Below are 115,199 nucleotides of genomic sequence, written 5' to 3'. Positions count from 1 at the left end.
TGCCTTAAAGAGCAATATTGCATAGGAACGTGGAATGTTAGGTACATGAATCAAAACAAATTAGAAGTGGTCAAATAGGAGATGGCAAGAGTGAACATTGACATTTTAGGAATCAGTGAACTAAAATAGACTGGAATGGGTGAATTTAATTCAAATGACCATTATATCTACTACTGTGGACAAGAATCCCTTAGAAGAAATGGTGTAGCCATCATAGTCAACAAGAGTCTGAAATGCAGTACTTGGATGCAATCTCAAAACCGACAGAATGATCTCTGTTTGTTTCCAACGCAAACCATTCAATATCACAGTAATCCAAGTCTATGCCCCAACAAGTAATGCTGAAGAAGCTGAAGTTGAACAGTTCTATGAAGACCTACAAGACCTTCTAGAACTAACACCCAAAAATGATGTCCTTTCCATTATAGGGGCTGGAATGCAAAAGTAGGAAGTCAAGAGACACCTGGAGTAGCAAATTTGGCCTTGGAGTACAAAACGAAGCAGGTCAATAGCTAACAGAGTTTTGCCAAGAGAATGCACTGGTCATAGCAAACACTCTCTTCCAACAACACAAGAGACAACTGTACACATGGACATCACCAGGGGTCCAATACCAAAATCAGACTGATTATATTCTTTGCAGGCAAAGATGGAGACGCCCTCTCTATACAGTCAGCAAAAACAAGACCGGGAGCTGACTGTGGCTCAGATCATGAAAGCCTTATTGCCAAATTCAGACTTAAATAGAAGAAACTAGGGAAAACCACCAGAACATTCAGGTATGACATAAAGTAAATCAGTTACCGATTATACATTGGAACTGACAAATAGATTCAAGGGATTAGATCTGATAGACAGAGTGTCCGAAGAACTATGGATGGAGGTTTGTGACATTGTACAGGAGGCAGGGATCAAGGCCAACTCCAAGAAAAAGAAATGCAAAAAGGCAAAATGGTTGTCTGAGGAGGCCTTACAAATAGCTGTGAAAAAAAGAGAAGTGAAAGAAGAGAAGAGAAAAGGGAAGATATACCCGTTTGAATGTAGAGTTCCAAAGGATAGCAAGAAGAGATAAGAAAGCCTTCCTCAGTGATCAGTGCTAAGAAATAGAGGAAAACAATAGAATGGGAAAGACTAGAGATCTCTTCAAGAAAATTAAAGATACCAAGGGAACATTTCATGCAAAGATGGGCACAATAAAGGACAGAAATGGTATGGACCTAAGAAAAGTAGAAGATATTAAGAAGAGGTGGCAAGAATATACAGAAAAACTATACAAAAAAGATCTTCACGATCCAGATAACCAAGATGGTGTGATCACTCACGTAGAGCCAGACATCCTGGAATGTGAAGTAAAGTGGGCCTTAGGAAGCATCACTATGAACAAAGCTAGTGGAGGTGATGGAATTCCAGTTGAGCTATTTCAAATCCTGAAAGATGATGCTATGAAAGTGCTGCACTCAATATGCCAGCAAATTTGGAAAACTCAGCAGTGGCCACAGGACTGAAAAAGGTCATTTTTCATTCCAATCCCTAAGAAAGGCAATCCCAAAGAATTCTCAAACTACCACACAATTGCACTCATTTCACATGCTAGCAAAGTAATACTCAAAATTCTTCAAGCCCAGCTTCAACAATATGTGAACCGTGAAATTCCAGATGTTCAAGCTGGATTTAGAAAAGGCAGAGGAACCAGAGATTGAATTGCCAACATCCGTTGGATCATTGAAAAAGCAAGAAAGTTCCAGAAAAACATTTACTTCTGCTTTATTGACTGTGCCAAAGCCTTTGACTTTATGTATCATAACAAACTGTGGAAAATTATTAAAGAGAGGGGAATACCAGACCACCTGACCTGCCTCTTGAGAAACCTGTATGCAGGTCAGGAAGCAACAGTTAGAACTGAACATGGAACAACAGACTGGTTCCAAATAGGAAAAGGAGTACGTCAAGGCTGTATATTGTCACCCTGCTTATTTAACTTATATGCAGAGTACATCATGAGAAACGCTGGGCTGGAAGAAGCACAAGCTAGAATCAAGATTTCCAGGAGAAATATCAATAACCTCAAATACACAGATGACACCACCCTTATGGCATAAATCGAAGAAGAACTAAGACGCTCTTGGTGAATGTGAAAGAGGAGAGTGAAACAGTTGGCTTAAAACTCAACATTCAGAAAACTAAGATCATGGCATCTGGGCCCATCACTTCATGGCAAATAGATGGGAAAACAATGGAAACACTGAGAGACTTTAATTTTGGGGGCTCCAAAATCACTACAGATGGTGACTTCAGCCATGAAATTAAAAGACGTTTCCTCATTTCAAGGAAAGCTATGATCAACCTAGACATCATATTCAAAAGCAGAGACATTACTTTGCCAACAAAGGTCCATCTAGTCAAAGCTATGGTTTTTCCAGTAGTTATGTATGAATGTGAGAGTTGGACTATAAAGGATACTGAGTACCAAAGAATTGATGCTTTTGAACTGTGGTGTTGGAGAAGACTCTTGAGAGTCCCTTGGACTGCAAGGAGATTCAACCAGTCTATTCTAAAGAATCAGTCCTAAAGATTCATTGGAAGGACTGATGTTGAAGCTAAAATTCCAATACTTTGGCCACCTGATGTGAAGAACTGCCTCACTACAAAAGACCCTGTTGCTGGGAAAGGTTGAAGGTGGAAGAGAAGGGGACGACAGAGGATGACGTCTGTCACAGAGGTTGGACAGCGTCACTGACTCAATGGACATGAGTTTGGGTAGGCTCCAGGAGTTGGTGATGGACAGGGAAGCCTGGTGTGCTGCAGTCCATGGGGTGGCAAAGAGTCGGACACAACTAAGCAACTGAACTGAACTGAACATATCTCCTAGCCTATGACCTATAACCTTTGATAAAAAGAAACAAAAATAGAAAGAGAGAGGGACATCCCTGCTCCTCCCGAGGTTAAGATGGTTAAGACTCGGTGCTTCCAGTTTTTGATTCCTGGTGGGGGAACTAGGATCCGGCATTGATTCTTGGTGGGGGAACTAGGATCCGGCATTGATTCCTGGTCAGGGAACTAGGATCAGGAATGCTGCGTGGCCACAGTGAAACAAAAAGGAAACAAACAAAACTGAGCTGAGGATGGAAGAGCTGTGATTTACAAGCCGTGTAGTCCTGGGCGAGTCCTTGATTCCTAAGCTTCGGTTTCCTGAGCTGACAGTGAGGAGAGAAGCCGCCTCTCATTGGTGTCCGCACAGCAAAGACTCGAGAAAATGTATGCAGAGGGGACCTGCTAGAAGCCATCCTCTAAGGACGAGGTCGGTTTGGGTGGAATGCGCTTCACCCGGCTCCCAGCTTATCCCTGTGATCCAGTTGGGGAGAGGGCCTGACTCTGGTTTACTTCTCCTCCTGTATATGGTTGGTCATAACATTTCAGGAGGGCAGAAGTTTAGGCCTGGGTCACCCAGAAAGCACAATCAAGAGATGGGAGCAGGGGACCTCAGGCTGGGGGCCTCATCTTCACAGGCTGAGTGTTTCTCTGATCTCAGTGCCTAAGATGGCCCAAGAGCCTGGCCCTGAGACATCAATGGCAAAAATCTCAAGGGCAAACTGAAAGGGAAAAGTTGTGGGACAAGCACCTGCACCTCACCCTGTTTCTAGAAAAAAATATATATTTCATCATTTGTCAATTTGTGTAAGATTAGAAATCATTGAAGCTGTTGGCTTAATATGGTTAAATCATTGAACTGTCTTGTTCCCAGAAAGAATCTGTGATGGCTTCACAAGGCTTGGGGCAGGGAGGAAAAGAAAATTGCAATGAGTCCCTCCTTGCCCTCTGTAGGGAGAGATGAGAGAGGAGCCCAGTCACAGGGTATAGTGAGGTACATGGGGAAGGGGTGCCCTCCAAGCTGAAGACATTCCCCACCCCTGAACCTCCAGTCCCGGAGCTGGGCACAGGCTGAGGTGTCCCAACAGCACCTCTTTGGGCCTGACAAAGACACCATGGGGCAGGCTGGGAATTTCACTGCAACAAAGTCAAGCACAGTAATAGTAACAATAATAATAGAGAAGACTGGACTTCCCTGGCAGTCCAGGGGTTAAGAATCTGCCTGCCATGTAGGGGACACAGGTTCAGTCTCTGGTCTGGGAAGATCCCACATGCCACAGAGCAACTAATCTACTGGAAAAACCGTAGCTTTGACAATATGGCCTTTTATCGGCAAAGTGATGTCTCTGCTTTTTAATATGCTGTCTAGGTTTGTCATAGCTTTTCTTCCAAGGAACAAGCGTCCTTTAATTTCATGACTGAAGCTGAAACTTCAGCTATCCACAGTGATTTTCCCGCAGTGATTTTGGAGCCCAAGAAAATAAAATCTGCCAGTTTCCCCTTGTTCCCCATCTATTTGCCATTTAGTGATGGGACTGGATGCCCTGATCTTTTTTTTGAATGCTGAGTGTTAAAGTCAGCTTTCTCACTCTCCTCTTTCACCTTCTCCAAAAGGGTCTTCAGTTCCTCTTCACTTTCTATCAAGATATGCTTATGGGTAATTGTTCTTCCCTTTGCACCATTTCCACTTACAGAAGGTGTCATAGAGATGCCCTACTTTTGGACAGCGGTGGCAAACTGTACTGTCACTTAACCTACTTAACCTAGATTCTATGCCAGAGGTTGGCAAATATGTTCTGAAAAGGGTCAGATAGTAACTATTCTCTGTTGCACAGGCCAGATGGTCTCTATTACAGCTATCAACCTGGGCAAAAGTAGCCTTAGACAAGACACAAACAAGTGGGTGTGGCTGTATTCTATTATAACTTTATTAAAAAGCCAGCACCTGATTAGACTGATAGCTTATAGCTTGCTCATCCTGGACCAATGGGTCTCAAAGTGGTCCCCAGACCATCAGCATGTATATCATGGGAAAAAACCGACATGCAAATTTGGGGACCCTTTCCTAGACTTAGGAATCAGAAACTAAGGAAGCACCAATCTGTGCTTCAGCAAGCCCTCCCACGGGTTTATGATGTGTGCTGAAGTTCTAGGACACTGATCGAGGCAATGTACTCATCTTTGTCTTTTAAGACCTTAACACTTTTGAAGAGTATAAGCCCATCATTTTGTAGGAAATCCTTCCATTTGGGTTTGATCAGTGCTTGTTCATGATTAACAAATATTAATCATGCTTGTTCAGGTTATGCATTTTTGTGGGCAAGGACTTCACGGAAATGATATTGTGTCCCCCTCATGGAAGTGATCACAAAGCATATCAAATTTGGAGGCTAACTGTTGATCACTTGATTAAAGTGTCTGCCAAGTTTCTGCATCACAATGTTACTATTTTTCTCTTTGTATCTAAAGGATCTTGTGGAAAGATATTGTAAACTATGTAAATACTTTCATGAGCTAATTTTAGCATGGCTTGATGCTACTTGCCTAAGGCAGTGATTACTGTGGTTTTTGAAAAATACAATTTTTCTATTTTCATCATTCTTTCTATACATTTTACTTAGAATTCTACTTTAATAACTAGCTTTTCCTTGTCCTTCATTTAATTATTTATTCAACATTTATTTATATATTATTTATTGGATCCATGGATTCTTATTTTATTCACATGGATTATAATTCATTACACCATCAATAATTGTGTTGCTTTAGCTGTCTCCAGTTTAGCTAATGTGAGTCCCTTCAACTTGGCTCTTGTCTTTTTTGACATGTCCTTGTCATGTTTTGAGGCTGGAGAGTTTGCATTCTGATTACCTGCTTTCTGCATGACTCTTCCCTAGTGACTGGGGTTGAAGAAATGTGCACCGGTCCTGCTGCTGCGAAGTCGCTTCAGTCGTGTCCGACTCTGTGGGACCCCATAGACGGCAGCCCACCAGGCTCCCCCATCCCTGGGATTCTCCAGGCAAGAACACTGGAGTGGGTTGCCATTTCCTTCTCCAGTGCATGAAAGTGAAAAGTGAAAGTGAAGACACTCAGTTGTGTCCACCTCTTAGCGACCCCATGGACTGCAGCCTACCAGGCTCCTCCGTCCATGGGATTTTCCAGGCAAGAGTACTGGAATGGGATGCCATTGCCTTCTCCGGGACCAGTCCTAGGCATGCATAAATAAAATAATTATAATGAGAGGAATATAATTTTTTAAAAATGCAAAAAAGTCAACACAAGGTGAACTCAGCTTTTTAAGAATGTCCATGAGGGACTATCTTCCCAATGTTTTGAATTCATGATTCACTTGTAACTGGATGCAAAGATTTAGATTTGAACTGGTCTCCCAATGGTGTGAGAAGAAGACCCAGGGACTACAGAGATTGTTGTTACTAAAGCCAGAATTGGACAATTTCCCATCTATCTCTTTAAGTAACAACCTAGAGTCTCCTTTCAAAGTTTCCATTAGAGACTACCATTTTCACACCTCCTGGTGGTTGCAAATAAAACAGACCTAGATTTTTTTCTATCTTGACATCTTTGGAATTAAACAATGTATGTGTTCTCCAAAACAAATACAGAATGATTCAGAGAAGCTGGTTAAACTTGTATTCAGTAAAGAGAGACTGTGTCCTGTCCCTCTTTGTGACATTCCTGAGGTCAGAGTTTCCAGCCAAAGTCTGCAGGTGGTAAGAGGAATACATACTTTAGGTACACAGTGATGCAAGACGCTATTCCAGGTGCTTTTGGTTGCTCCGGAAAGCTCAGACAGCCCCCTCAAACACCTATTTCTGAATGGTTTGGGATATGATACGGATTACAGGTCAGAGATCATGAATGACAAAGTGCAGCTCTGAGAGGAAGGATCACATACCGAATTTTTTTTTTAATCACTCAGGTCATCGGAATGGTTGGCAATAATACTGATTTAGTTACGCAGTTACTGTGTATCTACTGAGTACCTCCTGGGTTCAAGGCCCTGAGCTAGGTAGGTCCTAATGGGACACCAGGTTATATGAGACACCTCATAAGGATCATGCCTATGGATGAAATAACTATTTTTATTAAAGAAAAAATGTGAGGAAAAGGCTAAATAATGAAATACACACACACAAATAAGAAATTGCTAAGGCAATTAAGAGGTGCCTCTCTAATCCCGTGAGCAAAAAATTCTTTAGAAGTTTTTCAGGGAATAGCTCAAGCTACTAAAGATACAATTAGATTTTAAAATCAATTATTAATGACACACAGTATGATTCCATTTATGTTGTTTTTGTTTAGTCACTAAGTCATGTCCAACTCTTTGCAACCCCATGGACTGCAGCCTGCCAGGATTCTCGGTCCACGGGGTTTCCCAGGCAAGAATACCTGCATGGGTTGCCATTTTCTTCTCCAGGGGATCTTCCCGACCCAGGGATTGAGCCCATGTCTCGTGTCTCCTGCATTGGCAGGCAGATTCTTTACCACTGCACCTCCTGGGAAGCCTGATTCCATTTATATGATGTTGTAAACTCAGCAAGATTATTAATAAGATAAAAAATCAAGAGATAGTGGGGGTATAGTAGTGTCTATTGCTGTGTAACAGATGATCCTAAATTTATCAGCACAGAATAACAGACATTTATTATCAAACAGTTTCTATGGGTCAGAAATTTGAGAGTGCCATAGCCCAGTGGTTCTCGGTCAGGGTCCCTCGTGAGGCTGAAATCGGGACATTGACCAGGCACACAGCCATCTGAAGCTTTGAGCAGGGTTGGCTGATTCACCTTTCACTCACATACATGGCAGCTGGCAGAAAGCTTCTCACCCCACTGACTGTGGGCAGCAGGCCTTGGTCCCTTGCCAATGGATCTTTCCATGGGTCTAGTGGAGTGTTCTCACAGCATGGCAGCTGGCTTCTCCCGGAGCAGGCCATCCAAGAGAGAAGATGAAATCTACAACGTCTTTAGAAATATACTCCATCATTTCCACAGTATCCTACAGTTACCTGAGATATCTTAACTCAGTGTGGGAGGAAACTGTGAGGGCGGATGGTAGAAGTCTCTGTGGCCCATCTTAGAAGCTAGCTACCATAATGTGTTGGGGATTGATTAAGAAGGAACTTTCTGGTGAAATGGAAATGTTCTACAGTATGATAAATATATGGGTTGCACATGTATATACATTTATCAAACTGTACAGCTAAGATTTGTACATTTCAATCAAGGGTTTCTCAGGTGGCTAGGTGGTAAAGAATCTGCCAGCCAAGCAGGAGACATGCGTTCGAGTCCTGGGTTGGAAAGATCCTCTTATAGAGAAGGGAATGGCAACCCATTACAGTATTCTTGCCCGGAGAATCCCATGGACAGAAGGGACTGGCAGGCTACAGTCCAGGGGGTCTCAAAACAGTTGGACATGATTTAGCAACTAAACAACAACAATACACATTTTACATAAAACAAACTCTAATAATAATAATCAATAAGGGGTGGGGTGTGGATGGAGGTGATACAGATGATAACAGAGTGACTCGAATGTTGATAATTGTTTTGAAGTTGAATGGATTGGTACAGGTGACGTTTCTAGACCAAGACACTATACATTATACAAAATTACCATTCTAAAGATCATTTAGAAAGAATCAGGGAGTTAAGAAATGTCACATATAGGTTATTTAACCAAGGATGCATCTCATTTCAATTCATGGAAATGTTTTAAAGTGGGTCACACACATCTCTGCCTTATGAAGTTGTATATGTGAGTCATTTGTGTGGATTGAGGGGGTTTCTCATTGAGTCAGGGTCATCATCCTGCCTGGTTATTATTGGGCTCTCCTGTGCATAAAGCTTTCCCGGACTAAAGTCGGCTGAGTGATAGTGTAGATTGACTGACTTAATAGAATTTCAAGCCTCTTCCCTTAGAAATGACTTTGCAAATCCAAAACAACACTCTCAATTTCCCAATGGGACTTAACTCTTTCTACAAAAGCAACATTCACCAATGATCCCAGGGTACTTCACTTTTGTGAAGTCTGTTTTCTTTTTATTGTATTGTTTTTGCCTCTTCTCTTCCTGTGAAGCCACAAGCTCTCATGGGGTCAACGCTAGAGCAACCTCTCTTCTAATGCTGCTCCTACTCCACTGAGAACCAAGGAAGCACAAGGCAGTTCTCCCCGGAGGCACTGCACCTCCGTATCTGAGAGTGGAGCATGCATCGGAGACAAAAGGCCTGGGTGCAAATGCAACCTCTGCCATCATTTACATTGCTTCACCTTGGCTATGTTGCTCAACCTCTCTATGCCTCATTTTCTTTTTTTTTAATTGGAGTATGATTGCTTTACAATGTTGTGCTATTCAATAGTACCAAATATTAAGCTATCATTTAATAGTTTCTACTAAATAGAAACTATTTAAGTTTCTACTGTACAACGAAGCAAATCAGCGATGTGTCTGCATATATCCCCACCCACATGGACTTCCCTCTCACCCCACCTCCCATCTCACCCATCTAGGTCAGCACAGAGCACCATGCTAGCTCCCTGAACTTTATGCCAAGTTCCCACTAGCTGTGTATTTAACGTGTGGTAGTGTATACATGTCAGTCCGAATAATGGGCTTAATAACAGGACCTCAAAGGATTGTTGTCAGAATTCAATGAGCTAATACTTGCAAAATGTTCAAGACATTGTCCAGCATTACAGATATATTGTGCTTAAAATTAATTCTGAGGAATCTCTGCCCTGCTACTTCAAGTGGTGAACAAAGGGTCATGCTATAAAAATAAAAATTCACAGAGAGCACACACAAATAGAATGCACTGATCTAATCACAAGAAGCCACCAGGTTAACCTGTTACATACAGAAGATTATCAAGCTGCATAATCATATACCATTCTTAACTATAACTGGAAGCAACTCATGTAATTAAGATTAAAATCCCTTCAAGTACTGCACCTACTTTAGAGTTTTACTCATTTAATTTCAATTATTTTCTGACACCCCTTGTTTATCATCATCTTCGTTACAAAAGTACATTTCAAATGCCAAGCCACCTGCACCCCAATAGCTGGAATTCACAAGCTCTTGATCCTTACCCAAACTTCCCTTAATTTTACTCCCCTGAACCCACTTCCACATCACTATCTGGTCAGTCTCTTTGGTTGTACTCTCTTAGGAATTCTGGAATATTTGTCCTATACTTCTGCCTCTGCCTGAAAAATATCTGTTCTGAGAATAGGAGGGCAAGGAAGTAACTATAGCTCTAACGGAATACCCAGACAACACTAGAAACATGAAAAGCCTTTGCCCATGTAAGAGACTCCTCAATTCTAGACCTTCAAGAGTAAATCAACCTGTGTGCATTTAATTTCATCTTGTTGCTTAAAAAATAAGGGGTCTTGGTGTCTTATGCTTTGTTTTCTTTTCCTTGGTTTGTTTTTTTGTTTTTAGCATTCACAGGAAAAGTTATACTTTTGTTTGAAAACAATTCTTTAAAACTCTCATTGATTCTCTCTCTTAAAGCTGAGAGCAGCCTATTTTGGCCCATAGTTAACCAACAAGGGCAGGTCAAGTGCACAGTAAGCAGGAATCATTGCAGACGGTGACTGCAGCCATGAAATTAAGACACTTGCTCCTTGGAAGAAAAGTTATGACAAACGTAGGCACCGTATTAAAAAGCAGAGACATCACTTTGCCGACAAAGGTCCATATAGTCAAGGCTATGGTTTTCCATAGTCATGGACAGATGTGAGAGGTGGACCATAAAGAAGTCTGACAGCCAAAGAATTGATGCTTTCAAACTGTGATGCTGGAGAAGACTCTTGAGAGTCCCTTGGACAGCAAGATCAAGCCAGTCAATCCTAAAGGAAATCAACTCTGAATATTCATTGGAAGGATTGATGCTGAAGTTCCAATACTTTGGCCAACTGACAAGAAGAGCTGACTCATTGGAAAGACCCTGAGGATAGGAAAGATTGATGGCAGGAGGGGGCAACAGAGGATGAGATGGTTGGATGGCGTCAATGACTCGATGGACATGAGTTTGAGCAAACTCCAGGAGATAGTGAAGGACAGGGAAGCTTGGTGTGCAGAAATCCATGGGGTCACAGAGTCAGACACAACTGAACGACTGAACAACAACAAGCAGGAATGGGAATGTCCCCAGGATAAAGAAATGAAAGGGAAAAAAAAAAAAAAGAAATGAAAGGGAGGAGCCATGGAAAACAAGATGTGCATGCCTGTCTGCTCTGATGATTCTGTAGTGCTACTACAGGGGCATGGCTACCTTCACTAAATGACTTGCCACACCTGTCCTAATTTCCTGAAAGGTCTTTAAGAACTGAGACTAAAAAGTCAATGCCAAAACCTGGGAGCACGAACATGCTGTTATGAATGACTTTGGAGATATCAATGATGGTCTCAGACCTTTACATGGAGCGAGAGCCTCAGAAACTAGAAAGGATAAGCAAGCTTAGAGGACCGTGGTGCTGAAAAAAGTAAACTGAAAGCAAGGCTCCAGGGAGAGATACACTTCCTGGCATTTCCCCAGGATTTGGCTCATCTGGATGCTAAGGTCTGACCAGGCTATAGTGCAAGGGACCTCAACTGGCCAGGCTTGCTCAGGTCTGAACCATCCACCAGCACTGAGATGCTTCCCAGATTCTAATGCTTCTAGGGCCACTTACCAGGGAGATCTTTGACAAACCATGACCTCTGGCCACTCTAATGATACTTCATGCCCAGTGTGGTTCCAAGGGAGGTCATGTGAGCCAAAAATTAGATTTCAGGGGAAGGGTCTGAGAGCCCTTTTCCTGATGCAAAGGCATGATTCATGGGTGTTCATTGTAGCTGATGGGAACTCCCCACTATGACTTCTTCCTGGTCCCCAGCATGAGTGGCGAGAAAGCAACAGGTCTGTTGCAGGAAGAGGGACCCCTTTCCAGGACCGGAAAGGGGGTTCTTGTCTAACACTTGGAGATGAATTGCTCAAGGAGACACACATGCTGACAAAGCAAGAGATGTTTTAGGAAGGGAAGCCTGGGCAGAGAGCAGGAGGATAAGGGACCCCAGGAGGACTGCTCTGCCAAGTGGCTCACAGTCTCGGTTTTATGATGATGGGATTAGTTTCCAGGTTGTCTTTGGCCAATCATTCTGACTCAGGGTGTTGGTGTTGCTTATGTTGCTCAGCCAAGATGGATGCAACGAGGATTCTGGGAGTTGATAGGACTCGTGGTGTCTTCTTTTGACCTTTCCCAAATTCTTCTGGTTGGTGGTGTCTTGTTAGTTCTGCATTCCTTATCAGGACCTCCTGTCTGGAAATAACTTACGACAATGGTTATTACGGTTTCTGATCAGCATGGGTGGTTTCAGTCAGTGTGTTTCGCCTAACAGGTCCACAACCTTTAAAAAGTAACACTTTAATCTTCAGTGAAGGACAAACTCTTCCCAAAGTGCACAAATATTAAGTATACTGGTTGTAATGAAGCAGTTTCTTTCAAGTTTTTTAATGCTGTGACTCAGCAATTTGAGAATTACAGAATGGATTTGAGAATTACAGAATGAAAGTTGAATTCTTATAAATGCTGTGCTGTGATCAGACACTCAGCGGTGTCAGACTGTTTGAGATGCCGTGGACTATAGCCCGTCAGGCTCCTCTGTCCATAGGATTCTCCAGGCAAGAATACTGGAGTGGGATGCCATTTCCTCCTCCAGGGGGTCTTCCTGACCCAGAGATCGAGTCCATGTCTCTCATGACTCCTGTACTAGCAGATGGATTCTTTACCACTAGGGCCACTTGGGAAGCCCCTTCTTATAAATAACCTAGTTCTGTTACTAATGTTGTGCTTAACATTTACTTGTGGCCCAACATATGTTGAGTTTTTCTTTCCCTGGGTTTTTCATAGTAAAATGATGAGCTACTGTCCATCAGAATATACTTTAAAATTTTTATTGTGGGGTCATATTTACTCCAGTGAGTGTAATGATTTAAGGATCTGGTTCTCAGGCCATACTAGTTTGAATTACTTACTAATATATGGCCTTGGGTAAATCTTACGACTCCCTTCCCACGTCTCCTAAGTGGTCATAATAATAGTTCTTACCTCTGTGAATTGTTGTGATGATTCACTGAGATTGTTTAGAATGAAGTGAAGTGAAAGTCACTCAGTCGTGTCCGTCTTTTGCGACCCCATGGGCTATACATACAGTCCATGGAACTCTCCAGGCCAGAATACTGGAGTGGGTAGCCTTTCCCTTCTCCAGGGGATCTTCCCAACCCAGGGAGCGAACCCAGGTCTCCCACACTGCAGGCAGATTCTTTACCAGCTGAGCCACAAGGGAAGCCCAAGAATACTGGAGTGGGTAGCCTATCCCTTCTCCAGCGGATCTTTCTGACCCAGGAATCGAACTGTGGTCTCCTGCATTGCAGGTGGATTCTTTACCAACTGAGCTATCAGGGAAGCCCCTTAATTAGAATAGTACCTAGCATAAATTACGTTACTGCTAGTATTTTCTATACTGATCATGCATACTTAGTTAACTTGGACTTTCTATGTGACATATATTTGCAAAATGGTTGATGAGGAACAGGAGCCAGGGATTTAAAACATTAGACTTGGGGAGATAAATTTTATCGCTCCCAACAAACTAGTAATGTTTTCAGTAGTTTGATGTGTGACCAGCCCCAGGTGGTCAGTATATGGGATCCAGCACAGACTCCCAGGTAGTACAGCACGTTGAGATTCAGAGCAACTGGACCCAAGGCATTGGTCAGTCTTAGCTTCTCACTCAAGCAGTGTAGTTGCATCTGAGGATCTAGAGGGGAAGAAGGAACACAGACTGACCACAGAAACCCGATACCCTCTCCTGCAGTCCCCTCCGAAGTACAGTGTAAAGTGTTGCTTTCAGGATATTGACCTTTAAAGAGTCATTCAAGTGACTTTACTTTGAAATGTAGCTATTTCCAAGAAGTAGTTATATACGGATTCTTAGTTTATTTTGGTCTTCTGTGTTCCTAATTCCCACAAACAGCAGCCCCACACTGCAAAAGCCAAATAGCTACTATTGCCCTTGTTCATCACCTTCCCCAGTTAAAGTGACCAAATCCTCCTGCAGTGCAGGAGACCTCAGTTCAATTTCTGGGTCGGAAAGATCCACTGGAGAAGGCACAGGCTACCGACTCCAGTATTCTTGAGCTTCCCTGGTGGCTCAGCTGGTAAAGAATCCACCTGCAGTGCAGGAGACCCCAGTTCGATTCCTGGGTTGGGAAGATCCCCTGGAGAAGGGAAAGGCTACTCACTCTAGTATTCTGGCCTAGAGAAGTCCATGGACAGTATAGACCATGGGGTCGCAAGAGTCGGACACGACTGAGCAACTTTCACTTTATTGCTTTAAAAGAAATATTTTATGTGGATGTGCAGGGTGTTAGTTGAGGTACACGAGATCTTTGATCTTCATTGCAGCATGTGAGATCTTCAGTTGGGGCATGCAGGCTCTTAGTTGGGGCATGTGGGATCTAGTTCCCTGACCAGGGATCGAACCCAGGCCGCCTGCATTGGAAGAAGTGTCTTAGCCCCTGGGCCACCAGGGAAGCCCCCCGTACTATTGCTTTTACCTCGTATTTACTGAATTCCTCCTCTTTCCACCCTAATTCACTGCCATAGCTGTAGCCCTCACTGTCTCACTGATGATTGCCATAGCCTTTAGCAATAATCTTATTTGCTTATGTTCCCACTACTCCATTTTTCTCAAAGAATGAGAAACATTTTAAAGTACAAGTAGAGACAGAACTGTAGCTCAGTCCTGCTTTAAAGCTTTAAGTGGTTCCCAGCAGGTGGCAGGAAAAGAAGTAACTCCTTCCTGTGGTCTACAAGTTCCTCACATTTGTCCCCTACTCCCCATTCCAGCTCCTGCTACACCCCTACCAGCTTTTTGGGATAGAAACTCTGGGAGTTGGTGATGGACAGGGAAGCCTGGTGTGCGACAGTCCACGGGGTTGCAAGAGTTGGACACGCCTGAGCAACTGAACTGAACTGATTGTCTTACCTACTTTTATGGCCCCAGCCCTAGATTCAGTAAATATCTACAGGAGGGAGGGATGCCTGCGTGCATAATAACAAGCACAAACTTAAAAAGCAAGACAAAAGCTTTCAGCTCTAGATTTTCTCTGAATGGTTCAAATCTGCTTTCAGGCTGTAAAAGTGAAACTTCAAATTTCAGCTATAAACTCAATTTGGACACAAAAATCGACTGTAGAAACCACATTTAAAGTATGTAAGTACATATACATAGGGCTTCCCAGGTGGTTCAGTGGTAAAGAATCTGCCTGCCAATGTAGGAGACTAGGGCTCAATCCCTGGGTTGGGGAGATCCCCTGGAGGAGGAAATGGCAACCTACCCTAGCATTCTTGCCTGGAAAATCCCATGGACAGAGGAGCCTGGTGGGTTACAGTCCATGAGGTTGTAAAAAGTCGGACATGACTGAGCATGCATGCATGCACATATATATGCATATTTTAATATATATGTATACACAGAGATGTATTTCGTAGACTGTAAATATTCTTATTTCCTAAAAACCTACATATCTCTTAGCATAATAAACATGTTGATATTTATATTTTTTGCCAGATTAAAAAAAATGAGATTTTTCAAAATTAAATCACGATAATTAAAAATTAACTTTTAAAGCAGGCATCTAGGCTTTTAAGATTAGCTTCGTCATTAGGAAAATAGAGGGTAAAGAGGACCACAGAAAGACGAAAAAGAAAGGCATGGAGTTGCTGCGACTGGAGCCCAAGAATCAGGCCTAAGGAGTGCACACCTGACCCTTTGCAGCTGTGACCTGGCAGAGTGTCTGGCTGACCCATGCATGTAACAACTCATTGGACACCATTTCAGCCACCTGTAGATCACATCATCAAGTACATCAACTGAGTACCTCCTACATGACAAGTGCTATGCTAGGTCAGAAGAAGGCAGGTGTGATGTAAAACAGGTCTTGACTGAACGAGCTCAAAATCTAGCAGAAGAGACAAAGGTATGAATTAGCTACTAACTATGGCAGCATATTCAAAATGCTCTGACTCCAGGAAGGAGCTTCTGTCTGAGTGACGGGACCACTGAGGAGCCCAAACCAGTTTCTCAAGGGAAGTGACATGAACAGGGCCTTGAAGGGAGATCCATCACAGGACCCAGTGCGCATATTGGCAAGGGAGATGGTGAATCCATGGCAATGTAGGTGGCAGATGGAAGGTCAGGGGAAGGGATGGAAAGGAAGCTGGACAGGTTGGCTGAGGTCAGTGATCGGTGTGAAGGGCAATCTAAATAATAAATGGAAGGGACTTCCTTGGCGGGTCAGTGGTTAAGACTTCCCCTTCCAACGCAGGTGGTGCAGGCTTACTCTCTGGTCAGGAAGCTAAGATCCCACATGCCTTGCAGCCCGAAAACCAATACATAAAACAAACAACAGAGCAACAAATTCGACAAAGACTGTAAAAATGATCCACATCAAAAGCCGACAAGAGTTGCAAACCCAGCATGCCAGTCTGATGCTCTGAAGCCAGACCACTCCAGAGAGGGGGATTCCATGAAGGACGGCTCCTTACCCATGAAGCAACAGGGACTACTGAGGGTCATTTTGACTTGTTAAGTTTCCAAATCTACATCACGGTCTTAATTTAGTGTTAGAGAAGTTGTCCTCTTCTTTGCCATGGTTTTCAAAACACTAATCAAACCATGTACAATCCAAGCATTTATGATTTTCTAAATGTGGTTTTCTAATACAGCTTTATTAGAGCTAGCTATTTGACCATCCTAGGAAAACATGCTTTTTATCTTCCCGCTGTGGAAACTTTTTACTTTTATGTAAAGCTGTCGACCCCATATTTTTACTTTCATGCGTTTATTTATACTCCTACCTCTTGTACAAATGAGTTCATAGAGTCTGTAGTGGCCACAGAATAAGGGTAAAACTTAGGTAGGAATAAAGAACTATGACCAGGAAAATAGGGGGAAAAAAAGGAAAGTTCAAAACCAGGAGAAAAAGAATAAATGTGCAGATGATAAGAACAGATACAGGACTTCCCTGGCAGACCAGTGGCTAAGACACCACACTCCCAATGCAGGGGGTGCAGGGCTGATCCCTGGTCAGGCAACTAGATCTTACATGCTGCAACTGAACTTCACAGGCTGCAATGAAAGATCCTGCATGCTGCAATGAAGATTGAAGATCCTGTGTGCTGCCACTAAGACCCAGTACAGGCAAATAAATAAATAAATATTACAAAAAAAGCCCAGATATAATTCTTTCAGAAGAGCTTCCTGGGAACCAAAGCAAAAAGGGTATGTCCCATTCAATTGTCTGTTCTCACCAGGAGAAAGAACAGAAGCACATCAGTTGCTCAGGAGACATGTCTTCTAGACCCAGGTCTTCTTACCAGCTTGTGTGGCCTTGGAACAGTAATTGAAGACACACACTGTGTGTCAGAATCCTCATCTGTGAAATGCATGATAATATCTCACTTAGCCTCTCTCAGGACAATCAGATGAATCTGTAAACACAGGAGTGCCTTGAATAATGTGAAATGTCATACACATGGAAGGTATTATCGTTTCTGCTGCTGCTGCTAAGTCACGCCAGTCGTGTCCGACTCTGTGCGACCCCATAGACGGCAGCCCACCAGGCTCCCCCATCCCTGGGATTCTCCAGGCAAGAACACTGGAGTGGGTTGCCATTTCCTTCTCCAATGCATGAAAGTGAAAAGTGAAACTGACATCGCTCAGTCATGTCCTACTCTCAGCGACCCCATGGACAGCAGCCCACCAGGCTCCTCCGTCCATGGGATTTTCCAGGCAAGAGTACTGGAGTGGAGTGCCATTGCCTTCTCCGATTAGCGTTTCTAATGCTGAGAAAAAGACCTTCAACGTCTCTGTGGTCTGTTGGCAACAAGACTGAGTCCATGGCTCTCAGCAGTCATCCCTGCCAGTAGGGTACTCACGTTAAGTCACGTCAGCTCACCAGGTAAACACACTCTAGCTATCCTACAGATAGCTATCATTTGCCTGGCCTTAGATGATACAATTCCTGGGACACATCAAGTCTGCCTCTATAGAAACAGCATTCAAAAACATCTCTCAGCTCTTCCACTATAGATAAGCCCTTCTCTTCTGTTTACTTATAGATTTATTTGGACCCTCCAGTGCACGGCTGAGTTAATCTATACTCATACTATTCCTGTGCCATTTATGGCACATGCTCATTGCTAACACATGTAAATATCTTCTCTAAATTTTGCCATCAATTTATTTTTTTTCCTCCTTCTCTAGCATTACCTTCCCCCCAAATAAATACCTATTTTAATTTTTGACATATACCATTTAAGTTGGGGCTTCGCTTGTAGTTCAGCTGGCAAAGAATCTGCCTGCAATATGGGAGACCTGGGTTCAGTCCCTGGGTTGGGAAGATCCCCTGGAGAAGGGAATGACTACCTACTCCAGTATTCTGGCCTGGAGAATCCCACAGACTGTATAGTCCATGGGGTTGCAAAGAGTTGGACACGACTGACTGACTTTCACTTTTTCATCATTTAAGTTATATATTTCTTTATAAAAATATTTTTCTGTGTGTACTTATTTTATTATTATATTTTAAATATTTATTTGGTTGCACCAGGTCTTAGTTGCAGCATGTTCTCTGCAACTAGGTTCTCAGGACCTAATTCTCTGATCAGGGATTGAACCTGGGCTTCCTGCATTAGAAGCATGAAGTCTTAATCACCAGACCACCAGGGATGTCTCTGTGCACTTATTTAATTAAATGCTCCTGTTTCTGTTTCTCACTTTCTCAGCACTATTTTCGAGATCTATGCACGGTGGCTCATGGACAACTTTTATACAGCTACTGGCATTTCCCCCGTTGATTTCCCCATTTCTCCCAAGACAGACAGATTGCCTCCAATTTCTTGCCCACAAATGTATTGTCAGAAACATCCTTGAATGCTTCTCTGTGAATATTTGTTTAGTCTCACAAGCTTTAAAAATTCTAACAATTTGGACTTCCCTGCTTGCCCAGTGGTTAAGACTCTGAGCTCCCAATGCAGGGGGCCCAGGTTTGATCCCTAGTCAGGGAACTAGATCCCACATGCTGCAACTAAGACCTGGTGCAGCCAAAAATGAATATATTTTTTTTTTAATTCTAGCAATTTAAATGAGAAACTGTCACTGCAATAAAATAGTTGAAGTGTGGTCTCTACTATCTTTGACAAGAAGTAGGGAGTCAGGAAAAAAAGGAAGAAGTAAAAGAATTTAAATAATTGAATTTAAAATGAAAAAAAATTACATTTTAAAGTAGGAAGACAACTGATGAATAATCAATATAAGTTTTATTCTTTTTCAACACAAGAAAAAGTATGGAACAATTGGCTGAATGGTACATATCCATTTCCCTTTTAATATTTCTGCTGTGTTGTGGGAAGAAGAGAAAGATTGGCAAGATCTGTGATTGACTTCTGAAATGGATTTCTTAAAGTAGAAATACTTTATATTCATTACATCATGCTCTAGGCTCACCCATGTAATCATGTATCATGATTCACTCATGCAACCGCCATTATCTTTCCCTTGTAACCAGGTACATTAACAGCCAAGACTCCCCTGCTTCTGCTGTGAGAACCCAAGACCTACTTGGGCTTTCTTTCCCCTCCCCATCCTAGTAATGACTGGCCTCAGGACAGAATGTTTATGTCATGGCCTCCGAGTTTGGAAACACATTCAGACCCCTTGACCAGGGCCATCTGCTATGTTAAACATACAGGCCAAGAGCAGAACCAAAATCTAAGCATCACTTTTTCTACAAAGCCTTCTAACCCTGGATTGCAAAAGAGGCCTGAGTGTTCCTCTGAGCAAATGTCAAGAGTGTGAGAGTTTGAGCAACTCCTGTGGGCTGCTGGCAATAAATGACTGGATGACTTCATGGGGACCAAGGTGTCAAGGTGTCCCATGTTCTTAATTTCCTTGCTCTCCACTCTCTTCCGCTCCCCTTTACTGTGATCTTTCAAATAACAAGGAGAGAAGTTGCTTTAGAGAGCAAAAGCATCTATAGATGAGGGAAATAAGATTAATCAAACTGTTGCAGTTAAAACATCTCTCCTGGTATCAAAATTGGAACAGAGATGATTCCCCTTACTACTTGCTTTTTTATTTCACATTACCAATTTTCATATCATGTCTCTCAGGAAGGATGCAATGATTCTTTTTGTAGATCCCGTAGCAGATTCTTTCTTACCCAGTTTCACTTAGCCTGGTCTCGAAAGTATTTCATGTTGACATCCTCTTCTCTGTCACCCGACCTGAGCCTCAATGCAAGAAGAAGGGACAAAGTTGAGGAGTAAATGTATCTTAATCTGGGGCAAGAAGCTCATTTGTGCACATTAAAATGCACCCAAGAGGACTTCCCTGGTGGTTCAGTGGTTAAGAATCTGCCTGCCTGTGCAGGGGACATGGGTTTGATTCCTCGTCAGGGAAGACTGCACATGCCTCGGGGCAACCAAGCATCTGTGCCACAACTACTGAAACCAGCACTCCCTAGGGGCCGTGTTCAGCAACCAGAAGTCAATATAATGAGAAGCCTGAGCACTGCAACTAGAGAGTAGCCACTGCTGGCAGTAACTAGAGAAAGCCCACGTGCAGCAAAGAAGACCCAGCGCAGCCATATTCCTTGCTCCACCTCATTCTCAAAATAATGTGGTAAGGTACTGTTAACCGTATCGTACATAAGGGGGAAAAGGAATTGAGAGAGGTTATGGAAGTGGCATGAGAACCCAGTGTTAGCAAGTGATGAAGCTGGGACTCAAGTCCATCAACCCCTAAGTCTACCCTCTTTCCGTTAAAACATACTGCTGACCATGCGAATGAGCGCCAGCCAACATGCAGATGGTAAAGGCCAGAGTTGTTTTCTTTCCATCCTAAGTACCACTGGCAATTACGTGTCTGCTTTTCAGGCAGTGTGCTGGACATTGGGAACCAAAAAGGTGTGTCAGGGTCTTGCATTTACAGCAAGAGATAAAGATGGAGAGTGGATAAAGGAGCTCAAAGGAGAGGCTTGTTATTCTGGGCTGGGATACTCACTGAGGCAGTAGACATGAAAAAGCCTAGAGAAAATGTCTGCGTCCAAGCAGAACAATGGTATGTGTACTATTTAGGATGCTTTCAACTACATATAACAGACGACATGCAGCTTGGCTTAATTATGACTACTTTTAAAACTATTTATTTGTTTACTTACTTATTTGGTTGTGCCAGGTCTTACAGGCAGCACACAGGATCTTTAGTTGTGGCATGCAAACTCTGAGTTGTGATCTAGTTCCCTGACCTGGGATCGAACCCAGGGCCCCTGTGTGGGGAGCATGGAGTCTTAGCCATTAGACCACCCCAACTTGGCTTAATCATTAAGGAAAAGTTATTATCCTATAAAACAAGAACTCCCACAGTGAGATGGCTTCAGGACCAACCTCATGCTCCAGTACATCCCCAAGGATCCATGCTTTTTTCCCACCATTCTGATCTGCCCTCCTCCTTCTAATCCCCTTCATAGTTGCAGGTGAGCAGCTGTAGTTTAAGATCAATGCAGACATAACGACATCCAGAAGACTATGTACTGCTTCTTTCCACGAGTTTATTTTTACCACTAGGATATACTTCCAAGAGCTCCCTGACTTCGTATTTCATTTGCTAGAATTAAGATACGTGCCTAGGGCTGAACTTGTCTTTGGCAGAACAATGAGACTACCAAGTTGGGCTTCGACCAAACAAGATCGACTCCTAGAGCCAGGGACAGAGCCAGTCTTCTCTGAGTCCCTTGGAAGGGGGTCTGGACACCTCTGTGGAACCTAAGCCCTGCTTCCAGGCAGAAAGAGGGAAGAGCTGTGAGCAGGCAGTTAGTGTGGTTGCCGTATACACACAGGATAGGGAGGTGGTTACCCTCTAGAAGCCGACCAGCAAGGGTGTCATGAAATACTGGATGGGCAGAAGATTGGATCAGCAGCTAAGCAGACCAGAGTGAGAATTCTCAGGCTACTTGTTGAAAATACAGAAGACAGGAATGAATTAAAGAATGTGTCTTTGGGCAAGCAGAAAGATGTATTATTTCCTTCACATGCCGACTAAATAGGAAATAATCTAGCATAGTTTCTATTCTGTCTAGATCATTAATTTCCTTTTTAACATCCTCGAATTTTCCTTATTTTGGGGAGGAGTGGTGTGGGCTATGCCTCATGGCATGCAGGATTATCCTGGTGCCCCCAGCAGTGAGAGCATGGAGTTTTAACCACTGGAACATCAGGTAAGTTCTCTAGTTTTTAAAATTACTTTAAACCTCTAACATTATCAGCAGTCTTCTTGTTCCTTTACAGCTGACCATTTCTTTCAACCATAATTGGTTATTTTCTGATCATGGAGCAAAGGGTTCCTCCAACTTCAATAGGCAGAAGGGTAGGGAATAAAAGATATGGGAGGTGTAGGCCATCAGGTGTAAACACAGACATAGAATAGAAGGATGGCAAGGAAAGAGTTCTTCAGGTTCAGCCTTGCCAAGAGGAAGGGATCTCTTCAAAGTCAGAAAAATCTCAAGCCAATAGGTACTGAAAGAAATACATTAATCCTAATATTTATTGGGTTACTTCTGCTGTGCCAAGCACTTATCTAAACACTTTTCATATACTGACTCATTCATTGCCCACTGTGACCCTGCAAATTAGGAATAGGGTCTTCATCTATAAAATGGGGACAATAACAGAGGCCTGCAAGAGTTAAGTAACGTCTCCAAGATCACACAAGTAGTAAGCAGTGGGGTCAAGATTCAACTTCAGGTAGTTGCCTCAAACCACACTTTCCTTCCATTACTGTCTCATAATGAGAAGGTACAGATTGGACTAAAGTTTCATTGCATATCAATAATTAAAAAAAAATAAGCCATATATATTAAGTACTTATTAAGTGTCTAGTCGGAGAAGGCAATGGCACCCCACTCCAGTACTCTTGCCTGGAAAATCCCATGCACGGAGGAGCCTGGTAGGCTGCAGACCATGGGGTCGCTAAGAGTTGGAAACAACTGAGCGACTTCACTTTCACTTTTCACTTTCATGCATTGGAGAAGGAAATGGCAACCCACTGCAGAGTTCTTGCATGCAGAATCCCAGGGACGGCGGAGCCTGGTGGGCTGCCGTCTGTGGGTCGTGCAGAGTTGGACACGACTGAAGTGACTTAGCAGCAGCAGCAACAGCAGCAAGTGTCTAGTACTGTGTTAAGCACTCTGAAGCATCCTGACATTCACTCTTCAGAGTGATCATGCAAAGTACTGCTGTTGTTATTCAGTTGCCAAGTTGTGTCTGTGACCCCATGGACTGCAGCAAGCCAAGCACCCCTGTCCTTCTCTGTCTCCTGGAGTTTGTTCAGGCTCATGTCCACTGAGTTGGTGATGCTTCTGACTATCTCAGCCTCTGCTGCTCCCTTCTTCTCCTGGACTCAATCTTTCCCAGCATCAGGGTCTTTTCCAATGAATGAGCTCTTTGAATCAGACAGCTAAAGTATTGTAGCTTCAGGGTCAGTCCTTCCAATGAATATTTAGGGTTGATTTCCTTTAGCATTGACTGGTTTGATCTTCTTGAAGTCCATGAGACTCTCAACAGTCTTCTCTAGCACAATGTGAAAGCATCAATTCTTCGGTGCTCAGCCTTCTTTATAGTCCAGCTGTCACATCCATACGTGACTACTGGAAATGCTTTAACTATACGAACCTTTGTCAGTAAAGTGATGTCTCTGCTTTTTAAATACACTGTCTAGGTTTGTCACAGCTTTCCTTCCAAGGAGGGAGCATCTTTTAATTTCATGCAGTCACCATGTGAAGTGATTTTGGAGCCCAAGAAACTAAAATCTGTCACTGCTTCTGCTTTTTCCCCTTCTATTTGCCATGAAGTAATAGGACTGCATGCCATGATCTTAGTTTTTTGAATGTTACCTTTTTCACTCTCCTCTTTCACTTTCATCAAGAGGCTCTTTAGTTCCTTTTCACTTTCTGCCATTTGAGTGGTATCACCTGCATATTTGAGGTTGGTGATGTTTCTCCCGGCAATCTTGATTCTAGCTTGTGAGTGATCCAGCCCAGCATTTCCCATAATGTACTCTGCACATAAGTTAAATAAACTGGGTGACAACATACAGCCTTCTCATTCTCCTTTCTCAATTTTGAACCAGTCATTTGTTCCATGTCTGATTCTGTTGCTTCTTGAACAACATAGATGTTTCTCAGAAGACAGATAAGGTGGTCTGGAAGTCCCATATGTTTAAGAATTTCCCACAGTTTATTGTGATCCACACAAAGGATTTAGCGTAGTCAATGAAGCAGAAGTAGATATTTTTCTGGAATTCCCTTACTTTCTCTATGATCCAATGAATGCTGGCAATTTGACCTCTGGTTCCTCAACCTTTTCTAAAACCAGCTTGTACATCTGGAAGTTCTCAGTTCAAATACTGCTGAAATCTAGCTTGAAGGATTTTGAATGTAACCTTACCAGCATGTGAAATAAGTACAATTGTATGGTAGTTTGAACATTCTTTGGCATTGTCCTTCTTTGGGATTGAAATGAAAACTGACCTCTTCCACTGTGGCCATTGCTGAGTTTTCCAAATTTGTTGGCATATTCTGTACAGCACTTTCACAGCATCATCTTTTAGGATTTGAAATAACTCAGCTAGCATTCCATCAACTCCACTAGCTTTGTTCATAGTAATGCTTTCTAAGGCCCACTTGAGGTAGCGTGTCTTCACACGCTAGGATATCTGGCTCTAGGTGAATGACCTCACCACTGTGGTTATCCAGGTCATTAAGAATTTTTTGTATAGTTAGTTCTGTGTATTCTTGCCACCTCTTCTTAAACTCTTCTATTTCTGTTAGGTCCTTACTGTTTCTGTCCCTCATCATTGCCCATCTTTGCATGAAATGTTCCCATGGTATCTCCAATATTCTTGAAGAGATCTCTAGTCTTCTCCATTCTATTGTTTTTCTCTATTTCTTTGCATTTTTCAAGGCTTCTCTCTCCTTGCCTTTCTTTGGACTCTGCATTCAGTTGGGTTTATCTTTCCCTTTCTTCCTTGCCTTTGCTTCTCTTCTTTTCTCAGTTATTTGTAAAGCCTCCTCAGACAACCACTTTGCCTTCTTGCATTTTTCTTTGGGATGGCTTTGGCCACTGCCTCCTGCACAATGTTACCAACCTTTGTCCATGGTTCTTCAGGCACTTGAGTCTCTACCAGGTTTAAACCCTTATCTATTCATCGCCTCCACTGTATAATCATAAGGAATTGATTGAGGTCATACTTGAATGTCCTAGTGGTTTCGCCTACTTTCTTCAATTTAAGACTGAATTTTGCAATAGGGAGCTCATGATCTGAGCCACTGTCAGCTCCAGGTCTTGCTTTTGCTGACTGTATAGAGCTTCTTCATCTTTGGCTGCAGGAATAAATCAATGTGATTTCAGGATTGACCATCTGATGTCTATGTGTAGAGTCGTCTCTTGTGTTGTTGGAATAGGGTGTTTGCTATGAGTGTGTTCTCTTGATAAAACTTGCAAGGTATTGTCAGTTTCATCTTGTAGCAGAGGAAGCAAGGCTTGGAGAGATTAAGCAATTATGAAAAAATTACATAGAGCATGACAGAGCCAGGATCCAAATTTATATCTGAATAACTCCAAAGACAATGCCCTTAATTATACAAAGGATGAGGAGAAACTTTCAGGTGAGGATCTGAATTATAATTCAAAGATTAGAAAAACAGATAGGCATTAAAAGCCAAGCCTATGCCAGTCACTCTGACAGTTGCTTTTACCTCATAATTTAAGTTCATCTCAGTTATTAAAACTTTTTTAGAATTAGGTCTCCTTCTGAAAATCTGGAATCAAGTTAGGTATTAATTATTCTCACCTAGATAAATAAAGATTCATAAGATACAGACTCTTAAAAATTAACATAGTTGTTTTTTGTTTTTTAAAAAAAAACTATAGAGATTTCAAGAAAAAATAAGAGGTCTAAGATGGTCAGTCAGAAGATCTGGATCCTAGTTTCTACTCTGAAAAGAAACAGCAGTGCATCCTTGGGCAACTTGCTAATTTTCATAGCTGTTTCTTCATCTACTGAGTGACATATTCTAAGACTGCCCTTTTAGGCATTTCTACAATTACAACTCAGGAAGGAAGCAGTTCCTTGGGTCCTGAGTCTCAAAATCATTCAGCCCACAAAATGAGGCGTGACAAAAATGTTTTCTTTATTTTATCATCATCTCCCCTGATTTCTACTCATGTGTTCACCTTACAACCTGAATTCCTAGTCACCAATTAGCATGAAGGCGACATGCTCCTCTCAGGAGAAATAGGGTGTTATTTAAATCAAACTGTCCACTTGCACTGGTCTCCTGCCACTCCTCTTTCCTCTTGCTGGTATCTTCTGGTATCTGACACCCCCATTCACTTTCCTTGATGTCTTCTCAGCTCCCTTTCCAGACTCGGGCATTCAACAGGTATTTATCACGTGTTTACAGGGTGTGTCTAACAAAGCCTCCTACCTTCCTCTTTGTTTCTTTCGATCAAAAAGCCATCTCGGGCTTCCCTGGTGGCTCAGTGGGAACGAATCCGCCTGCCAATGCAAGGGACATGGGCTGGATCCCCGGTCAGGGAGGATCCCACGTGCTGCAGAGCAACTAGCCTGTGTAACAGCTACTGAGCCTGTGCCCTAGAGCCATGAACCAGAACTACTGAAGCCCGCGGGCCCAGAGCCCATGCTCTGTAACCAGGGAAGCCACTGCAAGGAGAAGCCCGAGTACTGCAACTAGAGAGTAGTTTCTGCTGGTCAAAACTAGAGAAAATCCAGTGTGCAGCAATGGAGACCCAGCACAGTCATAGATACGTCAATCTTAAAAAGGAAAAAAATGTCATTTTAACAGCAACAACAAAAATCGGTGTTTGAACACGTTTACAGTGGTATTTCACACACATGGCTTGATGATGAGGAAGCACTTGGGTACTTATTCAAACTATGGATCATTAAGACCTTCCCCTGAAGAGTCTAGTTCCAAAGGTCTATGGCAGGGGGTAAGGGTGTTTGAGAACCCACGCCTTTCACAAATGCACCAGGGGTTCTATTCCAAGGCCAGTTTTGGAAAGACTCATAGACAAGGAAGTAATTAGGTCTTGTGTATGTAATGCGAGGATGTTCATTATAAAACCTTAAGAAGCTTATCATCTATTTGAGGAATCCAAAGCCATATACAGAAAGCAATGGTTGTCAATACAAGGTGAGATAAACAAGAGGCAAATGTGTGCATTAGCCCATACAAGACCAGGATAAGTTCAGAGGGAGAAGAGAGCTCTGGGCTGGGCTCAGGATTAAGACTTGGGTTCTGCTGCTGGAGACTCAAAAGATGATGTTTAAGTATGGAGGGCATGGGGTGGAGAATGGCAGAAACGTGTGGGAGAGCAGGGAGTCTGACAGAGCAAAGGAAATGCAGGATGGGAGTTGACACATTCAAACTCACACCTGTAAGGAACAGGGAGTCATTGGAGATTTTTGAGCCGAAGAAGGAACTGATGAAACAATGTTTTTAGCAGGTGAATCTGGTTACAAGGTTCATTAGCAGCTCAGGGGTTCTCATTGGAGGGCATATTAAAGCCCAAAGCTAAGCCCCACCCCCTAAGATCCAGGAGGTCTGGCAAGAAGCCCCCAAAACTTCGTTTCTAACAAGTTCCCAAGCAATACTGTAAGCAGATAGGGTAGGGAGTCCATGGATAAAGAAAACCAGGCATGGCTTTCTTGACACAAGAGAAGCCATTTTTGCCCAAACCATTTTGTGATCTAAGCCTGGCCACATTCATTGCCCTTGAACAGGCCTCGATAATTAACGATCTTAAGGGAATGGAGAGAATGCAGGAAGAAAGGACAAGCAAGTCAAGAAACAATAGTTCATGGGGTAGGAAATGGGAGGGAGGTTCAAGAAGGAAGAGGACATATGTATACCTATGGCTAAATCATGTTGATGCATGGCAGAAACCAACATGATATTGTAAGTCAATTATCCTTCAATTAAAACTAAATTAATTAAAAATAATAGTTCAGCAATAAAACAGAGCCCTAGATCCTCCTCCAGATATACAGAAAAATCTGATACATGTCTTTGAGCTCTGCACGAAGTAAGGCCCCCACCCAGTTGGAGGACAGATGATGGTATTACCTTCCTGACTTCAGTCGACTAAAGCTTGGACTCTGCCAACCCTTGCCCCAATTCTATGCTGAATTCTCCTCTGCTCAAGCACTTTCATGAATATGCATGTACCCTTAAATTAAAACTTCCCCAATTTTGCTGTTCCGGGAGACACTGCTTCGGGAAAGATCCCTCGTGTTCTCCTTAGATACTGCAAGTAATAAATCCTTCTTTCTCCTGACTTGGTTGCATCTTTTGGCTCGACACCCACTAAGAGGAAAACCCAATTTTCAGGTAAACAATACTGATGCTGCTACTCAAGGAACCACACTTTGGAAACCACCATTGTACCGGATGGACTGGAGGACACAGGAGTGCCAGAACAAGGGAGTGGTTTTAGAGACGAGAGTGAAAGAACGGGAGGGAATCATTTAAGAATTTGGTGTGTGGTTGGGATAGGTACAGAAAAAGCAGGGGGAAAGGGAGACAAAATTGTTTGGAGTTCAAATCCGTGAACCGAAGTGGCAAGAAAAAAAGACAGAGAAAGTGGGGGACTTCCCTGGTGGTCCAGTGGTTAAGACTCCTCACTTCCACTGCAGAGGGCATGGGTTTGATCCCTGGTCGAGGAACTAAGAGCCTACATGCTGTATGGCACAGCAAAAAAAAAAAAAAAGGAGAATGTTGGACGTAGAGCCATCTTGATAATCAGAAGATAAAAAATCAGTCTTTGTCAAAAAAAAGAAAAAAAAAATCATTCTTCATCATAAGGAGTTGCTGCTTGAGTTGAACCCTTCTTGACTTGTTCCAAGTTGCCCCCAGTCATAGAAGGTTAAGCACCAAGGACCAGTTGCTGAGGACAAAACGAATGTAATGATCTGCAAAAATGCAAGGAAAGTTCTCTGGGCAGTGACCGGATAGACTTGGGTAACTAGCAATCGTCAGAGTCTTTCAACCTGACCTGACCCACTTAGCAAGCCAGTCCCTGGCTGAGCCCTACAGCAGAGTTTCAAGTCAGTCATTGGTGCAGACTCACACCCAAACCAGAAATTCCTGCTGAGGACCAGAACCACAAATGTTGTTGCTGCTGCTCCACACCCAACCTCGGGGTTGTGAACCTTGACTCACTAAGCCACCGCCTTCCAAACTTCTGGGGTGAATGGCACCCTCCATACCTCCCACCCTTACCACCAGGGGGCCCTCTCAGCCAGCCAAGCATGTGGAACCAGGAGAGCCTCAGCCTGGGGTGGGAAGAACATGCAAACATGGCTCCTATTGTATCTCCACAAGAAATGTGTTCTAATTCTTCCTTTCCAGGAAGAAAAGCTTTTATTCATGTTTTCAACTAATATGTATCAAGTGGCAATTAGCCGGCCATGCACTGCATTAGGCACTGGGGATACAGTAATGAAGAAAACTAATAAAAGAGGTTTGCTTTATGAGCCTGGTATTACAATGGAGGGAGGTGAACAGTAAAAAATTAAATCCATTATAGAGAATGTTAGGAGGATGTTAGAGAATGTTCACGTTATAGAATGAGAGAACGGTGGCTCAGCTGGTAAAGAATCCGCCTGCAATGCAGGAGACCTGGGTTCAATCCTTGGGCTGGGAAGATCCCCTGGGGAAGGAAACAGCTACTGACTACAGTATTCTGGCCTGGAGAATCCCCACAGACAGAGGAGCCTGGCAGGCTACAGTCCATGGGGTCGCAAAGAGTTGGATACGACTGAGCGACTATCACTCAGTTTTCACTCGGGAGGATAAATAATATTAAAAGTAATAAAGCAGGTAAAGAGATTATGCAGCACAGGAAGGGGGTTGTGATTTTAAATATGCTGTTTAAGCAAGGCCTTATTAAGAAAATGACATTTGGACAAACACAAAGAGATGAGGGAATAAGCATGGTGACTACTGGGGGAAAAGCATTCTAGGAAAGGCAACAGCAAGGACAAAGGCCCTAGGGCCTTCACCAGATATGACTGCATACAGAAACCCCGCCTTCAAGACACTGGCCATTTATTTTAAATTGGATGTGACTCAGGTGGAGGGTAGGGCTTCCTAGGTGTCGCAGTAATGAAGAATCCGCCTGCCAGTACAGGAGGCGCAGAGACGCAGTTTTGATCCCTGGGTCAGGAAGATTCCCTGCAGTAGGAAATGGCAACTCACTCTAGTACCCTTGTCTGGAGAATCCCCATGGACAGAGAAGCCTGGCAGGCTACCGTCCATGGGGTCACAAAGTCAGACAAGACTGAGCGTGCATACACAGGTGGAGGGTATTGAGCAGAGGAGCAACTTGGGCTGCATGTTCTGTGAAGAGCACAGTAGAAAGCAACGCAAGTAGCAGCAGAGAGAACAGGTAGGAAGTTACTGCAATGATTCAAGGTGATACAGGTGGAGTGGGTGACGACTTCGAATTACAGATATACCTTGAAAGTGGAACCAACAGGATTTTCTGGTTAGATAGCCTTTTCTTCTCCCTAAAATATTGTTCAATTGAATCTACTTAAACAGGTACTAGGTTGGCCACTACACATCATGAATGGTTTAAATGTAAAATCAAATCTCAGTTTCCAAATCTAATATCAAATTGCTGATAGTTTAAAAAAAAAAAATCCATGACAGTGTCACAATCTTTATTTATTTATGGATTTATGTTATTAGTTATGTTTTAGGGACAAACAATTAACTTCCATTCCTTAAAAGCAAAAACAGCTTTGTTGTGGTTTATTCTGAATTATTAAACAAAATTTAAAAAAAAGAATTGTTTTTTACATTCACATGATATTTCATAGGAATCAAAATTATATTTATGAAAGGTTTAAATGATTTAGGAAGATGCTTATGAGAAAGGTAGGTGAAAAAACAGGAGTATAAAATTATTAATATATTATCTCAATTGTGCAAATATGCCAACTGTTACCAGTAACTAACTCAGGGTGATGGGATTAGGCATTATTTATGCTTCTATTTTACTCCTCAGGTAGATTAAGATGAGACTATTTTCCTTTTGTAATAAAAAAACACTAAATGAATAAAATAGATAATCAACAAGGACCTATTGTATAGCACGGGGAACTACTCAATAATCTGTAATAAGCTATAGGGGAAGAGAATCTGAAAAAGAACAGATATATGTATGCATATAACTAAATCACTTTGTTGTACACCTGAAACTAAAACAACAGTGTAAATCAACTATACTCCAACAAAACAAACAAAAAGCACTAAATCACATATTCAAAAGGAAAAGACTTCATTTTGCTTGGAGAATCCCATGGACAGAGGAGTCTGCTGGGCTACAGTTCATGAGGTTGCAAAGAGTCGGACACAACTGAGCAATTAACACAACACATGATTAGTTTATATTTATCCCAAGAGATGAGATGGACGAGGCAATTCACCAGGTGTAGTCAGCCTGATCTGCCCCACCAAAGGGAAGAAAGGCAGCATACTCAATCTCCCCCAGTATGCCTTCCCAGTGTGGTTCCCAACCCTTCTCCAACCCATCTCCACTCCTCCACTATCTGACTGCAAAACACACCACCCTGACCCCACCACCACCACAAACTCCATTAGACTTTTCTCCCAAGTAGAGTTAGCCAGTCCACCATTGCTCCATGACTAGTTATCACTGTTCTTCACTTGCACATGCTTTTAAAAAAAGTATGTTATACCTCCTTATATATATATGCTGCTAAGTCACTTCAGTCGTGTCCGACTCTGTGCGACCCCATCCCTGGGATTCTCCAGGCAAGAACACTGGAGTGGGTTGCCATTTCCTTCTCCAATGCATAAAGGTGAAAAGTGAAAGTGAAGTCGCTCAGTCATGTCTGACTCTTCGCAACCCCATGGACTGCAGCCTACCAGGCTCCTCCGTCCATGGGATTTTCCAGGCAAGAGTACTGGAGTGGGGTGCCATTGCCTTCTCTGCCTTATATATATATATTTATATATATATATATGTATATATACACATACACATATTATGTATCCTATAAGGACATTATAATATCCCTGAACTAAGTGAAGACTTTGTTACAGAGTTTGGGCTGGACCCTCTGCTCTACTTGCTTGAGTACCAACTGTGTTCTTGCTTTACCTCACTGGTGAAGTTGTAGCCAGAATATAAAACAACCATCCACAACCACCTCCTCCTTACTCTATCTGTGGCTACAGGGACCTTTCTGATCTTATTCTCTCAAATGCACTAATTTAGTACATTTCTAATAACAGTATACAAATTGGTTTTATATATATATATAAAACCTATATATATATAGGGTTGCCCAAAAAAGTTCTTTATGGAAAAACTCAAATGTACTTTCTGACTTAACTCAGTATCTATACATATATATATACATTTTACACACACACACACACACACAATTATGGCTCTAGAAACATTGTAACCCAATAAAAGTTATTTCTTACTTTAACTATTAAGCAATTAAGTAGTATCATTACAAATACATTTTCCTCTTCAGTACGATAGACTTTCTCTATGGAGGTAAAAGTGGAGAAGTAGAACAGAGAGGAAGAAAGAAAGAAAAGAAGAAAGACGAAGGAGAACACCATGGAGAGCAGCCCAAAGTTGCTCTTTGGGAAAGGCACATAAGATAAAAACCCACCAGAGTGACACAAGAGAAAACTATTCTGGGCTTCCCTGGTAGTTCGGTGGTAAAGAATCAGCCTGCCAATGCAGGAGACACAGGTTCAATCCCTCATCTGGGAAGATCCCACACGCCATGGACAACTAAGCCTGTGTGCCACAGCCACTGAGGCCCACATGCCCTACAGCCCCTGCTCCAGGGAAGCCACCGCAATGAGAAGCCGGCACTGCAGCTAGAGAACAAGAAGAGCTGAGCAGAAATGAAGACTCAACACAGCCAAAAAAAAAAAAGAATACTTCACCTCTCTTTGGGTCACTCCATACCCAGCAGTCCTGGGAAGCCCTGAACTACAGGGTAGGAACACCTACGTGAAGCAAAATAAGAAAGGGTACTGCTATATCTTCTGTTGAATTTTAATTAGTGATGTTCATCACATATTTTTAGCTTTTTCTTTTTTGAACACATGGTTATTACATTAAGCCATGTAACTTCTTTAGCCAATGAATTATGTATGGAAGTTAAGGTTGTCACTTAAAAGGAGTAATTTTAAGAGACAGAGTAAAATTTATCACACTTTCCCATTCTGTCTGCTATGGCAACCCAAAATCTGGTTCTGAGAGTGTAAGGACAACCCAGAGCAGTGTACTCCTTCCTCCCCCACAGATATTAGCAGGAAACAGAACTTCATTGCTTACAACTATTGATAACTTTTAGGGTTGCTTGTTACCATGACAATAACCTACTCTGATTGATACTAATACTGGTTTAACAGCAAACACCAGCTTCCTTAAGGATTTCCAACAATTGAGATCAAGCAAATACATCACAAACAAAGAACAGCAAAACTCACAAGAAGGGAATTGTTGCTAGCAAATTAAGTGCACCCCATGTGCAACCACTGGGAGAGGACCCTCGGACCTAATGTCATGTTTCCTGTGGATTTTGCTCCACCTTTTCCTTTGCTAATTATACCCTTTCACTAGAATAAGCCATAATCATATGCTGAATCCTCTGAGTTCTCTGAGCAAATCATCAAACTTGGGAGTGGTCTTAGAAATCTCCAATTCAGTAAAAAAAATCACCATCAGAGTTAGGGGAAAAAAAAAAGATTTCAATGCAGAAATATCATTGGAATCGTAGGTATGAAATGTAAAATTGTTCCATGTAAAATGATTAAAGAATAATAATGTAAAATGATTAAAGAATCACACATTTGAGGAAGAAGCAAGAAATCATCAAGGAAAAATGGGCATATTCAAAAAATAACCAAACGGAATTCTTAAAAATGAAAAAGTATGAAGATATCATGGCTCAGAAATGTTGAGTCAAGAAGATATGTGATTCTAAACACTTGGCAAGCATAAATATGTACTGAACAATTAAAAGAAAAAGACTAGCCATATTTTAGTGAAATAGCAGATTACAAAAGGTAGAACGATCATAAAATCAGCCAAAGAGAAAGGCAGATCACTTATTTTGAAATAATAATGAGATAGATAGAAGAGTTTCTAATAGCAATAACAGAAACAATATACAATAATAACAATGTACAATAATAACCTCAATGTGCAAAGAGAAAATAACTATCAGTTCAGAATTCAGACCTGAAAAAAATAATGTTTATGTGAATCTTAAATAAATATTGTTTGTATAAAATGTTAATAGTCTATGAGGTTATAGTAGGATAAAACCATTACACCACGATGCCACAGAAGTTGTGTTAATGTAGTTAAAGTACATTAAAGTCATTGAATTCTTTGGCAGGAAGTCGAGATGTTTAACTTAAATCTTTGATAAGTTAAATAAGCATGGTAAAATTTAAGACTAACAACAGAAGACAAAAACAAGTAAAATAAAATTCTAAGCCATCAATGGGGAAATTATGAAATAGGCAAAGAAACACAAAGCTAGGAAAAAAGATGGGAGGGGTGACTTAAAAAAAAAAGGAAGCATAGAACAAGTAGATTAAATAGAAATATAACCATATGCTTATAGGAACACATTTAATATAACCATAATGAATATTAATAGATTAAATTAATCTATTAGGTAAGAAGGAAATCGCCAGTGACAATATAAGGTAAAATTCAGGTATGTTATTTACAAGGGATATTCCTAAAAGGACACAGAAATTAAAGAATATATATGTGTACGAGGCAACTATTAACCAAAGAAACATGGAAAGGCCAAGACAAATATATATTTAGAAACTAAGAGAATCCCTATGAAATGGTGACCATTACACTTACCAGGAAGATAAAAAAAATTCCAAGTTTGTATGCCTCTAGTGAAAAAGCCTCAAAATACACAGGGCAAAACTGGACATAATTTAGCAATCAGAAAATGTTATTTTAAACTGTTTTGCATATGTATATATTCTTAATCAATATACTGATATCTCCTTAATTTGTTCTTGAAAAATCAGATCTTCTATGTAAAAATAACATTTCATAGAATAGGAAAACACCCTTAAACAAGGGACAAGCTATCAAGTTAGGATTACAGTGTTTAGAAAGAGATTTCTCATTTTGATAAAGAATAGCCATAAAAAATCATACAGCAAACAGCATACCTAATAGTGAGAAACTTTATCATGTATGCAGAAAATTTAAAAAAAAATCAATAAAAAACACTCCTGAAACAAATAACCAACAATAGCAACACTGATATATAAATATTGATTGTTTTCCTATATAACCGCAAAGAGCAAGTGGAATTTGAAATTAAAAACACAATACCATTTACATCGGAGGTGGTTTACTTGCTTAGTGGTGTCCGACTCTTGAGACTCCATGGACTGTAGCCTGCCAGGCTCCTCTGTCCATGGGGTTTCCTAGGCAAGAGTACTGGAGTGGGTTGCCATTTCCTCCTCCAACCATTTACATCAGCCACCCCCTGCCCAAAATGAAATGCTAATGTATAAATCTAACAACATATGTACAAGGTCTGTATGAGGAAAACTGAAAAACTCTGAATAATTAAATCAAGGAAGAGCTAAATAAATGGAAAATAAATGTTCTTGGAATAGGAAGACTCAATATTGTCAAGATGTCAGTTCTTCCCAATTTGATCTACAGATTCAATGCAATCCCAATCAAAACTCTAGCAAGTTTCCTTATGGATATTAACAAAGAGATTCTAAAGTTTACATGAATTGGCAGAAAACCCAGGACAGTCAACACAATACTGAAGGAGAAGAAGAAAGTTGGAAGACTGACACTGCCTGACTTCAAGACTTACTATAAAGTGACAGTAATCAAGACAGCATGTATTGATGAAGGAAAAGCTAAATTGATTATTGGAACCAAATAGACAGCCCAGAAATAGACCACCCATAAATACAGTTAACAGATCTTTGAAAAAGGAGAAAAGATCTTTCTAAAGAAGCTATCAGATGTAAGTATATGAAAAGATTCTCTACACAATATATGTCAACAGGGAAATGCAAATAAAAAGAATAATGAGATATCACAACAAATCTACTAGAGAGGCCAAAATCTGGAACATGAACATCAAATGCTGACAAGGATATGGAGCAACAGAAACTCTCATTCACTGCTGAAGAAAATGCAAACTAGTACAGTCACTGTGAAAGACAGCTTGGCAGTTTCTTATAAAACTGAACATACTTTAACCATATAATACATCAATCATGCTCCTTGGTATTCAACTCTTTGAAGCTGAATACCACACAAAAACCTACTTACAGATGTTTAGAGCAGTTTTATTCATAATTGCCAAAATTTGAAAGCAATCAAGGCGGCCTACAGTACATGAATGGATAAACCATGGTACATCCACACAATGGAATACTATTAGGCACTAAAAAGAAATGAGCTCTCAAGCCATGAAAAGACAGGAAGGTGGATGTTACTAGGTTAAATGCATATTGCTAAGTGAAAGAAGCTAATCTGAAAGGTTAAACACTGTATAATCCCAACTATATGGGAGCATTCTAGAAAGGGCAAAATTATAGAGGCAGTGGAAAGATCAGTGGTTGCCAGGGGTTAGAAGTAGGAGAGAGATAAACAGGTAGAGCGCAGAGAATTTTTCAGGCAGTGAAAACACTCTTAAAAGAGCATAATGATGGATGTGTTTATACTCTTATTGAATCCCTAGAACATGCAGCACAGAGTGAACTGTAATATATACTATGGACTCTGGGTGATTACTAGTGTGCCAATGTAGGCTTATTAAATGTAACAACAGCACCACTCTGGTGGTGGATGCTGATAGGGAGGCAGGCCATGCATGTGTGGGCTCAGGAGTTAAATGGGCAATCTCTGCACCTTCCCCTCAATTTTGCTGTGAATCCAAAACTATTTTAAAAATAAAGTCTTAATAAAAAAAAAAGTCTATCAAAATAGAAAGAAAATATTGGGGAAAAGAATACTATATGATAATATCTTTAAGTAACCTGTTAGGTTTAGACTCAGAAATTCTGGGACCACATTTGTAATTGCTCATCATTAAGCAAGTCATACAATGAGGTCATGCTCGACACTGCCTATGTCTAGGAATCCAGCATGATACTGTGAACACCCAAAACAAAGATATTATGAAGAATCAAAGAAAATTAAAAAAGGCAAGTACAGCTTTAAAATGATGCAGTATTTCCAGTGCCATAAAACAATTGGAAATCTCTTTTAGAATTTGAAACCTTTGGAATTTTTTCCCCCAAAGTTAATTACTAAGGTCTACTCTCATGTTTTCCCTTAATCCATTTTTATTAAGAAATCTGTTGCCTCACCAACAGTATATTTGCTTAAAGAAAACAATTCTATAACTTTGAGAATTTAGTGTCATTTTATACTATACAAAGCCTATTTACATAGTTCTTCAGAATATATTTCCATTTTCCATCTACTATCCCAAGTGTGAAAATGATATCAAATAGATTAGATTTATAGGGAAGCATAAAAAGGAAAACAATTCTACAATTTAATACATACAGTGCCATTAGTGGGTTTTTACAGTTTTCTTTTGAGGATAATCCACTGAATTTTTCTGTCAGTAACATTTCAGAGTGAAGCTGTCTTCAAGAGATTTCCACAGAGAACCCAGAGTTTAACAGTCCCGATGTTTTACAGGTGATGCCTGACAGTTCACGAGTAGCCGCAAATCATTTTCTTTCCCATTTTTTTGCCAAAGTCTTGGATGATGAAGAGGAATCATGACTTTCACCACCACTGTATTGCTCATATAAAGTCTGAAATTAAAAACACACATCTGATTTGTAATATTTAAAATTCAATGTATATCAGATTAACAAAGGTTTAATTAACTTCACATCTTCTAATACATAAGACATTTCTCTGTTGTTCTTATAATTACAAATTATTTTATACACTACTGGAGATAATTAAAGGTTTTAAACACCTAGCTTGGCCTAAGAATCAGCTATCATGAGATGCAGCTCAATCTTTCTGGAAGAAAAATGTAACAGTTATTTTTAAGTGTATGGATGCATCTTCAAGGTCGCCTTAATCTCCCTTACTTTTTCTTTTATAGCTGATGTATAGTATTACATAGCAAAACTTTTTAACTGAAGTATTATAAAGTTGATTTATAATATTGTGTTAGTTTCTGGCGTATAGCAAAGTGATTCAGATATATTTGTATCTGTCTGTTCCTCTATATATTCTTTTTCATTATGTTATTACAAGATACCTTATTTTTTCTTAAATAAAGCCAGTCTTAGATAAAGTCCTATACTGTAAAATAAAATCAACAGGAAATATACTTTCAGTTGATACTTAAACTAAAGAATGGAAGACATTAAAAAATACAACTGCTATATAAATAAGTCTAATTAATATACTAAAATCTACATATTTGGTAAAAGATTTAAGGCTAAGCCAACATCTAACTTATGAAGATAGAAGATATCTTTGCCATCAAGGAACACATAACCTTAGCGATAAAGGTAATCCACCTAATTTTATTCATAAAAGGCTTTAAACAATACACTGGTAGAATTAGAGAAATGAAATATAGAGAAAAATTACATAATAAATTTTGGTCCAATTTCAATTCCTAAAGCCATTGATTTAGCTGTCAGCACTCGAGAAAATTTAAGAAAAAAATTTACCTTATATAAATGGAAATATAATGGTAAATATGTAGTAAATTCTTCGAGAAATGTATTCAAGTTCTAAACATCTTAGATTGGTGTTATCCCTATCCAGAGAGCTAACAGTGTTTTTTAGTTTAAGTTACTGTAGTTTAACAATAATATTATAACTGAAATATAAAATTAGTAAATAAAGTCAATTAAGTATAGTGTTCTAAAAATGATTAGGTGTTTAATGTCAGTGAGATCCAAAAAATTATGGTATAAACAGGCACTGGGAGACTAATAGGTTTGAGACATTTGCTTTGAGAAAAGTACTGACTGCCATATACAGTTACACAGAAGTCATTATATGTGACAAATACTGTGATTTGTCTAAGATGGTTTAAAAATAAAACTGGCTATAAGAAATAAATTAAAAATGGGGTTGATTTAAAAGATTCTTTACTAAATTTATTCTGGTTGAGACCTACTTGAAAGCAATCTTTTCAATGCACCTTATATGACAATCCATTTTCTTTTTTTTTCATTTATTTTTATTAGTTGGAGGCTAATTACTTTACAATATTGTAGTGGTTTCTGCCACACATTGACATGAATCAGCCATGGATTTACATGTGTTCCCCATCCCGATCCCCCCCCACCTCCCTCCCCATGACAATCCATTTTCAATTGTGCTGTCTTGTCTGGCCAATAAAAGCGTAAATCAAATAAATCTGTATTTGTTAAAAAACACATATTAAGTATCTAAATACAGAAACACACTTCATAGCTGATCTAATGACTGGGCCAATTTTCCTTTGGTTTACCTGTTTAAGTGCCTAACTCACTAAACTATACAAAACAATTAAAATTAGTGTAGACAGAGCATAGACATACTCACTTTAGCAGCTTTCAAAATGGAATTAGGAGAATTCAGGCCAACAAGTTGGCCCAGAACATATTTCATTTCTTCAGCAGTTCCCTTAGCCGTCTGGTTACCTATAAAATAATTTGGTTTTGTTGTTTAGTTGCTAAGTTGTGTCTGACTCATGTCTGACCTCATTGACTCTAGCCCGCCAGGCTCCTCTTTCATGGGATCTCCCACACCAGAATACTGGAGTGGGTTGCCATTTCTCCCTCCAGAGGATTTTTCCAACCTAGGGGTTGAACCCATATCTCCTGCTTGGCAGGCAGATTCTTTACCACTGAGCCACCTATGAAGCCCAGGTGTAAAATAATATATAGAATTAATAGCACACTGGTATCAAGTAAGAAAAATAGAAGTTTATATATAAATGTGTATTCTGCTTAAAAGCACAATAACTACATTCTTATAATTTATCACTGATCATAGTCCCTTTCCTAGGATAAGTAAAAATGAATGCTGGCAAGTAAGGAAGCCAATCTCATTTATTTTAGTATTCAGCATTAAGGAACTTCCTTAAGGAAGGAGGCATGCAGGAAAAGAGTAGTCAGAAGGTTGTTCATATTACCAATCGGGTAATAAGTTTATTTTTAAAGACGTACCTGGATGAGTTTGAAGCTGAACATACGGATGTGCCAGAAGCTCAGGAATGGATATCCTCTGTTTAGGATCCCTTATTAAACAATGCTATAAACATAAAGGTTAAGTTTTTAAAACAAAAGCAAAGCAAGTTTCCTTATGCAATATTGATAAAGTATTTTTCCCGATTGCATCATATTACAGAAGCTGTTTCTAGAGTGCCTACTCAGAAATGACAAGATGATTTTACACATCATTTCTTCAAAATCTCCAAGTATTCATATGTTTTAAAACCCTTCAAAATGAACTTTCAATAGACAAGCTTCATCTACTCCAGATATATAATTCCAATCATTTCAGCTATTTCTCTTTCTTTCATTTTCTGGCCATGCCATGCGGCTTGCAGGATCTTAGTTCCCTGGCCATCAATTGAAGCTAGGCCACAGCAGTGAAACTGCTGAGTCTTAACCACTAGACTACTAGAGAATCCCCTCAGCTATTTCTTTAAGTAAACAGTTAAGTACTATATGAAATATAATTCTTCTATATTTATATACTATTAATGTTACCTTTAATACATCTTGAAGATCTTTCTCTGGAATATCAGGAAATTCAATTTCATGATTAGGGTCAATTATGGCATGTAATTTAGAAATCTGATTAATTATATGCTGAAATGGTGTTTTCCCGTAAGTCATATAGTACAAAATGCAACCTAAGGACCAAACATCACTTTTTGGGCTTATCTAAGTTAAAAAAAAAAAAAAAAAAGAAGTTACTATTATTTTACCATAAAATTAAAATATTATACACACACACACACATTTACCCTCATATTTAAAATCTTAATTAAACCTCATTACATGTCTCAAGTATTAAATAATGTTCGTTACTAAACATCCTTTTCTAGTTTTTATTACATCTGGCTATTTTATCAAAAGAAATGAGCTCCACTTTAAATCTTTCAACAAACTCATAATTAAAATAGATCTACTGAAACAAAATATTATATTCTTGTCGATCTGTGAAAACACAAAGCTAAAAATCATAACTGCAAGTATGAAATTTACTTGTTTTTCCAAAAATTACTGGATTAAAACACATTTTTTAAAATAAATTCATAATATGTAAATACATATAGATTTAAAAAAAGGTTAAGCTGAGCTAGCCTAAAACTAAGAACATAAACTATAGAGCCAGACCGGGCTGGGCTTGAGTCCCTGCCTTAGTACTAGCTGGTAGTTCTCCTTATCTGTTTCCTAACTTCCAAAACAGAAATAATAAAAGGACACTGTCATGGACATTAAATAACCATGAGATGTGTAAACATAGAGAATAGTTTCTGGTTCTCAGTAAATATTATTTATTATTAAATGTTCTTTGCACTAAATAACCTCATTATAAGTAATGCAATATTACAACATAATTCTACTGTTGACTTTAAAAAAACATGATTAAGACCAAGCACAGCAGTGAGTACAGTAAATAAGAATGGCTAAACTCCTCTTTTAAAAGATACATACTCAATATACAGTATAACAAAAGTAACCATATGTTCTATACAAAGGATTAATCTAAACCAAATAACAGAAAGCTAGAGGGGGAAAAAAATGGACACATATAACCAAATGCATAAAAAGGGAAAGAAGAGACAACAATATTAATATTAGAAAAAGAGAACACAGCAAAATGCTCCTAACGGAAGAAAGCCATTTCATTGTGATAAAAGGTATAATCAACTAAGACATGTTATGAATTTTTATGCACTGAAATCACATTTAATAGAACTATGTTAAGCAACTATATTAAATTCTTTGAAGTGGGGGCAGATTTTAACATGCCCTTCAGAACATGAGAGAGAAAATAGATCCTGTTATCTGAACACAAAGAAAACTGCAAATGAATAATAATAATAATAAATAAGCTTTTCCTCCAATTTAATCACTTGGAAATTTAAGTCCATTTCTAAACCTAAATCATAGATTAAAAAGAATTTCAGATTCTGGGAAAATGGCAGTGTTATGGCAGCATAGTTTTTCAAACTCTCCAAATCCCCAGATAAGTTAGACAGAGCTGCCTGGTAGCAAACATAAACATAAGGAAAATATTTACAGTAAAACCTGAATATGAATGGAGACAAACCACCAACAGCCACAGGTCCTGCATGGTAGAGGCATTTGACGCAGAGAGAAGTAATCAGTGTGCCTGACAGACCTCAGAACAGAAGCTCCAAGTGGTCATTAGCTGCTCATTGGAAAGCAGTTCCTGAACAGAGCTAGTCTGGAAGGGGCCTTGAGCTCTTCTACAGCAATGGTGAGCTTACATATTGGAATAAAATTATCTTCTATGCAGAATCCCTAAGGCCACTGCAGAGCAGGTGATGCAATGGAATTGATATTTCCCAATATTACATATTAAAGTACTGAGTTGACAACTGAAAAAGATCTGAACATTACATGCAGCTCAAACCCAATTTTATTTTAAAGAAAAGAAAAAATAAAAATTTTAAAACTGAAATCAGGAATTTTGGAAATTAAGTGAATTAAATGAAAATAAGAAACACTACAGTAAAACTTATAAGGCGCAGCAACAGTAAAACTCAAAGTTTTACTTGAGTACAACTTTATACGGAAGGCTACTAAAATTAAAATAGCAATTATTTAAATGTGGAAGCAAGGGGAAAAAAACCTAAAGGGAATACAAATGACAAAGATAAGAGCAGAAATTAATTAGAGAGCAAATGAAAATATAGTAAGTGAAATCTAGACCTGGTTCTTTATTTTTTTAATTTATTTTTAATTGGAAGATAATTACTTTACAATACTGTTAGGTTTTTCTGTACAACGACGTGAATCGGCTATAACTACACACACATGCTCTCCTTCTAGGGCTTCCCTCCCACCTCTCCCCAAGACCTGACTCTTGAAGATTAACAAAACCATGGCAAATCTAATCAAGAAAAAAGAGCAGACAAGTCTAAGTGTTAAAAGAAAAGGAGAAGCTAAAGAGATTTAAGAAGAATTTTTATAAAAGAAACTGTTAGGCATAATTATATGTCAGTTATTTGGAAAGATATTTAGAAGTCACAATTTTCTAGGGAGGAAAATATAATTTAGCAAGTGAAAGCATATTTATTAAGCAACTGTTTTCAGCTGAACAATGTACTAAATGCTTTATATTCCTTCTCATTTAATCCTCAATTACTTTTAAAATAGGTACTATTCATAAGCCTAACTGACAGACAAAGAAACTGACAGACATGGTCGAGTCACAAAGACAGCTGACAGCGAGGCAGGTGTGTCACTTGAACACAGGGACCACACAGCGATGCATGCTGGTGTCCATCAGACTGCCCGCCTGCAGAGGAAGGAGGATGGGTCTGGAGCCAGAGGCACCGCGGCAGACAAAGCCGACTCAGTCTCATGTCAGTGAGACTGACATGAGCGCTCAGAGAGGCAGTGAAATAAGGGAAGTGAGAAAGTGCCTGGAAAAATTCCTTGCTAGAGCTGTACTTGGAAATGTAAAATTTACAAATGAAGAAACGGTAAGAAATAAAACGTTAAGTGTCAGAGAGGAAACAAACAAAAAAGACTTCTAAGGTTATCAGTTCAGTGTTAATTAAGATGTCCATATCAGAGTTAATTTAGTCTTATTTTTAAAACTAAAAACATATCCAATGTGCATTTCTTATAGGAGCACACTGTAAGGCATTACCACATTAAAAGCACAATATTAAAAGAGCAATCTCAAATCAATAAAGAAGGGTAAAATTGAATCCCAGGACAGTCTGCTTGATGAGGCAAGGTCTCTATAATGGCCTAATTTTAGAACTTAAAGAAATAAATTTTCAGTTATCTGTTAATTTGGTCAGAGACTAGCCCATTTCCTGTTTGTGCCAAATAAATGGGATATAAATAATCTTAAAGTACCTTCGATTTGGACTTCCCATTTTCTCTTGAAGTAGACATATCTTTGATTGCTTCTGGTGGCATATAATTAACTGTCCCAACCTACTTGCCAAATCACAGAAAACACAGAAATCAATGAAAATACTTCAGTCTGCTTGAGATTTTTAAAAACATGAATGCCAAATTCTTGACAACTTGAATAATTACAGATTTCAACAATATATTTGTGAAACTCAAATAACTGACAAAAACATTAAAACAAATTTCTTCACATTTCCAGCAAAATAAATTAGATTCATAATAAAAAAATTGCCTCCTTTCAGAATGCTGAGCTATTTCTATGATTATGGTGGGCAGGGACCATAACATTTCACAGGATGAAATTTATTAATGGCCATAAACTTTGAAGGAATTGATCAGTCACTCATTTCTGTGCTGGAATAGACCCGGAACACTTTTCAATATAAACTAACCAATCAAAGAAAAATCTAGTTTGTCTCTAAGTGTTCCCCGGACCCACGTCCAAATAGAGACAGGATGGGTGTCTACATCATGCAAGAGTTTCCGCAGCAGGATTATGCCAACCTTACACTGCATTTGTTTTATTCTAAAATAATTCTGCTTTCAAATATAGAATGCCTATACTTTAGAGCCTTGTCATAGAAGTTATCGTCAAACTGATTTACAACTAAATGTTCAGCTGTATTTTTTATATAAAAAGAAGTGAGTGTCAAACAGAACTGTTTGAAGGGCATGCTGCCCAGCTACTCCTAAAAAAAAAAAAAAAATCCAGTTTTATTCCTAGGATTAAGGCAGATCCACATCAGAGATCTGCATACATGGAGCACACTGTCCTGGCTCTAAGCAGGATTATTTTTAGTCGTTCTTTGATTGTTATCACCTTGGTTTTTATGGGAACAAGTTTATTAAGATTGCTGTTGCATATCTTATTATAAAAATGTGGTTGAGTACAATATTTGTCATGTTGTTTCCAATATGAAGGCTCACTTAAGAATTTTTCTCAAATATAAATGATAGCGAAAGCTTTACTTCTCTGGAAGAATGAAATAATCTTATCTCTTAAAGGACAATGAAAAACATAAAACTGCAATTCTCTTTGGCTGCTACCAGGAAACTTGAGACAAAGTTTTAGGTGAATTTTAGATAATAACCAAAATGATTTCAAGGCAGGTATTACTGCTTCTCTACCTCAGCTATATGAAAATCATTCAAAATTGCTGGATACATGTCTATTGGGTCTTGACTTTCTATACTAAATTGTATTAATTGTGTGACTGATTTATTTTTTTATGGTTATAATATCTATTCTTATAAAAAAAGGTTTCAAATCCTTTGAAAAATGAAGTAGGGAAAAATAAAATCCTCATTAGCAAACTAATACTTCAAAGATGAAAAGGAATTGAACTCTACTGTGTAGTAACCAGCCATTCATTACCTGGGAGTCTTTAACAATACTTGTTGTATCTGGTTGCATTTGGTTTGCAATTCCAAAATCGATTAGCTTTAGCATTCCATCAACTATCAGAAAGTTAGCAGGTTTCAGGTCACTGTGAACAATACCTTCAAAATAAAAATCCAGTATAACATCAGACAATGTCAAGCATTCTAAGTACAAAGAAATTGCACAGTCTACTCATGAGTTGATTCCTTTAGTCAAATTAAATATTCATTTTTAATATACTCTGTGTACATACAGAAAATTGCTATGTGCTAGGCACTATTTTAAGTTTGCAGCTTGTATTGAACCATTCAACCCTCATACCAATGCTGAGGCAAGTACTATTATCATCCCCATTTTTAGTTGCAGAAGCTAAGGCAGAGTTTAAGCAATCTGTTCAAGGCTACACAGCCTAAGGAACAGGGTCATGAGTAGAACCAGGCAGTCTGACCTCAGAGTTTATGCTCTTAACTACCACTGTGCTTCTCTGACCACAAGACAGCACTGTAAGCTACGCTGCTATGTGGTAGGACTCCAATGCCCCTCACATACCCACCCCTAAGCCTGATCTTGATCACTGGTGAATTACCTTCTAACTTATAGGAAGAGAGACATAAGGAGATAATTTACAATTACCTACATTATCAATTATTTAAAACAAGGAAAAGGCAAAGAAGCACTAAAAAGAACCAAGTCTAAACTGTTGAAAAGTTGGAAGGAAATTCAGGATTCTATGAGGAAGGAGAAATGGATTAGGGGTCGCAGGTAGAGGCTGGGATGCAAAAACAAGAGACAACTGCTCTGTACAGTATATAAGGCCATGATAGAATTAAAGAGTTTTAAATAAAACAAAAAAGCAAAACAAACAAAATAGAACCAAGTCCAAGTAAAAAGCCAACCCAGAATATAGAGCTAGTAGTTAAAAAAAAAAAAAACTCTCACACAAGGTGCACAATACAAAACAAGTAGAATGAGTAAAATAAACATCTAAGATTTTTAGGGTGCCTGAACCTTAGTCTCAGATCTGCTGTAATTCAAATATTTGGAGACCCAGGACTATGGACTATGTTATTACTGATAATGAAACATTTTGTGTTATGGGTGCTTCATGAATGTGGGGATTTGAGTTCATGCCCTATATTCTTTTGTTAACAGTATTTTAAAGAAATGGTTTTGTCGCTTCATCTTTATTAAACTGCCAAATATTTAGTTTATTTAGCCTAAAGCTGCCAATAACCAATACCTTAAAATTATAAGTGTGTTTCTCTAAGCTGGCACTGCTAATGAATATTTTAACATTATATGTGAAGAGATTTTATTTTATTTATTTTTTTCAAGTTTAAATTTAATGACTTTGGTATTAACTATACACATACTAGTAAGTGCTAAGACTTAAAATCTTCCGGTTCAGTTGTGACTCCAGACAGGATCCAGAGAGGAGTTCTAAAAATCTCTTCTCTGGGTTTTTTGGAGACTTCCTTTACCCTCCTGTGTTAGCCTCTTAAGGCACTGTGTCAGCCTTAAAAGGAGATTTTATTTTATTTTTTTTTTTTGTGAAGAGATTTTAAAATACCGTGTTGATGAATTGTGTAAACTGCCTCCAACATATTTTTCCAGTAACTCTTCCGTTCCCATGGACTGATGGATTTTTTCTTTTTAAGCCAAGTATTCAGATCAATATTTCCGCACTCCATTACCATGTAGATGTACTGATCTGTGATTTCACTGCCATTAAAAATAAACGAAAACAAAACAATAAATGGTTAGGTTATACTACCAAGATTTAAGTGTTTATCATAAAAATTAAAGCAAAAAAAAAAAGTTTTCTTTTAAACTGAAAAATTCTTACTAATCATAAAGTCGGATGATCTTATCGCTATGTTGTTGTAGTTTATTCAGATAAGCAATTTCATTCCGGTAACTATCAACTGTTTGGCTATCTGCTTCTTCTAAGTTCACATACTTTATAGCATGTATTTGTTTCTTTTCATTCAACACCTGAAATACCTATATAGCAAAACAAAGGAAAAAGTTTAGAATACACTATTTATATATTGTCACAATACTTCTACATTAGACAGACACTTAAGGATTATTGATGTGAATAATTTAAAATATTTGGCCTTGAGTATAAAAGGAAAAAAAAAATGTTAGGAGCGTAACAGTACATTCTCAACTACCTATGACAATGGGTATTCAATTACTCCAATGCATAAATTTAATAAAACATCTATCAACATATAAGGTAGTTTAAATTTCATATGCATTCATAACACTCTGTTAGATGTCATAACCAGGGAAATAATCTGAAGAAAAAGACATTAAACAATGCCAAGGAACACTAAGGGCTGAATAAGGGAATAAAAATTAATTCATTTCACAGATGGTGTTGATTCCACTATGACTGAAGTTGACAATTTCATCCATGTGGTAGACAATATTTAAAAATAAGTGCTAATTGTAAGCTATCAGTGTATTTGGTTGTGAAAAGTAGACTGAGTTTCAATTTTCAAAATCAAGTTGACAAGAACAAAATGCTGCTATACGCATGGTGAGCTGCAGGCCAAACCGCCCTGACTAGTGACAGTCGATTTCTAATCAATGCTGATAAGGCAGACAATATTAATACATTTGGAAAAACACTGGTAATGTGTCTAACTTTCAGCAATGTGCAACTGGGATGGGGCTTCTAAAATGTATAAATTCAGATACAGAATACCAGTGTAAGCAATAAATATTAACTTATCTCTTTTAACATTAAAGAAAACATCATTTATTCAAAAGCTGTTTAATCTTGACTAACCACAAGTTAGAACTAGACATGGAACAAAAGATTGGTTCCTAATCAGGAAAGGAGTACATCAAGGCTGTATATTGTCACCCTGCTTATTTAACTTATATGCAGAGTACATCATGAGAAATTCTTGGATGGATGAAGCACAAGCTGGAATCAAGATTGCCGGGAGAAATATCAATAACCTCAGATATGCAGATGCTGCTGCTGCTAAGTCGCTTCAGCCGTGTCCAACTCTGTGCGACCCCATGGACAGCAGCCCACCAGGCTCCTCTGTCCATAGGATTCTCTAGGCAAGAATACTGGAGTGGGTTGCCATTTCCGTCTCCCGATATGCCACCCTTATGGCAGAAAGCGAAGAAGAACTAAAGAGCCTCTTGATGAAAGTGAAAGAGGAGAGTGAAAAAATTGGCTTAAAACTCAACATTCAGAAAACTAAGCTCATGGCATCTGGTCCCGTCACTTCATGGGAAATAGATGGGGAAACAATGGAAACAGTGACAGACTATTTTGGGGGGCTCCAAAATCACTGCAGATGGTGACTGCAGCCATGAAATTAAAAGATGCTTGCTTGGAAGAAAAGTTATGACCAACCTAGACAGCATATTAAAAAGCAGAGAGATTACTTTGCCAACAAAGGTCCATCTAGTCAAAGCTATGGTTTTTCCAGTGGTCATGTATAGATGTGAGAATTGAACTATAAAGAAAACTTAGTGTCAAAGAATTGATGCTTTTGAACTGTGGTGTTGGAGAAGACTTTTGAGAGTCCCTTGGACTGCAAGGAGATCCAACCAGTCCATCCTAAAGGAGATCAGTCCTGGGTGTTCATTGGAAGGACTGATGCTGAAGCTGAAACTCCAATACTTTGGCCACCTCATGCGAAGAACTGACTCATTGGAAAAGACCCTGATGCTGGGAGGGATTAGGAGCAGGAGGAGAAGGGGAAGACGGAGGATGAGATGGTTGGATGGCATCACTGACTCAATGGACATGAGTTTGCGTAAACTCTGGGAGTTGGTGATGGACAGGGAGGCCTGGCGTGCTGCAGTCCATGGGGTTGCAAAGAGTTGGACACAACTGAGCGACTGAACTGAACTGAACCGATCTGAACTGATCCAGCAAATAGTGGCAAGAAATAAGAAAAGAGCCCAAGAGTAAATGAGATTCATGTATTGAAACTGCACTGAAAGCAGAGTCTATCAAGTTGTCGGCTACAGCCAATAACCTGTACTTTAAATACAAAACTCAAACAAAGTATTGTTGGTTTACTTGCACAGAAAGCAAATTAGAGGGGGAGGAACATAAAACAGTGATAGGGCAAGAGGCAGCAGACAACAGCAAGGAAGGAAAGAAAAGCAATTTTAAAACAGCACAAAGCTATTTGGCATGAGGTAAACAGCCTTATGGGCTTCCCTGGTAACTCAGTTGTAAAGAATCTGCCTGCTAATGTAGGAAAAGCAGGTTCGATCCCTGAGCTGGGAAGAGCCCCTGAAGAAGGAAATGGCAACCCACTCCAGTATTCTGGCCTGGGAAATCCCATGGATAGAGGAGCCTGCGGGGCTAAAGTCCATGAGGTCCAAAAGAGTCAGACACAACTTAGCAACTAAACACCACCAAACAGCCTTACACCTCTCAGAGAATTTAGTGTATCTACTATTCTGTTTCAATACAATTAGAATGTTAGGAGCACCTTCTGCACAGGGCTGGAAGGATGCTGAGATGACATGTTTGTGTGTAGCAAACATTAGCTACCATTATTAGAGGCAATTAGGACAGAATAAAGTGGACATTTCAAAACATATTACCGTTGTCAGGTATATCAGAAAAAAAGATCTGCAGGATATTAAAACAAAGATCTCAAAATTTTTGAGCAAGTGCAACTTCTAAATCAGCTTTTTCCATGTATGTGCTTGTCCTCCCCTAATGTCCCTGCTCTGGCAATAACTGATGAAAAGGATTAGGGAACATTTACTTCCAGTTAGAGACAGTGTCAGAGTTATAATTTTTCAGTTTCATGCAAAGTTAATGAAAGAACTAGAAAGGTCAATGTCTTGACTGTTTCTACTAGCCCCATGAATCTTCTAAAATGTTCTTAATACAGTCTAAGTTGGTCACTGTCTAAACTCCAGCAGACAGAGCATGAACAATGTTAGGTTCATAAAGCATGTTACCCTTTTCCCTGAGGCATGCTGAATTTGGCAAGGCCATCATAATAATTAATTTAATTGCACTAAGAAAATACAGGCTGGTCATAACTTTATCGTTTGGCCCTTGACTTAAGTAAACTTACATCATTATTATCTTCCAAGGAAAACAATGTTTAAAACACTGTTAAGATTAAAATGAACCCAATATGGTTTATTGCATATATCATCCATAACAACTTACAGCAGCGAAACAGCTGAGGAGGGTCAGCTTATTCATTTAACAAACAACTCAGTCACTGTTCTGTCAGGCACCGTTCTAGATAATGGAGCAAACATCACTACATTGATGGAACTCACATTCAAGTGGAAGGGGACACAAAAAACAAAACCAAGTAAGTAACTTACAGAGCATATTAGATGAGCTAAGGAGAAAAATACAGCAGGAGAGAATATAGTGTGCTGGGGACTGGAAGGCAAGAGCGATGGTTTTAGAATGTAGTCAAGGAAGGCCTGATCTAGAAGATACCTGAGCAAAGATGTGAGGGTATCTGGAGGAAACTACCCTTATGCTAAAGTAGACAAGGAGAGCAAGAGTCCTTGAGACAAGTTAGGAGGCGATTTTAAAAATTCAGGTGAAAAGATGAAGCTACTTTGGCCAAAGGGACAACAGTGGAGGTGATGAAGAAGAGTCAGATTCTGGACAGACTTTGAGGTGGAACCTGTTGATTAGCTGGATGAATGTGATGTAAGCAGAGTCAGTGATGACCCAGGGTGTTTGGTCCAGTGATTGGAAGAAAGAAGCTGCCATTTACTGAAATGGGAGACGATGAAACAAGAGTTACGCTTGGGGCATATTAAGTTTTAAATATCTAAAGACACCCAAGAAGAAATGCTGAGCAGTCAAACTGGACACACAAGGCTGGAATTCAAGGGAGAAGTTTGAGCTGGAAATATAAATTTGGGAACTGTCAGCATATACATGGTGTGTAAAACCACGAGACTGGATGAGAGCACCAAGGGAGTGAGCAAGTCTGGAGACAGAAGAAAAGAGGTCAAAACTGAGCTCACGGGCCTTGCCCCACTGAGGTTAGTGCTATGAGGAAAACAGAACGGCCACTGGAGAAAAACACTGAGAGGCCACGAAGGAAAGAGAGCTTCGGCGAGCAAAGAATGATCAACTGTCCCATCTGCTGTGTAGCCCAGAATCAAAGGCAAGAATTAGTTTTGGTAAAACTATGGAGGTCATTAGTGATTTTTTTTTTTTTTTGGCCACACTGTGTGGCAAGCAGCATCTTAGTTCCCCAACCAAGGATCAAAACCAAGCCTCCCAAAGTAGAAGTGTACACTCTTTGTCTTTTTTAAATTTATTTTTTAATTGAAGGATTTACAGAATTTTGTTGTTTTCTGTCAAATGAAACATGCACTCTTAACCACTGGACTCTCAGGGAAGTCCTAGTGATTTTGATAACAATTGTTTTGAAGAGCAAAGAAGGTAAAAACAAAAATCTGTTTTAAGTGGATTGAAGAGAACAGAATGAGAAGTACTGAAGTTGGAAGCTCTTTTGAGATGCCGTCTATCCAGAGAACTAGAACCGGATGGATTTAGAACTCAGAGAAATTTCAGAAATGTTCTACTCCAATTCTAGAGAATCATTTGCTGCTAAACTCTGTTTTTTGAAAAGAAAAACTCAAAACAAGACCCATTAATCAGAAACCTTGCTTAATCATACTCAGCACACTAACTACTTAATCACCATCGGCCTCACTTTCAGAAAGATTCTTTGGGGACGTCACAAAGCTGTCGTTTGCCATCCCCCAGTCAATGTTAATGTTATTTAGAGAAGAAATACGGAATCATAGGCCACTGGAGGGGAAGAGCAGGGAATTGAGATTGAAAGAAATATGCCATGTGTTAAGGGGAGGGGATGGGAGAAAGGGATAAGGATTTTTTGGCTCAAGGGAAATATGGGCCCCTAGAAATTAAGAAAAAAGGCCCCAAAAGGTACACAAACAGAAGAAAGTTTAAAATATTTTTATTCATTTCTTAAAAATTTAAGAAACTTACCTTACTTGAACCTCCACTTCCTATCTGCTTCAATATGGAATATATTTTTCCTTTAACTGAAATGCATTCATTTGTTGAAGAGGATGCTGAAATCTAAATAATTAAAATAAGATAAAGCTTCAAACATTCATAGAACATGCCTGAGAAACTAACTTGCATTTAATACAGTGAAACATTTCCAATTTTGAAGTTATCTGAAATCTCAAGCAATCAGATATGTCACAACATTTCAATATTTTACAGAAGCAATTTACATACTTTAGTCAAAGAAATAAATTTATTAAATTAATATATAGGCAATAGTTCAAAGTCTCCTCGTCTAATTTATCTCAACTTGACATACATAAACAGAAAATTTAAAGGGGAAAAAACCCCACTTAATGTCCAACAGACAAATTCACAAGCAGTCACTTTTCATCTTTCTCATCTATTCTTTCTTACACAAACCTCTTAACTTACATACATACATAAACAAACACACAACTTTATCATATTCTTTTTTCTCATTTAGCCTAACATTATAAAGGAAGCAGCATGCTAAGGTGCTAAGTGTTCCAGAGTCAATCAGACAAAGGCAGATTTCAGCAATGTCCCCTTTATGCTGGATAATATTCAATGAATTGCTTAGTTTGAACTTGAGCATCTTCCTCAGCAAACTCTCAATTGATGTACCATATTCAACTTGCATGCCTTCCCTTCCCTGACATGAGAGCCCTCTGTGGACCTATAAATGCTCTAAATAGATGGACAGCATGAGGACTTACTCTGAGCTGAGCAGGAAGCTGGACACAGAGACCACCCGGTCAGCTGACTAACCAAGTTGAAACAATGTCTAAATAAACCTCAGTTCAACTAAGTCATGCTTTAGATCCCAAATGGTAGACTCTTTCTCAGGTGCTCTCCTACATAGCGTAACTGGTATCCAGTGCGCGTGCTCAGTCATATCCGACCCTTTGCAACCTCTGGACTGTAGCCCACCAGGCTCCTCTGTCCATGGGATTTCTCAGGCAGAATACTGGAATGGGTTGCCATTTCCTCCTCCAGGGGAGCTTCCCAACCCAGGGATTGAACCTGGGTCTCCTGTGTCTCCTGCGTTGCAGGCAGATTCTTTACCTGCTGAGCCATCAGGGAAGCCCTGATATAAAAGATAAGGACTGCAACTTCTTTCACTTTTAGGGTTAAAAAGACGCTGTTGGGCCATGAAGTATGTTTTCTGTAAGAAATTGTTAGGCTTTGACATATGGACACCTTATTTTTCACTGAGTTGCCCTTTACTGCCGTTCCCCACTCTTCCTTCTGGGGCTTCCTCTCCTACAAAAATTTCTGAGAGCAAAGGAAGCAGTCCCATATCCTTTCCTCCTAGCTGCTGACTGTTTTTAGAATACAGTAACTCTGATCTATGTCTGATTCAACACCAGTGTGAAGTTCAGTGTCCTACACTGAACAGGACATCCTGTAACCCGCTCAGTACACCCTCCTCACCCATGACCAGAGTAGATTTCTTCAAAATACAAGTAAGATTGCTTCACTCCCCTACTCCAGCTTGTTCCACAGCTTCCTAATTCCCTCGGAGCGAAACCTAAAGAGTCCAGCAGAACCCTGAGGATCGCCCTGCCCCTTGGTGAACTATAGTCACACTCTGGCCTCTTTAGGTTTCCTCCTGACACCAGGCTCCTCTAGAAGGATCCTCGTTCCCTCACTTGGTCACGTCTGGCTTGCCTTTCAGAGTTCAGCTCAAACAAGGCCTGACATAAGCAACTCCTCAATGAATTTTCTTTGAATTAACATGATGGGCAAACCAGGCTATCTTTCTTTCTCTTTTTTGTAGTTTATTATACTGTTGAGTCAACCCTCAAAACACTATTATATCTTTTAGTATAACCTACTGTCAGCTAAACTGCTTGTTCCATTGCCTTTATAAATTGTGGTAAAATTTACATGCCATAACATGTGCCATCTTAACCGTTTTAAGTGTCCCACCCAGTGGCACTGAGCACACTCACAGTGCTGTGCCAGCATGACCACCATTCGTCTCCAGGCCTCTCCTCATCTCATACCGAAGCCCTACACCCCTCAGAGATGACCCTCCATTCCTCTTCCTATAGCCTCTGGTTACCTTTTATTTTCTGTCAGCTAACTTTTTAATCTCTTGATTTGTTTAGTTCATTACTTTTTTTTTTTTGCTGTTTTTCTTAAACAATTGCTACCAACTTTTATTCTTTACCAAGCACCAGTTTCTGTTGTAAGAGTTACATATATATTAACTAAGTTAAACTTCACAGTCATCCTATGGTGTAGAGAGCTTTATTATCCCTATTTTACAGATGAAGAAATAGAGAATTTAATTAACTTGCAATAAGGTCACATAGTTGGTAAGTAGTGAGGCCAAGAGTCATGGCCAGGCAAACTCTCACCAAAGCCTATACTTTCTACCAATATTAAGCTGCTTCTCTGCTTCTGAGAAGCAGATAGTTATTAAAAATTAATCTTAGTATTGAACAGAGTATCTAAATAATTATCTTCCTGGATGGCAATACAATCGCCTTACCAGCAAAAAAAGTTTTGAGGCAATATAATCGCCTCACCAGCAAAAAAAGATTTTTTTATAATATATTCTAGTAGCATCTCATATTGCTATTCTGATATTCTTAAAAACTTATATATTACTTGTATATATATTAGTATATATACTTGTATATTAATCAGCTGATAAAATGAAGCTGCCCACTAACAATTAGTTTAAATAGTTAAGTGGAATGAAAAATAACCTAGATTACAAAAGAAATTTTATCTAGCTATTCAGACTAGATACTTTGGGCAAGTTAATGAAAAATACTTCATTAGTTTCTTCAGTAACTAACCTATCAAAGTCACGAGGCACCCTTATGAGAATATCAGAAAAGAGTTTGACCTAATGGGACTAAGATTGGATAAGTTTTTAACACTGTTCTTAGCAAATAAATCCTGCAAAAATAAAATCTTTGATCATACCGTATCATGTACCATCATAAATAAAGCTTATCAAACCTGTAAATTCTGAAGTGGAGTAACAGGTATTTGCTGCTGTTGCTGCTGAAAATAGGCAAGCTGGCTATATGGTGTTGACAACTGACAAGCAGGTGGAAAGTCATTCTTTACCACTGGAGTTCTAAAACTGGGAAAGATATATTTTTTAAAATTTAAAACATTAAAGCTTTAAAAACAAGATTCTGACTCAGATTTTGTGTGGTGAATATAAATGTGTTATATCAAATAGAACCCAACTCAGTTTTCCTAATACATCTGAAATATTTACTTTAGATTCACCATCACCAGAAATTTCACTTTGGGGGAATTATTTCTGAAAGTAATTTTTGTCCCCAGACAAGAAGTCCTTATTAAAATAAAAATAATGTCATTAAAAAATACAGTTAAGAGTTATTTTATAAAAGTTAGCCAAGACAAAGCTCAGTCTATCATAGATTTTGAGTGTTTTTTAACAATAATGTTCTATGACAACCTACTAGAAATATCTGAAAGCCAATTACATGAGAGTCTGACCTTTGAACACAAAGCTGTTCAGCTCACGTTTGTGCTTTGCTTCTCTTATTTTCACTATTGTATCTTCAACACCAAGAATAGTGCTTGACACAAAGGAATTCTACAAATATTTGTTGAAAATAAATAACTTCATAAGAAATAACCATATCCTATTTTAGTTAGCGGTCATTCTTTAAAGTATTCTAAGTGTAATAAAATGAGGCAATAAATAGCAAAACTGTATTAAATAGCTTACTTATTTAAAAATCGGTTATAAAACTCCAAGGCCAGTTCTTATTAGGATTCAAGATCACATTGTGAAAATGAAAAGCAAAAGACATGAGCTTCAGTTAGCCTCTAAGACATTAAAACTATGTTAAAAATATAGCCACTACTTGAAGGATATCACATGCCATATCCCCTCTTTCCTTTCTTAGAAATGCCATTGATTTGCTTTTCAACATCCCTTATGTTTTCTGTCAATCAGCACTGATCAGCTTCTTCACTCATTCCTCACTGGCAGCGACTCATATCTTGAACAAGCCCAGAACTATGTGAGTTATGCCACCAACCTCTCTCACACTCTAATTAACACCTCCTTTGCTATAATATGCATCCACCCTTTATTTACTGTAAGAATGCTAATCTTTAAAGTCTCTCAATTACAGAGATATACAAGTGGCAGTGCTTGATTAACAAGAAGTTTTGCATACTTAAAGTATTTAAAGGTACTGCCTATACCTATAGGTATAAAAAGCGTATACATAGAGTAGGTACAGATTATAATGACAGAGACTTTCATAACAATCCTTAAAAATATATTGTTGCTACCTTCCCTTCCTTTACAGATGAAAAAACTGATGCTGAGAAAAATAACACGAATTTAGAAAGTCTTTCAGGTAAGAGAGCAGGATTCACCTCCAGATCTGTTTGCCCCAAAGCACATGTTGTACCAAGCTAAGAACCAAAAGGAATTACCAGCTCATGTAATCATCCAAGGCACTGTTGCTGGGTGTCTTACAAATAGATTTTGGGTCAATCCATTTAGGTGTTGATATTGGTGGTGACTGCTTGGAAACCAAAAAGGCAGGTTGCTCAAAAGTGGTGTGTTTCTGCTAGACCAAAATAAAAAACATCATGATTTTGGGTTTTTTAATTAGTTACCTGTTCAACAATTTCACAAATATTAAATTTCTAAAAGAAAATATGAAATATGAAAACATGCTATAATAAGTAGATGTATGTATTATAGGCTTTCAATAACTTTTTAGTTAAAGCTCTTTTACTCTAAATTTTGAAGCTTGTTATACTTTCCTCAAAGAGACTGCAATTAGATGGAAGGCACACAGCAGTGTTGAACAAAACAGGATCTAAATATCCTTTCTCTTTAGGGCTACTGTCACTAGAATTGGACTTGTATAATCTAGCTATTAATAAGTATTCTGTGCTTCAGAAAACTAGTCTTTACAAATAGAATCATCCCCTACCTTTACATTCGAAGGGAAAATGATCAAGTATTAATTATTTAGCAACGTTTGAAATGGCAAATACCTATCTAGTGTTCTTCTCCCTTGTAAAAGACATACAGCTTACAGAATTTATCTCATACAAATTCCAAAGCAATGATGAATGAACTTCCTCTACAGCAGAGACTGGCAAAGTACAACCTGTAGGTCGAATCCGGTCTGTTGTTTGTTTTTGTAAATAAAGTTTTATTGGAACACAGCAAAGACCATTTGTCTACATGTCTGTGGTTGTTTTCATGTAATAATGGCAGAGTTCAAAAGATAAAACAGTGACCATCTGCCTCACAAAGGTCTTACAGAAAAATCTTGCCAACTCCTGCAAATCACATTTTGCTTGAACACTATTAGTAACTGATCATTCACTACCTCTAATTTGAGGAGAGCTTTAGTTATTAGTAAGTATTAACTGATATCTAGATTAAATCAGCTTCTATAATTTCAACCCACTGGGTCCACATTATACTCTGGAGATCCACAATGGATAAATCTAAACTATTTTCTACTTTTCAGTCTTTCGTGTATTTGGCCACTATACCTCTTTTCCCAGATAAATTTTCCATTTAAGATTTCCTTATATATATACATGTATATATGTGTATATACATGTGTGTATACATATACGTGTATACACACACACACACACACACACACAGACACACACACACACACACACACATTTGGATGAGTAGCCAGAACGGTATTGAGAAACTGTGGTAGCAAGAGTATTTAGTAAGGAAAGTGGAAAGGTTATACTCATAGACCATAGATTTAGATGTTTGCATTTGAGATTTTGGAGCTCGGTAGCTGAGGTGAAATTAAGAAAGTAGGCATGAAAGAAGAAGAAGTTATGAATTTGGAGGCCAGGTATAGGACTAGTGATACATAGGGGTACAGAAGCTAACAAAAAATGATGACAGCTGTTGGGCTGAAGTTGAAAGAAGTGATCCAGAGCCTAATATTTTCAGAGAATGATGGGGAGTCACGGGGATGTTCAGAGATGATGGCAACAAGCAACTGCAGGATAGCACATCCCAAAAGTAGGCACCTCAGAAGGGTAGGGTTTTGGGACTTCCCCAGTGGCCCAGTGGCTAAGACTCCACGCTTCCACTGCATGGGGCACAGGCTTGATCCCAGGTCAGGGAATTAAAATCTTGCATGCAGCACATGCCCCCAAAAGAAAAGGACTGGGTTTTTACAAGAAAAGAAATGCTCTGGACATAGCTAGGGGGAGCTTATAGCTATAAAGTAAGTGAAGCAAAGTGAAAGTGGTTCAGTCGTGTCCAGCTATGGGACCCCATGGACTATATAGTCCATCAAATTCTCCAGGCCAGAATACTGGTGTGGGTAACCATTTCCTTCTCCAGGGGATCTTCCCAACCCAGGGATCGAACCCAGGTCTCCCGCATTGTAGGCAGATTCTTTGTCAGCTGAGCCACCAGGGAAGCCCAAGAATACTGGAGTGGGTAGCCTATCTCTTCTCCAGGGGATCTTCCGGACCCAGGAATTGAACCGGGGCCTCCTGCATTGCAGGCCGATTCTTTACAAAAAACTGCCTAGCCTTTTCTTTTTCACCTAAGTGTACTATTCTGTGGTTTTTAATATATTCATGAGTATGCAATCATCACCACGATTTAATTACAGAACATTTTCATTATTCTAAGAAGAAACTCTGCATTAGCCATCACCCCCAATCTCTACTATTCCTGGACTCTGGCAACCATCTGTCTAATTTTTGTCTCTGTGGATTTGCTGATTCCAGGCATTTCTTATAAAAGAGATCACAAAATATATGGCCTTTTGTGACAGGTTTTTATTACTTACCATGCAGTAGCATTTATCAACACTTCACTACTTTTTTAAACATTTTTTTCTTTTAAAACGAAAAACATTTTGCATTGGGGTATAGCTGATTAGCAATGTTGTGGTAGTTTCAGATGAACAGCGAAGGGACTCAGTCATATACATACATGTATCCGTTCTCCCCCAAACCCCCATTCCATCCAGGATGACACGTAATGTTGAGCAGAGTTCTATGTGCCATACAATAGGTCTTTGTTGGTTATCCATTTTACATATAGCAGTGTATACATGACCTTCCCAAAGTTCACTAGTTTTTTACTGTTGAATAATAAAATGAAATAAAATCAGAATACCACATTTTGTTTACTCACTCACCAGTTGATGGCTATTTGGGTTACTTCTATTTTTTAACAATTATGATTAATGCTGCTATGAACATTCACATACAAGCTTTTTTGCAGATACATATTTTCTTGAGTATATACCTAGGAATAGAATTGTTGAATTATATAGTAACTGTTTGCTACACCTTCTGAGGAACTGCCATACCATTTTTCAAGAGACTGTATCAGTTTAGCTACTCAGCAACAATGTATGAGGGTTCCAATTTATCCACATTTTCACCAACACTTATTACTGTCTCTTTTTAACTACAGCCATCTTGTGGGTGAAATGGCACATTTCAAACCACAAACCTCATTGTGGTTTTAGTCTGAATCTCCCTAATGACAAATAAATTGTTTTAAGTCCTTTCACCATTCTATTAGCTTATAACTTTTAAAAAGAAAAATACAGGAGATGCTGACTGTCCATAATTCAACCTGTCAGGATTCTTCTCATTTAACATTTGTTACCCACTCCATTACTTAGATAAACAGTTCTCAACCAGCGACCCAGAAATAGCAGAAAGTTCGGGGGTTTCCCCAGGATACTTGCAGGGAGTCTGAGAGGTTAAAACTATTTTCATAATCATACTAAGACATTATTTGCCTTTTTCACTTTCATTCTTTCATGAATATAAACTAAGTTTTCCCAAGGAACGTGATTAGTGAAACAGACTGGATGCAAAGGCAGATATAAGAAATCTAGCCCTCTAATGCCAACCATTTAAAAAAATTGTAAAGACTGTAAAACAAATGTCACACCCCTCACTGTAATTAGTTTGTTTTGAAAAATACTTATTTTTCAGAAGAAACACATCTCAACATAACAAAGCCACGTATGACAAGCACACAGCTGACATCATACTCAATGGTGAAAAGATGAAAATTTTTCCTCTGAAATCAGGAACGAGACAAGAATGCCTACTCCTGCCACTGTTACTTAAAATGGTATTGGAAATTCTAGCCACAGCAAGTAGACAAGAAGCTGAAATAAAAGGTATCAGAATTGAAAAGGAAAGAGTAAAACTGTCACTATTTGCAGATAACATATTATATGTAGAAATCCCTAAAGATGAGACACACACACACAAAAAAAAACCTGTTAGAAAAAATTAACAAATTCAGTAAAGTTGCAGGAAACAAAATCAATATACAAAAATCTGTTACATTTCTATACATTGATAACAAACTATCAGAAAGGGAAATTAAGAAAACAATCACATCAAAAATAATAAACTACCTAGGAATAAATTTAACCAAGTAAGTGAAACACTAGTATACTGAAAACTGTAAGACACTGATGTCTTCTTCTTAAACTGAAGAAGACACAAGTAAATGGAAAGATATTTTGTGCTCACTGATTGGAAGAATATTGTTAAAATGACCACATTACCCAAAGCAATCTATAGATATAATGCAATCCCTATCAAAATTCCTATGGCATTTTTCACAGAAATAGAACAATCTTAAAATTTGTATAGAATCACAAAAGTTTGGAATACCCAAAGCAATCTTGAGAAAGAAGAACAAAGCTGGAGGCACCACACTCCCTAATTTCAAACCATATTACAAAGCTACAGTATTCAAGACAATATGATATTTGCAAGAAACAGACATAGATCAATGGTCTTCAGAAAACTGGACAGCCACTCGGAAAACAATGAAACTGGACTACTTTCTCACACTACACACAAAAATTAACTCAAAATGAATTAAAGACTTGAATGTAAGACCTTAAAACATAAACCTTCTAGAAGAAAACTCAGGTGGTAAGCTCCTTAACATGGGTCTTGGCAATGAATTTTTGGATCAGACACCAAATGTAAAGACAAAAGCAAAGATAAACAAATAGGACTACATCAAACTAGAAAGCTGCACAGCAAAGGAAACCATCAATGAAATAAAAAAGACAATCTATGAAATGGGAGAAAATATTTGTAAACCACATATCCATTAAGAGATTAATATCCAAAATACACAAGGAACTTTAACTCAATACCAAAAATCAAATAACCAACTTAAAAATGGACAAAAGACCTGACTAGATATTTCTCCATAGATGACATATAAATAAATATCCAATGGATATGAAAAGAAGTTCAACATCACCAATCATCAGGGAAATGTAAATCAAAACCACAATGATGGATCACCTCATACCCGTCAGAATGTCTATTATCATAACCATAAGAAATAACAAGTGTTGCCAAGGATGTGGAGAAAGTGGAAGTCTTGTGCAGGGTTGGTGAAAATGTATATTAGTGCAGCCACTGTGCAAAATAGTACGGAAGATCCTCAAAAAATTAAAAACAGAACTGCCATATGACCTAGCAATTCTACTTCTAGGTATTTATCCAAAGAAAAGGAAAACACTAACTTGAAAAGATGTCTGTATTCTTGTGTTCATAGCAGCAGTATTTATGATAGCCAAGAAACAGAAACAATCTAAATATTCACTGATGGCTGAAGGGATAAAGAAAATGTGGTACATATATACAATGGACTATTATTCAGCCATAAAAGGTATGAAATCTTGCCATCTGTGACAACACAGATGGATCTTGAGGACATCACACTAAGTGAAATAGCCAGAGAAAGACAACTACTGCATTGTATCACTTATATGTAAAATCTAGAGGGGAAAAAAAGCAAAAGACCAAGCTCACGGATAGTTTGGGGCTTGCCAAGGGGTGTGGGTGGCAGGAGTGGAGATGGGTGAAGAGGATCAAAGGTACAAGCTTCCAGTTACAAAATAAATCAATCATTGGGACGTAATGCACAATGTGGTGACTATAATTAATAATACTATATTGCACACTTGCAAGTTGCTAAGTGAGTAGATCTTAAAAATTCTCATCAGAAGAAAACATGTGTAATTAGGTATGGTGATGAATGCTAACTAGACTTAATATGGTGATTATTTAGCAATAGAGTTGATTCTTGAACAGCTCAGAGGTTAGGGGCACTGACTACCCACAAAGTCAAAAATCCACATATAATTTTACAGCTGGAGCTCTGTATCCACTGCTCTACATCCTCAGAGTCAACCAACAGAAAATCATGTAGTACCATAATACATATGTACTGAAAAAAAAATCCATATATAAGTGGACCCACACAGTTCAAACCCATGTTGTGCAAGGGTCAACTGTATATACAAACATCGAATCATTATGTCATACACCTAAAACAAATATGTTATATATCAATTATACCTCAATAAAACAAAACAGTTTTTTCATAAAAGTATTATTTACATGTAATATGCTTATTATTGATATTTTTAATAAAGTAGCCAATACTTTAAAAATTTATTGGTTTTACTTTCTAATATAGCAAATAGAGATCAACATAGCCTACATAAACCAAAGTTCTCTATGGGCTTCAATAATTAAGAATATAAGAGAGGATCCCAAAACTGAAATATTTGAGAACTGCTGAGTGAGACTACAATTGAAAATTAATTGTAAGGGGAGTATGACCAAGAACTATATTCAGATGTATCTCTCTAACAGATCCTTTCTTCTGAAATAGACCCCAGCCAAGGGGAATGATCATTCAACTTGTTATGAATTCACATTATCTAGTCTGTATTTTTCTATTTTATCCACGAGGTTTCTGTTGCAATTACTTAGTTCTGCTCTTATAGTTCAAAAATAGGCAAAGACAGTAAGTAAATAAATGGACATGGCTCTGTTCCCAAAAAGTGTTGTTTACATTCAGGTTGGGAACGAGATTTGGCTCCTAGGCTGTAGTTTGCTGACCTCTGCACCAGTCTACCAGCAATCTAGAAATACTACTGAAAGCAGAAAAAGAATTCAGCTTGATATATACTGTTACTAAACTAAACCTATGATTGTTTAGATCATTCTTTTGTGAATTTAAAACACACACACACACACTTTTGAGCAAAAAGAAAACTACTCCACTAAAGAAATTAATACAAGAAGAAAACATTTAGCATGATCATCACATTATGAAAAACTTGACGTGGAAAAGCAAGTTACCTCTGTATCAACTTTAGGGATTACCTCTGGAATCTGCCACTGACTGGAAGATGCAGCAGGATTCTGGTTTGCACACTCAGACCTTCTCTTTGATTGCCATTGTTTCAGATCACTTTCTGGAACCTTTAGTTCTTGATGTTCTTTAGTTTCTGCAATTGCATTTATTGTTGTCATTAATGGGCAAGAATATTGGATAATAACAAAATTAAACCTAAACAACAGAACATGTTACAAACTGTATTCGCATTTTGCTCTTAAAAACAGAAATTAAAAGCTTTAACCAGCTACTGACAATTTGCTTTTAGCAAGTCAATTTTACAAAGCTGCAACAGCCATTTTCCTAGGTTGTTATCTAGAGCTTTATCAGAGACTATTCTCAGTTTAAATACTTCTGTTTTTTACCAGAAAACAAAGAAAGAAATATGCAAAAGTCCAAAAACATATATCATAAAGTCTCATTAATAAAAGCCAGTTCACCATTTTTCATAGACCTAGTTTTTTTAATAAAAATTTTACCTTAAACTAGCCTGTAATTTACTATCTTAAGGGTCTCTGAACAAAAGAAACTCAACAATATTGACTATTTTATGAGTGTCACTATTCTATCCCTATCATGACAAACACAAAAATTCTAAACAAAATATTTGCAAGTGATATACAAAAGGTACAATAAATTATGACCAAGCTGTATTTATTTCTAAATGTAAAGTTTGCCTAACACTGAAAGTTAATTTGGCATAATAATAAAGAAAAAAAAGTACGTGACCAACTCAATAAACACAGAAAAGGTATCTCATAAAATTTAACACCCAGTCACAAAAGAACTGTTAACCTCAATCTGTTTTGATATATGATAAAGAACAGCTTTAAGACTCTCAGCCAGTTATTATACAAGGGTAAAACAGTGAAAGTGTCTCTCTAAGGAATGAACAAAAATGCCACCTATCAATCTTTCTATTCACTGTTATTCTAGAGGTTATAAGTGCAACACAGCAAAGAAATTAAAGTAAAAGGAATGGAAGAAAAAAAATGTTATATTATTTTCAAACAACATGAAAGAATTCGTAGGCAAATATTAGATGTAAACAGTGATTTTAGCAATCTCTATAAACGAGAACAATAGTTAAAAATCAGTTGTAGTTTTATATACTAGCAACAAAGAAGCAAAGGATAAATTTTGTTTTAAAGATCCCATCATTATATTATCAAAAATATCAAATATCTAGATACATCTCTAGCAAAAGAAATGCAAAATCTCTACACAGAAAACAATTTTTTCAATAATGTTTTAAAGACTACTTATATGAATGAAGGGGTATGCCAGGTTAGTGGACTAGAAAATTTATTTGTTAAGATGTCAACTTGTCCCACTAGAACTCAAACAAAATACCATAAAAAAAAAAAACAGAAAAAGGAAACTTATGGATTCTAACATTTATATGGAAATTCAAAAGGCTTAGAAAAACTAAAATAGTCTCTAACAGAGAAACAAGTTGGAAGATTTACACTGACAGATATGAAGACTGACTTCAGACAGAATTAGCACAAAGTCATAAATGGACTATGGAACAGAGAAGTATCCAAAAACCAGACATCACAAACAGACTCATCTAATTTATAACAATTCACTGAGGGGAAAAAAGCATCTTTTCAATAAATGCTGCTGGAGTCTACTAGATATCTACATGGAGAAGAAAAAAATGAATCCTGACACTTCATCTTAACCATACATAAATATTAAATTCAAGTAGAATATAGGTCTAAATGTGAAAGGTAAAATGATACCTTCCAAAACATATGGAAATATCTTTATGATCTTGGAGTAGGAAGATTTGTTTAAAGACACAGAAAATACCCACCACAAAGGAAAAGACTGATAAATTAAAATGCATGATAATTTAAAATTTAATCAAATCTCCACCACATAATGGGAGAAGTTACTTGTAACACATGTACCCAACAAAGGAACTGTATCTAGACCAAAAAATCATTGAGAAAAAAAAAGGACACTCAATAGAAAAACTGGGGATACTTGAACAAGCACTTGAGAAGATACCCAAATGGCCAATAAACACAAAGAGGCATTCAACATAATTAGACAACAGGAAAATGCAAATTAAAACCACAATGAACTATTACTTAGCAGAATCAGAATGTGTAACATTGAAAACCAACAATAAAATGATTGGGAAGAATATGGAGTAAGAGCTAATATAAGTGCTGATCAAACACAACACTTTGGAAAACTGCTTGGTACTATCGATGAGCTGATTGTATACACATCCTGTGTACCTGACCACCCCACCCTGAATATACCTGACAGAAATGCATGTGAAAAAAGTGATATTTCACTGGGTTGTATTCTTATGCTTTGGGTAGTTTGCTGACTGCAAATTTTACTACATAATAAAATACCATTAACATAGTGTGGGCACTCAGTAAGCATTCACTTAGCATTAAATTAGGTGCCAGATCAGTACTATAAACAAGCATTTTTGGTAAAGATGCTTTTTCAATCATATCAGTTTGTAATAGATGCCATGAAAATATAAAATCATTTCCCCCAAATATCAGGAAAAGGAATCTATAGCTGGCCCTTTATATCCACAGGTTCCACAGAACTAACTATACTACATCATTTTATATAAAGGACTTGAGCATTCTATGATCTGAGAATCCATGGGGGATCCTGGAAACAATTCCCTGTGGGTATCAAGGAATGCTGATGGTCCCAATCAAAATAACGGCATCCCAGTTTTCAGGGTTTCCTGAGACATGGGACTCTCAGGGCTAAAACCTGTCTCATTCATTTATATGGTCTTAGAATATTCACCATAGTACACATATAGTGGAAAAGCAAATGTCTGACAAAAGGGGAAACAGAATTGTCATGTAAATACACTTTCATGTGCTTTCCCAAATATTTCTCAAGCCAACTGAGAAAATTGACTCAATGCCATTGAATTTTCCCTCTGTTTTCCTCTTACACACCTTTTAGGTGAATCCTCTGCTATAGAATTTAATACTTTTCATATACTGTATACAATTTAACTGAAACACAAGATAAAGGGACCTACTCTTCCATGGCAATTGTTAGGGGGCTGGTCAACTTTCGTAAGTAACAAAGTGGTTCTCTTAATTAAAGAGGTAGTCTATTTTGTCACTCTTACCTTCTAATTTTGTTAGAAAACTTGATTCACTTTTATTCTTCAGGGTTACTGAATCAGTAATAAGTTCAGAACTCTTCTCATCTGACATCACAGGTTCCTTGGAACGAATATTTTGAACAGACTACATAGAGTAAGATTTTATTTCGATTTGATATAAGACAAAGTCTTAAAAACAGAAGTAGTACTAATTTTAGTGTTCAATATACTACAGTCTCATCTATATGAAAAGATTGCTAGGAAAGTTATCATAATTATATGTAGACTCACAAAATTCCAGCAAAAATAACTTCTTGAATTATTGACTAGAGCAATGGGAATGGCCATATGATAGATTTGGCCAATTTGCTTTCAGTAGACATATTATCAAACGATAAGACATATTCACTTAAAAAGAGAGGTTAGAAAGCTTAAATTCAACATAAAACATGCTTCACTATTTTGTTACTATGTTATCACCAAAAATAATAGCATTGGTCAAAATTAAGATTTGTAGTAGTCTAAGACAGAACTTATTCTAAATCCCAAAAGTAAACTCCTGACACAACCATATGCTATTCCCTAAGATAGCTGTAAATTAGATAAACTCATTATTTAAAAGGATACATCATGAAAGAGAGAGAGGAATTACAAAGAATGTAAAACTGAAAAGACCCACATTATGATGCCAGGGGTCTAACTCAACTTCAGCAAGAACAGTATAACCCCTAAAAATCAGTGTGTCAGGGACTAAAGCTACTTCCTGCCTTGGACGTTCACGTGTCTGCCCTATCAGCACGTCAGGATTGACTATCTAAGCCCTCACCTCTGCCGCACCAAAAAGACACCCTCTCATTTTTGTCTAATTTCCTCTGTCAGATCATATGATTCAACACATCAAGAAACAAAAGTTGCGGGACAATGCTTGCCCCATTATTCCCAAAACCAGGCCAACTAACCTGCTTAAACACTGTATAATAAACACTACTTCAACAGTAGATGGTCGTTCCTTGCCCTCCCACTTCCACTGAGGAGATACAGTTTAGGACTTCTGTGTCACTTCCCATTAGTGGCTCGACCTCTCCTGGGGTTTCAAGAACACTGGGAGATACATAAACCATGGATCCCTTCCCCAGAAGAAGCTCCATGAACCCTGGGTCAGGAACCCTTGCTCCAGATAAAGATTTAAAAATGGAAAAACCTTTAAATGTCTCAATTCGCTGGAATCATTTCCACTTGATTTAGATCCAGGCGTGATTGTATCTCGGCACTCTGACCCAGAGATATGTCTGTTACCATGAAACAAAAGAATTGTTTAATTTGAAATCAATCATTTCAGGGTATTCAGGGTATTATCTTTTTCATTTTATTTTACTTATTATTATTATTATTATTTTTTAGAATTAGCAAAGTCATTTTATCTTTTTCATTTTAAAGCTAGGTTTTTAAATATGTACATCTGTTAACTGGAAAAATCCCTTGAAAAGGTGTTTTTAACAATAACAAGATTCCAATACAAATGTGACTAAATTAGGTGCTGGGCAGTGACAAAAGTAACAGAGATGAGTGGTAAGCAGGTGACTGCCTCCCCTGTTCCATAATAAGTAACAGCTGGAGTCAAGGCATGAATGTGGGAAAGAATAAGGAAACAGCAATGTGTAGATTAAACTACACTTCGGGCTGTAAATAGCTTTAAGGGTAAGAACGAGGGTGTAGACCCTCCTATGGGCCTCCACAGTGCCTACCTCAGTGTATCAGTACAAGCACCAAGAAAATGGCTGGTCTGTTTTTGTTCTTATTTTTTTGGAGTGGAGAAAGTCTCCTTTATTCTTGAGCTAGTAGTTGAAATGAAGATAACCAGAAAATAGTCACCTCATATGACTTTTAGAGCTTAACCTTGACATCCAAAATGCTCTTTAATATCAATATTCAGTCAAACCTTAAGTATAATAAGCATTTAAGTAGAGAAGACACCAGCTAAAAACGTTTTCTCTCTAAAGTTTACTGGCAAAATGATTCTGTGGAATCCAGGAGTCATTTCCATTAGAAATAATGTTATGAACAGTGGTTAGTTAAAATTCACCAGAAAAACGAAGACCCTTAGCTAAACTGGATTACGAGATTCTCATTTTTCAAAGTGAAGGAAGGAGAACACTTCAGATGTGGTGGACAATATTTCATCTCTACCTACCCTGCCCCACTTCTTGAAGCCCTAGATTCAGAAGCAAATGAGTGAGTTAAATCATTTTTCCTACTAATAGCTGCTTTTTCCTTGAACTAGCCTCAAAGAAAATTGTTTTCAGACTTCCCATCCACAATGGACACTTACACACACACTAGAGTGTCTCACCAGAGAGGCTACCATAAGCGATTCAAACGTCATGAGTTTTTACTACTGGGCTAGTCTGTGCATTGGAGAAGGAAATGGCAACCCACTCCAGTATTCTTGCCCGGAGAATTCCATGGACGGAGGAGCCTGGTGGGTCCACGGGGTCGCAAAGAGTCGGACACGACTGAGCGACTTCACTTCAGTCTGTGCATAGTCCTGTAAGCTTCATATTAACTTAATACTTTTTCTTCTATGTTTCCTAACTTTTTAACAATTGCTTTAATGAATATTTTTAATGAGAGAAAAAGCAAAATAAAGTCGTATTCCCTACTCGTTCCTCATTCTAAATAAAAATGTACTTATAACCACTTTTATGTAGTAACAGACTTTATGATCATTTTGCCATCAGTCTTCAAGCTTTGAAAACAAAAGTTAAAACTCAAACATACCTTTTAGTAAAATGTGGTGCAACTGAAACATCCGTCTTCTCATGGGAATCCGGGCTACTTAGAAGGTTAACTGGGACTCTTCCAAATGGGCATGACTAAAAATGTTTTAGAAGATTAAGTAACTAACTAGGAAATAAGCATAGACCTCACCACTACTGCTTTAATCAAAGTAAAACATAACTTACCCGTTTAGCCTTGTTTGTTTGTTTCAAGGGATTTCGATAGCCTATCTCTGCATCTTGAGGGGGGATGTTCTCTCTAAAGAGAAAGAAAGAAAAACCGATTTTTAAAAGGATAATATTGATACAAGCATTTCATCAACTGCTAAACACTATTATAATATGAAAACATATATGCAGATGTATAAATAATATAAATGTATGATGAATATTTAAAAAATGAATTTGGTTTCCTTACCCATATAAGAACCGGGCTTTAGTAGTCTGTCCTTTAGAATCACAGCTAATGTTCCTATTCTGTAAATGTCCAAGTGTATTGGGAAATGGTTCTTGTGCACTTGATACTGTAGATGCTGTAAACATTTTGAAACTATAATTAAATTTGTAAAGACATAAGGAATACACACACATAAAAAATCTCATAATACTTTAAAAGTCAATTCATAGTAAATATTTGTCCCTAAATAAGACATTCAGATATGAAGATGTTGTGATGCTAATTCTCCAACTGTACTTCATAATTGTTTCATAATTACAGAACCGTTTACCCAGAGTAAAGTCACATTCCTCATTTCTAATAGCAAAAAGTGATTCACTTGCCTAGCTCAAGTTTGCTTAGTTTGTTATTTATTTGGCTGCCTTGGGTCTTCATTATGGCATGCGGGATCCTCACTGTGTCATGCAGGATCTTCCCTTGCGGTGCGCGGGCTCCAGAGCGCACAAGGCTGAGTACTTGTTGCTTGCAGGCTTAATTGCCCCACAGTATGTGGGATCTTAACTCCCTAACCAGGGATGGAACCTGGGTCCCCTGCAATGCAGGGCAGATTTTTAACCACTGGACCACATTGAAATACAGTTGATTTACAATGTTGTGTCAGTTTCTGGTGCACAGCAAAGTAATTCAATTATACACATACACACACACACACACACACACACACACACACACACATATGTATATACCTTTTCATGTTCTTTTCCATTACAGTTTATTGCAGATATTGAATATTGTTCCCTGTGCTATATATTGGGACCATATTGTTTTATATTACAGTGTAATTTTTTTTTTGTATATGTCAATTTTATTTTTATTTATTTATTTTTTGGCCGTGCTTTGTGGCATAAGGGATCCTAGATCCCCTACCAGGAATTGAACCTGTATCCCTGCAGTGGAAGCAGAAGTCTCAATCTCCAGACCACCGGGGGAGTCCCAGGACCTTACTGTTTTTACTGAGTTGTTTAATGTGTTACTAATTAGAGTTTGACTAGGAAAAAAAAAAATGCCAAGAAGAGAGTAATGACTTTGCTACTTTTCCAAGTTTCACTGCCTTTGCATCTAAAACTTAATCTTAGATTTTGATCATTCTAAATAAACAATATTTTTCTATAAAATATTATCCTGAATCCCTTTTTTGCAGGACTAAACACCACAGAAAAGTATTAGCACACACAAACATATTTACCGGATAAGCTCTTCCTTTCCTCCTCTGAAAGCAGCTGCTTTTTCTGAAGGTTTAAATTCCGAATGGCAATTTCCAACATTTCTAGTGGCACTGCTCCACATTCCACAGCTTTATGAAGAAGTTGCTTACTTTTTTTGAAATTACCTAACACAGTAAAAAATAACAGTGATTTTAATGCAGCAACCTTTACTCCCCAGATGCATATACTTCAGAACCTAGGAAAAAAGTTTTAAAGTCTCAGGCAAAAATATTTATTCCAAGGCTCACACATTTTATTTATAAGCAAATAAGCAATTTCTCACTTATGATAACAATTAATATCAAACAGTTTAACTTGTGTAATATGCAAGTGAAAGGGCTGGTATAACAAATATTTCGTATACTTACACTCAGGTAGCATCCTTCCCTGAATTTTCATCTGATCAACTTTCATGCCTTTTGCCTCATTATTTCTATTTCACACACATGATTTAAGTTACAGTAGGAAGTTATCTTTTACTTAAAATTTGGACTTGACATTTTCAGATTACCTTGTGATAGTTCAAACTGTGCAAAAGATATATGCACAAAAGCAAATTTCTTGCAGTTTGCTCTGGCCATTTGGAAGTAGTCACGTGCATCATCTGGCTCTTGAATACTGAAATAAAGATTTCAGAGTCAAGTTTTAAGAAAAAGAACACAGTTGCCTGTTTGATAACTCCTCATTCTATTTTCCAGAAGACACAAATACTGTTTTCTGTCTGTAAAATTAAATAAGTTAATTTAAAAAATTTTTTAGGTGGAGTCTAGAGTATGTAATTTTTGTGGAAATGTGTACATTGTAAAGAAAGTTTACAAATGCACTTGTTAATTATAAACAAAAAGACTTGGTAAAAAAAAAAATTAAACTTCTTACAAGTAGTTCTGACATGTTTTCATTTTACCTTTTGGTGACGTAGTTATGTGTTATGTAATGTAGTTAGCTAAATACAATTAAAATGCTAATACTTACGCTTTTAGTTCAGCAAATCTCACTTGAATCCTAGCAAAACTCTCATTTTGTCCATATTTATCTGGAGGAAGTGCTTCAATTGCTTGGTTGTAGCGACCAATCAATTTATTTAAAAGGGCATCATTTAAAGGGACACTGTTTTTCTCCAGTTTGAGCAACAAATTCAACCAGTCCTCTGGGTTGTTTGCCATCATCATAATTTGGTTAACAGTTCCTGAGTTATCTGAATAAGGGGAAAAATATAGCAAAAAAAAGAAAGTCATAAAACAAATACCAAATTACACTTTTCTTTCAAATTACATGTAATCATTTATACTCTCAGTACAAATGCACCCAAACTCCTTAAAATATCTTTTAAAACTTTACCAATTCATGTAAATATAAACAATTTATTTACTGCATATATATCTTTTAAGAGGGAATATTTTACTGTAAAAAGCTGCATATTTTGAAGAAAAGAGAATTTGGAAATGTTTATGAGTAGCTTTAAAATACCATATGCAATCTAAGAAAACTGTATCCTATAGCAGCATAATTTTATTTTAGCATCCTAACAAGTCAAAGAAAATCTAAACCTCTCCCACCACTACCAGTACCAACTTGCCTGGAAAATTCTTCATCCATGACTTATTAAAAATTTAGAAACGTATGGTCCTAGTCCTAACATAACCTTCTTTACAACTTTATCCATCCAATATTATCTCCATATTCCTCAATTTACTTTTCAATCAATCAAACAAAACCAGTTTATAAAAGATAAGCAACTCATATGGTCATTTTCTTCTCCCTCCAAGTTACCCACATTTCTCCATAATTTTCACACTGTAATTTATTTTTTTCTTTGGTGTTAATAGATTTTAAAAGACAACATAATTTAATGACAACATGACAACCTGACAACATGTTCAGGTTACTTTAATCATTACTAAACATTATTAAATTTAGATTTTTAAGAGAAACTATCATCCCTTCTATTAGTTTCACTTACCTTCAACAAGGGCTAAATATTTGCTTTTACAAACAAAATCACTGCTTTTGCTTTTCACTAAAACATAACAGATTCAGAACTTTGTTTTTACCCATAATCTGTTCTGATCTTTATCAGAACAGGTGGATTCTTTACCACTGAGTCACCAGGGAAGCCATAACCTTCATTGGTGCTACTTAAATATGCAAAATAAAGTATGTGTTTATTCTATCACCATTAAAAAATTTGCTTAACACCAAAATGATGTTTCTAGTTGTTTCAAGGAATATGACCTGCCATCATGGCTATTTATATGGATAAATTCTTCCCTTTGCTTTCCAATCCCTCATCCATTGAATGGTTAGTATAGATAAAACTTATCTAAAGGCAACTTTTTCAACAACCTAAAATAAAGAGTTCAGCTTCTGAGCTAATACTTTTCATAAAACTAGGACATTAATCTCTGGGTATTTTCATTCATTCATCATTCAAAAAATATTTAAGTACCCACTACTTGCCAGGAACCATTCTTAGTTCTGTAGATAGAGCACCACAGATAAAAACCATGCCCTCATGGAACTCACATCCTAGGGGAGTAGACAGACAACAAACACATGAGTAAAGGAGATATGACATGAACTTGGGCAAACTCCAGGAGATGGTGAGGGACAGGCAAGCCTGGCATGCTGCAGTCCACAGGGTAGTGAGGAATTGAACGTGACTTGGTGACCGAACAACAACAAAGGAGATATGAGGTGATTACTGCCGTGGAGAAAAACAATACAGCAGGTTGCTATTTTAAATAGGTAGGTTAGGACCTACTGTATAGCATAGGGAATTCTTTGCTCAATTCTGCAGCCTGGATGGGAGGGGAGTTTGGGAGAGAATGGATACATGTATATGTGTGGCTAAGCCCGTTTGCTGTCCACCTGAAACTATCACAACATTGTTAATCGGCTATACCTCAATTCAAAATAAAAAGTTTAATTAAATAAATGGATTAGAGAGGGCCCTGCTGAAAAGACATTTGAGCAAAAACCTGAAGAAGGTATGAGTGGGCAGAGAGTAAGAACAAAGATACTGGGGTAGGGGTTGGTCTGACACACAGCAGACACAGCAGGGAAGTTGCTACGGCTGAAACAGAATGAGCAAAGAACAGGAAAGAAAGGCTGGGAGAGTAACAGAAAGGTTCTTCAAATCATATATTGTGTGGTTAGCCTTAAATTTATACACCGTTTTATTAAGATTAGTGAGGCTTTCTCAGATTGCACAAAATATGGGGGGTGGGGGGAGCGGGGGAGGGAGGAGTACCTACCAAGCATATCAGCAGAAATGACAGCTGCCAATAATGGAAGTTAAGAAAACCACCTTTCAGCACACTGTAATAGCATTAAGTTTCCTTTTTTAAGAAAGTGGAAAATTGTGGAACTATTTTCACACAAAAGGATTAAAACATAAAATGTTTGTGCTCTCACTGGTGAGCATCAGTCAGTTAACATTTCCTTCCTCTACCTCAGAGGGCACTCAAAACAACGCAACTCACCTGTAGTATCAGTGGAGGCCTTATTCAAGCTTAGCTCGTCAGTAAGATCTTCATTTTTAAATTTATTTTTAATATCTCTCACTTTGTTCATTATGGAATCAATTGTCAACTCTCTGCCACTTAACTCCTCAGCCTCCATTTCTAAGAAAAAAAAATAAAACGAGCTATTCATAATTCCTCCTTTTACTAGCATTAAAGGAAAAAAAAAAATGTTGCAACTAGCCTTTTAGAACCCAGGAGACTAAAACATTAGTTATATGAACACATCTCAAGACAGATATTATCAGGGTGGTACTTGTGAAGCTATGTGCACAAAAACAATTGCATGTCTTTGTCATCTGTCCAGCAAGGTTTCCGACAGGTAAGTATTCAGTACACTCCTTCTTTCCACAAGAACTTCAAAAAGGCATTGCACAAAAGGGAAGTTGCTGCCCCCTTTCAAACTTTCTTCTATGTCTTCCTTTCACTCTTTTTCCAGAATTATTTTCTCTGGGCCATTTGCAAATTCAGTCTTTTTTTTTTTTTAATGTGAAGTGTATTTGCTTGGATTCTGGTAGAAACACATTGGCATAAAAAAATCCTTTCGATAATGATAAAAACCATTCCTTTATTCACCTGCTTTATGTCAGTAAACCTGCACGTTGCAAGTGGTTACAAAGCAGAATACATACATCACAGCCCTTTATTCACAAATGGGATATCAGCAGGCTTATTCTTCTGTATATCTGGCAGAAGGGCGATGTGCTTGCTACCTTAATCATTCCCATACCAAGAATCTACGGTATTTGTACAGTACTGAGTACTTGTTCCTTCTCCACGGTGTTGATGTTTGTTTAGTCCATAAAGGGTCCGCAGTCTTTCTTCCCATCAATGTCATCTTTGTGATGATTCTCACACCCATCAATCCAGTAAACCAGGGTCACTGATATCAATGCCGCCCCCGACCTCGAGTATAGTTAATGAAAAGGAGCGACAAAGCGGGTGCCTGGTATCACCCCTTGAAGCCAGGTTCCAAAGGTAACTGTCAGAACCACGGCCACCTCTCCCGGTTCTAAAACACCATAGAAGAGGAGGAGTCTCCCGCAGAGGCCCTGGCAGGCCCCTTCTCCCAGCCAAGTCCATACACCTACCTCTCGCCTCCCGGGTCCTCGACAAATAAACCCCCGGCACTAACAGGAGGGCCTGCGGGGGCAGTGGGCCCGCCCCTCCCCCTCCGGCCTGTGAGCCGCACCCCACGCCCTCTGCCAGGCTCGGGGACCTCCCGCCTCGTCCTCACCGCTCACCGGCCCGCGCGGCTCGGCTCAAGGGCCAAAACACCCCGGCCGCCTCCGCCCCTCCGTTCGCCGCCAAGGCAGGACTCTCCGCGAAAAAGCGGAGCTGAGAAGAAAAGATGGGAACTCCAGCCCCTCTTCGCACACACGTTTGAATTTCCCCGCCGCTACCGACGCGGTCGCCTATTGGCCAGTGCTGGCCACGTGGAAGCGTCTGCTGTGATTGGTTGGTGCTCGCCGGCACCGCCCCTTTTTCTGCGACCGGATCGTCCCTCGCGGCGGGGGTCTTCCGTTCTGATTCCACCGGCTCCGCGACCCGGAAGTTCGAGGCACCGATAGACCAGCTTTCCGGCACCTTCCGGTTTAAAAACCAGGCCAGGTTTTTCTCCAAGAGGAGCCACTCCCGGGCCAAGTTAGCCGGTGAGAGGGAGATAGGCGCGCGCCGACGTTGCTCTCAGCATCAGGACCTTAAAGGTGCCTGGTGAGTCGGCCTTTTTCCGCCCCCTCCGCCGCCTCACTTATTGCCCCTTCAGGGTCCTCGGTGCCGGAGGATGTGGTAGGGGAGGGTTGTTTGCAATGCCTTCAGCCCTGCCGCCAGCTCAAAAGTCTCAGTGCTTTTTGTCCTTGAGTTTCCACCAACCTTAGACCTTCCACTGTCCTTAAATGACGCTTTGCCTTGTCTTTAAGCGGAGGTCCTCCCATTTTGTCAGAATTCAGCGCAGAACACACACGCCCATCGAGATTCTACGCTTGAACTCGCCTTATCAGCCTCCCTTCCTCCCTCCTAGCCTGTGCCACTTTAGAGCTCAAGTGCCCTCCGGGAAAGGCCACCTCCCTTGTCATCTCCGCGAGGGCTGGCTTGGCTGCTAAGTGTCTTTGCGGTAGGAGGCTATGCTGTCTCTCTTTGGAAACGAGACTCCTGTTGTACCAGCAGAATGACATATGCTCTGTGGTAGGAGAAGTTGGTCGGTTTTGTGTACGTGTAGGAAACTTAACTGCAGCTGTCCCTTGTTAACTCCAAAGCTTGTCTTTTGAACCCTCGCGTTCCCAGCTCTTGACTAGCCACCCGGCCAGCCTGAAAGCCCTTCCTTACCCAGTACGTTTTTTAATACCTTCTGGCTCTGTTTCATCTATCTTTGTTTCATCAGAGCAAAATGATTTACTGTATATGGTTGGCTCATGCCTGCCTTTGCATTGTTGAGTCCGGCACCTGCTTTTGCTGCTGCTGCTGTTGCAGAGAAAAGCCAGTCTGCTGGAACTGTTTCTTTGACTTGCTTTTCCTTGCTTTTGTTATTATAATCATACATAATGGCTTACCTCAGAGAATCGTGCCCTTCTGCCTGTTAAAGTGCCTTTGTTCAGAGACCTGTCCACCTCTAGATGGCAGGAAGGAGGAACATATACCCTGCCATTTTAGGAGATAGCTGCAAGATTAATGGCCTTTGTATTTTGTTTCCCCCCCCCCCCCCCCCCATCTCTGATCAATAAAAAAGAACCTGGCATCCAAACCCCAACAAGCCGGTTATTTTGAGACATTAGCATGCCATCTTCTCAGTCAGTCAGCTCTCAGAATAAAGTTGTATTCCTTGTCTCATCCCCCTCCTCTGCAATTCATTGGCCTGTTGTAAAGCGAGCAGAGTGAGCATAGACAAGATAACTTGTTTAGTCCCTAAGTCGTGTCGTATTCTTTTGCGACCCCACAGACTGTAGCCCGCAAGGCTCCTCTGTCCATGGGATTTCCCAGGCAAGAATAATGGAGTGGGTTGCAGTTTCCTTCTCCAGGGGAATCTTCCCAACCCAGACATCCTACCTCCTGCTTGGCAGGGAGATTCTTTACCACTGAGCCACGAATTTCTGTTGAGCTGATGGGCGCAATCCCAAAACTTGCATTTTTCTGAAAATACTACTGCTAACACTTTACAGCGATAGCCTCCACTCTTACATTTTAAAATACCGTCTACACATGAATGACTCCCAAATATATTGCTCCAGCAGACCTCTCTCCCCTGAACCCCAGACTCATATCCACTGCCTACCTAACATGTCCATGTAAAGTAGATATTATAGATATTTTAAAACTCAGATGTTCAAAATAGCCCCTGATCTCCCCACTCTCAATCTGCTTCTTACAAAATCTTCTCTGTAAAAGACATTCATAATTTTTTTTTAAGCCCAAAACTGGTGTCATTCCTAATCCCACATCTAATCCATAAGCAGATTGTGTCAGGTCTAACAACGTAATGTTGGAACCCTACCACTTTTCTCCACCTCCACTACTATTGCCCTAGTCTGAGGCACCTTCACCACTCACCTGGTTATGGTAGTAGCTTCCTGGCTGGTCTCCTTGCTTCTGCCCTCACTTCGGTTTGTTCTCCTGCAGAACAGTCAACTTCAGTGAAATCACGTCACTCCTTTGCTGGGCTTCCCCGGTGGCTCAGACGGTAAAGAATCTGTCTGCAATGCAGACACCCAGATTTGATCTGTGGGTCAGGAAGATCCCCTGGAGGAGAGCATGGCTACCCACTCCATTATTCTTGCCTGGAGAATTCCATGAACAGTGGAGCCTGGTGGGCTACAGTCCATGGGATCGCAAAGAGTCGGACACAACTGGGTGACTAACACTTCCACTTCAGAGCTCAGAATAAATGTCAAAAGTCCTTACAACGGTCTAGAGCTGCACTGTTTAGTATAGTAGCCATTAGCCACATAGGACAATTGAGCCCTTGAAATATGGCTATTGCAACTGAGGAACTAAATTTCTTAATTAATTAATTTTAATTTAAAAACATAGTACAATTATCAGAAGAATTTTAAGTGTATTGGAACAACCAGAGAACGTCAGTCTACTTTTTTTTTCAACTATAAATTTTGTGAGCTCTCAATTCAAATGAAGTACTTCCAAAGAGAGTTTAATTTGTGCTTTGAGTATACACACTAGATTTTGAAGATTTAGTATGAAAAAATAATGTAAAATAATAGATAATTTTAAAAATATTGATCACAGTTTGAAATGATATTTTGATATATTGTCTTAAAATATATTGTAAAATTAATATCCCCAGTCACAGACCAGAGGACACTAAGAAGATTTGCCAGATAAAAGCAAAGTGGTGTTATGGATTGGATACTGGAACAAAAAGTGGACATGAATGGAAAAACTGATGGAATTCAAGTAATAAGTAACTAAGGTTTAGTTAATAGTAAGTAACTAAGGTTTAGTTAATAGTAATGTGCCAGCGTTGGTTTCTTAATTTTGACAAAGGTACAACAGTATATAAGATCTTAAAAGAGAAATGGAGAGAGGCATGTACATCAATTCTCTGCACTACCTTTACAACTTCTGTGTAATCAAAAATTTCTCCAAAATAAAATTCTTAACATTTGGAATTTTCAAAGGAAAGGAGGGAGAACTTAAGAATATATTTGAAGGCACTATCGCCCAAAATTGTTCAAATATGGTAAAGGGTATAAACCAGCAGATCGAAGAAGCTCAACAAATCCGAAGCACAAGAAACTTAATAAAAGTTGCATGTAGGCACATGATTAAATTGCTCAAAACTAGTGACAGTCTTAAAAAACAACCAGAGAGAAAAGACACATACAAAAGAAGAATGATAAAGCTAACAGAAGACTCCTTATCAAAAACAACATAAGCCCAGAGACAATGGAGCAATATCTTTAAGTTCAAACAAACCTGAGATACATGGCAGATTTGACTCCACACTGCTGCAATAAAGCAAATATTGCAATAAAGTGAGTCACATAATTTTTTTATTCTCAGTGCATACAAAACACATATAAACTATTAAAAGTGGAATAACATTATGTCTAAAATATGTACATCCCTTAATTAAAATACTTTATTGCTAAAAGTACTAACAATCATCTGAGCCTTCAAAAAATCATAACCTTTTTGCTGGTTGAGGGTCTGGCCTTGGTGTTGCAGCTGCTGGCTGTTTAGGGGTTTGCTGAAGATTGGGATGACTATGGCAATTTATTAAAATAAGAGAGGGAAGTTTGCTAAATCAATTGACTCTCGCTTGAGTGAATGGTTTCTCTGTTCTCTGCATTATCTGCATGCAATGCTGTTTGTTAACATTTTACCCACAGTACTTCTTTGAAAATTGAGGTCGGTTTTCTCAAGTCCTGCAACTGCTGTTTCAAATAAGCTGATGTAACACTGTTGTCAGGACTTCCCTGGTGGTCCAGTGGCTAAGACTCCATGCTCCCAATGCAGGGGGCCCAGGTTCAATCCCTGATCAGGGAACTGGATCCCACATGCTGCAACTAAGAGTTCACAAGCTGCAACTAAAGAGCCTGCTTGCCACTACAATCCAGTGCAGCTAAATAAATAAATAAATAGGGTGCTAATGAGTGTGGGGCTTCTTTTAAAAATAAACACTTGTCATTTCAACCATCTTTAGTAACATCTTAACCAGAAGTAGATTCCATTTCAAGAAACCACTTTATTTACTCATGCTTATGAAGCTAGTTTTGTCCCAAGTTTTATCTTGAAATTGCAGCAATTCAGCCACATCTTCATACTCCACTTCTAATTCTTGTTCTCTTATTATTTCTACCACATCCATAGTTATATCTTTCACTGAAGCCATGAGTCTGTCAAAGTCATCCATGAGAGTTGGAATCACTTCCAAACTGCTGTTAATGTTAATATTCTGACCTCTTTCCTGAATCATGAATGTTCTTCATGGCATCTACAATGATGAGTCCTTTTCAGAAGGTTTTCAATTTACTTTGCCCAGATCCATCAGAGGAGTCATTCTCTATGGCAACTACAGCCTTATGAAGTGTATTTCTTACCCACAGACCTTCTGTGCCTGAGACTTCTGAAAATAAGACTTGAAAGTCAAAATAACTCCTTGATTCATGGGCTGCAGAATGGATGTTGTGTTAGCAGGCATGAAAACAACAGTAAGCTAATTTCACATCTCTATCAGAGCTCTTGGGTGACCAGGTGCATTGTCAATGAGCAGTAAAATTTTGAAAAGAATCTTTTTTTCTTTTTTTTTTTTTTTCTGAGCAGTAGATCTCAACAGTAAGTTAAAGATATTTAGTAAACCATGTTATAAACAGATGTGCTATCATCCAGGCTTTGCTGTTCCATATACAGAGCACAGGCAGAGTAGATGTAGCATGATTCTTAACAGCCCTAGGATTTTCAGAATGGCAAGTAAGCACTGGCTTCAATTTAAAGTCACCAGCTGCATCAGCCCCTAACAGGAGAGTCAGCCTTTGCTTTGAAGCATTGAAGAGACATTGACTTTTCCTTTCTAGCTATGAAATTCCTAGATGGCATCTTTTTCCAATAGCATGCTGTTTCATTTACATTGAACATCTGTTTTTTTAATGTAGCCACCTTTATTCATCATCTTAGCTAGATCTTCTGGATAACTTGCTGCAGCTTCTACATCAGCATTTGCTGCTTCAGTTTGTATTGTGATATCATGGAGACAAGTGTCTTTCCTTAAACTTCATGAACCCCCCTCTGCTAGCTTTAATTTTTTTTTTTTTTTCCTACAGGTTCCTAACTTCTCTCAACCTTCACAGACTTGAAATAATTAGGGCCTTGTTCTGGATTAGGCTTTGGCTTAAGGGAATGTTGAGGCTGGTTTGATATTCTACCCAGACCACTTTCTCTTTAGAGAAAAAGCAGTGAGACTGTTTAAAGCAGTAAGACTGTTTTTCTTTCTTATCATTCATGTTCACTAGAGCAGCATACTTAATTTCCTTCAAGAACTTTTCCTTTGTATTCACACTTGGCTAACTCTTGGTGTCAGAGGCCTAGCTTTGGTTGCCTATCTCTGCTTTTTACATGCCCTTTTCACTAAGTTTAGCCACTCCTCACTTTTGATTTAAAGTGAGAGCAAAGAAATTTGTCCTTTCACTTGAATACTCAGAGGCCACTGTAGAGTTACTAATTGTCCTAATTTCAATATCGTTGTGTCTCAGGGAATATGGAGATCCCACAAGAGAGATGGGGGAGCTGCTGGTTGGGAAAGTGGCCAGAACACAGATTTATCAATTAATTTTACTATCTTATATAGATGTGGTTCATGGCACCCCAAAACTAGTACAATAGTAACATCAGAGATCACTGATCACAGATCACCATAACACACAGTAATGAAAAAGTTTAAAATATTGCAAGAATTATCAAAGTGTGACAGACAAGTTTGAAGCAAGCAAATTCTATTGGAAAAATAGTGTCAATAGACTTTCTCGATACAGGGTTGCCACATACCTTCAATTTGCTTTAAAAAAAAAGCAGTATCTGTGAAGCACTATAGAATGTATGCCTGTACTGACGAGAGAAGATTGTCAACCTACAGCTGTATAGGCTATGAATATATTTTTCACTATGAGGGAAAAATAAAGATGTTTTCAGACATCTGAAAGTTGAAAGCATTAGTACCAGTAGATTTGTATAAGAGCTATTAAAAGAAGTCCTTCAGACCAAAAAAATTCTGAATATACATAGAAACCCAAAAACACTGAAGATGGTAAATATGAGTACATATAAAAGACATTTTTCTTACTTTAAAAATCTTTTTAAAGTATACAAAGCATAAAAATAATAACAATAACAACATGTTGTTAGGTTTATACAAAAGGAAAACAAATGACACTAAATGCTCTAAGGCCAGGGGGAGGGAAGGTGTTTTTGCTTAAGGTTTTTCTACTTTATGTCAAGTGGTATACTGTCACTTGTGAGAAGTTAAGAATGCATTCTATAAACCTCCACAGACTACTACTATAGCTTTTAGCTACAAATAGTTCTTGACCACTTGAAATGTGACTAATCTGAAAGGAAATAGCCTACAAGTGTAAAATGCACATCAGATTTCAAAACCATAGTGGAAAAAATAATTTAAAATTTCTCATTAATAGTTTAATACTATTATGGGTTGAAATGATAATCTGAATATATTGAATTAGATTTTTAAAGTATTAAAATTAATTTCACCTCTTCCTTTTAACTGCTTAATACAGCTATTAGAAAAATTATAAATTATATATGTGGCTCACATTTTATCTCAGATAGTGTTGTTAAAAACTCTAAAGCAGTAAAAACAGTATGAAAAAAAACCTCTGAATTCAATAAAACACTGAAAACCAAGTAAAACTAAATAAGCAGACAAGTAAAATAAAAAAATTTATGGCTAAACAGTGAACAGAAGAGGAAAAATCAAAATGTTAAATTAATAAAAAATGAAGCAGAAGTCAGGGAAAAAAGACTAAAAAAAGAAAATAGAATTAAATCAACTCTATCAATAATCATATTAGGTATACATGATGTATTAGGTGTACATGATTAGGTATAATCATTATTATAGGTTATAATAGATTATTATTTATTATTATAGATTAGGTACATATTAGGTATATACATGATTTATTAGTTATGCTTGATTAGGTATACTTGATGCTGAATCTGAAACTCCAATACTTTGGCCACCTGATGCGAAGAACTGACTCATTGGAAAATACTCTGATGCTGGGAAAGATTGAAGGCAGGAGGAAAAGGGGATGATAGAGGATGAGATGGTTGGATGGCATCACCAACTCAATGGACATGAGTTTGAGTAAACTCCAGGAGTTGGTGATGGACAGGGAAGCCTGGTGTGCTGCAGTCCATGGGGTCGCAAAGAGTCGGATACAACTGAGCGACTGAACTGAACTGAACTAATACATGATCCAAACACCCCCTGGAAAGGATAGAGATTTTCATACTGAATAAAGAAGCAAAGCCTACAATAAACCGACTTTAAATATGAAGAAACAAGTAGGATAAAAATAAAAAATGTAAAATGATATACCATGGCAACACTGCTAAGTGCAGAACTAGAAAGACCTAACTTGGTAGAGATCTATGAAAACAGATGTAAGCGTTTTCAGTTATTGAGCTCTCTGATCATTTAGGTCTTTGACCACTGATCTAAGATATATTTTGAAAATGTTCTCAAATATGGATCCAGAGCGGGAACTTGTCAGAAGTGAGTACACCTGTCCTGTGGAAGTCTGCCAGTCTTCCTTCATTCTATCCCATTTTCTCTGTCTCTGCTTCAGTTGGCAGCACTTCTGCTGGTATAATCTCATTCTTTTTTTTTTTTTTTTCATCTATTTTTATTAGTTGGAGGCTAATTACTTTACAATATTGTGGTGGTTTTTTGTCATACATTGACATGAATCATCCATGGATTTACATGTATTCCCCATCCCGATCCCCCCTCCCACCTCCCTCTCCACCCAATTCCTCTGGGTCTTCCCAGTGCACCAGGCCCGAGCACTTGTCTTATGCATCCAGCCTGGGCTGGTGATCCGTTTCAACCTAGATAATATACATGTTTCGATGCTGTTCTCTCGAAACACCCCACCCTCGCCTTCTCCCACAGAGTCCAAAAGTCTGTTCTGTACATCTGTGTCTCTTTTTCTGTTTTGCATATAGGGTTATCATTACCATCTTTCTAAATCCATATATATGTGTTAGTATGCTGTATTGGTCTTTATCTTTCTGGCTTACTTCACTATGTATAATGGGCTCCAGTTTCATCCATCTCATTAGAACTGATTCAAATAAATTCTTTTTAATGGCTGAGTAATATTCCATGGTGTATATGTACCACAGCTTCCTTATCCATTCATCTGCTGATGGGCATCTAGGTTGCTTCCATGTCCTGGCTATTATAAACAGTGCTGCGATGAACACTGGGGTGCACATGTCTCTTTCAGATCTGGTTTCCTCGGTGTGTATGCCCAGAAGTGGTATTGCTGGGTCATATGGCAGTTCTAATTCCAGTTTTTTAAGGAATCTCCACACTGTTCTCCATAGCAGCTGTACTAGTTTGCATTCCCACCAACAGTGTAAGAGGGTTCCCTTTTCCCCACACCCTCTCCAGCATTTATTGCTTGTAGACTTGTGGATAGCAGCCATCCTGACTGGCGTGTAATGGTACTTCATTGTGGTTTTGAGGTGCATTTCTCTGATAATGAGTGATGTTGAGCATCTTTTCATGTGTTTGTTAACCATCTGTATGTCTTCTCTGGAGAAATGTCTGTTTAGTTCTTTGATCCATTTTTTGATTGGGTCATTTATTTTTCTGGAATTGAGCTGCAGGAGTTGCTTATATATTTTTGAGATTAATCCTTTGTCTGTTTCTTCGTTTGCTATTATTTTCTCCCAATCTGAGGGCTGTCTTTTCACCTTGCTTATAGTTTCCTTTGTTGTGCAAAAGCTTTTAAGTTTCATTAGGTCCCATTTGTTTATTTTTGCTTTTATTTCCAATATTCTGGGAGGTGGGTCATAGAGGATCCTGCTGTGATTTATGTCGGAGAGTGTTTTGCCTATGTTCTCCTCTAGGAGTTTTATAGTCTCTGGTCTTACATGTAGATCTTTAATCCATTTTGAGTTTATTTTTGTGTATGGTGTTAGAAAGTGTTCTAGTTTCATTCTTTTACAAGTGGTTGACCAGTTTTCCCAGCACCACTTGTTAAAGAGGTTGTCTTTTTTCCGTTGTATATTCTTGCCTCCTTTGTCGAAGATAAGGTGTCCATAGGTTCATGGATTTATCTCAGGGCTTTCTATTCTGTTCCATTGATCTATATTTCTGTCTTTGTGCCAGTACCACACTGTCTTGATGACTGTGGCTTTGTAGTATAGTCTGAAGTCAGGCAGGTTGATTCCTCCAGTTCCATTCTTCTTTCTCAGGATTACTTTGGCTACTCGAGGTTTTTTGTATTTCCATACAAATTGTGAAATTATTTGTTCTAGTTCTGTGAAAAATACCGTTGGTAGCTTGATAGGGATTGCACTGAATCTATAGATTGCTTTGGGTAGTATAGCCATTTTGACAGTATTGATATAATCTCATTCTTATTGCTGACTTCAACTGACATGGATGAGTAAATCTGTGAGTAATCTTCATATGGAGATCCTGTCCAGATACAGGATAGGAACTGGCACTCCTTCAGGACACACTTTCTCATTTTTGCAGTATGGAATTTCTTAACAATTCCCTCAGGAAAGTAAAAATAGAATATAAAAGAATTTAAAATGTATTTAAAAAAATATTTTCAAAGAAAGAAAAAATGAAAAGCAGCAGATGAATAAAAAAAAATCCCCAAAGGTTAAATAAAAAATAATTAAAAAAAAACACAAGCAATTCCTTCAAGGTATCTCTCTCCTCTTGCATTTTATTATAAGCAATGAGGAGAAACCCTGCTGCATCTTCACCTTCAAAATTTGTGTAGAAGTAACCTCTGCTAAGTATCCAACGCCATCCCTTGCAAGTACTACCTTTCACAAGGCACTAGAACACAATTCAGCCAAGTTCCTCATCATTTTATAACAAGGATCATTTACCCTTTAATTTCCAATCATATGTTCCTCATTTCTGTCTGAGATTTCGCCAGAAACACCTCTCATGTTCTTTTTTCTACCAACATTCTGTTCCTTGTGATAATAAAAGCTTCCTCTAGTCATTATAGTTCCTTCAGTTTATATCTCCTCTTGTATTTAACTGTAAGCAATAAGGAAAATAAAAAACAAACCAAGGTGTTTGTACCTTCACCTCTTTCAGTCTGTTTGTTTCCTCTTTGCTTTTTGAGCTCTCTCTACAATCACCTTTAACATCCGTATTTCTTTTTTTTGTTGTTTGTCTTTTATTTTTTATTTTTTGTCAGGTGGCACAGCCTGTGGGATCCCAGTTTCCTGACCGGGGATTGAATCCCGGTCCTTAACGATGAAAGCATGGAACCCTAACTACTGGACCATCAAGGAATTTCCATAAAATCCATATTTCTGTTGTTGTTGTTTAGTTGCTTAGTCGTGTCAGACTCTGTGACCATGTGGACTGTAGCCCACCAGGTTTGTCTGTCCATGGGATTTACCAGGCAAGAATACTGGAGTGAGTTGCCATTTCCTTCTCCAGGGGATCTTTCCAACCTAGAGATCAAATGCTTGTCTCCTGCATTGGCTGGTGGATGTTTTTTTTTCACCACTGCACCAACAAGGAAGCCCCATCCATATTTCTACCAACAGGCAATTTGGGATTTTTCTAGCATGTACCTCAAAACTCTTCTAGCCTTGACCCACCAAAGCCATTTCTGCATTTTTAGGTATTTGCTTCATCAGCATCCTACTTCATGGTACTAAAATCTGAATTAATCTTCTTGGGCTGTCATAACAAAATACAGTCAACTGAGTGACTTAAACAACAGAAATTTATTTTCCCACAGTTCCGAAGGCTGGAAGTCAGAGATCAAGGTGTCAGCGGGGTTTGTTTTCTGGGCAGGCCTCTCTCCTGGGCTTGCAGATGGCACTTTCTCACTTTCTCAGTGAGTCCTCAGATGGTCCTTCCTCTGTGCACAGGTGGGGAAAATGAGAGAAAGATCTCTGGATGCCTCTTCTCTTCTTATAAGAGCACATCATATTGGGGGGCCATATGAATTTTGGGGAGACACATTCAGTCCATAATAATTGTAATATATATACAGTGACTCAGATATATATGCCAGTATACATAGTGACTAATATGGTTATACATAGATATTATAATTATTTATAATTTATATTACTATATATATATAAAACAATGTAAGTATATATATATGTGGGTGATGATTAAAGTAACTTTAATGGTGGTGAATGGATAAAAACAAAATAAACCCAAATGATTCATCTTATCCAGAAGCCCCAAATATTTAGAAAATATATGAAAAATATTTGAAGCTCTTGAAGATGAATGTGCTATTCCATATTTTAGCCTGTTTGTGACTCACTCTTCCCTAACTGTCTAGTACAACCTACCATTTCTTTGAAAAATGCACATTCCTCCAACATTTATTGGAGAAGGAAATGGCAACCCACTCCAGTACTTTTGCCTGGGAAATCCCATGGACAGAGGAGCCTGGTAGGCTACAGTACATGGAGTCAAGAAGAGTTGGACACGACTGAGCAACTTCACTTTCACTTTTCAGTCTTACGCATTGGAGAAGGAAATGGCAACCCACTCCAGTGTTCTTGCCTGGAGAATCCCAGGGATGGGGGAGCTTGGTGGGCTGCTGTCTATGGGGTCGCACAGGGTTGGACGCGACTGAAGCGACTTAGCAGCAGCAGAAGCCAATATTTCTGAGAGTCCCTTGAGTTTTTCAGATGTGTTCATGTACAAGAACATGTAGCTACTATATAGGATGTAATTGTCTTCCTTTGTGTGTTTAAACCACCCTTCTCACAGTCCTCTTTGGTTTGCAGACATCTCTGTCATTTTTCCCTGTTGCATGACTATTACTGAGACTCTATTAAACTAGGGGTTGTATGTGTATGTGTGCCAAATTCCTCAACATAGGGCTATTCTCATGTGAAAGGCTAGTAGAAGTCTTAATACTCATGAATCTCCTGGGAGAGGCAGTTGCTAGATAGTCTTGACATGGAAATCTCCAGCAAAGAAGAGGAAACCAAAGCCCTCCACCACCAGTGTCTTACAGGGTGTCCCATCTTATGGTCTCTGGCATGGATAGGAACTGAGATAAGAGTCAAAGCAGAGGCATCACATGTTAGGATAAAGAGTGCGCTTTCTGGTGGAATTAGGGTTACTAGTGACCCACCGGAACCAGCTCTAAAGAATTTAAGTTTCTTGCAGACTTCCCTGCTGGTCCAGTGGTTAAGACTCTTTGCAGTGCTTGTCATGCAGGAAGCACAGGTTCAGTCCCTGGTTGGAAAACTAAGATCCCACATGACACGAGCTGTGGCCAAAGAATAAACATAAAGAAAAGAGTTTAAGTTCCTTAGATACTGGGGGAGAGTGCTGTTAGAAAGTAGAAATGAAATATCTCACACATGTTATTGCAACTTCTCAGATCACAGCAATCCCCTACTTATAACATCCCTGGCTTTATAGGATCTTTGGGAAGTTGTGCCCCTTCCCAACATCTCTAAGGTACTGCATGGGTTGGCCCTTTCTGATTTTCTGTGAGCATCTCATCTCCCTCTTTCTTCTCTCCCACTAAGCTCTAGCGTACTTTCTTCTCAGTTCTTGAACACACCAAATTATTTCCTGTGTAAGGGCTCTATTTAGTATTGTTGCTTTTGCCTAGAACACACACCTTAAGTTCTTCAGCAGTTGGCTCCTGTCCATCTTGCAGGTTCCTGTTCAAATAGTTATCTCTTCAATGAGGCCTTGTGGTTTTTCTCCATCCCATCACCATGCTTTATCTTTTTACAGTACTCATCACTATCTGTAGTTATCTTGTTCAATTATTTATCTTTGTGTTTATCATCTGTCTCCTCCTACCAAGTGAGCACCGTGAGATTAAGATCCTTCTTTGTTTTCTTATCCAGTGTTATGCCAAAAACATTGAACAGCATCTAGTGTATTGTAGGTAGTTATTAGAAATTGTTGAATGAATAAATGGATAAACTTGTTTATGCCTCTTGCTTGACAGGCTATGAGGTCTTTAAGAATTTACCAAAATAAGTCTTACCCTACTGTTGAGTACAGGGAACTCTACTCAATTCTCTGTGGTGACCTACATGGGAAGGAAATCCAAAAATGAGGATATGTGTGTACATATAACTGATTCACTTTGCTGTACAGAGTACACTAAAACAACATTGAAAAGCAACCAGACTCCAATAAAAATTGATAAAAAATATGACCTGCTCACTACTATACCTTCACACATTGAGGATGTACTTATTAAGTACACATAATAAATATGTGCTGAATAAAAATGAAAGAGGATAGCAAGTCCAGGGGCACCATTACAAACCAGAGGCTAAACCATTCGGAACAGATAGTAGTTCTCTATAGTAGCATCTGCCATCTGTGCGTATGTGAGCCTGTGTCTAGCTCTCAAAGGAACTCATCAGCTGGTAGCTGCATCCTGGGTCGTCTCTCTTTAACTGTTTCAAGTGTTTTCCCGAAGATACCCCAGAACATGGCCTCTGCTGTAGTAAGCTGAAGGCTGAGTGGTACTGGGAGAGACCCCTGCCCTTCAGTACTCGCCCTTCCCTGACAGCTTTCACCATGTGCAGCGTGTCCCAGCGGCTGCTGGCCCTGGGATCCCGTGAGTGCCCTGATACGTGAGCTGTATCACATACCCCACCGGCAGAGACTTGCTGCTTCCTCTGTTTTTTCCAAGGACTGGGTCATCTTGTCCACATAGCTAACTTACTTAGAAACATTGACTTCTGCAGGCGGTGCCCTCATCCCACCTGGTTCCCAAGGAAGTGCTGGGCCCGTTTCTGAGAACAGCTGGAATCCATGGCTGTACATTTCAAACCGGTCTAAAAGCGCTTTCCTTTTGGTGTGGGTGTGGCTTTATTGTTAACTTTGAGATATACTTTTGAACACTGGGATCTCTGAAACTACTAGATCCATAGAACTGTAACTGTGAAAGTAACTTGCTTGCAACTTTTACAATTAGAAATACTTTCCAAATAAAACTTGTCTTGAGGGGAAAAAAAAAGACTCCGTATAATGCTGGTCCTCAGCCCCTGAGGTGTTCCCTTCGTTGTTTCTGAAAGTCACAGGTGTGGCCTTCTTTGTGATCAGGAACAAATCTAGCCTCACTGGGGACTGCATTTCTCCATTAGGGGTCCCCATTGCTCTCCAAGATCCTGTGCCTCCAAGCTCCTCGTTCTTTAGCAAATCTGTGGTTACTTCACTGAGCACAAAGGACTTTGCTATGCTCTGTGAGGCTCTTAAAAGTTTGCAGCACTAAAGCTTGGAGATCGGTGGCAAATTAGGGTTATCTGTCTGTCCTTTGTAACTTTCAATATGAAGGGTCAAGAACAATGCAGTGTGAGTGTGTGCACCTTATGTTTTATGAAGTGTTCAGTACATGATTTTTCAGCTTTTACTTATAACCTTCACTTGGACCCAGATATAAATTAGGGGACTGGGTTGGGAACAGCTGTAACAGTCACAAAGCTATACATACTAACGATCTTTCTCCTCTGATGATTAGGCTTCCCTCCTTCTGCTCTTTGACTTCTCTTGCTGAAGACTCTATGGCCCTACTTCAATTTGACTTATGTCTGACTATCTCATAATTTACCCCAAATGCTTACAGTCCTGGGGCTTCCCAGGTGGCACAGTGATGAAGAATCCATCTGCCAGTGCAGGAGACACAGGTTCAGACACAGTTGAGTTGGGAAGATCCCATGGAGGAGGAAATGGCAACTCACTCTAGTATTCTTGCCTGGGAAAATCCCATGGTCACAGGAGCCTGGCGGGCTACAGTGCATGGGGTCACCAAGAGTTGGACACAACTGAGCGACTAGCATGTACAAGCATGCCTACAGGCCAGGCAGGAGATCAAGCTCCCACTCTTTCCCATAGGCTCTTCAGGCCCCAGGAAAATAGACTTGCAATTCCCAGATGAGCTCTCACAGGCTGAGTCTGCTTCTGTTGCCCACAGGTTTTCTACACTGATGCAGAAGAAAATCTTCAAATCAACTTAGCAGAGACAAATCTTCCAGTCACATAAAGCCACCTCCCACGTCCTTGCCAATAAAGGCAGCCAGCAGCAACAGAAGCCACGAGGTGTCAGCAAGAGGAATTTAAAGGCCACCAGAGGGAACACAGAGGGTGGCTCAGATGGTAAAGAATCCCTGCCATTGCAGGAGATGTAGGTTCAATCCCTGGCTTGGGAAGATCCCGTGGAGGAGGAAATGGCAACCCACTCCAGTATTCTTGCATTAAGAATCCCATGGACAGAGGAGCATGGTGGGCTATAGTCCATGGGTTTGCAAAGAGTCAGACACGACTGAGTGACTAACACTTTCACTTTCAGAGGGAACACAGAAGCCAGTCGCTGCATAGGAAGGAAGTTGGCTTTAAACAATTCTGCTGAAATTCTTCCATGTTACTCCTCAAACTGGGCACACAGGTTTGTTGTTAATATATAAGTATATTGACTGGAAGGATATACATACACAGCATTAAAATAGTTGACTTGTGGCTTCCAAAGGGGGCAGGGTAGGATTGGGAGTTTGAGATTAGCTGATGCAAACCATTATACACAGGATGGATAAACAACAAGGTCCTACTGTAAAGCCCAGGGAAGGATAATCAATAGCCTGTGATAAACCATAATGGAAAAGAATATGAAAAAGAATATATATATATATGTTTAACTAAGTCACTTACTATACAGCAGAAATTAACACAGCCTTGTAAATCAACTATACACTTTTCTAAATAAAATGTAGCCTTTTACTTTAGTTTCACAATGAGAAGATAATGAATAAAATTGAAGATTGCTATTATATATCTGAGAGCCTAACAGGCTAAGATTGTCAGCACAATAATCTCTTGATCAAACCAAGAAGTCATAGCTAATTCTCTTCAATTCCTGGTTCAGTTTGTGAATGTGTATGTTAAAAGTCAAAACAAAGGACTAGCAGAAGCCCAGGTCACAAATTTAAAAGTCAAGAATTATATTTGTTTGTAATCTCTAAATCACTTGAAATCCAACTCCACACCCCTGTCTTTTTTTTCCTCATGGTTTATATATATATATATATTTTTTTTTTTAATTGAAGGATAATTGCTTTACACTGTTTTGTTGGTTTCTGCCCTACAACATCGTGAATCAGCTATAAATACACATATGTCCCCTCCCTCTTGCCATGCGCCTTTCTGAAAGCCTGGAAAGAAATTAGTAATAGTTGGGGCCCCACCCACACAAGACTGAACCTTGTGTCTTGATTATCACTAAGATTCTGGAGGGCACCTCTCATCAGTCATTTGCTCTGCTGCTTTTGTCCATGTGCGGGGCCCTGGAATTGTCAGCAGTTCTGATAGTAACTGTGCAGAAAAGACAGGCTTCTAAGAGACCTCAGAAAGAGGCCAGCTCCTCTCAGGGTCTTGCCACATCTTGCCTCTGAAGCAAGGAGACGCTAAGGGACTGGTCACCTATTTAGGATGAATAATTTCAAAAAAAAACCCATCAACATGAATTCTAGAAGACATTTAACTAAAACATGGGCAATTAACTTCATAACACTGTGCCAAGATGATAAGCATAATAAACCATACTCTGTATCACTTTTCTGTACACCTGAAAGCTAACACAACATTGTAAACCAACTATACTCCAATATAAAAATTTAAAAACTTTTTAAAAGTTAATAAAAAAGTTAATATTATTGAACGTGAAAATTAAAGAAACTAAACATGAACACGTTGTTTTCTCCTGTATAAATATGCAAAATATATCAATATGTCTTAAATAAAAATAAGAATAAAGACAAAATTCAACACTTTAAAGGGAGCAGTATTCTGAAATCCTAAAATAATTTCTGAGGATTAAGTATAAGACATGCAATGGCTAAAGTCTTTTCTAATTTATTTATTTATTCTATTTAAAATTATCTTCTAATTATATCCCCATGAGGGGCTTGAATTAACTTACCTGAATACATAAACTAGCTCAAGACTTTTGATCAGTTAAGAAAAAAATTTAATACAGTATTTTGTTCTCATTAAACATATTTATTCTATTTTATTCTAATATGTATTTCTAATATAGTTCTTCTTACACAATTGAATGTATATCATTTTGTTAGGAACAACGTCCTAATGTTTTCACATCGTTGGTTTTTATTTCAAAGCTTCGGAAGGACATGACTCACTCGGAGCACCCTGAGGTGGCAAAGTGCTCTTCTGGGGCGAGGATAAATTACCCACCCACAGCCTCTTGCACAACCATGTGTCCCCGCTGGTCTGATTCAGGTGGCACTTGCACCATGGTCATCCAGGAGGGCGACAGCAGCTGTCAGAGGCTCGCTCCCTTCTTTACCTGGTAGGGTAAGGTTGCAGGACTGGTTCTGCCACGGATGCCTCAGGGCCGAAGAATGGAGGAGCAAGGGCCCTTTTCTCTAAACAAAAGTCAGGCTGAGAATCCTAAGTGGTGCCTTTTGCATCAACTCTGCAGGAGAGACAGGAAGAAGAAAAAGCAGGTGTTGGTCAAATGATAATGTTGGTTTTGACGACATAGGTTATCTTACAGAAAATAGATCATCTTGAACTGTGGTGTTGGCGAAGACTCTTGAGAGTCCCTTGGGCTGCAAGGAGATCCAACCAGTCCATCCTAAAGGAGATCAGTCCTGAATATTCATTGGAAGGACTGATGTTGAAGCTGAAACTCCAATCCTTTGGCCACCTGATGCGAAGAGCTGACTCATTTGAAAAGACCCCGATGCTGGGAAAGATTGAAGGAGGGAGGAGAAGGGGAAGACAAAGGATGAGACGGTTGGATGGCATCACCGACTCAACGGACATGAGTTTGAGTAAACTCTCCGAGTTGGTGATGGACAGGGAGGCCTGGCGTGCTGCAGGCCATGGGGTCGCAAAGAGTCGGACACGACTGAGCGACTGAACTGAATGAACTGAGCTGAACTGACTTTTAAAGATGGAAGGAGACGGAAAGAGGAATAGTAATTCAAGAGGGAAATAGAGCATAGTACCTTGATATTAGTGAGTGAAATTGATGAAATTGATTTCTATTCTCTGAAATAGGAATTTAAAAGTTTAGGTATTTAATAGCTGGTAATTTAGAATTCTGAAGGGTAGTTGTTTGGGAAAGAAATACATCTTATTATATGATCACATCAATAACCTATACCAAAGTGTAATAATAGTAATAATAGCAATCTGTCCTAACTTCCTGAAGGAAATAGCAAGAGAAACAAAAGATGATCATATTTTGTATTTGTAAATAATGTTACAAGTTTCCAAGGTATTTCACTTAAACGGTTTCATTTAATCCTCATGCCAGTTTTAAAAATAGGCTGCCCAATTTCTTTGTCTTCATTTTGCAGGCAGAGGATTGAAGCCTAGACCAGCTTGGTGGTTTGCCCTGGGTTAAAATCCGGGAAATAACAAAACTAGGACTAGAGCTCTTGGCTCTTGCTTCCCAGGTGTTGTTTTTTCACTTCTGAAGGAGTGATCATTCCTGATTCCACAATCTCTGTCACTGAAAACAGCCATGAGTTTCCAGAGTTGAGTAAAGCTTCTCCAGGCTTTGGTATCACTCACAGTACTTATCCCTAGTGAATGGATACTGTGTGTGGTTTTCCCTTTCTGTGTACTGTCAACATAACATGGGAATCAACCTAAACAATTCAGCTCACAACTTTCCTTTGGGTCTGTCAAGGGCCTCCGTCCTCGGTCATGGTTCAGCTGGCAGACAACGGAACCATCTGCACCAACCCAACAGCAGCGCTTCCACCTCCTCCACCCTCCGACCCAGTTTCTGCCCACAGCTGGCACCACAGCAGGCACCTGCATATACTGCAGAATTTTTTGAGTTTGCTTTCAACCTGCCACCAACCCCCAATCTCTCTTTCACACACACACATGCATCCCTTACCACACACAGATGTACACACACACACACACACACAAGCATTCTAGGGGAAAATTTTTGTATTGCTTTTATTACTTTAAATAAATAAATAAAATGAACCGTAAGTAAAAGTTAATTATGGGGTAAGATTGGCTTCCCAGGTGGCACTAGTGGCAAAGAACCTGGCTGCCGATGCAGGAGATATAAGAGACCTGGGTTCAGTCCCTGGGTTGGGAATATCCTCTGGAGGAGGGCATGGCAACCCACTCCAGTATTCTTGCCTGGAGAATCCCTTGGACAGAGGAACCTGGCGAACTACAGTCCATAGAGTTGCAAAGAGTTGGACAAACTACAGTCCATAGCGTTGCAAAGAGTTGGACATAACTGAAGCAACTTAGTATACATGCATGGGGATAGCACAGAATGCTCAGGTTATAGGAAATTCACAAACTTTTGATAACACATCTGTTAACTCAGTTTCTGGGTCATGTGTTATTCACCACTGAAACAGAAATATGTGATTCTAGAGAACTTCCTTGGTGGTCCTGTGGCTAAGACTCAGAGCTCCCAATGCAGGGGGCCTGGGTTCAGTCTCTGATCAGGAAACTAGATCCCACATGCCTCAACTGAAAGATCCTGTAGAAAGAAAGAGAGTGAAGTCGTTCAGTTGTGTCCAACTCTTTGCGACCCTGTGGACTGTAGCCTACCAGGCTCCTCCATCCATGGGATTCTCCAGGCAAGAATACTGGAGTGGATTGCCATTTCCTTCTTTAGGGGATCTTCCCGACCCAGGGATCGAACCCAGGTCGCCCATATTGCAGGCAGACGCTTTACCCTCTGAGACACCAGGTAAGCCCGTATGATCAACTAAAAGATTCTGCGTGCTGCGACTAAGACCTGGTACAGCCAAATGAATAAATATTTAAAACAAAAAAAAAAAAGAAACACATGATTCCAGGTCGAGGAGAAATCAGAGCTGACCAAGTCTTTGCATTTATGACCCTCGTTTCCTTTAACTCTTTCTTCAGTGGCCCTTTTCTTGGTACTGCCTTTTCTGAACATTGTATTTTAAATGGGTCACCAAGTGCCCAAGGCTCACCCCAACTCCCACACTGCCTATTTGCCTGCCCTGCTTCATTTTTCTCCACAGTATCACCACCTGAAATACTGTAGATTCTACTTGTTTAGTTTTTCATGTTTGCCTCTAAACTTCTCCACAACAATAGGAATAACTGCCCAATTTGTTCACTACTATATTCCTAGAACCTAGAACAGTGGCTACTGAATATTTATCAAATGAACAAATGAAGGTTATCATTTTGGCACTAGGTAGCAGTCATCCCTCATTTTTTTTCATCTAAGATTGAAACCCTAAACTCCTGTGAAAATAGCATAAAGCTTTAACTCATAAACAGAAAAAAAGAAAATAGCAGATTTGGTAAAATGGAAAGACTGTATTAGACCAGTGATTAGAAAATTTCGCTTTCATCTTATTTAAGCCACTACCCAACTGCAATTTTGGGCAAGTCAGTTTACTTCTCTAACATTTGACCTCAGCCTGTTCTCTAAGAGAATGTCTTTTAAGAAAACCAAAAGTGAAGTATCAATATATGATATTTCATGAAATTGATATTTTCCAAATCTGCAGAAAGATATTGTTGGTATTTATAGTGGTGGAATCTTTTACATGCAAAATATATATGTTTTATCTAACCAAAATAATGTTTGTAGATGTTGTTTGTTTCCATTTTGTAAAATCGATTAGAAACTTTAAATCTAAAAAATCTGAAAGAAATTAATTTTAAGTTAAAAAAGAAAGAACATGTATAATCACCTTCATATATCTCTTTTTTAGGTTCCAGCTTTCATACTCTGGGTTCTTAATCTATTAACATACCCTGCAATTTGAAAATTGCTTTTATCATGAATCAGCACTATTTAGCTTCTTGTTTAAAAAAAATCTTGGATGTAATAGACTACATTTTGGCTTTAGCATTATTCATTTATTTTATCCTTACTCTCCACACTCTCTGGGCATTCAAACAATTTTAATACATATAATCATGCTTATATTTTAGAATACAGAATCCAGCAATGTTTTGTTTAATATGAATATTTTAATTTATAGGTTTGTTCCATGTAAGTTTATTAAGAATGCTTTAATTTGCAGGTTTGTTTCTTATATGTAACTTAGTTAACTTACAAATGAGAGAGAACAAGAAGACAGAAGAAATCTTTTGGTTTCTGGGTTCACACGTACAGTCTGTGAGTCCGCAGGGCTCAGAGGCTGAGGTGGCTGGCTTCTCTTCATGTGTGGTCTTTCACCTTAAAGGAAACTAAATGGGACCCTTCAAGTGACCACAGTAGCACTCTATGAATGCTGAGTGGCAAGGCCAGGTCTGAGAGCATGAATGCCCAGGCATGGTTGGTCAACTACGTTAACTTGGAACACACATACTCCATTAAGTGTTGCTAAACTTCTAATTTTCCTTATAGCCAAACATCTAGATACAAACATGCAGGTTCTCTTAGTGATTATTGTTATTATCCTGACTTGGCAGTTAGAGATATTTGTGACATTTCAAGTAATTGGGCCATTTGGTTATCAAAAGCCTCAATATACAAACACTTATATAAGCATCTGTTTCTGTCTTGTTTACTGATGTCCCCATGGGCCAGTGCTGACACGTGGCCAAATCCAGAGTGGATTTCAAAGGGGAGCCACAAGGATCCCCAAGGGATCCAAGGGGACATTAATATGGCAATCTACCACAAGATCATAGAAAATGTTAATGTATTATTCTCTTAAATAGTTATTAAAATGGGAGCATATTTTGTCAATTAAAGATGTCATCAATCTCAATGCATGGATTTCATTTTCCATATTTAGTATTTGTATTTATTTATTTCCTTTCAGTATTTTTCTCAAAGCTTAAACTTTTTATCTGGTATTGGGGTATAGCCGATCAACAATGTTATAGTAGATTCAGGTGAACAGGGAAGGAACTCAGCCACATATAAACATGTATCCATTATCCCCAAACTCCGATCCCATCCAGGCTGACACATAACATTGAGCAGAGTTCCATGAAAGTATTTTCTTCTACTATCAATGTCATTTTGTGTTTCATTGAGTTCATAGATTTTTTTAAAAACAGCATTGCTCTTTCTTTTCTCACATTATTTCTGCTCTGGATTTCATTGAGGAATCAATTAACAATATAGTAACAAATATGGAGAGTCAAATGTGTCAGTGCTTTTAAATTTTTTGTTTAGTGAAGAAAGTTAAGCATGTCAGTAGATCAAGGGAAGGTTAATAGTTTTAAAGCATTGTTATGGATGAAGTCCTAATTGTAAAATACTGTAACATACAAACAAATAACTTCGTATGCCACACAAAACACATCTGTAGGCTGAATTGGGTCCAAGAGTTCAGTTTGTAAACCTTGCTCAAACTAAAAATAACTGCTAAAATGAATAGTTTAGCATAACAAGCCCAATATTTGCTCCATGCTAAGTGGTCCAGATAGGTCTTCAGAGAATTTAGAATGTTAAGGTTTTCCACTATCTGCCATTTTCAAGATGAAATCCCCAAACTAACTTGGAGAAAAAAATCAACCGTATAGTAGACTATTACAGAATTTTATACATATTCGCTAGTGATTAAAAATCAGTTTGATTTATACAATTAAAACACTATTCAAGAAAACTCGAATGCAAGTCTTTTAGTCAGAACAATTTTAATTTCATGGCAACTGATAGAATTGGTTAAATCAGGCCTGTTTCACCAGTAATCACAGGTAATCACTTTGTTTGTGAAGGCAGAAATGGGATGGGTGGGGCCCTCAGAAGTGTGGTCTGCCAACCAACATCAGCATTACCTAGGAATTTGTTAGAAATGCAAAATCTTGAGTACCATGCCAGACATACTGAATCAAAATCTATAATTTAACAAGACTCCCCAGGGGCCTGTGTGTATGTTAAAGCTTAAGAGGCATCAGCCCAGGATACGTTTCTTGGTTAAATGGTGTCATGTTCAAAGTCAATGGGAAGGACCTTATCAGTAAGCTTTTGATGGGAGATGTGAGCACTTGTGGGGATGTGTGTGTGGCTTCCCAGGTGGCGCTAGTGGTAAAGAACCCACCTGCCAATGCAGGAGACATAAGAGACGCAGTTTTGATCCCTGTGTCGGCAAGATCCCCTGGAGGAGGACAACACACTCCAGTATTGTTGCCTGGAGAATCCCATAGACAGAGGAGCCTGGTGGGCTACAGTCTATAGGGTCTCAACAAGTTGGACACGACTGAGTGACGTAGCATGCATGTGAGCACTTGGATCAGGGTACTGGCTCTTGTCATCCTGCTACAGAGACATGTGAATTGGCCCCAGAGCCCATGGAAATTTTTGCTGTGAGTATCATGCAAAAATTTTATGCTACTGCTCCTCAAGCAGCTGAGGAGTGTTTCCAGATGAACACCAGCTTTCTGAGGGGACACACAATTTCCTGAAATACTTGCTGCTAATACATTTTGCTCAGACTGACTCCTACAACTTACTCTCACATTTCATGACTCAATCTAACAGTCCCCCTGAGAACCTTGTGAGGAGGAGTTACGGAGCCCCTTGCCCTTCTAGAGACATGGTGACATGTAGAGTTACATACTCGCTGGTCTTTTCAGTGCTTCATATCAGAAGGCACAGAAGTCAGTCCCAAGATCGATCATCATTTGTTAAGATATTATCTACGATTTTCCATTGTAAAACTTACTTTTCTGCTTTGTAATTAATCTGATTGTGTGATTGGTGAAGTGATAGTTCAGATTATGTAACTTACCTGTTCCTTAACAGGTTCTTCTGCACTTCTTTTTTTTTTTTGGCCATGCTGCATAGCATGTGGGATCCTAGTTCTTAACCACTAGACTGTCAGAAGGTTCAACAGTTCTTCAACTAAAAATTTTAATATCCATGGATAACAAGTTAAAATCAATTATTACTAGGGCAGTTGGAAAATCTTGATTTTTCTACTCCTCTCATCCCTTCTACATTCATTGGTGAGCATTTTTGTCAAAAGGTACAAAATTGTCACTTGCTTACATTATATTTTTTAAAAATATCGACTTATTTATTTGGCTGCCTCGGGTCTTTCTTGCGCCACGGTCTTCTGCTGTATCATATAGACACGTGAACTCCCTAGCTGTACTGCTTACTTCCCCACCCAGGGGTCAAACCTGAGTCTTCTCCATCGCAAGGCAGATTCTTAACCACTGGACCACCAGAAAGTCCCTTATTTACATTACTCTCATGGAAGTTGTAGGAACTTTATTTTGCTACCTCTGATGTAAGCTATGTGTGCACGCTCATTCGTGTCCAACTCTGTGCAGCTCCATGGACTGTAGCCCGCCAGGCTCCTTTGTCCATAGACTTTTCCAAGCAGGAATACTGGAGTGGGTTGCTATTTCCTACCCCACTGGTATAAGCTACTTCCATTCGTATCCTATATGTAATAGTTTAATTAAAGCCTGTGAAATAAGAAGCACCATTAGAAACATCAAAATAGTGGGTATGTGAGTATTAGCATCTCCTTTTTTTTTTTTTTTTTTTACTGTTTAACTGCAGTTTATAGAATCCCTTATTTCTGCTGCATACTATCCAGGAGAACAGATACTATAACACTCATATCCAGTCAGGGCATATAAAGGATATTTCAGAATTTACACACTTCAAGCAATCATTGTTTGGTTCTAGTTGTTTTGTTGTTGTAATTTTTTTTCTTCTCACTCTTACTGACATTTCTAGTCAACTTTACTCTTTAGTCCCCTTTATGTTGGCCAAATGATCATCAGGAGAGTAGAGACTGGCAGGGGTAATTAGACACGAGATGGATAGGTGTTCGCATGTTCAAGTGCCTAGCTGTTATTCCTGCTTCCATCTTCAATCCTGCCTAATTAACAGGTCTGAAAGAGATTGTGATACCTTGTTTTTGTTTATATTTTCGAAGTAAATATATTATATCTACTATCCATCTATCCATGCATTAATCCATTCATCCACCCATCCAGTCAATATTTGCTATCTATATCAAACACATCCTCATTATCAGTCACTGTCCATGCTACCACACATACAAAAATAGGATACATACAAGATGGATAGGATACGGTCCCTACTCTTAAATCAATGGTCTCCAATCATTGTGGCACCAGGGACCACTTTTGTGGAAGACAATTTTTCCACAGACTGGGTGTGGGCTTGGTGCTGGGATGATTCAAGCGTATTGCACTTATTGTGCACTTTGTTTCTATTATAATTACATCAGCTCCACCTCAGATCATCAGGCATTAGATCCCAGAGGGGGGGGACCCCTGCCTTAAAAACCTATTACCAAATAGGAATCAATCCTCCTCTAAGGCCCTCTCTCTTTTCTTTTCCAGTTATTTCCTCTAAACTATGAGCATTTCCTTGTGTTTTTAACCCCTCAGTGAAACTGCAGATCAAGTCTCCTTTTTCCTCCCCAGTGTTACTTTTAATAGATTTGTTATATTCATTCTGGGACCAGTAACAGCATTCTTTGATTGTAGCTCTCTTTAAGACAATGTATTGGAAATATGTAAATTAAACAACTGCTTCTTATGATATGCATATGCTGTGCATATGAACAGTCCTGGTTGGCATGTTCACCCAGAGATTCCCTTACACAGTTCGCCAGTTCATCAGTTCCGATCAAGGCTTCTTTTGAGGACTGTTACTCACATCTGCCCCTTCATGATCACAGCCTTGGGGGGAGTGAAATGGCTTGTGTAACTCAATGAAGCTGTGAACCATGGTGTGCAGGGCCACCCAAGACAGACAGTGAAGAGTTCTGGGAAAATGTGGTCCACTGGAGGATGAGATGGTAACCCACTCCAGTATTCTTGTCTTGAAAATTTCATGGACAGTATGAAAAAGTGAAAAGATATGACACCAGAAGATGAGCACCCCCAGATTGGAAGGTGTCCTATACACTACTGGGGAAGAGCAGAAGGCAATTACTAAAAGCTCCAGAAAGAATGAAGCAGCTGGGTCAAAGCAGGAACAATGTTCAGTTGTGGATATATCTGGTGGTGAAAGTAAAGTCAAATGTTGTAAAGAACAATACTGCATAGAAACCTAAAATGTTATGTCCATGAATCAAGGTAAATTGGACATAGTCAAGCAGGAGATAACAAGATTGAACACTGACATTTTAACAATCAGTGAACTAAAATGGATGGGAATGAGCAAATTTAATTCAGATGACCATTATATCTACTACTGTGGGCAAGAATCCCTTAGAAGAAATGGAGTAGCTCTCATAGTCAACAAAAGAGTCCAAAATGCAGTACTTGGGTGCAGTCTTACAAATGAAAGGATGATCTCAGTTTATTTCCAAGGCAAACCATTCAATATCACAGTAATCCAAGTTTATGCCCCAACAACTAGTGCCGACGAGGCTGAAGTTGACCAGTTCTATGAAGACCTACAAAACCTTCTAGAACTAACACACACACACACACACAAACCCACAAAAACCAAGATGTTCTTTTCATCACAGGAGACTGGAATGAGGAAGTCAAATGAGGAAGTATCTCTTTCCCTTTGAGGGAAATGAGGAAGTCAAGAGATACCTGGAGTAACGGGCAAGTTTGGACTTGGAGTTCAAAATGAAGCAGGACAAAGGTTAACAGAGTTTTGTCAAGAGAACAGGCTGATCATAACAAACACCCTTTTTCAACAACACAAGAGATGACTGTACACATAGACATCACTAGATGGTCAATACCACTATGTTCCTATAGCCAAAGATGGAGAAGCTCTAGACAGTCAGTAAAAACAAGATCTGGAGCTGACTGTGGCTCAGATCATGAACTCCTTATTGCAAAATTCAAGCTTAAATTGAAGAAAGTAGGGAAAACCACTAAGCCATCCAGGTAGGGCCTAAATCAAATCCCTTATGATTATACAGTAGAGATGATCAATAGATTCAAGGATAAGATCTGATAGAGTGCCTGAAGAGCTATGGGCAGAGGTTCATAACACTGTACAGGAGGCAGTGACCAAAACCATTCCAAAGAAAAAGAAATGCAAGAAGGCAAAGTGATTGTCTGAAGAGGTCTTGCAAATAGCTGAGAAAATAAGAGAAGTGAAAGGCAAAGGAGAAAGAGAAAGACAAACCCAACTGAATGCAGAGTTTCAGAGAATAGCAAGGAGAGATAAGAAAGCCTTCATACGAAAATAATGCAAAAAAAAAAAAAAATGGAGGGAAATAATAGAATGGGAAAGACTAGAGATCTCTCAAAGAAAACCAGAGATACCAATGGAACATTTAATGCAAAGATGTACACAATAAAGGACAGAAATGGTAAGGACCTAACAGAAGCAGAAGAGATTAAGAAGAAGTGGCAAGAGAACTGTACAAAGATGATCTTAATGACCCAGATAACCATGATTGTGTATTTACTCACCTAGAGCCAGACATCCTGGAGTGTGAAGTCAAGGCTGTGATAGGAAACATTACTAGAACAAACCTAGATGGAATTCCAGCTGAGCTATTTAAAATCAGAAAAGATGATGCTGTTAAAATGCTGCACTCATTATGCTAGCAAATTTGGAAAGCTCAGCAGTGGCCACATGACTGGAAAAGATCAGTGTTCAATCCAACCCCAAAGAAGGACAATGCCAAAGAAGGTTCAAACATACAATTATACTCATTTTACAGGTTAGGAAGGTAATGCTCAAAATCCTTCAAGCTAGATTTCAGCAGTACATGAACCAAGAACTTCCAGATGTACAAGCTGGGAATAGAAAAGGCAGAAGAATCAGAGATCAAATTGCCAACATTCATTGGATCTCAGATAAAACAAGGGAATTCCAGAAAAACATCTACTTCTGCTTCATTGATTACATTAAAGCCTTTGACTGTGTGGATCACAACAAACTGGAAAATTCAGAAATGGGAGTACCAGACCACCTTACCTGTTTCCTGAGAAACTTGTGTGGGGGTCAAGAAGCAACAGTTAGAACCAGACATGAAACAACTGACTGGTTCAAAATTGGGGAAAGAGTATGACAAGACTGCATATTGTCACCCTACTTATTTAACTTATATGCAGAGTACATCATGGGAAATGCTGGGCTGGATGAATCACAAGCTGGAATCAAGATTGTCAAGAGAAATATCAACAACCTCATGCAGATAATGGCAGTCTAATGGCAGAAAGTAAAGAGGAACTAAAGAGCCTCTTGATGAAGGTGAAAGAGGAGAGTGAAAAAGCTGGCTTAAAACTCAACATTCAAAAGATGAAGATCATGGTATCCAGTCCCATCATTTCATGGCAAATAGAAGGGGGAAAAGTGGAAACTGAGACAGATTTTATTTTCTTAGTTTCCAAAATCACTGCAGCCATGAAATTAAAAGATGCTCCTTGGAAGCAAAGTGTGACAAACCTAGACAGTATGTTAAAAAGCAGAGACATCACTTTGTCTAAAAAGTCTAGTCAAAGCTATGATTTTTCCAGTAGTCATGTATGGATGTGACAGTTGGACCATAAAGAAGACTGAGTGCTGAAGAAGTGATGCTTTTGAAATGTGGTTCTGGAGAAGACTCTTGAGAGTCCCTTGGACTGTGAGGAGATCAAACCAGTTAATCCTAAAGAAAACAAGTCCTGAATATTCATTGGAAGGTTTTTTACTGAAGCTGAAGCTCCAATACTTTGGCCACCTGATGCGAAGAGCTGATTCATTGGAAAAGACCCTGATGTTGGGAAAGATTGAAGGCAGGAGGGGAAGGGAGCAGCAGAGGATGAGACAGTTGGATGGCATCACTGACTCAATGGACATGAGTTTGAGCAAACTCCGGGACATAGTGAAGGATAGAGCAGCTTGGCTTGCTAGAGTCCATGGGGTCACAAAGGGTTGAACATGACTTAGCGACTGAACTACAGCGATATCCTTGTCTGCTTCTTCTAGGAAGCTGAGAACTGCTAAGTAGCATTTCTTGGCCTCTTCTTTTTAGACCACTTCTTAGAGGAATTGTATATTTCTCTCACCTGCAGTGAAATGACATGGATAGAAAACATGATATAAAGGCAAGGGAGAAAAGTATTTGCTGTAAGGGGACAGATACAATTCTAAAGAATATTTATGATTTCTTTTCCCAATATAATCCCTTGATAATTCTGTGTGAGAGAAAATAATGTTAATACAGTATTTCATCAAATTTTAGAGAATGTAGCTCATGTTATTCTTTTTAGGAACTATACTAACCATTAACAAGGCTAATCTACCTAAAATTACATTTGTGGTGGTCAATCTATATAATTCTTTTTAATTATCTTGGTTTTGGGTATGGTTTTCCTCAACATGAGAATATACTTTAGAGTATTCAGAGGGCTATAATTTTTCCCCCACAGGAAGAAATAGTTAGCAATGGTTAACTATTACTAACTAGCTATTGCAATGGTTATTTCGTTTTTGTACTTACAAAGTAAAATTTAAAACATTTTCTGTGGTTACTTAATTCAGTTGTTAATGAAGAAAGGTATATCACAATAGCTTTTTAAAACATTTTTCAATATCTATTGATGAATTTATTCTCTTTAAAGTATGTTCATTGGTAACAATTTCAGTGGTAAAATGTCATAATTTAACTCTAATGGTCATTATCTCGTTCGACCCACACAACTATTTGAAGAAGATAAGGAATGTATTATCATCATTTGTCAGATAAGGAGAGCCTTAAAGAGACTCTTGTCCATGCCTTGGGCCTTGTCCATGCCCATACATCTTAGGGCCAGAGATAAAAACAGAACTGAGGCCTCCTGATTCCTGGACCATTAGAGCATACTATCTATCTTCCTAGTTGCTTTTTAAAAAAAAAAAAAATTATTCACTTATGTATTTATTGGCTGTGCTGGGTCTTCATTGCTGCGGGCTTTTCTCTAGTTGCAGCAAGTGGGGGCTTCTGTCTAGTAGTGGTGCTGGGGCTTCTTATTTCGGTGGCTTCCCTGTTGCAGACCCCAGGCTCTAGAGCACAGGCTCAATAGTTGCAGTGCACTAGCGTAGTTGCTCCGTGGAATGTGCGATCTTTTCAGACTAGCAATCTAACCTATGTTTCCTGCATTGGCAGGCAGATAGATTCTTTACCACTGAGCCACCAGGGAAGTCCCCTAGTTGCTCCTGAAATCTGTGATCTGTTGCATACGAAGGAAGTGCCAAAGAAAAATTCTATCAGTAAAATAAGCAATGTACTAGTTGGGAATCTAACAAAATATGATCAAACTACATTGTTTTCCTTTGGTCTTGTTCTTACTTATTCTAGATCAAAAAGGAATAAATAAATTCATACTACCAGAAATTTACCGAGAAACTGGTTATTTCACAGTTTTTTTTTTCATTTATTTTTATTAGTTGGAGGCTAATTACTTTACAATATTGTAGTGGGTTTTGTCATACATTGACATGAATCAGCCATGGTTTTACATGTATTCCCTATCCCGATCCCCCCTCCCACCTCCCTTTCTACCCTCTCCCTCTGGGTCTTGAGAATTTTGTGCCCAATACTAATTCATATATCCTCCTTTATTTGGAAATATTTTGTATTATTCTGGACCAAAATAGTTCTAGTAATATTAGAAATGTTGCTGGATCTGATTCATTTTTGATAATTAAAATCTGTGACATTGCAGATCAATTAAATTAGCTTCACTCAATAGACCTTATGACTTACAGACAGTTTAGTTTCTTGGTAAAAATGATCTTTTCAGTAGAGCATGAGAAAAGAATGTCTCTTTCACTTTTTAGTTTGATTTTAAAACTAGGGATAATTTTATGATTGTTTAGGCCCTGTTCACTGCTAAGCCCTTGCAATTTTATTCTATACATGCTCTGGCTAGGGAGAACACTGTCCGATTTACAAAGACATTTTTTCTTTAAAGAATGCCTGTTGATTCCAGATATAAAATTGACTGATGTCAAACATTTAAAATAAAAATAAAAGTTATAGAAGGCAGAGATGGGATGGGGAAATTACTCTTGATTTGAGTCTCAAAAAAATAATGGGGTAGAGCTTAATATATGTAGTAGAAACTCACTGAATGTATATGAATTAGTTAACATGTATTCATGACATATATCTTAACTTTTATCTTTTCTAGAAAACCAGTGACATCCACAGTCTAGGTTAGGAAATCCTGTTGTTTCTATTGCACCTCAGCATACTTCTGTAGCCATTTGTCACCAGTGGTGTTGTTGAGATTAATATCCTTTTTATTACTACCTTTACTAGGACTGCCAGAGACAGAGGCAGTGAGATTAACTCATCTTCCAAGGTTACACAGTTGGTAAAGAAAGAGTCATTAGTCATCACTTACTATTATACTCGTTTTACTTGTCTCTCTGCTGCACTATTGATTTTTTGTGGATTACATCTGAGTAATCAGCTTCTACAATAACAAGAGCAACCAATATTCTTTGAGTAGTCATACTGCTTTACGTGGCTGACCTCATTTAAATCTCACAACATACATATGCTTAGGTACCATTATTCAACTGATTTTACCATAAGATACATTTGGTAGTTATTTCATTTAAGATAAACCACAAAATTGAAATGATTTCAAAAGGCTAAAATTATTTTTCACATTTTATTTATTGATGATTTTAAAATAATCTTTATTCTTCAGAATAGATTGAATGTAAATGAAAATTGCAAAATACAGTGTTCCCATGTAGATCCCACACAGTTTCCCTTATTATTAACATCTCACTTTCGTATTGCATTATTTGTCACAGTTACTAAGCCAATATTGAGTCAGTACTTTATTCAAACTTTCTCAGTGTTTCTTTTTCCATTCCAGGATCCCATCCAAAATACTATGTTACTTTTAGTTTTCAGGTCTCCTTAAACTCCTCTTGTCTATTACAGTTTCTCAAACTTTCCTTGCTTTTGATGAACTTAGTTTTGTGGAGAACTAAGATATTTTCACTTCCCTGGTGGCTCAGTAAAGCGCCTGTCTGCAATGCAGGAGACGTGGGTTCAATCCCTGGGTCAGGAGGAGCCCCTGGAGAAGGAAATGGCAACCCACTCCAATATTCTAGCCTGGAAAATCCCATGGATGGAGGAGCCTGGGAAGCTACAGTCCATGGGGTCACAGAGAGTTGGACATGACTGAGCGACTTCACTTTCTTTTCCAGATTTATCTACCTACCAAAAAGTTACTTTTTTTCTTCCCTTTCCACATTGTACTCTTTGGAAAGAAGTTACTACAAGCAGCCTTCACTTAGGGAGTGGGGTGTTATACCCCACCCTGTTGAGTAAGAAGTAGCTGCCTAAGAATTTTTTAGAATTCTTCTGCAAGGGATTTCTCTCTTCTTCCCCATATATTTATTTGTTCAATCACTTCTATCTGTATGGACTCATGGATCTTATTTTACACTTTGGGTTACAAGGCAATACTACTTTCTCTATTTTTTTTTTTGCTCAAAGTGTTCCAGCTCTGGGCACTGGGAGCTCTTCCAGTTGTTTCCTGTGTCCCTTTGTCAAAACTCACACCAATTTGCATTTTTTTCTTGAGCATTTCTTGACTTCCTGGTACTAAAAGATGTTCTGGGATCATCTAATACATTCCTACACCAGTCCTCGAATCAGTCATTTTATCCTTGTTTACTTTGACAGGAGAATAGTGTTAGGAACCAAAATCTGGGTACTAAGTGTACTTGCTGCCAGAAGGGTGTCAGTGCCTCTTAAGCCTTCTCAGCTGACAGAGCAAAGATATATGTGTATATACACATCTCTATCAATAAATTAAGCTAATCATGATTTTATATGGATTTCTCCAACTCTATTACCACATGGATTATTTATAATAATCTTTGCCTTGCTTATTTATAAGTTTCCACTTCAACAGAGAGAGAGCTGGCTCATGCTATTCTCCATCCAGTTACTTAATTGTTCAGTTCTGGCGGACTCAGAACTGTTGACTTGTACTCCTATGGGAAACTACCTTACCAAGTAAAGTACATTGCCTATGAGCACTTCCTTTTGCCTTTAGTCTGAAAGACTCTATTCACTTCTAAATCTACTAGGGCAGCAAATTTTACCCTGACCCCCTTCAATGTGGTTGTTCCATACATTCTGTAATACAATTACATTCTTTTGTCATAGCCTGTATTCCATCCTGGTATTCCCCAACCTTCTCAATGAATAATATGTTAAGGCTCACTCTTTGCTCTAAAGTTCTACGGATTGTGAGAAATGCATAGTGCTATTTATCAACCGTCACAGTATCATATACAATAATTATGTCACCCTACACAATTTCTTGTACTAGACATATTTAGCCTCTTCCTGTCTCCCTGAGCCCTTTGGAAACCACAGATCTTTTTACTTTCTCCATAGTTTTGCCTTTTCAGAAATGTCAGATATTGGAATCATACAGTATGTAGCCCTTTTCACACTAGTTTCTTTCACTTAGCAATATACATTTAAGTTTCATCCATGTCTTTCATGTCTTCTTTCTTTGTTTTGCTGAATAATATTCCACCGTACGGATGCACCACAATTTCTGTACCCATTCATCTATGGGAGAGCAGGTTGGTTGCTTTCAGTTTTTGGTGGTTATGAAAAAGCTGCTATACATATCCATGTGCAGCTTTTTGTGTAGACATAAATTTTCAGATTAGTTGGGGAAATATTCGTGAGTACAGTTTCTAGATTGCATGGTAAGACTACGTTTAGCATTGTAAAAAACTGCCAAACTGCCTTCCAGAGTGGCTGTACCACTTTGCATTTCTGCTACCAGTGAATGAGGGTTTCCCCTAATATGTGCCTGAAGCAGCAATTGGTGTTACCAAGGTTTTTTTTTCCTTTTATTTTTTTAATTTAGCCATTCAAATAGGCATTTAGTAGTATCTCATTGTTTTAATTTGCTCTTCTCTAATGACACATGATACTGAGCCTCCGACATGTTTGTTTGCCATCTGTATATTTTCTTTGGTGAAGTGTCTGATTCTCTTGCCTAATTTTAAACTGAGTTGTTTTATTATTGTTGAATACTAAGAATTTGTTGAATACTAAGAATTCTTTTTATATTTTGGATACAAGCCCTTTATCAGAAAAATGTTTTGCAAGCATTTTCTCTAAGTCTGTGGCTTGTTTTTTCATTTTCTTAACAGTCTCTAACAGAGCAGAAGTTTTCAATTTTAATGACTTAGCAGTTTGTTTGTTTGTTTGTTTGTTTTTGGCTGTGCCATGTGACATGCAGGATCTTAGTTCCTGACCAGGGATTGAACCCATGCTCCCTGCAGTGGAAGTGTAGAGTCTTAACCACTGAACTGACAGGGCAGCCTCTTAATTTTTTTTTCATGAATTGTGACTTTGGTGTTATATGTAAAAACTCATCACCAAAACCAAGGTCACCTAGGTTATACCCTATGTTTTCATCTATAAGTTCTATTATTTTACATTTTACACTTAGGTCTGTGATCTAGTTTGAGTTAATTCTGTTGAAAGATGTATGGTCTCTATTTATGTTTTAATTTTTTATTTTTTCCAGAACAACTTGTTGAAAAGACTATTCCTTTTCCACTGAATTGCCTTTGTACTTTTGTCAAAGATCAGTTGGCTATATATGTGTGTCTATTTCTGGGGTACTTTTTCTATTGTTCTGTGTATACATCCTTTTCCCAGTGTCATACTGTCTTGATTTCTGTAGCTTTACAGCAACTCCCGAAATCAAGCAGAGTAAGTTGTCCAATTTTGTTCTTTTTCAGTATTGTGTTAGCTAGTCCAGGTCTCTCTTTTTTTTTTAATTGAAGTATAATTGACCTATAAGACTATGTTATTTCCAGGTGCATAACATAGGTGACTCAATATATGTATACATTACGAAATGATGACCATGATGTCTACCTACCATGTGACCCAACAAAGTTGTTACAATATTATTAATTGTATTTCCCCATCTTTACATTTAATCCCTGTCACTCATTTTTTTTCTCGGTAACTGGAAGTTTATCTCCCTCACCTATTTCACTCATCCCCTATGCCCTTCCCCTCTGGCAACCACACTTGTTCTCTGTATCTATGACTGTTCTACTATATTTTTCATTTGTTTTGCTTTTAGTTTCCACATATAAGTGAAATCATACAGAATTTGTCTTTCTAAATTTGATTTATTTTTTTTAGCATAATACCCTCTAGGTCCATCCATGTGGTCACAAATAGAAAGATTTCATTCTTTTTTATGGCTGAATAATAAATCTACTATGTGTGTGGATATATCTCTATCCGTGTGTGCATGTATGCTAAGTCACTTCACTTGTGTCTGACTCTGTGATCCTATGGATTGCAGCTACTAGGCTCCCCTGTCCATGGGATTCTCCAGGGAAGAATACTGGAGTGGATTGCTATGCTCTCCTCCAGAGGATCTCCCCAACCCAGGGACTGAACCCTGGTCTCCTGCATTGTAGGTGGGTTCTTTACCACTAGCACCAGCTGGGAAGCCCATCTATATCTATAGCTATATCATCTACCTAGCTATACACATCTTCTTTATCCAGTCATCTACTGATGGATGTGACAGACTTTATTTTCTTGGGCTCCAAAATCACTGCAGATGGTGATTGAAGCCATGAAATTAAAAGATGCTTGCTCCTTGGAAGAAAAGTTATGACCAACCTAGACAGCATATTAGAAAGCAGAGACATTACTTTGCCAACAAAGGTCCATCTAGTCAAAGTTCTGGTTTTTCCAGTAGTCATGTATGGATGTTACAGTTGGATTATAAAGAAAGCTGAGAGTCAAAGAATGATGCTTTTGAACTGTGGTGTTGGAGAAGACTCTTGAGAGTCCCTTGGACTGTGAGGAGATCCAACCAGTCAATCCTAAAGGAAATCAGTCCTGAATATTCATTGGAAGGACTGCTGCTGTTGAAGCTGAAACTCCAATACTTTGGCCACCTGATGAGAAGAGCCAACTCACTGGACAAGACCCTGATGCTGGGAAAGATTGAAGGCAGGAGGAGAAGGGGACGACAGAGGATGAGACGGTTGGATGGCATCATTGACTCTATGGACATGAGTTTGAGCAAGCTGTGGGAGTTGGTGATGGACAGGGACGCCTGCTGCAGTCTATGGGGTCACAAAGAGTCAGACATGACTGAGCAACTGAACTGAACTGATTGATGGGTACTTAGATTGCTTCAATATCTTGGCTATTGTAAATAATGCTGCAATAAAACTAGTGTTTTTAATTTCTTTGGAAAAATACCCAGAAATGGGATTGCTGGGCCACATGGCAGTTCTATTTTTAATTTTTTGAGGAACCTTCATATGTTTTTCGGTGACTGCATTAACTGACATTCCCACCAACAGTGTGCAAAGGTCCCCTTTTCTCCACATCCTTGCCAGCCCTTGTATTTCTTGTCTTTTTGATAACAACAATTCTCACAGGTGCAAGGTCTCATTGTGGTTTTCTCTTGCATTTTTCTGATGATAGAGATGTTGAGCATCTTTTCATGTGCCTGTCAGCCATCTGTATGTCTTCTTCAGAAAAAAACGTCTATTCTGATCCTCTGCTTAGTTTTTATTTTTTTATTGACTTCCGAATTTTATTTTTCTTTCAATTACATTATTTTTAAAATTTATTTATTTTTTAATTAAGAGATAATTGCTTAACAAATTTTGTTGTTTTCTGTCGAATCTCAGCACTTTTTAATCAGTTTGTTTCTTTGATATTGAATTCTTTGTATATTTTGGTTATTGACTCCTTATCAGATATATCATTTTCCATGATCTGATGGGCAATTTTAAAAGAGTATTTAAACTGCTGTGTGAGAAGGAGGAAAGACATGTATGCAGAGAGAGCAGTTAAGGGGTGGATGAAGTGATTAAGGTGAGGAGATGATGGAAGCTTAGGTTAAAGTGTATGCAGTGGAGCTGAGCGAAGTAGAAGGAGTCAAGATACGTTTTGCAGTAGCAGTGATGGGACTTGGTCATGGATTGGATATGGGTGGTAAGGGAGGGTAAAGTGTCAGTGATGGCTTGGGGCATGTGTAGTAATGAAAGAATATGAAGCAAGAACAGACATGGGGGAAATATGTTCTAACATCTCAGATTCAGATGCCTGAGGCCCATCAAAGACAAAGTACCACACAAGCTGTGAGATTTATGACTTGAAAGGCTGTAAACTGGAAATATACATTTGGGAGTAATAAAAAGATGGCAATCAATGCCATGAGAATGGATCAAAGGGCAGGAGGTGTAATATAAGAATTCTGATAATCAAAGATCAGAAAGAAGAGGAGGAGCTAGTGAAAAAGAATGAGAAAGGGGGAGCAGATATAAATGACAGTAGAGAAGCCAAGACTTTCCTTCAGTTATTGCCTTTTAATTTTGTCCATGGATTCTTCAGGGTCATGGCTGTTTCTCCAAGGTCTAAGGGAGGTCATTCACTTTTGTGCAGTTTTTCTTCTCATGTGAGTGTCCTACTGAACAGCTGCTGGGTCCAAACACTTCAGCTTATCACTAGCAACTTTCTTTAAATTCAATCACATATGGCCATTTTCCTGAAGGCATCCCCAGAATAAATATCAAGATGGCTGGTGAAAGATGGCTTCTGCAGTCAACTAAACGCTGGCCTGGAATCAAGAGTCAGGTTTTCAATACTAAGTCCTTGAAATTCAGCCAGTCTGTTTATCACATGAATTGGTTTTCTCTCAGGGGTCTCTTTTGTCTTCTGCTATGATGAAACCAGACTGACTGTCAGTAATGAGAAGGTAAGAGCAAGGTGAAGAAGTGTTCTCCTTAACACTTTCCATTTATCATCAGATTTCATGATCAAGGTCTATATCATTGGTGAAGATGGTGATTATATAGGATGTAGTAAATAAAAGAACTGTAAACCTAGAAATACTCAGTTGAGTGTGATAGAATCTTTCTGGGTTAGAACCCAAGCCAGGAAGAACTGGGAGCAATACTGTGGTTTGACACTCATCACTAGGTCCTTGAATGCACAATATCGCCTTGAAGTATAGCTATGTGAAGAGAGATAGGGCCAGTAGCACTGATCTATAAAAGAGTCTAGACTGGGTGTATGTTATTGGGGATCTCAAAATAATCAATAGTCAATGCAAGATGTTTGGAGCTGAGATTCTTGAGAAGGGAGTAGTGTTTGCTCCTGAAAGTGTAGATCAGAATTTCCAGAAGTTACACAGTTTGAAAAAGAACATTCTGATTCATAATTCTGGTGGAGGTGGTGATGAGTGAGCCTCAGTTCAGTTCAGTTCAGTCACTCAGTCGCGTCCAACTCTTTGCAACCCCATGAACTGCAGCACACCAGGCCTCCCTGTCCATCACCAACTGCCAGAGTTTACCCAAACTCATGTCCATTGAGTCGATGATGCCATCCAACCATCTCATCCTCTGTTGTCCCCTTTTCCTGCTGCCCTCAATCTTTCCCAGTATCAGGTCTTTTCAAATGAGTCAGCTATTTGCATCAGGTGGCCAAAGTATTGGAGTTTCAGCTTCAACATCAGTCCTTCCAATGAACATCTAGGACTGATCTCCTTTAGGA

General features: G+C 38.8%; 1 protein-coding gene, 1 long non-coding RNA gene and 1 other non-coding gene across 10 annotated transcripts; 1 reads left to right on the top strand and 2 right to left on the bottom strand.

The window, feature by feature from the left end:
* Window positions 1-37,440: 37,440 nt before the first annotated feature.
* On the bottom strand, window positions 37,441-76,898 carry TTK (TTK protein kinase). Of its 8 annotated transcripts, none has more exons than XM_043890248.1 (22): window positions 76,878-76,898; window positions 74,967-75,107; window positions 72,457-72,679; window positions 71,996-72,102; window positions 71,466-71,609; window positions 70,241-70,355; window positions 70,009-70,081; window positions 69,824-69,918; window positions 68,247-68,334; window positions 67,070-67,190; window positions 63,900-64,048; window positions 57,162-57,298; window positions 55,692-55,818; window positions 52,665-52,757; window positions 47,508-47,665; window positions 47,232-47,383; window positions 45,656-45,780; window positions 44,221-44,301; window positions 40,861-41,037; window positions 40,315-40,399; window positions 39,689-39,786; window positions 37,441-37,941 (listed from the first exon to the last, which is right to left on the bottom strand). In XM_043890248.1, exons 2-22 carry the CDS (start codon window positions 75,103-75,105, stop codon window positions 37,855-37,857), a joined length of 2,574 nt encoding a protein of 857 aa, XP_043746183.1. In that variant the 5' UTR covers window positions 75,106-75,107; window positions 76,878-76,898; the 3' UTR covers window positions 37,441-37,854. The 8 variants fall into 8 exon arrangements, with proteins under 8 accessions (XP_043746183.1, XP_043746182.1, XP_043746187.1 ...); XM_043890247.1 differs by lacking the exon at window positions 76,878-76,898 and adding an exon at window positions 76,243-76,426; XM_043890252.1 differs by lacking the exon at window positions 76,878-76,898 and adding an exon at window positions 76,250-76,426 and having other exon boundaries at window positions 63,924-64,048.
* Window positions 47,068-47,190, bottom strand: LOC122685629. The gene has a single exon (XR_006338487.1). It is a non-coding gene; the product is annotated as a small nucleolar RNA SNORA26 (small nucleolar RNA).
* On the top strand, window positions 76,444-95,801 carry LOC122685457. Its single transcript, XR_006338401.1, has 4 exons — window positions 76,444-76,718; window positions 91,679-91,860; window positions 92,054-92,149; window positions 93,876-95,801. It is a non-coding gene; the product is annotated as an uncharacterized LOC122685457 (long non-coding RNA).
* The last annotated feature ends 19,398 nt before the right edge of the window (window positions 95,802-115,199 follow it).

The sequence above is a fragment of the Cervus elaphus genome, chromosome 28, assembly GCF_910594005.1.
Source record: "Cervus elaphus chromosome 28, mCerEla1.1, whole genome shotgun sequence".
NCBI classification, from domain to species: domain Eukaryota; kingdom Metazoa; phylum Chordata; class Mammalia; order Artiodactyla; family Cervidae; genus Cervus; species Cervus elaphus.
Note: the sequence above shows the minus strand (reverse complement) of the source record. Positions and strands in the feature narration are given on the sequence as shown.

What these genes read in the sequence shown, in the direction of transcription:
- TTK (XM_043890248.1), bottom strand. Translation starts at nt 75,105, where the DNA reads ATGGAGGCTGAGGAGTTAAGTGGCAGAGAGTTGACAATTGATTCCATA. An exon ending in GGAAAGGAAGAGCTTATCCG is followed by an intron (nt 70,356 to 71,465) that starts GTAAATATGTTT and finishes AAATGTTTACAG; the next exon opens with CATCTACAGTATCAAGTGCA. An exon ending in CCATTTTGAAAGCTGCTAAA is followed by an intron (nt 37,942 to 39,688) that starts GTGAGTATGTCT and finishes TTTTAATTTCAG; the next exon opens with ACTTTATATGAGCAATACAG.